The 140,310-nt window shown below is 36.3% G+C and overlaps 6 protein-coding genes across 7 annotated transcripts; 2 read left to right on the top strand and 4 right to left on the bottom strand.

The window, feature by feature from the left end:
- Positions 1–1,061: 1,061 nt before the first annotated feature.
- On the bottom strand, positions 1,062–7,734 carry LOC132558877 (coactosin-like protein). Its single transcript, XM_060223494.1, has 4 exons — positions 7,590–7,734; positions 6,862–6,947; positions 2,817–2,974; positions 1,062–2,612 (listed from the first exon to the last, which is right to left on the bottom strand). Exons 1-4 carry the CDS (start codon positions 7,655–7,657, stop codon positions 2,505–2,507), a joined length of 420 nt encoding a protein of 139 aa, XP_060079477.1. The 5' UTR covers positions 7,658–7,734; the 3' UTR covers positions 1,062–2,504.
- An 8,836-nt stretch (positions 7,735–16,570) lies between these two features.
- LOC132558870 (hemagglutinin/amebocyte aggregation factor-like) lies at positions 16,571–23,949 on the bottom strand. Its single transcript, XM_060223488.1, has 4 exons — positions 23,944–23,949; positions 23,308–23,536; positions 21,061–21,180; positions 16,571–16,713 (listed from the first exon to the last, which is right to left on the bottom strand). The coding sequence occupies exons 1-4, from the start codon at positions 23,947–23,949 to the stop codon at positions 16,571–16,573; spliced, it is 498 nt and encodes a 165-aa protein (XP_060079471.1).
- Positions 23,950–28,050: 4,101 nt separating this feature from the next.
- Positions 28,051–36,605, bottom strand: LOC132558871 (uncharacterized). The gene is made up of 3 exons (XM_060223489.1): positions 36,573–36,605; positions 32,721–33,930; positions 28,051–31,219 (listed from the first exon to the last, which is right to left on the bottom strand). Exons 1-3 carry the CDS (start codon positions 36,603–36,605, stop codon positions 30,366–30,368), a joined length of 2,097 nt encoding a protein of 698 aa, XP_060079472.1. The 3' UTR covers positions 28,051–30,365.
- A 22,430-nt stretch (positions 36,606–59,035) lies between these two features.
- On the top strand, positions 59,036–92,909 carry LOC132558879 (protein fantom-like). 2 transcript variants are annotated; one of them, XM_060223495.1, is made up of 37 exons: positions 59,036–59,159; positions 59,365–59,506; positions 59,779–59,852; positions 62,301–62,398; positions 62,823–62,900; positions 63,477–63,559; positions 63,874–63,951; positions 64,275–64,347; positions 65,368–65,438; positions 65,820–65,925; positions 66,113–66,259; positions 67,400–67,473; positions 67,649–67,788; positions 68,153–68,259; positions 69,384–69,501; positions 69,746–69,864; positions 71,057–71,158; positions 71,938–72,009; positions 72,242–72,319; positions 72,834–72,949; positions 73,760–73,829; positions 74,719–74,848; positions 76,325–76,422; positions 76,557–76,716; positions 77,144–77,298; positions 77,719–77,928; positions 80,263–80,466; positions 80,696–80,828; positions 82,003–82,035; positions 86,131–86,190; positions 87,689–87,717; positions 87,971–88,016; positions 88,721–88,914; positions 89,155–89,344; positions 90,151–90,235; positions 91,345–91,478; positions 92,207–92,909. In XM_060223495.1, the coding sequence occupies exons 1-37, from the start codon at positions 59,108–59,110 to the stop codon at positions 92,317–92,319; spliced, it is 3,972 nt and encodes a 1,323-aa protein (XP_060079478.1). In that variant the 5' UTR covers positions 59,036–59,107; the 3' UTR covers positions 92,320–92,909. The 2 variants fall into 2 exon arrangements, with proteins under 2 accessions (XP_060079478.1, XP_060079479.1); XM_060223496.1 differs by having other exon boundaries at positions 86,131–86,184.
- Positions 92,910–101,730: 8,821 nt separating this feature from the next.
- On the bottom strand, positions 101,731–112,817 carry LOC132558882 (solute carrier family 35 member C2-like). The gene is made up of 10 exons (XM_060223500.1): positions 112,617–112,817; positions 112,282–112,494; positions 110,925–111,075; positions 108,838–108,901; positions 108,289–108,361; positions 106,204–106,372; positions 104,815–104,898; positions 103,916–104,091; positions 103,524–103,647; positions 101,731–101,879 (listed from the first exon to the last, which is right to left on the bottom strand). The coding sequence occupies exons 2-10, from the start codon at positions 112,468–112,470 to the stop codon at positions 101,764–101,766; spliced, it is 1,146 nt and encodes a 381-aa protein (XP_060079483.1). The 5' UTR covers positions 112,471–112,494; positions 112,617–112,817; the 3' UTR covers positions 101,731–101,763.
- Positions 112,818–125,948: 13,131 nt separating this feature from the next.
- Positions 125,949–127,520, top strand: LOC132558872 (forkhead box protein B1-like). Its single transcript, XM_060223491.1, has one exon. It carries the CDS (start codon positions 125,949–125,951, stop codon positions 127,518–127,520), a length of 1,572 nt encoding a protein of 523 aa, XP_060079474.1.
- The last annotated feature ends 12,790 nt before the right edge of the window (positions 127,521–140,310 follow it).

Consider the following 140,310-nt stretch of genomic DNA (forward strand, 5'->3'; position numbering starts at 1 on the left):
TTAGAACGTTGCATTCCATTTGAATACAACTTTCTTTGGAAATCCTCATCTTATAGTAGATCTTAATTCAAATATCATCAGCTGTGTACTGTCCTTCATCAAGTCTAGTTACAGTTTGTTTTTTTATTATTATTTTAACAGTAATGTTTTTGTAGATAAATGCTTGTTTCCGTGATAGTAAAGGTTTTCCGTTTATAAAATGTGTTGGAAGAAGGTGTATATAAGTTGTAATAACTTCCTTGTCTTAAGCTTGGCAATTAATATGCTTAAATCAAACATATATACACTTTTAAACAGCTGAACTTGATCCAGTGTGAGTTGTGGGGAGGGCAACGTTTTTTTTTTTTTTTTTTTTTGACAACTTTGGATTTTCCTAGAAGGACGGAACAGCTGTATGATGTAACATCACTGACGAGTCCTAGAAGGACGAAACAGATGTATGATGTAGAATCACTGACGAGTCCTAGAAGGACGAAACAGATGTATGATGTAGAATCACTAACGAGTCCTAGAAGGACGAAACAGATGTATGATGTAGAATCGCTAACGAGTCCTAGAAGGACGAAACAGATGTATGATGTAGAATCACTAACAAGTCCTAGAAGGACGAAACAGATGTATGATGTAGAATCACTAACGAGTCCTAGAAGGACGGAACAGCTGTATGATGTAGCATCACTGACGAGTCCTAGAAGGACGAAACAGATGTATGATGTAGAATCACTAACGAGTCCTAGAAGGACGGAACAGCTGTATGATGTAGCATCACTGACGAGTCCTAGAAGGACGGAACAGCTGTATGATGTAGAATCACTGACGAGTTCTATAAGGACGGAACAGCTGTATGATGTAGCATCACTGACGAGTCCTAGAAGGACGGAACAGCTGTATGATGCATTTAAATTAATGGCTTGGCTCTGCTGTATCTAACTAAAATTTGTATCAAAACGTGCCATTTACTTCCGTGTCTTCTGCACAATCTTTGTATTTGTTTGAATCTTCAATAACTAATATGATTATAGAAGAAATGCAATAGAGCAGAAAAAAACACACATTCCACGTACTTTGTTAACATTTATTTATTTAACACGTTATAACACTGGAATGTTAGTTATATACGATGTTACTAAAGATATAGATGAGATGTAACGGGCTTAACAGGTATTCTATATTTGAGCAAATTCAATGTAGCACATGAGGAGTAAACACAGCAAAAATGTCCAAGATGTACTAAATAAAAAAAACCCACAATTGTCTGTTGTCTTGTCCTGATTACCTGTGTATCATATTTATTACAGGTAAATCGATAGTCATTAGGGGAGGTGAGGTGCAGCTGTAGATCAATTTCTCAATGCCTTTATTTGGACATGTACTGCTTTCTATATACCTAACCAATGTCAGGTGGGCGTGCATAAGAATGAACGTGTTCGTCTAAATGGGAAACTCCAGAAAAACAAATTTCAACACTGCAGGTCATTTTGACGGACTACAAGTTCACACAGATTTTTACAAGTTCTACAAAACAAGACAATTTAGAGGAAGCCTATTTCAAAGACTGAAAACACATAAAGCTACAAAAAGTGAAATCTATCGACCAAACGATATCGGACAGAACAATGAACTAATTTAAACACATCCTAATCCAGTAGAGCCCATACATGCAATGTACATGTATATTGATCCATAGGGCCTCAATATATATTTTTCTCGCATGTGGGACCCACTTTGACTGAACTTTTCATGGAACTTAAAGCTAATGCACAATATATACTCCGCTACTTCTGCATTGATAGATTAAATCGTTGTGTTGTATGTTTTCAGCTGTACCTCTTACACGTGGAGTACGGATCGTTAATGTTACATACGGGATTTCTCGATGCTGATGGAAATATACGTGCTTTTTTTTTTTTACATAGAATTGTTTTTATTCTAAACATGTGTGGGTTATCTGGTCGTTAAGATTTTTTTGTGCTTGCATGGACTAGGATAAAATGACGACGGCACACAAAATGACACATATGTAAAGTTAATTGAATCCTAATGAGAGATAGAAGACAATGTCTTGGTTTTTAATCGATGGGCTTTAGACATGTTGAAATACATGTTCATTTATCACATTTTGTTTTCTTAATATCCTTTCCTCCGCTTGATGTTATTGCACACGCAGAAAATACTTCTCAGCAGAGATGGAAACTCACTTTTCAGACAATTTTCATTGGTTTTTCCTCGAGAACGGATTAAGAAAAGCATTTAGATATATAGAATACACTTTACATGTAACATCGTGCGCACTTATATAAAGTATTGTTACATACTCTATGAGCACTCTAGATTGCATAATGGTAAGTTAGAATTGACCAACACTCCAACTATAGCGTTAAAATATCATTTTGATCAGATATTAATAATGAGTCTATAAATAATATAGATATCCCGTCCTTGATATTGAAAGTTGTCACGTGGTGTATCGAGGTCTAAGCGAGGGAAATGTTTACAATATATCGTCAGCATCCGGTGCCGTAATTAGCTCCACCTGCTTTTACAACTTCGTCTTTTATTCTGTCAATTTTCAGTTCAAGTTTCTCGCTGGTTAGTATTTCTACAGCAAAGCTCTGTAAAGTAAAAAAACGTTATATAATACAGCAGAGGCGTAAAGCTAGAGTATTTGACATAACATTTTCGTCCAGATAGTTTACCCCCATTGTTTACGTTTTCGAAATATGAAATAAAACAATAGCCATTGAAATATTGATATTATTCATTTCAACATGTTAAATTATGAAGGATATATACTATTTACAACAGGTGTCACTTACCTTGAATACTTCCTTCACCTTAGATTTGTCAGTGCTACACCTTGCTCTCTTTAGAGCCCCAACACCTGACCCTATAAACGTGACTAGTGCGAACTTTTTGCGTTTGCTCATTTCGTCTCCAGTCTCAACCCTGACGAATGCAAAACCCCTTTCGTTATCTGCGAAGGAAATAGATGTCTAGATATTAGTTACAGCCAGTGATAAACCACTTAATATTTTTGCATTAACCATATATTTATTTATGCTATTATCTAGGTTTAAATTAAACTGAAGTGGCCCCTCACCCCGGCACTGCCAGAGGTTACGACCATTCAATACTCTGGACTCACAAGTCAATAACTTTGACCTTTTGTATTGCCTCCTGTGGCACACCGGAAGTTCTCGGAAGACGTGCATGCAAGGAAAGAAGTTTTCATACACGCTTCTCCAAATGTTAAATTATCTATTAATTTTAACTAAAAGCGAAAACGTTACATTTTCTTTTTTCAAAAGATTTGAATCACCCCACATGCGCATTAAAGGGATATCCTGCAGAAGTTGGCAACTTTCTGGTTGTTTTGTACCTTTTTAGAATTCTTGTTGTAAGGATTTTTAAAACTTTTGTCGGCAACAGAATGCTTTCCCAAGGTCAGTTTGGTAAGGCGAAATTTGTGGAATTCTGCCTGCCAATGTAGAATTTTACTGTCTCAACTTAGCAAATTGGGGCATCTAGAACTCGGTCAATTAACAGAAGGAACGAACCAGTTTTATAGACTTGGGTTGACAACCAAATTTTCAAAGTGTTCTTAGTTAAGTGTGTATATGTACATTTGTTACATATCATTCATTTTTGCTAAGTTAGTCCTTCGTTCTACTTTCAAAGTTTTGAAGTTTTCCGTTCAAGTATTTTCCGTCTGTTGTAGCAGTTACATATGGAGGTTTCCTGTCCGGGGAATGTTTCGTGTGTGTACCGAGATAATGCATGAGCGGAAGTCAAAACCAGTTCGCATTAATATGAAAAGCATTCTGGAATAAACATCATGATACGCATTATCACCCAGCTGTCTCTTGCTCTAGGTCTATTATTATTTCTTTTAGAAATGAAATTAGAAATTAAGACTTTGTAATATTCACGTAATTCGAATAATTTCGTTGGTTTTTCTTGTTCTGCAAAGTAAGTTTTTCATCCGAACGATAATGTACAGTTAAAGGATTTCAAGCCTCAGCGATGATTGGAATCTTAATTACCATCCACCACTTTCTAAACCACATATTCCAACTTTTTCTTGAAAGGGTCTGTATTGCTCAGCTAAGTATTTGATTTTTACACTATTATTTACGCCCATATTAAGTTTTTCCTCAAAAGATGAGGAATTTAAAAGCTTCATACATACATTTGGTGAATTCATCTAATTCCTATTTTTACTCCTGTCCTTTTGCCCCAAGGTCGAAATTGGTAAGACCGTTTATGCGAAACTGAGTCCCCTTCACCCCAAGATATTTCAGATCGAGTTTGGACAAAATCTCGTCATTATTACAGAAGAACAAGGATTGTTGAAACATTTGATGTATGCCCGTATTGGGCTCGTCAGACCTCTGACGGGTCAGACCCACAATTTAAATAAATTATTTACCCCTTTTCTCTCAAGGATGCTTCAGAGCAAATTTGGTCAAAACCTCACATCTCTGTCGAAAAGGTGGTGGGGGGAGGTTAGACTCAACATTTATACTAAGTCTTCTTCACAAACTTCACATTAAATTTGGACAAATTCCTTCAATGTTGACTGAATTTAAATAATTCAGCCCAACGATACAAAATTGATTTAAATGTTATGCGTCTTATTTCCCATGCTGTGCCCTGTTCTCTGACATCCCCCACCCCTATCCCCCGATTCCCCAATCATCCCCTCTCAAGGTGGGAGCAAACCCACGATTGATATTGGCTGAGAACCCTTCACTCAGAAAGTATGCTTAAGACCAGATCTACATAAAATTACATCATGCCTACTATGGAAGAAGAATTTCTATCGAATTTCCTAACCCAGACCAACCTCTCATATAAGATTACTTCCCTACTACCAAGAATGCTTTTGAGAATATATGGTCGAAATCCACTAAGTTGATCATAACAATAGCGAATTTTAGTAAAACAAAAAACGGGAAAAAACCAGAAAAACAAAAGAACAAAAACTCAATGGACGTAGGACGGAAATCGTGGGTTTATGATTATTCGCGATCTCCGAGACTGTATTGACCCATATATCAAATGTGGTTTTGTTTTCACATCCCATGAATATTAAAATATTGTTCAAACTAACTGTGTTTTGGGTTGAGGTGTAGAATTTTTAAAGTGATACATAAAAAAAACTAAAGCCAGACGTCTCATTGACGAAGAGCGGTAAAGCTATAAAACAACAAAAACCACTTTCCTTGGCTTCCACTTGTACAAACGTATCATCATTCACGCGGAGATTTCAGTTTACACTAGGCATGTTACTGGTTAAAACTTCTCGTCCGCTTACGAGGTCAAATGCGGTAATGTGTCTGCTTAAGAGTTGATGTACATAATGCACACTTGCATTTTCATACTGCAATCAGTCTTTTAATCTTCAATTACACATCACTAGATAAATATCAGCTCTGGACACTATCAAAAATACAATTGATAAATTTGTTTTCTATGTGAACGCTCCACTTACAACAGGTAATCACAAATATATTTATTGTCCTAAAATATTTTTAGAGTCACCAATTAAACGATGATTTATTTACAATCTTGCATGGTACAAACTAAACCCGTCAACCGCTGAGATACCGCAGGCTTAATGTATTATACAAAATAAGTAATTAGACTGAAGACTTCTCGCCAACACACCCACAAACCCTGTTGGATCGTTTTCTTAAGATCATACTGGGATTTATGATCGTATGTGTATAACCTGGTCAGAGGTAATTGCATCTTTAGGTCAAAGGTTTAAGGTTATGTTATATCGATTTGATCGAGAGGGGTCATCACGAAAGACGACAACACCGCATTCAGGTAGAGTGAGACAGCCCGCATTGTTCTCCCTCACTCACAGCTAATGTGGTGACGTCATAAAGCGCTGTAAGGTATTACTAAGCTCAATAAAAATGTTGAAATCACCCGCTAAACGACCCCTCATTAGTGACCCTGAGGTCACCGTAACGTTTGTCTTCCTGTCTGTTTCGATTTATTTCCTAATAAGGCTATCATTACGTATACACGCGTGTGTAGTAAACTGCACTCTATCAGCACAGGATGCCATTATCAGAGCCTCGTGACACGTCGCATACATCACCGAGGAAGACTTACAACAACAGAATTTTCTTTTAATTGTCTGCTTACTATCAGAGTTAAAAAGACAATAAGGATATATTTCACTCAAATAGGGTTACTACAATACATAAATGAGGAATCATTTCAAATGTACACACGATGTACTGCGCCAGGTTCTTAGTCTCTGTACAGAACGTAAATTGCACATCCTGAAGTACAAATACCAAACAAAAATATTTCATTTGAGTGCCACACCTCACAATACATTTAAAATACCACAAAATAACAAACACTGTTGTATCCGACTTATGACACGCTGTGCAAAATCTATTGCTAAAACATCCTACTTATAGAAATTTCCCAACTTACTTTTTCATTTGTAACAAAATTCAAATTAACCATGTTGTATACAATTATATATGTATATATTAGTCAAAATGATCTACAGCTCGCAATCAGACAATTAACAAAATATCGAGCCCTTTGGACTTAATATTAAGAGTGATATGGAAAGATTATTGAACACGGCTGATTATACACATTATACCGATAATACATATACTCGTTTTAAACGAGGTGTGTTGATAATACGTGCGTGGTATCTGTGACTATTATAATATTCACCTCGTTAATTGAGTTAACGAATGTGATAGTACTACAGGCGACTGTGCGTTTTTACAGTGTAGAGCATTCGGCAATTACATTTTATCATTAAATTCAATCTCGTTCCATTTTAACAAAAATGTGTTAAAATTTTGAAGTATTTACCTGAAAATTTATCTACGAATTCTGCATAGTCCACGCCAGTTGAATCAACAATGATGCTATTGCTGCTGTCGTACTTTAGGACTGTCCTGTGGAGCGCCAATATTATCATAAACATTAAAAAGAATTCAAATAAATCATTTCACATAGATGTAATGACCACAGTTCAAAAATATAACGATACGGTACAAATGAAAAAATCATTATATATATATAAGTCACGCAATGTAAACGTAAAACTAAAGTATTTAATAATCTTGGCTCATGGCATTTACATAACAAAAAATCACAAAAAAATGGACACTTCAAATTTAATGCCTACCGAAAATCTAACAAAACAGAAAAAACAGTCAAAATAGCTTTGAGGTTAATCCGGCTATCCAATATACTATTGAATACTTTTCAATAGATAAAACATTGAGTTATATACAAATAAAGAAACAAAAACGAAAGTTACAAACTAAATAATTTCTCTACAGGAATATTAGCATGAAACATTAGTTTTTAAAATCAATGATGCTGATAAATTTTAATATCATGTCGTGCTTTAAATTTAATTTTAGTAATATGTTAGACTCTCGTTAGTACTTATTCAAATTTTAACAGGAAGAACAAAATTCACCTCCAGAATTTGTTTAAGAGTTTCGCAACCGGAAACACAGCAGACGCCCAAATATCAATAGTACATCTAAGAAAATGTCTACTTTGAGGGAGATATCAACTTTACTTACCAGTTTGTCTCGCTGTTGTCACTCCTTACGTCCTCATACGCTTGATATGCCGCATCTTTGTCCATCATGTATTTTCAGGTCCGATTATTTTTTTGTATGTATAGATATATAGACAGCCGACCACTCTGCACCGATAGGCGTTCCTCAATGGCAGATGACACGAACTATGATGACATTAAAATTTTACTAGAGGGGCCATCTCAAAACGTAAATGAGCTTGTATATGTCACGATCTAATTAAAATTCGATGTTCAATTTAACTCCGCATGGTTCTGTTCAGTGAATAAGGCATCGAATTTTAAGTAGATTTCAGACATTTGTTTCACGGTGTCTTATTCTGATATATTCACATTTTACATATATACTTATATATATATATATTTAACAACAGGACTTAGCATATCACATACCACCGCAAAAGTAACACTTTTTGATTTGCAAACAAATAGTTTGAATAAATAAATATTAATAAATGCATTATTTTCCCCGTGATAAAATGTCATATAAAATCAATAACTTTGCCCCTTATAAACATCGAAAGAACCACTTAAGTAAAGTGTTAACTTTGATGATGGAGACAGATTTATATAAACTGAAAAGCATGTTTCCGAATCTGATTCAAATGTGACTGTTCTTATCAAGTGTAATGTATATGTATACATATATATATTTATATGACTGAAATAAAATTTACACTTGTATTAACTATAATGACATAACTGGGTGACAGGCGAAAAAAAATATAGATGAAAAGTTGGCATAGGTGCGTTTGAAGAATATAATTGAACCCTTTAATCCGGAATTAACACGTAACGTTCCGATTCCTAAACGATGTTTTAGTATTCAAACATATTTCCATTTTGGCACAAATAAGGGATTGGGCACAAGTTTAATAACTTCGATAAAACATTTTCCTATTAAAATTGCTCACAAAACACAGTTTCAAGATGGCAGGCTTCAAATAGAGAGGGAAACACAGAGACAGACAGAGAGAAAGAGAGAGACACAGACAGAGAGAGACAGAGAGAGAGAGAGAGGGCGGTGGGAGTAGGATATATATATATATATATAGAGAGAGAGAGAGAGAGAGAGAGAGAGAGAGAGAGAGAGAGAGAGAGAGAGAGAGAGAGAGAGAGAGAGAGAGAGAGAGAGAGAGAGAGAGAGAGAGAGAGAGAGAGAGAGAGAGAGAGAGAGAGAGAGAGAGAGAGAGAGAGAGAGAGAGAGAGAGAGAGAGAGACAGAGAGAGAGAGAGAGACAGAGAGAGAGTATATACTTACAGAAACGTACTTTATATTTGGAGCTCCCGTCTATGCAAACGGAACTAGTAATATACTGGTCACAGGTAAAATCGATCAGCACTAGTCACAGGTCAAATCGATCAGCACTGGTCACAGGTCAAATCGATCAACACTAGTCACAGCTTAAATCGATCACCACTGGTCACAAGTCAAATTGATCAGCACTGGTCACAGGTCAAATCGATCACCACTGGTCACAAGTCAAGTCGATCACCACTGGTCACAGGTCAAATCGATCGGCACAGTTCACAGGTCAAATAGATCAGCACTAGTCACAGGTCAAATCGATCAGCACTAGTCACAGGTCAAATCGATCAGCACTGGTCACAGGTCAAATTGATCAACACTGGTCACAGGTCAAATCGATCAGCACTTGTAAAAGGTTAAATCAATCAGCACAGTTCACAGGTCAAATCGATGTTTACCTCTCTCCTACTTCTCGTTGGTGTTCCACAGCAGAGTAAAACTCCCCAGAGAATAATTTTACTGCCCTTAGGATTTTGTCTGGTTCAAATTTCTTCATGTTGATCCCTTGGCTTTCACGATGGATTGAATCAAACGCATTTTCACAGTCTACGAAGTTAAGATGCAATGTTGCCTGCCACCCATCACTTGCTTTATGATGTTCCGAAGTATAAAGACTTGCTCGGTCGCGTCCCTGCCTTTCCTATATCCTGCTTGTTCTTTCCTCGGTCTTCTATCGATTCCCTCAATGGGTTCAATGGCAATCTTTCCACGTAGTTTTCCAACTACAGAAATGAACGTGATTCCTCTAGAATTCTTACATTCCATGATATTTACCTTCTATGCTAACTTAATGATGAACCCTTTCTTCCAACTATCTGGGATTTTCTCCTCTCTCCATATTACTTCCACTAGATGATGAAACTTTGTTCCGTAAAGCGCGACATCTATTTTTAACAACTCTGCCGTGATGAAATCAATGCCTAGTGACTTTCTATTCCATACAATTTAAAAAGTCTTCCGCAATTCTTCTATTGATGGTAAGGTGACAGAACTGCCCACTATTACTTCCTCAAGTTCCACTTCCTCATCTTCTGTTACATGATTTTGCCGTTCCACTCTGTTCAGTACCTCTTTGAAGTGTTGCGTCCATCTTGATGAGACTTTTGTTTTTACGCTGATTGTCATTTTTGTCTAGGACTGCTGCACTCTGTATAGGTCTTTCATTGCACAGTGTTTTTGTAAGCCCATATAATGTTTTCATATGTTGACCTCATCCTGCCTCCACGACGTCACTTGCAATGTTGTCTATCCATTTCTTCTGATTTGCTTTCAAACTTCTTTAAACTTCCCTGTCATTGTTCTCGTACTTCTCCTTTAGTTGTCTTTTAACTCTCTCTGATTGTGTACAGATGATGAGGCCACTCTGACGGAAATCCATGGTTTCTTCGTCTTCCTCGATCTACCCGATACCTCTTCTTCCTTTTGAATCACTCTAAATTTCCTCTAACCTTCCGCCTCTCCCAGATCCTAGTCCGAATTCTCCAATATTTGATACATGTTTCTGATAGCGATGTTGAACGTCCTCATGGTATCCGAATCCTTCAAATTTTCGATGCCATACGTAACCATATCACATTTCTTCGTTTTGCGCTGCTCCCTCAGTCTCAGTTTGACTGTTGTGCACTCTTAGTTGATGGTCACTTCCTAAATCTGCTGATCTTAATATTCTAGTGTCCCTCACTGAATTCCTAGAGCGCTTGTTATTTAACAAATGATCTATTTCATTTCTTATTGTTCCATTAGGTGATGTTTCTTTATGGATGGCTTTATGTAGGAATATGGTCTTGTAATGATCAATTCGTTCACACAATCTTTCACCATTGTCATTCCTAACTCCAAGACCATGCTTTCACATAATTGTTTCGTAGTGTTTGTTGTCACTTCAGCATTCATATCACCAGTGATGATTAACATGTCATGTCTGTTCCTTTTCCCCAATACATCCCAGGGTCTCGCCTAAAACTTATTCTTCGCTTGATCATCTGCATCCTCTATAGGTGCATATACATGCACAACTGTTTTGATAAAAGACTTGCAAGGATTATCCTTTCATTGGCGAGTGTCCAATCTATCAGTGCATTTGATGCTTTCTTTGACATAAGTATGTCAGCACCTTCTATGGAGATGTTATTGTCCCTTCCAGTATAGATTATCATCTCTCCTTCTGCCAGGTGTCTTGTCCAATCGAACCCGTTTCGCTAATGCCCATGATATCCATTTCCCTCCTTGTCATCTCACTAACAATCTGTGCTACGTTTCTACTCCTTTACAGTGTAAATATAGACCAGTTTCCTGTCCTGTGAGACCAGGGGATCACGCTTCGTCTGGTCCCTACCCTTCGACCTGTTCGGCATGGATGACCCTACTGGGAGCTTCGTATTCTCCCGCCGACATAGCTCTTAGGGTCAGTGTAACGCGCAAACTGCTTTCCACAATAAGGTAGAGATCCCAAAAAGCCAGCGAATTACAGACTAACTAAAACTAATTGCTCCTTTCTTCATTTCATATTTCGACCATGGGATAATTTACACAAAATTACATACTGAATGCAGTTCTTTAAAATATGATTTATTTTATGCAAATCTGCTCATGTGGAAACCCTTGTGAAAATGCTTATTGGATTGTCACTATTTTAAACAGCTAAGACGTTTGCTTTCTTTAATCTTAAAAAAAAACATTATTTTGTATTAAGACTTTCGTCTTTCTTGAAATGAAAATCTTTTTACAGACATTGATGAAATAATATTCAGAAATGTGCAGTTTCATTAATTCTTGCAATATATTTTTAATTACAGTAAATATAATTTCGTTACGATGTTTGGAGATCAATGTAACTTTACCGTAATATGTATATAAATATAGATTCCTGATTTCTTTGTTTGCCAACTGCTGTAAGTTTTGAGGGGATAGGGCTTAAATAATTTAGTAACAACTTGTTACGCATCCTGTTACTGATAACTATGGCATTAAAACATTTTTGAATCAATGAAAATGTTGCACTGCGTCTAATGATAAGAGATAGCTGTTATATTTTTCATAGGTGCGAAAGTCAAAGTGAGATTCACCATTCAAAGGAGAGAGTAGAGTGTGAAGACAGTTATATAATGTTTTTGTTAAAATAACTAGGCTCACTACCCTATGTCTATTTTGTCAAGATTTCCCATTTGGTTTCATTTTACACTGATTAACTTCTAGTATAAGAAGGTTGAAGAGCTTCCGACAACACGACAAGCCTCTAGTTGAAACTTGAAATAGAATACCTTCTTTGAAACTCTACTAGAAATCAGAGTGTGGGTAATCCAGCTGTAATAACTGACATGAATGAATTACGTACGTTAATTCAATTTCCACAAAACGTTGCAGAAAGCTATGCTGTGCTTGTAGCACCAAGGCAAATGCTCTTTACGATTTGTAAAAAAAGTAATTCAGTGCACGTTTCGTATCTAAAACATATATCTGAGTGATTTTACGTTTTTACAATGATCGTGATGACCAACTGTATTTGTACAATGTTTCAATTAAAGGCCTGCACAATCTACAAACAAAGACCTTACTTGTATTTAACATGTACTTGATGCTCTTCGATAGTTTTCGGAGACAAAAAAATTACGAAATTCATAAATTATGTGGCTGTTGTACTTCCTCGTCTTGGGTCAATCAAATTTGTTTTTCTTCAGTCGCCTCCAAGGTTTCAAAATTTAGGCCCCTTTTTTCACTGACGATTCCTTATAAGGAGAAACCGTCAGTTGATGCGGCTTCGTCCATGCTCTACTGTATCTAATTCTAAATTTGTGTTGAAAGATGTTATTGACTTACATTATTTTGATGATCTTCGAAATCACAGGAGGGAAGACTGCTGGATGTTGAGACCACTGGTGTTATATATTGCTGGTGGTAGACACTGTTGATAGTAGATATTGTTGGTGGTAGATACCCGCATGGTAAATATTTCTGGTGGTAGATATTGCTGGTGGTAGATATTTCTGGTGGTAGATATTGCTGGTGGTAGATATTTCTGGTGGTAGATATTGCTGGTGATAAATATTTCTGGTGGTAGATACTGCTGGTGGTAGATATTGCTGGTGGTAGACAATCCTGGTAGAAGATATTGCTGGTGGTAGACACTGCTGGCGGTAGATATTGCTGGTGGAAAATATTGCTGGTGGTAGATACTGTTGGCGGTAGATATTGCTGGTGGTAGATATTGCTGGTGGTAGACAATCCTGGTGGTAGACACTGTTGGTGGTAGACATTGCTGGTGGTAGACACTGCTGGTGGAAGATATTGCTGGTGGTAGACACTGCTGGTAGCAGAAACTGCTAGTGGTAGACACTGCTGGTGGAAGATATTGCTGGTGGTAGATATTGCTGGTGGTAGACAATCCTTGTGGTAGATACTGCTGATGGTAGACACTGCTGGTGGAAGATATTGCTTGTGGTAGATACTGCTGGTGGTAGATATTGATGGTGGTAGACACTGCTGATAGTAGGTACTGCTGTTGGTATATATTGCTGGTGGTAGATACTTCTAGTGGTAGGCACTGCTGGTGGAAGATATTGCTGGTGGTAGACACTGCTGGTGGTAGATATTTCTGGTGGTAGATATTGCTGGTGGTAAATATTTCTGGTGGTAGATACTGCTGGTGGTAGATATTGCTGGTGGTAGACGATCCTGGTGGAAGATATTGCTGGTGTTAGACACTGCTGGCGGTAGATATTGCTGGTGGTAGATATTGCTGGTGGTAGACAATCCTGGTGAAAAATATTGCTGATGGTAGATATTGCTGGTGGTAGACAATCCTGGTGGTAGACACTGTTGGTGGTAGACATTGCTGGTGGTAGACACTGCTGGTGGAAGATATTGCTGGTGGTAGACACTGCTGGTAGCAGAAACTGCTAGTGGTAGACACTGCTGGTGGAAGATATTGCTGGTGGTAGATATTGCTGGTGGTAGACACTTTTTCTTGACTTTAAGTCTCCAATGTATGCCGTTACTTGCATGTCATGTTTCAATTAATTCAGGTATTGGCAGGCTCAGAATATACACATATACTTGATCTTCCAATTTTAGAAATCTAAAATTTATTGAATTTTTGGGCTATTGCAACCCTTCATCTAGATTTTAATTTTTCTTTCGATCACACAGGGCTTTTCTCACTTGCCTCCTAGGCTTAAAAATTTAGGCCCCTAGCTTCAATGACGAGTCATAGAAAGATGAAATAGCTACAGAAATCAATTAACATATTTTTTGACACTACAGTATGTAATTCTTCATTCTTTATCATTTGTTCTCGGCTTGTCTTTTGTACATTTTAAAACATTTTCAGTACATAAAACGAAATTATATAAAAGAGAGAAAGATAAATCTGTTAAACAAAGTGAAACGTTTCAAATGGTGAACGTTTTTATTTACTATGTGTTTCAGTCGATGATTCCATTACCTAGGGGTTCTTTCTAGTATCACGAATACCAGATATCGACAGATGACCACTAGCTGAACATTAGCTGACCAGTTTGTCCTTGCGAGGTTGTGATATTACAAAGATAGAATTAGAAATACTTGGCGGGTGTAGAAGATGAAACAAAACACGCTCTCCCTTATGGAACACTTGATAAGTATTCTGAATGGTTATTGTTTCTTTGTACATACTCTCATTAATTTTCCTATTTGTAATTCTCCATTAAAAAATATTGTCATTATTGCTCTTGTCGGCTTGCCGTCGTCAGTGTTCGCAGAGAAAGAAAAATAATCAACCTAGCGTGGTAGTATAAATCGGATAACCTCTACCCCTCCCACCTTCACCCACCCCAACATACATCCGCTCTCCATTTTTTTAATTACGTGAGACGAAAATGTAGAAAAGGATACCCGATATATGCACTATCACAGCAGTATCGTAGTGGCGAATCAGCCTTGGCTTATGTTTTCGTATAAAATCATTTGAAGGAAGGATCATAGGAGATGGCTCTTGTTACTAATTACACACATTATTACTTTATGATACAGTTCATTCTTCATGATATGTATTGTTTTTAGGACTAGGATATGAAATAGATAGAAAATGTAACTTCAAGATAACAATAACAAAACAAATTCATTTAAAAGTTATATTTCGATTTAATTTTTTCACAGGTGTAACAAATTGCACATTACACCATTTTAATGCACACTGACTTCACCTTCCACATAATGACACACCTCGAAATCAAATATCCGATCCCTAGAAAAACAAAACGCGAAGGTAATTAATGCAAACGAAGAAATAGTAACATAATGGTAGTGATCTTAATATGCAACGAAGTCTTATCAATAGGTAAATTTATCAGGTAAAATAATGTGTATTGAATTAACACACGTGGTATATACTATGTGTATGTATTATATGTTGAATGTATTGTTAACATACTGGTAAAACTTGTTTGGTAGATGTTATGTATAAGCATATTAACTGAAATGTACATGTTAACACACCAGTAACACATGAGTAAGCTGTATACGTGGTAGATATTATGTGTCAGTATTTTATGTAAAATGTATATGTTAACACACCAGTAACACATGAGTAAACTTTATACATGGTAGATATTATGTGTCAGTATTTTATGTAAAATGTACATGTTAACACACGAGTAACACATGAGTAAGCTGTATACGTGGTAGATATTATGTGTCAGTATTTTATGTAAAATGTATATGTTAACACACCAGTAACACATGAGTAAGCTGTATACGTGGTAGATATTATGTGTCAGTATTTTATGTAAAATGTGCATGTTAACACACGATTAACACAGGAGTAAGCTGTGTACGTGGTAGATATTATGTGTCAGCATTCTATGTAAAATGTATATGTTTTTTACTACTTATGCCTCGTTATGTGTTCTGTTGTCTTAATCTATAGCCTAAAAGTCATATATATTACAGTTTCAAATTATGATATACCGGGGTATCAAATGTTGTGTTTAGGTTTCATGGAATCGCTATAAAATTTACTAATAATGTAAAGCTTGTAATTAACCTAATCCCTGTGATCTTTTATTCGAAACTTCTGATGTCTACTATATGTCAGATAAAATGCTAACATTCAAAAATTTGTCATGTATATCCAATGACATTCGTTTCATTGACAATATGACGTATTGTTGAATAACGTTTTGCTTTTCTATTTTCCAAAGCTTTGGATATCATTAAAATGGGTTTGAATAATACTATGCCAAATAAAACAGCATTCATGAACGGTGAACATGTACAAGCGATCAAATAATTCGTCTTGCATTTGTGTTTCAAATCGTTTTGATACAAATTTAGGATAGGGAAACTCGATAGCAATATGAAGCATACTCATAGTCGTTGTCATGGACACTGATCCATCCATGAAAGTTCTGGTTATCCTGTTGTGTCGTTACAGATAGACCTCCATCATAGCTGTTCACAAACCCAGTGTCTTGACAGTCTTGTCTAATGTGACCTAAAAATCAATACTATAAACTCTTAACAAAACAACAGTTGTTTGATCATTTTTTAAGTTGTCTTTTCAATAATTCAAACCAAAAGTTAACGATTACATCCTCTTTTGAATATATTTTCAGAATAACGAAGAAATATTTCTAATATTCTGAGTGACAAGTACGGAGAATGCTGTCAGTGTGACTCCAGTTAATACTTGCCCTTCATCTTACAACACTGAAATGCCCAACGTCTATCCTCACTCCCGTTGTCATGGATACTACGAACACCATTTATGAACCCCTCTCCAGGACACTCGTAGTCAAACGGTTGATCAAAATCGTTGACGTAACCTGTTGTAAGTTTGAAATGTTAGTTCAACACCAAATCAATTATCATAACCTTCAAATTGTTTGAGTTTGGAACATTATAGAAAAGTATTGAAATGCTTTGACATAAAGTAAAGGTGAAATATTATTTCATAAAATGACCGCGAATGCTGGTATGAATGTTAGATTTTATTTGATAATAATAAGAATACCAACATTTTTTCCTCGCAAATAAATTATATAAAAAAGTCGAACAGACCAGAACAGTGAGATTAAGTCAGTGCTGAGCCTGAAAGCAGTCATTAAGTTGGTAATGTGATGTATTGAGGGTGGTCGGGTGGTGCAGTGGTAACGCATACGCCTTTCACCTAGCCGTCCGGGGTTCGATTCCCGGAATGGATGTAAAAAGGTATGAGGGTCACTTGCCCGACCACGTGGGTTTTCCCCGGGTACTTCGGTTTCCTCCCACACTAAGACCCTCGCGCGCTTCCATCCGAGCCAACAAGAGTGATTATTATAAGTTGGAAATACTTGCTTTGCAATTGTTGTAAAATAAATAAAGTATATAGTATGTGTTGTCAATGTCTAACGTCCATTGACAGCAGCCGTCGGTCTTCTGATTACTTGAATACTGCTCAATATTCTCCATATTGGGAAGGTTACACTTCGAATTGAATTGCGCAAGGTTTGATTGTTTTACCAACCACCATTTTCTTGTCATGGCTGTCGACGTCAGAAAGTCCCTAACTTGAGGTTTTTTAATGTAAAACCAATTTTCATGATGTAATACTTACCATAACTTTAGTATGCAAATACAGTACCTACACCCATCTTTGTATCACAACAACAAAAGATTCAAAAGAAAAACAATCCCGCCCTCCCTACGATCCATAAGCCATCACGGCAGGAACGCAGAGTGATCTCCCTTCCTCTAATAACCTTTATGGCGTACCCCACAGAGGGGCAGCCAGGCAGATAAGGAAGAGGGGAGGATAGGGTGGGACTCCATAAAGTTATGGTAAGTATTACTTCATGAAAATTGGTTTTACATTAAAAAACCTCAATTTCATTTCAGTAATAATTACCATAACTTTAGTATGCGAATTCGTCTTACCGTAGTGTTGTCTAGAAGCCAGGCAGCCCCTTCAGCACAACCAAAGTAGTAGGGAGGGAGAACAGAGTGCTAAAGTGAAGGAAGGGACCTCTCTGTGAAAGAGCAGGTGTACCCACATGCCGCCGTACGGAAAGACATGGCCCGGGGCTAACGAGGAGGCCCAGCCACTGACTATGCCACCACCAAAGGTCCCAATGAATACAGGCCTTCTGAGTGGGAAGCTAGGGATCACAGATAAAAATCTGTGAAGGTATCCCTGCCCTGCCAGAATGCTGCAGACATGACCTCCTGAAAGGAGGACCCATTGAGAGAAGGGCCCAGGATGAAGCAAGGGCCCTGACCTCGTGAGACCGCGCTTTCGCTCTCGCCCGAGCCAGATCATCAAAATGCTCGTAAGCATACTAAATCACCCGGCAAACCCACCTGGAAACCGACTGGGAGGAGATATCTCGTTGTCCCTGTTTGATGGGCAAAACAGACGGGATCGAGAGCCACCCCCCTGGTTTTATCAAGATAAAACCTAAGAGCCCGACAAGGACAAAGCAACCTATCTCGCTCCTCCGAGCTAGTCACAGCCAGGATCCTGATGGGATCGTGCGAGAGCCCCGGAACCTGATTCTTCGCTAAAAACAACTCTATCCATAGCAAAGCCTCTGATTAGGGCAGAAAGAGAGGAGGACTAACCTATCTCCTTCCTGCCATAACAAGCAAGAACTCTGGCAATAGCTGTACGATAGCCAGCAATAGTGCCAGGTGCCAGATAGCGGTACCTAAACAGAGAGATTAGGAAGTCCGCAATCAAATGCAGAGGCTTCGAATGAATAAGCTTCCTTGCCGACACGCCAATCACAGAAGATCATCCAACGTGACTGGTAGACGGCAGAAGAGGAAGCCCTGATTGATTGCTCAATGCAATCTGACACCTCTTGAGAAAAGCCTGCCTTGGCGTGGCTTCCAGAGATAGCCTCAACGCGTGAAGGTGGAGGATCTCTGGTCAAGAGTGTGTCGTTCTGGGCCAAGGCTGGCAAAGGAGATTCGGTCTGGTGGGGAGAGCCCCTGAAACCAAGCTTGCCTCGGCCACAGAGGGGCTCTCAGAAGTAAGGAGCAGTGATGCTCCCAGAACTTCTGTAGCACCCTGCCCACCAGGTTGAAGGAAGGGAATGCATATGCATACGTCCCTTCCTATTCCAGAGAAAGGGCGTCCACAGCCCACGCCTTACGGTCTGGGACCGGGGAGACAAAGGTTAGCAGCTAGTTGTTCAGGGAAGTGGCAAACAGGTCTATAATAGGTCTGTCCCACGCCTGACAATTCCCCTTGAAAATCAAGGGACACAGCTGCCATTTCGTCAACACCGGCTGGTGGCGCCTGGAGAGTGTCCACCAACACACTCAGCCTGCCAGAAAGATGGTTGACCGCTATGGTCAACTGCATGTCCTGGCAGAGAAGAAGGATGTGGATGGAGAGGGCACACAGGACCTGAGACCTGGTGGCCCCTGTCTCTCCAGATACACGACAACTGTGGTCGGTAGCCACACTTTGGACTGCAGGATACCCCTAAAGGACTGCAGAGCCAAATGAACAGTCTCATCTCGAGTACACTGATGTGCTCCGAGAGCTGTTCGCCAGACCACTACCCCGAGCGGCATTGGCCATTGAGGTAAGCTCCCATTCCTGTCATGAACGTGTCCATGAACAGGATCATAGAGGGGATAGGCTTGGTCAGAGGTACCCCGTGGAAAACGTTCTCCTGAATGGTCCACCAGCAAGAGAACTCCCTGACCGACTGGGTAAGCGGGATCCAAGCCTCCTGGATGACGGAACCCAGTCAGACAGGAGGAACATCTGGAGAGGTCCGATGTGAATCCTCCCTAGGGGGACCACATCTGCCAAGGAGTTGAGATACCCCAGAAAACTGAGGAACCAATATACCTGGACAAGCGACCAAGCGATGAAAGTCAGAGCCAGAGCCCTGACATTCTCGAACTTCTCCAGAGGTGGAAGGGCTAAGCCCCGAACCATGTCAAAATGGTTCCCCAGGAAGACGAAGTCCTAATATAAAGGAACCTCTGACTTCTCTCTGGAAGGAATAATGCTGACTCTGATCAAGAGTTTCAGGACCAGATGAGTGTCCTTCGCTAACGATTCCCACACCGAAAGAGGGCATCTCTGCCTTGGCAGCATGGTCCCTACTTCCTCCTGGAGCACCCGTGCCCTTTTAACACGGGAGGAAAACAACAAAAACGGCCGGGAGGCGAGGGATGAATCCTGAAGAAGGGGAATATGTAAAATGTGCATGTTAACACACAAAACACAGCGTCATCTTTAATATCCTGTCACGTGGAAAGGATATTATGTGTCAGCATTCTATGTAAAATGTCTATGTTTTTTACTACTTATGCCTCGACCATGTGTTCTGTTGTCTTAATCTATAGCCTGCGGGAGAAAGTCATATATATTACAGTTTCAGAACCACCGATATACCGGGGTATCAAATGTTGTGTTTAGGTTTCATGGAATCGCTATAAAATTTACTAATAATGTAAAGCTTGTAATTAACCTAATCCCTGTGATCTTTTATTCGAAACTTCTGATGTTGGGACTATATGTCAGATAAAATGCTAACATTCAAAAATTTGTCATGTATATCCAATGACATGGCGTTTCATTGACAATATGACCAGAATTGTTGAATAACGTTTTGCTTTTCTATTTTCTGAAGCTTTGGATATCATTAAAATGGGTTTGAATAATACTATGCCAAATAAAACAGCATTCATGAACGGTGAACATGTACAACACGATCAAATAATTCAAGGCTTGCATTTGTGTTTCAAATCGTTTTGATACAAATTTAGCATAGGGATACCCTGTATAGCAAATATCAAGCATACTGACAAAACTTGTCATGTGCAACATTCTCTCCATCCATGAAAGTTCTGGTTATCCACCTGTGTCCACTGATTTGCCTCCATCATAGCTGTTCACAAACCCAGTGTGCTTGACAGTCTTGTCTAATGTGTGGCTAAAAATCAATACTATAAACTCTTAACAAAACAACAGTTGTTTGATCATTTTTTAAGTTGTCTTTTCAATAATTCAAACCAAAAGTTAACGATTACATCCTCTTTTGGAATATATTTTCAGAATAACTGTAGAAATATTTCTAATATTCTGAGTGACAAGAACAGGAGAATGCTGTCAGTGTGACGGAAGTCCTTAAGGTCTGGCAAACCTTAATACTTGCCCTTCATCTTACAACACTGAAATGCCCAACGTCTATAACATCTCCCGTTGTCATGGATACTACGAACACCATTTATGAACCCCTCTCCAGGACACTCGTAGTCAAACGGTTGATCAAAATCGTTGACGTAACCTGTTGTAAGTTTGAAATGTTAGTTCAACACCAAATCGATTATCATAACCTCCAAATTGTTTGAGTTTGGAACATTATAGAAAAGTATTGAAATGCTTTGACATAAAGTAAAGGTGAAATATTATTTCATAAAATGACCGCGAATGCTGGTATGAATGTTAGATTTTATTAGATAATAATAAGAATACCAACATTTTTTCCTCGCAAATAAACTATATAAAAAAGTCGAACAGACCAGAACAATGAGATTAAGTCAGTGCTGAGCCTGTAAGCAGTCATTAAGTTGGTAATGTGATGTATTGAGGGTGGTCGGGTGGTGCAGTGGTAACGCATACGCCTTTCACCTAGCCGAAAACGGGGTTCAACTTCCCGGAATGGATGTAAAAAGGTATGAGGGTCACTTGCACCGACCACGTGGGAAAAAACAGCCGGAAATACGGTTTCCTCCCACAATAAGACCCTCGCGCGCTTAATTCCGAGCCAACAAGAGTGATTATTATAAGTCGGAAATACTTGCTTTGCAATTGTTGTAAAATAAATAAAGTATATAGTATGTGTTGTCAATGTCTAACGTCCATTGACAGCAGCCGTCGGTCTTTTGATTACTTGAATACTGCTCAATATTCTTCATATTGGGAAGGTTACACATCGATTTGAATTGCGCAAGGTTTGATTGTTTTACCAACCACCATTTTCTTGTCATGGCTGTCGACGTCAGAAAGTCCATAACATACGGTATTACTTGGTAAAAAGCGTGCCGATTGGTCAGTCAACAGGACTGACAATGCTGCTGATCACGTGATCGTTACCACATCTCATCATACACCCGTTCTTCACCATGTGATAGTGAATAAATTTATTACTCTCATTTTAGTTCATAAAAGCACTATCAGAATCGAACTTGGCATATCTACATTTTGACAAAGTAGTTGGCTCTGTTTTGACTATTTCTTATTGGTCCAGACTCATGATTGTGGAAATATCCGCAGTTTTAAACTTTTTAACTGCATGGTATAAAGAGGATATAAATGGTTCGCCGTTTGATATCCTATATATATTACGAGTATAACAGAATTTTTTTAATTTATTACATTTTAAAACGAATGGCAAATGAGAAAGGCCGACCCAAACATCACATTGTACTGTATCAAGCTTATGTTGTTGTCTGATCAGAATCGCTTAGAAAACTATTTTTATACTAGATTAGAGAAAATCAGAAATGTACAGAATTGTTTAACAGAAAACGAACTTATTCAACCTACGCTTCATTTGTATCCGAACAGAAAAATCAGTGAATTACTAATACGGTAACTAGAAAGCACCGCTCTTGTTGGTCAAAAGTACGAAAGTAATATCATGACTAGAAAAAAATTAATTCTATCATCACTGCAGTTTGATATTGAATGGCTATTAAATGGTTTCCCGTTTAATACCATATATATTTCACAAGTATGACACAATAACTTTATTTTTTGCGAGTGCAGAAATACACGCAGTGACTACAAAGCACCTCTCTGGTTGGTCAAAAGTTACATCACTGGTGATCACATGCAGTTTCTTATATCATCACTGTTTTTTTATATATAAAATTGATAAATTTCTATATTTCACTGGAAAATATGTAATAAATCAATATATTTATTTGTGTTGTATAGAAATACTTTGATATAATTCCATTCGGCAATTTTGGACAAATTCAAATATCCATTTGAATCTGTAATCAGATTCACAGTCAATAGTATCAGATCTTCAGTAAACTTGTAAAAAAATAATCAGTGCTGATGATGTGAATTTTTGTATTAGGTAAATTCATTGCGACTACATCTCTTTAAACACAGACATATTCACGTGAGAACGTGGAGAGGTTTGTGTGTACGCATGTTTTATGTAATTCGTATTTTTTCAACACGCCAGTAATACACCTGTATATGACCAACCAGAATCAGTGGGAAGGATGATCAGTCGCCTAATTAGAAGGATCTATTGATATTACATATAGATATGCGTTTCTGCCGTCGTGTAATTTATTATCACAATTATATAAGAAGACTAAGGAATTGATAAGGAGTTATATAACTTATATAAAACACATTTAGACTTACACAGTCATCACATGTTAACGCGTACCTGTCCATTGGCAGTCATAAACCATTGCCACGGCTGGATAGCAACCCATCGACCAAACTCTGTCCTCATGGCTGTTGCTGTGCTGACTAGACAGGTGACGTAAAGTAGTGTTTCCTACGCATGAAAAATTCATTGGATTGTCATAGTCATTAACGGTTTCAACAAGAAATGCCAATGTCACAGACAGACCAACAAACAGGAAACACACCAAAACCTGGACAGACATTACCTGAAATAGTTATACAATATTATATCAATGGTATGTCGATAAAACATTGTAACTGTGTCTTAAAAAACGTAACGTAAACAGTTATACAAGATCTTATATGAAATCATACAATATGTACTATGTATAAAACTATTGTAATGAGTATCGTGATGTAGTAGCGCCTAAAATCAGTGCAATATGTATTGTAGTTCATGTGTACATTATATAATATGATACAGTGCCTAGAGTGTTATAAGGTGTAAATGTTATATGGTGTTGTGTATGTAGTTTTATAATTAGTATTACTATTTTTTTTCAAATATCAAATGTGTTATACCTATAGAGAACTGGTTTTCCGTGTATTATTGTGAAATTTCTTTTCCATTCATGTAAATACAGCACAAAAAATACGGTCATTGACATCTTACCTTCATGATGTAGAATTAAACCACGTACTTCTGCCTAGTGATCAACACCAAGTGCATGATAATCAGAGACGTACAATCCTATATTTATATTTATCTTCAATACCAGGATGTCCAGATAAGAATATCTATAATGTCAAAACAACAGATGGAACATAAGACGTTTTCCTGTTGAGTCCATGGATGACCTCCACACGAGATAGAAGTACTTTTACTGCTGAATAATGTATCTACGTACATGTGGGATTAGATGACACCGTCAAGGTTCGTCAGTAATCAGTAAGGTGTGATTACGTCATGTGTCAACAAAAATGACAAGGTATAAGTAAATAAATATATAAATATCAAAACTTTCCGCGTGTTTTCATCTCTAACGCAAAACAAAAAAAAAAAAAAAAAAAAAACTGTGTGAGAAACGTTCATGTTTTCATTATCCCAAATGTTAAACAAACAAACAAAAAAAATCATTATTTCTCATCCGAAATAGTGAAAATATTGGAAATAAAAATATAAACTGTATTTGACTTGGTGATAGTATATATATAGCGATTGTTCTGCTTTGTGCTAATGCCTGTAGCTTATTTGAGATTGTTGTTATTTTTCTCCGCATTTCTTAGAGCTATGTTTATATTCTAGGGTTAATTATATACATTGTGCCAACATTTTAATCTATTTAATATAAAATCTATCATTGATATGTGTTATTGCAAGTGTATACAACTGTAGGTTGCTGTATACCATATTGTTGTGGGATGTGTGAGAGTTATCTCCCTTTATTTGTTTTTCCTTGGTTTTTTTCCCTTTCTGTGTTTATAAATCCATTTTCATTTCAAAGTATATAATTTGCATCATTACTCTTAAACTTTGTTAACTTTGACTTCGCGGAGAGAATTTATATAGGATTTGTCTGTTATTCAATCCACATCGACTGTACCATCTTTGTCAATAAGATTTGTTGAAATACATTGTGTACAGGCGGATATATCAAAGTGGTCGCAAATAGTTTGCCTCATCATGTTTTAATTTTGTAATTTGTTTTTCACATTTTCATGTGAGGGAAAGATAAAGAGTACATACACATATTAAGATCGTATTGATATTACGATCAACCTATATAATGACATAATATACATATGATTATAACATAATAATCTAGGTAAATATTGGAAAAAATCATATTGCTTTGATATGTCACCCTAGTATCTCTACAATTGATGTGGATCATATTTCAGATTTGTTGGCTATTGTGACGAAATCGTGTGGAGATTAGCAAAAATTCAGGATGTTATCATGTTTGTGTTTTGATTTGCAACTTGATATCAGCTTGTAATATTTCGTCGCTTCGACAAAACTATAACAAACATACACGTTGTTTAAAGGGACAGCGTATTCAGGTGATATCGCCCAGGTACCAACAACATCACTTTCCTTTTGCATGATAGCTAATAAAAAGTACTTGGAACTGATGTACACAGCTTTCATCATTGGAAAAACTGCTGACAAGTTTAACTTATACCAGAAATAGCAACATCAAGAAAAAAAACATCGTAAAACTGTAAAATAGGTCACTTTCCTGTGTCGATTATTGATCAGTTGTCTGAAAATTGCAATTAGCTGAGAATATATAAAACTCTCCTGGCATCGGAAACAAGTTAGATAATCATTATAAATGCGAGATTCTCGATCTCTCTTCATCTCAGAAAGTGACAGTGTTACCAACGTATAAGATTTTATAAGTCATTTAATTTTAATTGCCATGAAAACTCTAGGTATTGCCGATATTTCAGCAAGATCCATTTATTAGTGTTATCGGAGTATACATTGTAATCTGATTTTTAAAAATAGTTGTAATACTGTGCCATGTGTAACTTTATGTTGTGTGTATAAAGGGCATCGTACATAAAAGCGTCGTAATGTTGTGTTGTGGCGCCGCGAAAATTATATTGTGTATTGTATTATGTTGCATAATTTTATCATATTGTTGAATATGCAATTCATATCGTGAAAGGATAGCAGAGTGATAAGCCAGACACGAGTGATGTACTCAAAGAATTAAGATTGGACTCAAAGGATTTCTGTAAATACTTCAATATAACATCTTGGGATCCATTGTTTTCAGCAATATAATTGAAAAGTAATCATAAAAATGAATTATACATTGATCACTGCTGATGGTCTGAGTTAGATATTTTGATATGTGATGTGTTATACTGGGTACTGACATAATGTTGAATATTAGATATTATAAGCATTCTGCTGTGATGACCTGTGCTAGATACATAATGATGTGTGTTGTATTATAATCTTCGGTGTTGATAATAGAAATATATATATTATAACTGGCTGTTATCATTTTACATCAAATCTTAATTATACAAAAGTTAGCAAATACAAAAAGTGATGTTTCCATCATGATGCAGAATTGCACTAGATATTTTCACTGACTGTGCTACATTTTGGGTATTTCAAACAGTCGACGGAATCTATACATAAAGACTTCCTTTTCTCTGTTAATTGGTGGCACTGATGGCAGATTTACACTCTACCTGAATAACGTACAAATGTTTGATGTCACTAATGGCAATATGTGTGTGTATGTGTGTGTGTGTGTGTATATGAGGATGTATGTCATAATGTGTACTTCGGTAGATAAATGTGCAGCAGTTGATCACGACCCTACACAAGTAAACCATGTTACAAAAGCAAATCTTTAGCTACTATGCTTCTCATTTCCACGATTCCTTCCATTTTCCTTTAATGCAAGACTAGTTTAGATGGTTCCCATGGTCTATGCAACGTTTGACTTCCCTGGTTATCACATTTGGAAATTAAAACCATTAAATTATCAGATACAATTAACACTTATATTGCCTGCAATCGTTTCTAACACTCTGACGGTGCCTACAGTTTCCTTCGCTACTTCCATTCTGTTGTTTGTGATATCTAGAAATGTATCAAATTTACCAGACCTGGGTGCTCAAAAAACAACAAGGACAAGAAACTACCTACATGTCAACACAATCATAATTCAAACTCAAATTCTATAAAACTAGGGCAAAATATGATTTACACGGAGACTCCTAAAACTTACAAAGAAAAGCAAGTAAGCACCTATTTGGATTGGGCAAGGTTTACATGGTGTCATCGATGAAGTAGAAGACGTTTACTATTACGGAGCACATTGTGTTATCTTCATTGTACCATGCAAAGTTAACACCTATCTCAACAAACCTACAGCTGTAAAACCTCAGTTGCTGAAAGTTTACCAGTGACTAGATGAAATCTTAACAATGAAAACTGGCAACAACAAAAAAGCCTCATCTCATGTTAACCGATTGTATGAAACAGGCTGATTGAAATATTTTAATGTCATTTTTACTTCGGACACCAGTTTTCTGAGAAGATAAAGTTTGTACGTTCTAAACCATTTGAATAATTTCGAATATGCACATGCACGTGATTCTCATTTTACATTATGTAACTATAGGGCAAACGTACTCGGTACGTAATTAGTTTGGTGCGTTTTTGGCCATGGAAGGTTTCTATAAAATTTCGTTTAAATCACTTCAGGTGTTTTCCAGAAGTCGAAAATGTTTAAAGTTCACAACGAACGACGCCAGACAAAAGGGGATCGCAATAGGTCACCCTGCGATTTTTTGATGACAGAGATTAATGTGGAGTTATAGGACATTTTTATGATCTTCATCTTGATCTTGCTGGAAATAGTAATATCCATTTGCGACAGAATGATTTATACAAAATCATGTGAAATGTGTTATGCTTGCCATCAGGAAATGTTCTTGTGCAATATCAAGGAATTCGATTTCGATGCTGGTTATACCTAAAACGTTTCATTATTGTTTACCTAACTCCCCTTTGGGAACGTTACATTAATTATTGGAATGGACCAAGTGTTAAACATCAATTATTGTATACCAATCAGAAGACGCCTATATCCGTGATGTATTCGCAATTTATATATTAGATAACATCCCTTCGTATAGGGATTTGTTGAACGTGTGTTTGCAGCTGTATGATATAAAATATTTTCTTAATATTGCTACGAAGCATATTAACCACTAAATATATATATTACAACTACTTGTCCCCAAGTAATATTGCAGAAATTTATTAAAAACATTTACACAATAAAACATTGTTATATATCCTCATGACAAATGATCAAACAAGCACCAAACAAAACAAAATGCATTCCAGTGACGTTATTACACAATCTAATGCAATTTGACAAATACAAACATTGATTCATGTTTACATATAGGTATATTTAATATGTCAATTTTAACAGTTAAAAGATACATGTATAAAGTTAGAACTGCGTCATCGTTAACCCATGTGTTATGTGTGAGGTACATAGGGAACTTAAAGTTGATTCTGCAACGACTCAGGAGCAGACAACTCCGACGATCTGTAACAAATAATATAAAACGGACTTAACTACACATTCAAGCTAACCCTACTTTCTTAACTTTCACACACAAAGGGAAATAACTCTCACAGCACTAATAAAATAATTATTTATCAATCGTATACTATTACGATTTACAAATGAGACGTTTACATTTATTATTATAACTTTTATATCGATACTATTTATATCGATCAAATAAATATATATAGTAACAATGCAAAGATGCTTTTATCTTTACAAGTTATATTTAGTTAAAAGTTACAATATAATCATACATATGCAGAAATACAGATATACATATATACCTGAATGATGGCTCAAAGCCCATGTCCCAAAACTGACCATGGAGCTACAACAAATCCACTAGAGGTCTAGTTCAATATATATATCAATATATGTTCAGGCTTCTTGAACACGTCCTGTCTGGTCAAAGGAACGCCTCAGTCTGACAAGACAAAAGCCTAAACAAAGAAATATCCCGCCAAATCGCCCAATAAAAACAACCAATGAAACAACAGGAACTATATGACATAACACCACAAAGACTGACCACTTGGACATTACAATAACTGGTACAATACAGACGAAACGAAATGGCACTAAATACAGATACATAACTATATGATACACACGATACTGTGTTACGTACGCGACAATACAATACTCTGGATGATTGGAGAATAATATTAAAATAATGCCAAAAATACAATAATACATATTTAATGAAACAACTTAAAAATACACGAAATAATGTCCCTGCTACATACGTTTGTTTAATAACATAAAGAAAGTCTTCATTGAAGTATTTTTCAATACATTAATATTGAATGATGGGTATTGAATATATTTAATAAAACAATTCTGCCAGTTTTTGATTGGGAACAGGAGTTGTCGCTCTTTCAATTACGAGTAATCATTTCATTTCAATTTCATCTTAACTGAATAAGTATACAACAAATATTATAAACAGAACGTTACTGGGTATAAAGCTTTTAAAGCTTGGTCTGATAGATGTGTTATCTCTTCACGCTCGCGTCTGCGAACGTGCCAAAAGCTGAGAGTACAAATTTTAAAACTGTTAAATAACGAATAAAGTTACAATTTTCAGAATGCTTCTGAAATGGTCAATTCATCTACGAAAGTGAATATATTTTACGTGTATGTCTTCTAAAGAACCTTGTATAGGTATCTCTGGGCATAAAAGGCACACAACATGTACAATCAGTCATCATTGTGCATCGAGAGCGCAACGCGACACATCTGTATACAATTACATGCATATAATTTTATGTATAAATTATCGATTTCATCAATTTTCATTTTAAAATTAAACAGAAAAATGAAGTAATAATCATCAAAGGATACACTTATAGAAAAATACACGGTTAAACAATTGACCAATAAAAAAGCATTACCATTTACATCTTACGTTTATTTATCCGCCCATGAAAAATCGCCCATTACCAATTAATGTAAATTAACCTTGCCGTCACTTTGCACTTGTTTTACTTGTAAATCACCTAAGTTATCAGGGTTTAGCATATGTACCATTTCAAACCCTTGCTATGCTTCCAAATGTATCTATCTTGTGTAAGAACGTAGAAAGATTATTCATTTATATGATTCATTCGAGTGTTTTCCGTTTTATTTATGCCTTTTCTATTTTGTTCGGAAAGATACGAGTATTACAGGGAGTCGTGAGATAAAAACCACCTTTACATTATGTAATCGAATCGAGGTAAGTGTATTTCTCTTTTCTTACTGTCGATTAGGGTTACCTGGCTTAGGTGCAGGTTTGTAACACTTCGAACAGACAAGACGGATGGGTGTTAATCGGTTTGATAGATTGGGCACCTTTTATATTCAGAGATACCCAACTTGTTTCCAAGCAACGCAGACACTACAATGTTTGCACTTCCTTAGATACGATTATTAAATGTAGTGTTCATTATCTATCTGAAACCCAAATTTGACAGCTTTATGATTTGCACTTTCATTTTTTACTGAACGCCTCTAAGTGTTTTTCCGCTGCATTACCACTAGGCTTAATATTTATGGATTCATGGAAACATTGTTGTGCCTCCGGAACTGACTGAACAAGCATCAAGCAATATCCGAGCCAATTGTAATACATATGCACACTTTCATGGTCACGTGACTCAGTCACCAACTGGCGCAATGTTTCGATTAGTTGGTTTACCTCCTCACCTAACCTATGTTTACATATTATGAGTAGCAAGTAGCAGTATAAGCGAAAATTACTAGTAACATGACCGTCGTTAACAGCCAGTTCGTACTGAATGACCTCTGGAACTATGACTTCTTCATCACTTGTAATAGTATACGGGAGCGCCATAAATCTTGCCACTTTCTCTGCACGTGATAATCCCTTGTCACAAGCTGATTGTTCGTAGGCCTGGTCAATCCTCTGGTTTTCTATCCATCCTGATAGCTTACATCTTCTTTCAAGATCAATCACATGATCCGCTCGAGCATCTGTAACAAGATCATTGATGATCTTAACAGCATCTTTTACTTTGCCTACATGCAAATACAAAGTAGCTGTTTTGAGCTTGGCAGAGGACATGTCCGCATGAAGACCCTCCTTCAGCATGTCCTCAACCCTGGTAATGTCTGCGGGCCGCTTGCCTACGACATTTGGTATGTTTCTACACATGTGACAAGCCATCAGTAGAGACCAGTAACCCTTCAACACCGTCTTGATGTTGTCGTCCAAAAGCGGGCTCGATCGCTCCTCCAGGTTCCTAATTATAGTTTCGAACACCTCCAGATTGAATGGCATAGACGTCTTGACAGCATACTGGAAAAGTCGCCGTATTTCAAAACCTGAAATAATATTTCATTGTTAGTGAATACAAATGAAAGAAACGTATAAAGAACCAAATAAGAATGAAAACAAGTTACTGGACAACAACATTTGCTTCAAAGAGAACTCTGGTGAACGCCACATTCGGCTGGTGTTTAAATGTGTTAAACTAAGTCTATGTTCTCAAAATATAAGTTGACTGAAATATCCCTTACTAATTTCCGGGAATATGATAAAGTGACTATAAATAACAAACAAACACTTTATCTGAAGTAATGTGAAATCTGGAATGCTCACACGAAATAAGCAGGTGTCCAGAGTAACATCGGAAATATAAAGATCTTTTTTTGTAAATAAGAGTCGAAAATTTTAGATTTTGGAAAAGCTTTTACAAGGGTAAATTTTATATTTCTGACCAACCGTTTCATAAGGAGCAGAAAACAAAATAAAGTCTCGCCTCTAGCAAAAATCAACTGAATGGTTTTTGATGTGCAGCTTAGAAAAGGGCGAAAAGAGGTCAATTTGTATTTCAGAATAGCTGAGAATTATGAAATGTATTGAATCATGGAGATAATGCACCTCCCCATCTAGATTTCCACTTTTCTTTCGATCATTTTGGATTTATTGCAGTCGCTTCCTAAGCTTCAAAATTAAGGCATTACTGATGAGTCCAAGATGGACAAAACAGCTGTTTGATAAATTCCAATTCATTATTTGGCTCTGCTGTATCTGTCTAACTCCTGATTTGTATTTTAAGGTGTTATTCACTGTTAGCAGGTGGAAGACAGTGCTGGTAAAGTTTTAGTCCCCGAGGTTTGCCGTAGCCTGCATGCCACGTTTTAATTCATACACATATAACTTGACGTTGTTCCAAAATTATATGATATATGAAAGTAATGACATTCAATGAATTAAGGGGCTAGTGCACATCCCCATCTAGATTTTCACTTTTCTTTCGATCACTTAAAGATTTTCCTCGGTTCCCTCCTTATCATCAAAATTTAGGCCCTTAGCATCATTGACGAATCCTAGAAAGGCTATACAGCTGTACGCTGCATTAATTCCGTATTTGGCTCTACCGTATCTAGCTCTAAATTTGTATTTAAGGGTGCTATCGACTTGCGTGTCGTTTGTACGGTCTTCGAGATAGATGGTATAAAATGCTGGTGAACTTAGGACTAGCTGTAACCTGCATGCCACGTTTTAATTCATTCAGATGGTGGCACGGTTCAGAAAATACACATGTACTTGACATTGTTCTAACATCATATATCAAAATTGTGAAATTTACTCTTGGCTCTACTGTATCTAAGTCTAAAATTTGTATTTAAAGGTGCTATATACTTGTGTATCTTTGCTACTATTTTCCATGGTAAATTTATTTTCTAAGTTGTAGACCGGAAGAACAAAGCCCAAGCTGGATTTCCGCATACAGATTTTGTGGATAATACTCATCCGACAGGAGCATTTCTCAAACGGTTCGATGTGACAAGTTATTGCCAGATGTCCGTGATTACTTACAAGTGTGGAAAACTTCTTGAAAAAAGGCAAAATCTAATCTTCGCTCTTCTTCAAGATCTTTAACGCACATTTCGGCAAAAGATTGTTGAAGGTTGTGAAACTGCTCAGCTCGCTGACAGAATGGCTCCAGTTCTAAGAAGTAGTCCTGTCCTGCTTCTTGTATAGTATGGAGAAAGTTGAGAAGATTAACCTGAAGATTCGGTGTCATCGTCATAAACATATCGTAGCGCTTAACGAAAAAATTTGGACAAGAACGATTCCTTGTAACGTCAAAAAACTTTTTTAAAACCAAATCCATACATCTGGCGACGTTCACCTCGACCCATAAGTCGGGTGGGTAATCCTGTATAACCCAGAAGAGACAGTGCTTTACAACCGTCTCATTGAAGACTGCTTTAAGTGAATCAGGCATCTTTTGTTCCAATATGGTCAACCAATATCCGTATACGTTTATCTGTGTTTGGTTAAGCGATCTGATGAGCTCTCTCTCAGGGACTGCAAATGACAGCATGAACACTGCCTCGCCGTCTTGGTCATCATCTGATGGTACGACGAAACATCCCTTCCTCACCATTTTGTCTTTTACTTCCTTGTTAGGCCAGTCGCTCCTGCTTAGTCTCTGAACCATGCTAAAGGAGGCTGGTGGCCATGTCGAGCATTGAATACAAAGCACCAACTGACCATCACCAGCTCCAGTGATAGGATCAGCTACATTGCCCTTAGCAGATAGTCCTAGTTCTTCAGAGCTGGTCGTCCGGAGAAGTTGGTGGGAAAGGTACCACTTTCGATCATCTTCCTGTATGCATACATTATAAATAGGATGGCGACGGGACAGTCCATGAGTTATCAGCTTCAGCTTATAATGCGTTGGTTTCCCGGGAACTTCTGAGAGTGAAAATGAGTTGGGACGTTGAGAATCATACATAGTGCACAAAACCACTAACTTGTCACACGTTTTAAAGTAAGACGTTTTGGCGGAAGAAGTTCTGAAACCTTCCCCTCGTGGTCCGCACTCGTGTATTTCATCTCCTGTCACCATCTTCCGTTGACTTTCCCTTGCTTCCCTAAACTTGTATCTCAAATCGAATTCTCGTCTGGAGCCGTAATGTTTGCCTAGATTGAGGGAGGTGGCAAGTGATTTCAGAATGTCTGAGCCATCAGTTGCATCACGTCCTATATCTTCGTCAACCATTGTAGTTTCATGGTAACCCTGTAACAGTAAGGAAGATATTAAAACTTTTGATTTCTTGTATGTAGCTGATCGTTAGGTAGCAGTACACAGTTTCTTGGTTTGACCATGGGTGATATTTTTGTTCATTAGATTATCCTATCATAAAGGTTTTAATTGAAATTTAAAAAAACCAAATCTTTGCTAAAATTGGTCTTGTCATGTTGAAGTGGACAGTATGGGGTTTCGTTTTTTTTTCAGAGTAATATTTCAACTACATTGTTATCTTGATCTTTATTGAGGAAACCATAATGAAACATTACACTGAATGGAATATATATTGTAGTACTTCATATTAATTTTGTTCAGATACACCTTACTGTCCTGTTGTAATATTAGAAATATTCTCAATCTATATTCTAGGAAAATTACATCTTGTTTTGTTTTACGTGCCAAAGACAGTGTCATAACTTTACTGGCAGCCACTGATATTCATTCCCTGATCTGTAGAGCACAGACGCTCATAGTTTTCGTTTAGGTAATGAGTTTATATGCTTATTGCAAATTCCACCTGGCATTTGTTATTTCGAAAAAAAAAGATAACATTCAATAGTCACTCTGAGGATATAAATTACCTGTAAGTCTGGCACCAAACACATACACAAACACACACACCGTCACACACACACACACACACACACACACGCACACGCACACGCACTCGCACTCGCACACGCACACACAGAGACAAACATACACACACACACACACTCACACACACACAAACACCCTCACACACACACCCACCCACACACACACACACACACACACACACACACACACAAACACACACACACACACACACACACAAACATACACACACACACACAAATGTCGGCAATAAATATTGAATATACACTGTTGTTTGTATCAGATATTACGAACATTCCAGTAAGGTCTCTTTTACATGGAAGTTATCTTGTAACAGCTGGTTTTAGTCTTTGGCACAAGATCATTGTTATCAGCTGAAGCCAAACAAACATGAACATGTAATCCAAACAGCAAAATCAAACCAGGTAAGGTTATCTAACTACAGTACAGAGATGAAGAGATTAATTTCATTTTTACCAAATAATTACTCGATTGGAGAATTGAAATTATGTACGTGTTGATATGTGGAATAACCTGAATGAATTTGTCGTGCCAAATGGCCTGTCTATTTATCTTCATACCCGGAAAACATAATGGTAGTAACATAAAGGCATAACATTATGTTAAGGATGAAGTAGATAAGATTTTATTTAATCCTAATTCCTTGTTCGAGATTTTTTAACATATTCAATGTTTACGGGCCCTGTGTATAACGTCACATATCACTTTCTACATCAATGTTTACGGGCCCTGTGTATAACGTCACATATCTCTTTCTACATCAATGTTTACGGGCCCTGTGTATAACGTCACATATCACTTTCTACATCAATGTTATGGACCCTGTATATAACGTCACACATCTCTTTCTACATCAATGTTACGTGCCCTGTTTATAACGTCACATATCACTTTCTACATCAATGTTATGGACCCTGTATATAACGTCACACATCTCTTTCTACATCAATGTTACGTGCCCTGTGTATAACGTCACACATCTATTTCTACATCAATGTTATGGACCCTGTATATAACGTCACACATCTCTTTCTACATCAATGTTACGTGCCCTGTATATAACATCACATATCATTTTCTACATCAATGTTAAGGACCTTGTCTTTTTTCAAGTCTTTCTTCAAATTACAAGATCTATTTGTCTACAGAAAATGTAATTGATTGAAAGATTTCCAATTTAACCATATATGGAACAGGAACGCAGGAACGAATAGCTAATTTCATGATACGTCATTATCTCTGCTTCTGAGTACTGTTTACGATCTCAGAGCCAATGCTGACTATACATCTAGACATCTATATTATCTTATCGATTTTCATTTGTACAAACCGCCAACAATTTTATCAGTGAGATTTATAAAATCATGCATGGAAGAGGAGTGCCAAGGCATATAACTGAAATATTTAAAAACGTGCTTTTCCTTCACAACTTTCCCTTTCATTTACGTGTCAGCTTGATTACATCACGGCTATAAATAGCACGGACACGTCCACCTTTCTTGACACTGATTCTTCATTGCACTTGTACTACAATGATAAGCTAGAACAAAACTGTCGCTAAAGTGCTATTTTGAAATCGGACGTAGAAAAAAAATCCTTCATCAACAACTCATGAATGTGTCAAATACAAATACAAACCAGTAGCATGTCTGAGAGGTGGTAGATCCGATTGATCCGACCGCCGTGTTAAACAGGCACGTTTATAACCATGATTCCGGAAAAGCTAGAGTGTGTTCGTCTATTCTCGGAAAAGGCCCGGATGGCTGTGTATATGTGTTTTTATGTTATTCTTCTGCCATCTGTCTATCTTCGAAGTTGGTATTACATTTAGTGAGCTATTTAAAAAATTTTACATATTTGTTTTTTATTTCAATGAGACAAAAAACAAAAACAAAAAAAACGACAAATATTTTTTTTCATTCATATGTGTTTATCATCTATATTAATGAGAGTTAAATCAATTCAAACTTGACATAATTTTACTCCATAGGAATCGCGCATAGCCAACCAACTGAATTCAGCATACTGTCGATGTGGGCATTCATCTTTAATTATCTGTCCCTTGCGTAAAATAAATATGTTATGTTTTTGGGAGAAGGCCAGTAAGTTGAATATACACAATATGGACGTTGCATCATGAAAACAATCAATCAAATAAAAAGAAAGAATTACAATTTTTAAAGGAACTACTTTTTTCAGTCTCTACAGCGGAAAAATATAGTCTGGCGTTTTATTTTATCATTTTTGAATACTGAGATCACACCTATCCACCTAACCCTCCCCTTCCCCCTCCCTCTCCCTCTCCCTCTCCCCCTACTCCAATCCTAAAGTATTTATGTAATGAACCATTTTGTTTCATCTTTGGCCAAGGAAGAATTCTAAAAAAAATGTTTGACTTCAGTCCGATGGGTTGGAGAAATAAAAAAGGCGATCATATTAGGTCACCATGAGACTTACAAATCTACAAGGGTGTTTTAGAAGTAGCGTTATAAAGGAAAAAATCTATTTATGAGCCGCACCCCTTCCGTAGCCTTTTCGCTGTTCGATTACGGCGTCATGTATACACAAAATGTTATCGCTATCCTTCAGATCAATTTTGGTCTTGAATGTCAACGAACATGGTGTATTTATCTGACATTTATACAAAGTTTACTCAAACATTTCAGACTCGATTCCAGCGGGAGAAATACATGTATGTTTACACACGAAGTAGCGCTGTAGTTAAATGTTTAAAAAGTTAGCAGGTCAACAATGGACGATGAACTTTGAACGTCATACCATGCCATGTGTTCACTGGACCAATTTCACTAGTCCTTTGGACGTTTTCAGTGTCGTTAGGTTTGGTGAGAGTTAGCTCCCATTACTTGTGACTTGGAATGTCTGGACATCTTAAAGTACGGATACACATAACTGCCTACGGTGGCTGATTTCGGCTGGTTCCGTTTTGTTGCCCCGGCAGAACGGTAATCTTTATCTTATCGCCCTTACTAATTTTTTTTTTTTTTTTTGCTGCGAATCATCGTTAACTCGCCCACTGATTGTTGTCTTTCCACTGCGGCGTAACGATAATCAACGTTATGTCGAGGCGAAAAGACGATAATACCTGGACGAAGAGGCGATAATCAACGCGGCGACATAACGATTATGTCGTGGCGAAGAAATGAAAAATACGGCGTCTTTTCGTTTAGCTGTTGTGAAAATACAATAATCAGAGTGGGCGAAAAGACGAAGATTATCATTCATCCTGGGCGACAAAACGAAACAACGTAATGCCAGAAATCAGTCACCTTAGCCATACAGATTATTTCGAGATTTTGATCAATATTACCACATGGTTATTTTGTTAAAATACGCTTTGAAAATTTGAAAAAAAAGAAAGAAAAAAATTTAAACCGCGATTCCGCATGCATTATGGTAACCTGTCTGGTTTAATTTTCAAGGATTTGGAACAAAGCCATATTGATCGTGATAAATTGGTTTAACCGTTCGAAATAATATTCCTGGAATTCTCTACAACAAGTATTCATTTTTTTATGATAGGCTACAGGTAATTCTTCATATATTTATCACGTGGGGGCCACTTTACACAAAGGATAATGAATTAATTAAATCTTTGTCCAAAAAAACAAGGCTTGAAACATTACCACGTTCTTTGATATCGGGTAGTTAGTTATCACGTTTCCATTATCAACAAGACGACGCCATTTTGAAATTGCCATTATACACAATATCCTATGTTTTTCTTATTCACTGCTCGGAATCGCTGCCAAACTAACAAGATATGAATTCAAAGAAACCCCACAGTATACACAAAGATTTGTTGAAAAATTACTTATTCAACAATCACCTGGTCTGTCAATAGAAAATCGCCGTTTTAATCGGTGAATAGAAAGCGTCTCTTTGATTGGTCAAAAATCAGAAAAGTTATATCCTTACTGAAAAATCCAATCATCACTAGTAATGATATAGGATTTATGATATCTACACTGCATTGATGTAATAAGTTTTTATCGTATTGATATTTTCTAACAATTCACGAGGAAACAATTAATTAATGAACCATTAATAGGAACTGGGGGAAATGGAGGCTTTTACTAATTCCCTCACACACTGTGCATTCTCCTATCACTTTATGCATGACCATTATACTGTATCATAAACAGTTTATCTGATCGTGTCAACACAGCTCTCACAGCAACATATGACGAATGCCTATCTACTACCTTAAAAAGAAAACAATAATGTCTGTTTACAAACAGGTTAATGGTTTGATATCATGTCTTACTCTAGATGACAAATACTGCTCTACCGAGCGACAACGCCATAAGTTATAACATTCATTTCTAAAAGTCAATGTTATTTAACATTTCATTAATAATACCATGAACATGCTAATTAATTAAGATCACTTTACAACCCTACAGAATTTCTCGCATATAACTTAATTTTATGATTTTAGAGTGAAGATCTTGATATTTAAGTTATAGATACACAGGTAACCTCTATTTAGTAAGGAAATTCATGAAAACACATACGATCTCCTTGATCCGTGGACATCACCTTACACTCTAGCAAGTACTTAAGAAACATATCATGGCCAAAATTTCAGCCAAAGAATCGCGATCGATCAGCTACCTTCGCAGGAATTTGCAGGCATGCTCACAAGAGGTCAAGGACAGATATTTCAGAACATTTTCTTCAGGTTGGTAATGTCAATGGAACAGAAGTTCTTATAACACAACAAGAAGAAAGTCACCTTCATCAAACAAACGACCAGTGTGAAGTGTACTAACACTGACGTAGTGTACGAGATGGTAAGGAATTTTATCACATAACCGACCCGTTTTCCAATGTCATACGCCCATGTCATAATAATGGTAATACACATGTGTAATAAATGTTTAGGGTCTGCTGATTGGTCAAAACCGTGGGACCGTATTCATACGCCCGCGCGCGTACTACTTTTATTTACTACAACAAACTGTAGTAAAATATGGCTGACCAGATCAACATTGGCGACACAGTTTTGATTGATAAGAAGGGGACTGTTGTGGTGAATGAGATAATCCCACGGGGGTTTGCTGTATTTTATAATGTTGAATTGCTGTAATTTATAATGTTGAACTCGTTTAATAAATTCCATAATACATTGACACTCATGCAAGATCCTCTATTTATCGACTGTGCTATAATGATATGTATATCAAGGAAGAAGAAAAAAGTGTGCCGAGATGACAAAAAGATTAATGAGAAAAATACCCGATATCGGAACAATGTACTGCAGTCGATTCGGCTGCGCTTTGTTTAACACTTGGTCATAGATTTGCAAGAATATATGGACCATACTCGTCCGTGTTTAGTACTAACCCTCTGAGGCGTATCCAGATGACTTCATATAAAAAGGTTGTTCCCTGTCGACTATTTTGTAATTTTCCCAGTTAATGATATGATTTTGCAGCATGGAATAATCTGTATATTCAGATTTATCGATTTTGGATTGAAAATCATTTTTTTGCCCTTCCCGGATTCCATGTCTTTCCGATGCGTTCCATTTTGCATCCGATTTGTAAACGTAATCTGTGGTGTTCTCTTGGGGGTTTTTGTCCTTAGGATGAATTGGGATATTTCGGCGTGTCTTGTGAGGTTCCATAGCCATTACAATACTTTGATCACAGTAAAACCTCTGATAATCTCTGACAGGCCTTTGATACAGGGGATGACTACTCGTTCTGTCATTTTTCTTTTCCTTGGTGTTTCGTATCTTGGTCTTTCCTTTGATTTCTCTTAATTCGTTGTTAACTGTCTGTTCACACCACGCCCAACTTCTGGTTGTTGATCGGAAGTTGAAGTATTGCTCCATGTGCGTCTTTTTCTACAGACCAATACTTTGACAGTATCGCCATCTTCCTTTATTAGAAGGGTGTCAAGGAATGACAAAGAGCCATCGGTTTCTTCCTCATAGACGAATTCGATACTGTTGGTGATATCTGCGGTTTAAATGTGCGCAGTAAAATCCTTCTGAGACCCATTCTTAACTATTTCCAATATTTCATTAACACATCGTTTCCACAGACAAGGCTTGAATTCAATGGGAACCGTTGCCAGAATTTTTACCATTTTCTTGAGACATATTCTGATTATTCTCATGCATGTACGACGTCATCATCTGACCAAAACTGGGTACCGGAAATGGCATTTTTCAATTTCGAAATAGCTGAAAAGTCTAATGGAGCAAGATCAGGCGAATACGGCGGATGCTCAACCAATTCTAAGCCAAAGTCGTTAATTACAGCAATGACAGACTAGTAAACAAAGACATTGTCCCGATGGAACAACACACTTTTTGCATATAATCTACCATCAAAATACCATCAGCATCCCAGAAAACCGAGGTCATAAGCTTTCCAGCTGATGAGAGTTTTTGTCTTCTTTGGCGGGGTGAACCACAGTGCTTCCATTGTTTAGACTGTTGTTTGGCCTCTGGAGGAAACGATGGGCCCACGATTCATCCATAGTAACGAACCTGTGCAGTTAGCAAGATCAGATTAGCACGCAATAGAGTCCGCCTGGTGTGCTTCTGGTTAACTGTCAGAAGTCTTGGTACTCAACTGGCCGAGAGCTTTCTCATTGCAAGATTTTTGGTAAGAATTGAATGTACTCTTTCCTATGAAATCCCAACTGTGCTGTTTACATATCTCTCTCTGTGATTCACCTGTCAGTAATAAAAATAAGATGACTTTATTGACCATTTCCAGGGTTCCAACAGTTACAGGCCTTCCAGGATGGGTGTCATCTCCAAGGCTCTGTTTTCCATGCTAAAATTCCGCCACCCAAATTTTGACAGTAGCATATGAAGGATCATCATTCCCTAATCTTGCTACCAAGTCAGTATGGATATCCTGAGGTGTTTGACCTTTCTTATGCAAATATCGAATCACTGCTTTATCAGCGATTTTGTCTATTTTGCAAAAGTTACATTTGTTTTTTACTTTAGAGTGCTTCCTCTTCGACATAAACTGACCAATTAAAACCAAACTTCGGGAACTCACCCTAAAAAAGGTCAGTGAAGCACAGAGTTGAAAAAGGATATCCCTGCTTAACTTCTTCAATAAAAGCCTCACAACTTATCAATCAGCACTTGTATGATCTCTACATCCAGTCCTAAGACGTTCTACCAGAACAATCTGAAGGAAATTTGCAATATCTATACCTCAACGCCTGGGATAGGACCGTCTAGAACTACGAACAGCAAGGACAATGATACTCCATAAAATCCTTATCTAAGAGAGACCTCCAACTCCAAAACCAAAACATCTGGTTTCAGTTTCCAACATGTTCAAGCTTGGCTAGATATTCTACTATACAGCTTCAATCCCAGAACCATCAACACAAGTAAAAGACTTTATAGCTGCATCAAGGGAATAGGGAAGGGTCGAGAGTTTAGGTTGTCCATGGACCTCTTTACCACTAGCAATCCTTTAGCGACGACTGTTTTTATCATATCGTGTAAACGCAAAACAAAAATCGGTTGATCTTGTTAACCTGTGAATTCAGCTAGCCAAGAACTATCTCCTGGAAGAAGAAGAAGAAGAAGAAGAAGAAGAAGAAGAAGAAGAAGAAGAAGAAGAAGAAGAAGAAGATAAATAACATTTTATGTATTTTGCTTAATACAATCTACAAGTTTATATTCATGTGATCAAACGTGAACCCAAGTCTTCTGTTTAAGGTCGAGTACAAGTGACTCCCTGGAGAGTCTGAACAACAATTGGAAAAGCCGCTCTAGATACGGCTGATAACGAAAATAGACTATTATTTATACATGCTTTGGTCAGAAGGTGAAAAGACTTAAATGTTTCCTGAGCAAAACATCATTGACAGCATCATTGAGAAGTGTGTTTGTGAAGAATAGAAAGATGAGAAATTCACATCTACACAAAGACATAAACAACACCCCAGAGTTTCTCAAAAGGCCAAGAGGGAAAACAACGGGATCAACAATATACATAACAAACACAAACTAGACTTGGAACCCGAATTGTGAAGTTGAAACTAAATGGCTTTGTATTCACTACAACATGCCCTCGGAAAAAAGTATGCAAGGACTCCTGATTTACATGGCAAACAGTTGTTCTACAGTTACAATGTCAGGAATTGAAACTACTCTTTTGGAAATCTTTTTGCCAATGAATCATTGCATTGCAATAACTCGGTCTCAGATGAGAACGAAGGGTGCATGAACCAGCAAAAAAGCCACAGAAAGAATTTCAGCTGGCAAAGGACAATACTACGAAAATCAAGAAGGAGCGGAAAGCATTTGCAGAAGACGTTGATGGCATATTGGCGACAACTAAAGTTCGATGCAAGTACAGCATATCATAGAAAAGTCTTCCTCAATGAAAAAACATATGATTTATGTACATGTTATATTGTTGAATTATTAGAGATATGCACGAGCTTAATTAGCTGTATATACATATTTATCGATTAATAAAGAAAATGAGTCTGATATGTTTTCATCTCAGCGAGCTTCTCGTCTCATTATATCACCTTTGAAATCTTCTCGGCTCAATATTTTGGTCCAGTCCTGTGACCATTTGTCAGATGTCTCTAAATCACTATTCACATATCTTTTGATATAAACGTACATTTTGTAGTAAACATATGGAGACATGTTAAACATGAATGAAGCATTAAACAAGAAGAATACATGAAACAACTAAACATCAAAAAACAAAAAACAATCAACAATATCCATTATGTGTATTAAAAGCAACAGTGGTCCAACACAGGTCCCAGAGGAACATTTGTGTTAGCGGAATGAGAATTTCAAACCAATAATTGTTACTGTCCTTATATGTATTGTCTATCCAATTTGAAAGACCACATCAAAATATAAAGGCTTGTGATTTTTGTTTTGTTTTCGTTCTGTTTTTTGGTATTTTTAGAGAACGGCATAAATCATTTACGGTGTTTTTTCTGTTATATATTGATTTTTAGTTTGTGACAACTTATGGATTTGTGCTGAAATTCTTTTATTGATTGGAGAACGTTTAGAGACATCGTCAAATCTAACAAAAGAATTGTTCCAGAATTGGAAGTTAGTAACGGAATGCCTTTACCGTCTGTAGCCGAAATGGAACAATAGTAAATTATTCAATAAATCAGACTTTTCGGCCCCATCAACTTTAATATTTCCATTAAAAGGATTTACTAGTGGTCGAATAACGTCCTATGTCTCAGACTGTCTGAACAAATTCCAAACCTGTCTCCAACACGATATACGGTTACTTTTATCAAGATTGTATGTAACGATATAATTCTCTCGCATATTTGGTGCTTGTCGTTAACAACGTACAATGAGAAGATTTGCTATTACATCGTTCTTTCGATGAATCGCGAATGAATTATATTTATGCTCTGTTTAGATGTGATATACATTAATCAACTTGTACATTTCCAATTTCATTTTCAAAATATTACTAGAATTAATTTTCTTTGAATCGAGTACGATTACTTTCGTCAAAATTAAACCTCAACAAGACTTTTTCATGTTGTATTTTTCAATGTCTTTGAACTATCGAACTGTTAAATTTACATCCTTAAACGAGGATAACCGTATCCGTTTTTCACGGTTTCTCGAACCTTTTACATCATTCGACATGATAAAAATGACTAGTAGAAGCACTAACACAGGAAGAAGGGTCTTTAAGGTACAAGAGACCATATCTGCACTATGTTAATGAAAAACTAATCTTCATCACACGCATTTACATGTCCCGGTTGATTTGATATTCGATGGTGGGTTTTTTCAAGTATACATCATGCTTCCTGTTACAAAATGTTGATAGCTAATGGTTAAGATTTTACAAAGTATTGATATTTCAGTGCGAGTTCATAGCCTCCATAATCACTTCGTTTTTATCCATTTCCTTCCGCATTACGCGAAAAGTCGCGTTCGTTGTCTGTAAGTAGGTCTTTTTGCTTCGTTTTATATGGACTCTCATTTTCTGAACGTTGATTGGTTATGCTTAAGTTTTACATTGCGAGGAGAGATATCCGCCATGTATATTAAAACCGTAGTCGGTAGAATGGATTGGACTTTCTTGTTATCTTAATTATAACCATAGTCATGGAGGTTGGCTCTAGTGTTTTTCACTCAAATAACTTTGACATTTATATATAACAACAGGTGTTAACCTTGTTACATGATAAGTTTTATCCTCTCAGACTATAAGCGTACGCAGTTGCCAATCTGTTACAGACATAAAATCTATTATTGATCATATGTAAACTTATTGAAAAACAATTCAACGTACATGTAGTAGAATTGTCCCATCGCAAGGAATGTGTATGAATATTTGAGCATGCCCAGATTATCAATCAACATGGAGGTACCATATGCTTAAAAAGGCTGTTTATAAATCTAACTTGTAAATACATTACAATGAATCGCGAATGAATTAAGTGTATGCTCTGTTTAGATGTGATATACATGAAACAACTTGTACCATTCAAAATATTTCTTGTGATGTGATTGCTCATGAAGCAATTCTCCTTTATTGACGATTAAGATCTGTGAGTGAGGAAAGTTGTTAACACGTGTTCCCGTGAAGTTCTTAATAAGATACTGTAAAGTCGTAAATTATTCCTTTTCCTTTAGTTCGTGGAACTCGAATTGATATATCCATGAATGAATATTTGTTTGAAGTGGATATCATAAATACATCATTACATATATATACGTTTAGTGCCCGCGTTACAAAACTGGGTTTTTTAAAACAATATTTCATACAACAGATGAAATTTCTGCGGCTATTTCACTTAACTGATGAAAATAAATGAATGTATTGACGAGTTCCGATGAAGATTTCTGGATAGAAAATATTAGTGCTCAGAAAGGTTAACGCTACCACGGACTTATATACACATAAGTGTCTACCACGGACTTATATACACATAAGTGTATATAAGTCCGTGACGCTACAAATCATGCATATTATTAAGACTATCGCTTATTTTCTTTTTCAAAGGATTTCTTTTCAGTAGAAAGTCAATGTCTGGTTGAATATGCTAATCCATTTAGCAAAGTTTATTTGTGCTTTGCCTCCATATCTATCAAGAAATTTATTATGAATTTCTAGTGACGTTATAACACCAAACACGAATTTGTTAGGATTTATAAGCTAAATGTTTTCAGTGTTCTGTTTCGAGACGACCCCTTCCATAATCACACCCGGTGATGACCTCCATTTAGTTACCAGCTCTATTATATCAGCGTGTTTTATTACGCTGCAGCAACATACGGATTACTTTGTTCGCAGGTATAACAACAACATATATTAACTTTCGATAGAAAGTAATTATTCTCAATGATATCCTCTTCACTTTCAGTCGTTGAAAAATAATTGTTTCTTGCTTACGTAGATGGTGACAGTGGCATACATTCGTTTCTCTCTAATGCATTATGGGTAATGGTAGGTCTGTACAGACCGGTCAACTAATGGAAAGAGAGCACGTCAATTCTATATTAGATCAAGGGTATTTCCATGATACTATTTATAAATGTTACTATTAATAAAACGATGCAATAACAAGATTTTATTTATAGCCGTACGGGAAAACATACCCTATAAATAACACACATTTTTTAACGGTTAGTTTTCCGATCATATGTAGGTAATGATTGTGGCAGCGTATTTGTAATAGACACATCAAATAATAGTACGATTTGTAGAGACAAAATTACATGCAAAACAGACCAAATTATTCCATCATATACAGATACGAAAAGGTGATTTGAAACAAATAAGATGATATTGCTCAATTCATATATTTTCACTAAGCTTTCTTTATCATTATTATATTCCTTGCCAGAGTTTGACGAATCCTTCTTAACTATAGGAAATCTTATATACCATGGAAAAGCACCGAGTTAAGGGGAAAACTTAATTTTAAGAAATTTACTAAACTTATGTAATGTTTTTTTATGAGCAACTTTATATTAAGGAAAACTTCCTTAAGTTAAGGATGATTCATGAAACTGGCGCATGTTTCACACAAGAATAATAAAAGAAGTTATTGTCTACAGAATAATTATGATTCAGACAGGAAATTTTGCTAACAAATAATAAATCCTGGAAGCTAATGTCGATACTGGAATAATGACGTGATTGTAAAATGATTAGTCACGTGTGAAATCTGTCATGAGTGACTTGTGGTATAAATAGTTTCGTCACATGTCACGTGTTTGCATGTGAGTCATTATAAAAACATTGTTTGAATTATGCTTTGAATTGCTCTTTTTTGTCTTAAATTACTTTTTGTTGATATATATTATTGTTATTTTGTAAGTGTGGCAACGACTAAGCCATAAGAGAGTTCGCAATCCACTAATAAAAAAAGTGAGACTAATTTTAATAGATATGTCACGTGATAAAATTACTGACAAATATCTATCAACGATAACATTCCAATCGCATTTTTTTTTTCAATTATGGCTATTTGGTAAACTACTAATGAAGAATAAATTCTGTCTTATTTGATAGGACACTATGACGTTCAAAAGAATGCATCAATTAAGTCAGCGATATTAACGAAGAAAGATAAAACTGCAACATCACACAAGGAAACATTCGAGACAACAACTCCGGGGCACAGCAACAGCTATGTTTACGTGACCCAGGGAAACATAATGAAAAACGTCCTTTTAAATCCAAGCACAACAAACCCAAAAGGTGGCAAATATTCTTGGATATTCGAGACTTTCTCAAGTTCAGAAAAAAATGTTTGTATTCTACGACTGAGTACAACCTATGGGAAACAGCAAGATTTTGAAATTAAACGAATCTTAATGATGCAAGCGCACTTTTTCGTAAAACTCAAAAAACATCTCACAAAATGGAAACCTAAGTCGTCATCTTCTTTCGTATCAAAGATGAAGTAGGTTAAAAGGTCATATTTAGTTTAATGTCATAAGTTGAAAACTTGACAGCCATTTAATCGAGGATAGAAACTAGTTTCTCAAGTTGAAACAAGTCATTCAGAAATTGTTTGAAGTTTTCATTACATTAACCACGGACTTTGTGTATATAAGTCCGTGCATTAACTAGTGGAAGCCTTATTTCCCATGTGTCTATTATAGCAGTTCATCAATATTAAACCTCGTGGTCTCTACAAAACATACTGTTAAAAGTAAAATGGGAAAACAAATAATTCCAGGAAGCTTGATATAATTACCGTCACTTGGGTTTTTTTTCTTGAATCCTTCACCGTCCTATTCCATGCAACATCCTATTTTAAGAATGGGGTATTTAAATCATGGCTATGATGTCATTTACATAAGTTCAGATGCCGCATGCACTCTGGGAGTTGCATTTTTCTTGATTCACCAAAATCTTGATTTTTAGAAAATAAAATGTAAGCAAGACCCAAAAATTAAAAAGTGCTAATGATACAGTGGTTAAGACTTCAAATGTGCTACAAATGCTGATTAAACAGTTCTCGTTTGTGCGCGAAGTCACACGAGATTTCAAGAAAAGAGGTGATGTCGAAAGTTTTTTAACTAAAATATTTCACGATACAAACAAAAATATGTTTTGAAATCAACTGCTGTTATCCACTTGTCGTTAATTACACAAAAAAATAAATGGTAAACAAAATGGAAGAAGAATGGAAACAAGCATATCATAGCAAAGTTAACTTTCGCTTTCCGAAAAACCAATCTTTAAAAAAATAAATAACGAAAAATACACGTTTGCGTATATGATAGCATCATTCAAAACTCAGCTTATAAAATAATGTACACACGGAACAATGACAATTAACACTTAACTTCATTCCTCTTTCCGGCATCGAAACAAAGGAGGTAAATGAGAAGTAAAACTATAATTTATAGTAGAATGCCTAGGAAAATAACATGTTGGGTTCTTAACGTATCATACCTTTACGAATTGTGTTTATATAATTATAGTCTATGAAACTTACTGTTGTTATAGTGTTCCTCGGTTCTAAACATTCAGAATTCATGCTGCCGATCTTCACCCACGTGGTTTACATACCGGATAACAAGTTCCGCGGTTAGATTTTTTTTTTTTTCAATTTCTTAAATTTCAAGGGACTAATTTTAATTTATGACATAAATTACAATGTTTAATTAGAATTAACATGGTGCGGAATCCTTTTTAGGTATTTTTTTTTTTTTGAAAGTCTAGCCATATTATATAACACGTATTTGGAAATTCCAAAAAAAACTACTAACAAGTTTTAAGTGTAGTGTCTTTATTCGTGTCGTGGTTGGTTTTTCAGATAGTCGGTGAGTATTCTTCAATGTCCATTGGCAATTAGCCATTATAACATGTTCAGACCTGTTCCGCAGAAAGTTTGAATTAATTTTCACATTGTATTTAACAAAGTTGATATAACGGTGCAAATCTATCTGAACCTGGTATGTTCACGGAAGTAGGTCATCGGTGTACACTATAAATAGAAACATGTCGCCAAATTTTGAATTGAATTTAAAATCATTTTGTTGTAAGTGTATCAATTGCAAACAGTAAATTCTACATTACCAACCACACCTCGATAGTCTTAATCTGTAACTTAAAGAGAAAAGTATAGAAATAACGTATATAAACATATATTTTCGTTATTCAGTAATCACAACAATGATAACACACGTACATGAAATTTCCACAGCATCATGTAATCACGATAAAGGCGTTTTTCTTTAAGATTACACTCATCCCTAAACCAAAACGCAATGGATTAACATATCAACTTAAACGTAAACTTTTTAAAAATAAGAATATGAACATCGAAGAAAATAAAAACAACTTAAACAGCTATTTTATATGGATCATACAACATTGATAAAAAATACATTATACAAGAATGAATAAAATTAATTCATACCTCAATTTATACGTCTACAAAGTAATCAATGTATAGAGTCGCACATTAAAAAAATATCTCATCATTGTTGATGTGAAAATCTGAAGAAACATTTCATTTTGTAATTATCTGATACATCAATATCACGTACACCCATAGTTATAACAAACGGATACCTCAATACTGAACCATGATTTTGTCAAATATACGTACAATATCAATATAAGAATATCACACGTCAACCAAAATACCAATAAATTGACCACGGTATATATATAACAAATTGCGTTGTTAACAATAAGTTCGTTAGATACTCTCAGTCAGTTTACAATGTACCTTATATTTGTACAAAAAATGATATATATAGCCGTTTATTTTAAGTAAATACTTCAATATCAAGTACTAGCATTAATTAAAAATTGAAGTTGGTAAGGAGATCTGAATAAACCTTCCTTTTACATTTGATATGCTCCAGTATACCAACTCAGTCCGTACATATGATTCTGCATCCATCATCCAAAACGACAACATCATGCCCACGTCTCGGCTATCTCTTTGGGCTACCTATAGAAGAAACAAAACGTTAAAGATAATTTGTTGCATTCAGAAATTATATATTTATATAAGTACTTCCAGCGTAAAATGTGAATTCTCTATTACAAGGTTATCAGAAAGGAAGATAATTTGTTGTATTCGAAAATTATACATTTATATAAGTACTTCCAGATTAAAATGTGAATTCTCTTTTTATAAGGTTATCAGGAAGGAGGCAGAGACTGCAGCTCAGGAGCATGGCATCCATCCATACAGGTTGAAATAATTCAGTAATCTAAATAGGCACATCTTCCGATTTTAATAGAAAGAAATTTTCTTTAAATATTCATAGCTTATTCAATCTAATGGGCCTTTCTCAGTACTCATGACTGCTGCCTTCAAGAGAATTTATAAGAGGTACGCAAAATCTTGATCTTTTCATGTTTGTATTGACATGTTTTCAATGTTTGCGTTAACAGCAATCCAAACCGTTATCAAACAGGTTACGAATCAAGAAAGTAATGGACCATTGACATCAGAATCCAGAAACACGATGAGCTATCGACAGTTTCCAACTGGACCGGTAACATTAGGAACGAAAATTTGAAGAATCGGTAATACATGCCTGAGAACCAGTCACTAAATACAAATACAATACCGATGCTAGATTTACACCATCGTTGTCGCAATTCCATCCGTGACCATCTGTGATCCTTGATTAAGACTGCAATGAAAACACTACAATCTTAGGTACGAGTGAAACAGTCTTTTTTCATACATGTTGATCTACTTAAATCTTATTAAGTTAACATGACAATTATACGGTATCAAGTTTCTGTAATGGCTAAGGTAGGGAAAGAGTTTGTCACATCACTATAAATTGAAATTTGATAAATTTAGCTAAACCAAGATTGTAAGTTAGTAGACCGACAATAATCATATCAAGTACAGTTTTCTCATTGATACCAGTTCGAGTTAGAACAGCAGTTCGATAAAATGTATTTACTATTAATATGAAATTAAATGCACTGACAAAATCAATTGTGTAAACATGTACAGGATAGTTTTACTTACCTGATTTACGAACATGTCCGACAACAGATATGTACAAAGCTACGTAATGTCTCAAAATATCTGAAACTGAAATTCTCCAAACTGTTTGTGTGAATGTTTAGATTTCATTGGTCGATAGAAATAGCCACAACACATTGGATACAGGAAATTACACAGCTACCAAATATAAATGAGGATAATTTTGTAAAAATCATTTATTGTTATTTTCATATATGTATATGAATAGTTTAGAGTAAACATGTTTTTATAAGAACGCCACACGTTTTAGGGGCAGAAAAATGTATAAAAATAATCATAAATCAAAAATGTCATATCTACGATATGATTTTAAAAATATTTTCCCCTGCGAAAATGACCCCAATAGGCTTTCGTACATATCAAAAGCTCAAACATCCTTGTATCAGTAATACTCATCACATGCTGTGCCGTGTATTCTGCTGTCGACAATTTAACACACTTACTGTCAAAACAATGAATCTCTAAGAATAATTTAGGAAATAGGTCCTGTAACGTTTCATGATCGGTAGTTAATAATTTTACATCAGTTCTATTAATACTCTTACATACTGCATTAGCTGTGTTCTCGTTTAATCGAGAACTTAAATGAAATGTTACAAATTATTCATATCCAAATTTCGATTCTTCTGGCAATAGATTATTGTGTGAGAGGTCAAAAAATGCATTTGAACTATTTTGATAAATCGAAAATGTACCAATCGCACAAACATCCCTGTATCGGTCGTAGCCATACTCGTCCTTAAGAATTCACATCCTGTGCCATCTTGCCATCAACAGTTTAAGAAACTGTCTTGTAACATTTCAAAACAAATGAACATCTTAGAATGACTTACAAAATAGGTCTTGGTACACAAGTGACATAACGTTTCATGGAATAGCAGACAAACGTCCTTCGTCAGTTCTATCATCATTTTGCCATACTTTATCAACTGCATTCTCGTTAGTTCGAGAACTTGTATGAGACTTTCAAAATTGTTCTTATCCAATTTCGATTGCACAGGCAATAACTCTTGTCCATGAAATTACCAATGGTATTTTTATCGTCCTAGAATATACGTATGATCACGATGGTAAACTTATTTTCACCTGTCTTAATCACTTCAAACTAAGTTCTGACTATTCTAAATAAAATGAGGACGTCATATCACAATTTCAGAATTGGAATCCAAAATAGCTCAGGGTATTTCCAATATTGGTATAATTCTAATAATAGAATTTCACATATTGCATTTTAAAAATAGATTGTGCCAAGAGATTCTGTACATTTATTGTAATTTTGCAAAATATTCATATATATATTACTTATTACATCGCGGTGTTTAAATTTTATAGAAAGAATGACAATGAAACAAACGTAACTATCATGTTATTCAATATTCATAGATAGGAAACTTTTAAAGATTATCAAGTCAGAAAGAAAGAAACACATGTATATTGTATTTGTTATAATATGACTCGAAGAAAAACTTTCTCTAAAATATTGATATCATGAGTAATATATATTATGTGAAAACAGATTTGATGAAGACAGATGATTGACAATCATTGGAAAAGGCAGCCTCAATAACTTTAGATATTCAAATACTTTTAAATAACTAATTAAATATATACCAACTGTTGAAATGGTGCGCTCCTATGATCCTGTATAATTTCATGTTGTATGTTATTCCATTTACAAATTAACTATTTCCTGCAAACCTTTCAATACATAAAGGCAATATAGTTCTAAATAAATTTCAAGATCGTCAAGCCAGAAATGAAAAAACCGTTTTAATTTTAGGTGAAACTTTTCATGTTAGTTGGTTACGTCTGAAAATTTTCGCTTTGAGAATATATACACTGCGCATGCGCTGGTTTGACACAAATCTGAAAGTAGAACAATTATGACATAGATCAACTATATAAATAGTACAATACGTTATAAGTACGTGTTATTTGTAATGCGCAGTTTATTGATAATAACGATTTCCCTTACTGTATGTAATATAAATTAATCTAAACCGAAACCGAAACTTGAACACTTGATATTACGACCCTACACTTACACGTATAAAGACCATTTCGATTAAAGAGCAAATAGTTACCTGGCATTAGAAAATAAGTGGTGAGAATTCTGTTAATCGTTAGCTAACATCCACGTAACACTGGAAGGTTATCTTAGTTTGACCAGCTTTAATTTCTTGAATGCTGTCAACGTAGAGACATATTGGGGTGGGGGGTGTAAACATCTATCAAAGGTAATGAAAGTGTAAACATCTAACAATAGTATTTAAATGTAAACAGCTATCATCAAAGGTTATTAAAGTGTAAACATATATCAAATGTAATTAAAGTGTAATTATCTATAAAAAAATAATTGATGTGTTAACATGGTGTCTTCAAGCTATTCCAATTTTTGGAAATCAGGGTAAAAAAGTATGTGTTAATAGGTTGAATTGGGTAGTGTAGGGGGATTAGTTATAACAACTTAGGGCAATTAATGAGCAATTAGTGTGTCAACACTGTAATTAAACATGGCCATGTTACATGTTGGATTTACCTGTATTTGGGGAAATCATAAGTGAAAACTGAAATATTATTCTTATTTCTGACTTTATTATATTGTTACATCTACATTTCATATACATACATTTTAATAAATATATTGACCTTACATTTTTCTTTTATTTTATTTGTAGTTCGGGGTCCATCGTTGTCGCTGTGGTTCCAAACTTGTCTGTCTCCTTCTATCCAGGTCTCAGTCACATAGTCGGCGAATCTTCTTAGTCTGGTGCTGTCGACATCTTCAATGTCTTCCAAAGCCCCAAACCAAATATCTTCTACTTCTGGTAGTGGAACAAGTGGCAGTGTTGATGCTCTTCTAACAAATCTTCTAATCTCCTCATCTGTTCTGTACTGGGCAGTTAAACCAAGTTCTTGCACCTTTCTCCATATACACTGGGTAAAGTGAAAGAAGCTTCCTTTCACAGTAATTCCTGGAAATACATCTCCGGCTGCTCATTTTGATGCTGCTTCACAGTCTATGAAGATGGTGCTTGGCTGTAAGTTGAGTTGGGTTTGCTGGCATAGGTTTTTCAGTAGAGTGAATAGTCTGTGGTAGATCTGTCTGCCCTTCCCTGGGAGTAAGGCGAATACCAGTGGATACATGGTTCAATCAATGAATCCATGTAAAGTGTACAGCTGGGCAAACAATGATGGACATGCATAAAATGTTCCGTCGCCATACACTGTTTCTGCGTCACACAGATGCTGTAGGTTCTTTATTGTTCCGAATATTAGAATCTTCTCATCGTCGCCATCATCTGCCAGTAGAAATCTTTCTCCAGTTCTTGTCTCCGTCCATTCGCCTTGTGAGTCGATGTCAGGTCTTGTCTTGGGTAGTACGGGTATACTTTCCTGTCGTTGGTTGTAGAGGCTCTGTCTGCATGACTCAAAAGTTGGCATATGTTTTACGAGTTCTTTTGTTGTTTCATTCCAATCTTCATTGCGTAACTTTACCACTTCATCTCGGTACAATGTAGGAATATGAGTTAGTTCTTCTATGCATCTTTTCTTCACAGTATTCAAAAAGTTGTCTACTATTATCTTCATTCTGTCGCTGTTGTGCTGGTGGTTGGCGTTGACTTTGGTGGGAATGTCATTGCAGGTGTTGATGGTAGCTGTACATCCTCTTGTAGCACACTTCCAGTAACATCTTTCTCCACGTCTGTTCTTCACTTGAAATCTATAGCCATTGTGGATTAAGTTTTGATTACCACGTCGGTTGGTCGAGAATGAAACTTGTAGTTGTGCATTTGCCATTGTGGAATAAGAATACTGAAATACTACAAGGAATGAGATATTTATAGGTAAATCAGCTTGGGTTGTGAACTGTTTTAAGGATGGGTATATTCACCACTAAAACATCAACATCCCAAGCTATCTGATTATTATTTGGTATCTTTGTTTGCATTAGTGAATTATATTATAAGTGTAAACCCATGCTCATATTTCCATAACCATCATAACAAACTTTTATGTTATTTATTTACTATTTCATATATAATATTTTTTACGTGCATTTCTGGTGTTTATTTTGTTTCATTCCAAAAATCTACAAATCTACAAATATAATGAACATTTTCTAAAAGGTTTTTGTCCCTAATATTATGATTGGATGTTGGATTAAAATTCTTAAGTGTTATAACAACACCAGCCCTTCCATTGTCTTTTGCATGTGGGAAAACCTGGAATAGTTTCAATCTAAAAGTGGGAATAGCTTATATAAACCGTTACCATCAGTAGTATTAAAGTGTTAAACATCTGTCAATGATCAGATTAGAAAGGTGACTATCAGTAAAACCTTCCTTTCATTTTGAATTGTTCAAACATGTGATAATATGCTTAAAAACAAAATTTGAACAAAATATGCAATTGCCATAATGGCACAATGCACAATTAGAATTAAAAATTTTAACACATATAAAACAATATCTCTTAAGTTTTTTTTTTAATATCTGTCAAGTGAAGGTATGATATTGAATATCCAGAAATGACAGAAGCGACAAAGTTACGGTATTGAGTGTACATGTACATACATAGTTAAGGAAATGAAATATTGTTTAAACTTAAAAATTGAGTACTTTTTTCCGATTCAACTTACTTCATTGCGTTGTGTTCACAAGTACAAATAAATGAGACTTTCTGTCTATCGACGTACAGTAGTTGCATTTATACAAAATCAAAGTGCAAAACAAATATCATTTTCACGATACGCAAGAGTAGGTTAGTTTATGATTGTGTATATTTTTTTTAATATATATATTTTTTAAACATACACACCGTCATCATGAGAATAGGAAAGTTTAGTTGAAGCCATATACATTTGCAAAAAAAGTCCACAAACAAAACAAACAAATAAGATACACACATACATAAAAAAAAAACAAAAACATTACGTATTAAATTTAATGCCGATCGCTATAAAAAAATCAAGTTCTTTTTCTATTAACTGTTCAAGTCGGGTTTGGCAACACCTTGACATTGTATTGGTACTTTGTAAAACGTTCTTTCCAATAGTAGGAAGCCAAAAATTCTTCAGCACATTTGCATTCAAGTTAAATATGCGACCGATTCTGCTCTTAATACATAATTCATATATTTATTCAAAACTTTATTTCTTTGCAATTTTGTTTAAAGGTAAACCATTTACAACGCCTCCTCGTATGCATATAACATGTACCGTGCACAAATATCCCATATGTGCCTCTGTTGGCATTTATCGACATCCGGAGGTCTGCGCAAGACAGGAAGTTATATATAGTAAAAGATAGCTTTCTTGACGACAAATTCGGTTTCTTGATCGACAGGTAGGTTTTATACGTGAATGTTATGACATTATCAGTTAATTTTTTTGAAGTTGTTGTTGTATTTGGTCTTCTTATCAGTTATATCAACGTGTTGCGTTGATGTAAACAAGGAATGTTGAATTTAGCGAAAGAGAATGTGCACATCTACCTGATGTTTACACCTGTACGAAAACGGCGGTGTAATTGAGCTGCTGTAACAATGCAGTCCCTTATGTTTAAGATGCTCTCTTTGTCCCATCCGCCTACATTTGATGAATGTTTATACTATCATAGCAAAAAATATATTGATCGATGTTTACATGTTGATCTTAAGATAAAGCGCCATATTTGAATTTGTTTTGGTACACGTTGCGACATGTCACCATGAAGTTTGTATATTATCATCTGATATCTCTGAATCTCACTCAAGCATCGTGATTTTGGTTTTCGCGTGTAAAATATTTTAGAATACTATTACCAATATTGGGCACGAAATGCAGATCGTTATTATCATTTAGATTTGAAAATAAGGTCTAGATCTGCCAGAGCTTCAAAACGGGGATTTGTTACAAGTTTTACTGTATAGCATCGTCTTTATATACTCATTACGTTTGAAACATCTTCTGATTTGTTGAGGTTCTGGCAACTTTATGATTTTCTTTTATGGCTTTGTCTAGAGTACTCAGCAAGAGTAGGAAGAGGCCGAATATTAGTACTAGTCCTCTCAACTGCTATTTTCAATGTACACTTTGTGATTTACCAATGTACTGATGTATCAGGGATTGAGTTCCTGTGCATCTCCTTTACAAGTTTTAAGTCTGAAAGAAATCATTTATTATTGCAACTTGTGCAACATACAATTTATATTGAGAATACATGGTCAGTGTCTTAAAAAATAAGCTAAATTTTGGCAAAGGTGAAGAAAGACAAAAGTGACAAACCTCTCTAACCGTGTATTTTATATAACAAACACTGTTCCTCCAATATGTATTCTGACGATACCTCAGTTGAGTGCAGTGATAAGTCCATTGATGTCATAAGTGACAAACTAAATGCTGATGCAAGTCTCATTTCTGAATGGTGTAGATCTAACAAAATGTGTATCAATACTGAGAAAACAAAATCTATGTTGATTGGCACTTACCAACGTAAGAGCAGACAAAGTCAGCAATTAAATATTGAAATCAATGACACTGTGATTGAAAATATAAAAACAGAAAAACTTCTCGTGTCACTGTAGATGATTGTTTGTCTTGGAATACCCAAGTTAACAATGTGTACAAAAAACTGTCTTTTTACATTTTTCAAATGAAACGTTTGAGAGTGTTCCTTAGCCAGTCTTCCTGTTTAACATACTTTAACTGTTTTGTAAATCCACACTTTAACTATTGTGTAAATATCTGGGGCAATACTTCACATAATAATATAGCCAAGCAAGAAAAACTCCAGAAAAGAGCTGCTAGGATTATCTTGAATTGTGATTTCAATACTCCCTCCAGTGACATGTATAAGAAGCTGAACTGGTTACCTTTTACATAGCGAGTGATGTACAACCAATCAGTTTTAATGTACAAGGTTTTACATGGTCTGGCTCCCCAGTATCTGTACAATTTTAGATACTTCTGATGTCCAGTCCAGATTTACTAGATCATTATCTAATAATATATTTCATCTACCGGCTTTTAAGACTGCATTGTATAAGAAATCTTTTACCTATCAGGGACCATATACAATGTACCTGGAATATTTTACCAGATTCCGTGAGAAACGCACCATTACTTTTATCTTTTAAACAAAGTGCCAAAAAGTTTTTTATGGACTCCACTAAATTTGCTGTGGATTCTTTAACTGATGCACGTTTTTCCTGTTTTCTTAAATGTTTCTCTGTTTTATGTACTTTTTGTAATATTGTACATTTTATGTATACTTGACCAGAAGGTAGACAAGTCTTTGACTCATTCTGTTATCAAGTATAAATAAAGACAATTATTATTATTATTATTATTATCCAGCAACATTGACTGAAAATCACACCATCAAAACTTCAGTACTTTCATTGTTCAATCTTTGTTTTTTGTCATTGACATTGTGCTGAATTTTGTCTGATAAGGTACGCCAAAATAATTGCTTTGCTTAGAAATGTACTTTCAAACTTCAATGGATATAACCAAAATTTTATTAATTTTCATTTCTAAAAACATTTTCATTTTTACATAAAAAAAAATCACATATTTGACAGTATTTTATATTATTTGACTTAACTTTAAAGTAAAGTAAGTCCATCAAAAATCATGATGATCTAGTTATTTTAAATATAATTTGTTTTCATTTAACACAAGTATGAATTACTCCTAATAGCTCTGTTCATAGCAGACAGCATTTTATGATAGATGGTAGAAGTGCCCCACACCATTAACACAGACTGTATTACGGTACTACAATAGTATCATAACCATAGGTATGTGGTTATTTTTCATCATAGTCAATTAAATAAAATGATTAGAAATTTTTGGGGCACTCTTCCTCAATTCATATATAGTAAAACCTCTTTGGTTTGACTAAATATTCTGGAAGATAATCTACTTCAAATTACAATGTAATTGTCTTTTACAGACTGAGACGGAGTAAATCAGTAATGAGTGTTACATACTGATGAGGAGCAAGCTGTACCAGTATTAGGTGTCTGGTTAAAATTGATTACAGACATGGATATGATTCCAGTGAGAGACCCTGGTGGGGGTAAACACAATGATGCTGGTAAGTGTTCCAAATTCAGCATTGTTTTCTTTTATTGATGTGATACTAATGAAGTATAACACTCGGTTATGGAGCATCAGTTTAATATTTGTTAATAGACATATTATCTTAGCTTTGTAAAATCATCAACATCTTCCATATATTATACAAATCATGGCAATATTCATGTTCCATTTTATTAAGTTGTGTTGTGTGTTTTATATAGGTGTGGAACAGAAGGCTGCACAACAGAGGAGAATGGTGTCCCGCTGGGACAGGGATAGCCTAGAGGACAAATACCTTCGTATGTATGAGGAAAACATCATCCTTAAAAAACATGCTCGCAAGCAGGAGGACAAAATTAAAAGGTGATTAAGATAAAAAAAGATGATCAATACCAGCACATTTATATGTGATAATTCATCATGTATGTGTTAACTGTAGATTATCCTTCATATGTTCTTAATATTGATAATTTTTTTGAATCATTGTCTTTTTAAGAAGACTAGATCATGAATATTGGCACAAGTAACATCATTGCTGTACATTTTTATAAGGTTATTGATTATGTCCCTAGTTTCTGTTGTACTATACAAGCCTGATAAGTTTTATTACAGATAATTCTCCTTCTCTGTTTAAGGATGGCTACTAAATTATTACGATTAGTTAACGACAAAAAGAAGACCAATGAAGTAGACGGAGGAGAAACAAGAGGTAACTAGCCACTTCATATCATTATGAATTTACAATAAGACTGTACAAAGTTTTAATCTTTCATTAATAATGCCTCTTACATTTAGTAGGACCTAGATACTTAACTCTGTGATACATTGATTTACATAACCTTGCACCATAGTGTTAGAAATGTTTACTAAATGTGTTTCGTGTAAGATATTTTTAGTGAATTGTTTTAGGTGTGTATTATATTACTAGAAATGTTTCTTACCCAGAGATCCATCATGTACTGTTTATGATAGATCATTTGAAGTCGGTAACAATCAATTGTCCAGTTTAGTAGATTATTCAGAGTACCTATCAATGTTCCTCCTTGTATTTTAAAACTATGGAGACAGCTCTACCTCTAACATTGTATTCATATAGGAAGTCCTACCTCTAACAGTGTATTTATATAGATAAGTCCTACCCCTAACAGTGTATTTATATAGAAAAGTCCTACCCCTAACAGTGTATTCATATAGGAAGTCCTACCTCTAACATTGTATTTATATAGGAAAGTCCTGCCCCTAACAGTGTATTTATATAGGAAGTCCTACCCCTAACAGTGTATTCATATAGAAAAGTCCTACCGCTAACATTGTATTCATATAGGAAAGTCCTACCTCTAACAATGTATTCATATAGAAAAGTCCTACCCCTAACAATGTATTCATATAGGAAGTCCTAACCCTAACAATGTATTCATATAGAAAAGTCCTACCCCTAACAGTGTATTCATATAGAAAAGTCCTACCCCTAACAATGTATTCATATAGAAAATACCTCTAACAAAAGTCCTGCCCCTAACAGTGTATTTATATAGAAAAGTCCTACCCCTAACAGTGTATTCATATAGGAAGTCCTACCTCTAACATTGTATTTATATAGAAAAGTCCTACCTCTAACATTGTATTCATATAGGAAGTCCTACCCCTAACAGTGTATTCATATAGGAAGTCCTAGAAAAGTCCTACCCTAACAATGTATTCATATAGGAAGTCCTACCCCTAACAGTGGATTCATATAGGAAAGTCCTGCCCCTAACATTGTATTCATATAGGAAGTCCTAACCCTAACAGTGTATTTATATAGAAAAGTCCTACCCCTAACAATGTATTTATATAGAAAAGTCCAACCTCTAACAATGTATTTATATAGGAAAGTCCTACCCCTAACAGTGTATTTATATAGGAAGTCCTACCCCTAACAGTGTATTCATATAGGAAAGTCCTGCCCCTAACAGTGTATTCATATAGGAAGTCCTACCCCTAACAGTGTATTCATATAGGAAAGTCCTAACCCTAACAATGTATTCATATAGGAAAGTCCTACCTCTAACAATGTATTCTTATAGAAAAGTCCTACCTCTAACATTGTATTCATATAGGAAGTCCTACCCCTAACAGTGTATTCATATAGGAAGTCCTACCTCTAACATTGTATTTATATAGGAAAGTCCTACCTCTAACAATGTATTCATATAGGAAGTCCTACCTCTAACAGTGTATTTATATAGGAAGTCCTGCCCCTAACAGTGTATTTATATAGGAAAGTCCTACCTCTAACAATGTATTCATATAGAAAAGTCCTACCTCTAACAATGTATTCATATAGGAAGTCCTACCCCTAACAGTGTATTTATATAGAAAAGTCCTAACCCTAACAATGTATTTATATAGGAAAGTCCTGCCCCTAACAGTGTATTTATATAGAAAAGTCCTAACCCTAACAATGTATTTATATAGGAAAGTCCTGCCCCTAACAGTGTATTTATATAGAAAAGTCCTACCTCTAACAATGTATTCATATAGGAAGTCCTACCCCTAACAGTGTATTTATATAGGAAAGTCCTGCCCCTAACATTGTATTCATATAGGAAGTCCTAACCCTAACAATGTATTCATATAGGAAGTCCTACCTCTAACAATGTATTCATATAGAAAAGTCCTACCTCTAACAATGTATTCATATAGAAAAGTCCTACCTCTAACAATGTATTCATATAGAAAAGTCCTACCTCTAACAATGTATTCATATAGAAAAGTCCTACCTCTAACAATATATTCATATAGAAAAGTCCTAACCCTAACAGTGTATTCATATAGGAAGTCCTACCCCTAACAATGTATTCATATAGGAAGTCCTAACCCTAACAATGTATTAATACAGAAAAATCCTTGAAAACTGTTGGTGCATATCTTGAATTTTACAAAAGAGGGTTTATGCATCCTCATTCAGGAGTAAAGTAGAACACTGACCTATGTATGGTGCTATATTTCTAACATGATTTCAAAAAGTTAGTATTTTCAATAAACTATGTCTGACAAGTTCTCAAAGTCAGTAATGGAAATGGATTAACTTAATACAAGAGACTAGACAGTAGTTTGAACGGTACTTGTTTCTTTAGTTACATGTACGATGTTTTTTCCCCTTAATTCTTTCAAGGTAAAAAAGTTAAGGATGTGGAAATGGAAGAAAAGATTGAAGAACTAACAGAGAAAATCCGTAACATGGAGAAGCAAAATGTGCAGCTGAAAGAAAAGGTATGATATAATATATAAGTGAATTTTGAGAAGGCGAGCCAGAGAAAAATAGTGAAAGGAGCAGACTAGAAATTTAAAGATAGGTGGAGGGGGGCTTGGGGGGGGACACAGATGAGGCTGTGGTGTAGTGTGGGTTATAGGGAAGAACATGATTTAGGGTAGACTATGGCATAGAATTAAGTGTTACAGGAATCTGAGGCATAGTGTAGAACTGAAGGAGAAAGTGGAAGGGGAGACAGAGACATCTTAAGGGTTTGGGTAGGAAGTTTAGACAGAGTTATGATGTTTTGACTGTGGTTTGCTTTTGAAAATATACTATAGAAAAAGTATGCCATTTGTCACACAGCAAATATTTTTATTCATTAATTTTTTAGCTGAAAAGGTAAGTCTTGCATTGTTGAATAAAAATTATCTTGTTTTATAGTTGATGTTGTCCAAACAGCAGTTGGCCACTAACAAGCGGTCCACTCCATACAACCATGTGGGATCAAGGATCAGCACAGTAAGTTTCTTAATATAATTTCTGTTGATCACCAGCAACAGGGTCATGTTCCAAAATAAAATTTCTGTTGATCACCAGCAACAGGGTCATGTTCCAAAATATAATTACTGTTGATCACCAGCAACAGGGTCATGTTCCAAAATATAATTTCTGTTGATCACCAGCAACAGGGTCATGTTCCAAAATATAATTACTGTTGATCACCAGCAACAGGGTCATGTTCCAAAATATAATTACTGTTGATCACCAGCAACAGGGTCATGTTCCAAAATATAATTACTGTTGATCACCAGCAACAGGGTCATGTTCCAAAATATAATTACTGTTGATCACCAGCAACAGGGTCATGTTCCAAAATATAATTACTGTTGATCACCAGCAACAGGGTCATGTTCCAAAATTGATAGGGTTGGCCAGGTGGCAGTGTTTTTAAACATGATATCTTAGTCAGTTTACAATTTGAATTATTCTTAATGAAGGAACACATATTTGATCTGTTTATTTATTTCTGTAAAGATAATGGATTCTGCTTTTGTTGTATATTTTTCCCATTGAGTTTGTGATTCTTTTTTTCAGGGAATTTCTCGCACACAACCTCAACCTGACTCCAGACTTACCAAGAACATGAGAGTTACTGGCCCTATGGACTCACCACCAGGGTAAGGAGATGAAGTAGTAAAAAATATTAGAACCTCTCTTGCAATGTTGCTGTAACAAAAATCATTCTACAGGACAAACTTATTTTTTGGATTGATGTTTTTTAGTGTCATTTTGTTGTGATATTTGTAAATATCATTGTTCACACCACAATTGATGATGTTTGGCATATATTGTTAATAAGATAATTAATAAGAGTCTCTAAATTATGACAAATTTTGTCTCTGTTATAGTAATTGAGTATTATGGTGTTCCATGCATTGTGAGCTATCAGTTAGTGAAATCTATTCATTACTATCTACTGATTCCTTATCAGGAGGATGACGGGCAGTCCTACACAGCCAAGATACGGCCACAGTTTACTGGAGAATGCTAGGGCTGACCTCCACCACAAGTAAGTTATCAGTTCATAGCTATGTCTGTTAATACTGGAGAATACTAGGGATGACCTCCAGTACAAGTAAGTTATCAGTTCATAGCTATGTCTGTTAATACTGGAGAATGCTAGGGATGACCTCTAGCATCAGTCATCAGATCATAGCTATGTCTGTTAATACTGGAGAATACTAGAGATGACCAGTTTTATCTATATACAATGTTATTAATGTGATAGTCATTTGACATGAAATTCATACTTATTACATAGTGTATATATACAATGTTATAAAAAAAAAAACCCAGCCAAGTGGAAACTAACATTATTATTTATTTTTGAAGGGATGACCAAATAGCACAACTACACGAACAGATGGAAATGTATGAAATCGAGATAGAGAACATGAGACAGCAGGTAAGCTAATGAAGGACAGACGTCCCCAGTATATTGTTACTATACAGTACATAAAGAAGTATGTATGTTAATGAGAGACAGACGTCCCCAGTATATTGTTACTATACAGTACATAAAGAGATATACAAGTAAGTTAATAAGGGACAGACCTCCCCAGTATATTGTTACTATAAAGTACATAAAGAAGTATGTATGTTAATGAGGGACAGACGTCCCCAGTATATTATTACTATACAGTACATAAAGAAGTATGTATGTTAATGAGGGACAGACGTCCCCAGTATATTGTTACTATACAGTACATAAAGAAGTATGTATGTTACTGAGGGACAGACGTCCCCAGTATATTGTTACTATACAGTACATAAAGAAGTATGTATGTTAATGAGGGACAGACGTCCCCAGTATATTGTTACTATACAGTACATAAAGAAGTATGTATGTTAAAGAGATATACCAGTATATTGTTACTATACAGTACATAAAGAAGTATGTATGTTAATGAGGGACAGACTTCCCCAGTATATTGTTACTATACAGTACATAAAGAAGTATGTATGTTAATGAGGGACAGACGTCCCCAGTATATTGTTACTATACAGTACATAAAGAAGTATGTATGTTAATGAGGGACAGACGTCCCCAGTATATTGTTACTATACAGTACATAAAGAAATATACAAGTAGTTTAATGAGGTACAGACTTTCCCAATACACATTCCATTTCCATTTCATGTTTTCATTTCACACAAGATTAATCTCACTTTGGAAAAGATATGAAACAAAGTTCTGTTTTTTAACCTCCATTTTCAGTATTAGTGTCCTTGTAAAATCATGAAAAACATTCTGTAACGTGTACCATTACTGTGGTGTGTTGTTCAACCTATAACCAGCTATTGATATGGGAAAAGTAAGGATTAACTTAGTGAGTGTTGACTTCCAATACTTTATTTTAATTGTGTGTAGACTCCGTAAGCTACTATTTACTTTATAGCTTATTGGTTGTCTTGTAACTTACAGCTGAGGTTAAAGGAAGCTGAGCATGAGGAAGACCTAGTCAAGATAAAACAGCAGATTACTGCTGAGCAACGGTGAGCAATTTATATAAGGGTAAAGGGTTTTATCTGAGGGTACAAAGATTTATCTGAGGGTACAAAGATTTATCTGAGGGTACAGGGATTTATCTGTGAGTACAGGGATTTATCTGTGAGTACAGGGATTTGTCTGTGAGTACAGGGATTTGTCTGTGAGTACAGAGATTTATCTGAAAGTGCAGCTATGTTAACTTTGACATTATAATACTGGTATTGCTATTTCTGAAAGTGACTTCTACTTTTTTTTTTCATTCTTCTTTGATTTTTCAGGATACCCTTAAAATTACATGTTTTTAAGAATACAAATATTCAATAAAAATATGACATATGAAGTACTTTCAACATCATGCCACATCAATTTGCTATCTTTTGTATTAGAGTGACTGTCCAAGAAAACATTGACCTGATTCGCCTACAACGTGAAGTGAAAGAGAGGTCCACACAGTATCACACCCTGCAGGAGAAATATGTTCTTCTAGAACAGGTAAATATTCTAAGGACAGGATATGATAAGTGATATCCAATGAATTCATCAACAAAAATTGTAATTTCCAAAGCATTTGTCTCAACAGATATCAGAAAATATCTACTTTTGACTTGCTGAATGTAAGGGTCAGTACTCTGACAGCATAACACTTTATACTGACTGGTATTGGCAAATACTTTGACAGAACATGCAGACAATGAAACACAGCCATGACAGCATGCTGATGGAAATGGAGAGACTCAACATGCAAGTGAAAGAGGAGCAGAATCGTGTACTGACACTCCAGAATGAACTCAAATTTGGTACAACTAACAACAGGAAACTGATCGAGGTAAATCTAGTCCACTGTATCACACCACACAACATTCTATTATATATTTATCTACTACTTACCAGTAATAGATAAATAGAAGGTAATACAGGTAAATCTAGTCCACTGTATCACACCTCACAACATTCTATTATATATTTATATACTACTTACCAGTAATAGATAAATAGAAGGTAATACAGGTAAATCTAGTCTACTGTATCACACCTCACAACATTCTATTATATATTTATCTACTACTTACCAGTAATAGATAAATAGAAGATAGTAGAGGTAAATCTAGTCTACTGTATCACACCTCACAACATTCTATTATATATTTATCTACTACTTACCAGCCATTCCTGTCAGAGTTGTAATAGGGAAAAGGAAAAGTCTAAAGAGAAGATGATTTTACAAAATAGTTGTATTTTGACTGCAGAAAGATGTTGTAATCCCATACTTCAAATATGTTTGATTTGATCACAAAGCAAAGCTGAATGGAATGTAATAATCTTGATTAGTACAAAAAATATATATAAGGGGGTATCTGTTTTAATGGTAAAATCATTAGAAAGTTTCTATAGGGAGGGAATATTCTTGTTTTTTTAAAACCATACAACACAAAGTCTTTTTGTAGAGGGAATAGTGTCGTGTTTTTGAAACTGAACAACACAAAATTTATATCAGAGAGAATATTCTTGTATTTTTAAAACCAAACAACACAAAGTTTATATCAGAAGTAATATAACCAGAGTATTGATGATTAAACAAAAAGAAGTACACTATTATACATCTGTTTGGTATGATCAACAACAACAAAATCAAATACCCTTTAGTACATCTGTTCAAAAGGAAATATTGCTGCCTGATCAGAAATGATGTCAGTATGTTATGACTTTAAACGGCACAATCTTATAGGTTTATTTACCTTAATTTAGATGTAAACAATTTTTAATATTACAGTTTGCCATAGTTCATATGTAAACAATTTTGATATTACAGTTTACCTTACTTTAGATGTAAACAATTTTGATGTTACAGTTTACCTTACTTTAGATGTAGACAATTTTGATGTTACAGTTTACCTTACTTTAGATGTAAACAATTTTGATGTTACAGTTTACCTTACTTTAGATGTAAACAATTTTGATGTTACAGTTGAATGAACAGATCATGAGTCTGGAGAAGGAAAACCAGATCCTTAAGGAAGCTAATGAGAAGTTTGTCAGCAGGTATAACATCAATTTTTTTTTTATATCTCTCATGTTTAAGTACAGATGTGGTGTTATTTATCTTAAAGTCAATTAATTTTATTTTTGATGACATTAATATATCATAATTTAAAAACATTTTAATTCATGTCTATAAACAAATATAGATACAATGTATTTGATTTTGTTTTCTCAGTGCATTTGACCTGGACAGAGAAAGAGAATGGCGACAGAGAGAGAATGCACTTAAAGTGCAGATAGCCCAACTGGAGGCCACACTGAAGGCTGACCTTGGTGAGAAGGGTGGAATTCTCGACCAGCTTGCTAGTGAGAAAGGTAACTAAACTGATATTTATATTTCATATTTATGGCACACAATATGTGCATACCTATTTGTGGGGTGTTTTTTGATACTGATTCAATGACATGTTTATATTTTCTCTTACACACCTGCATATGTTCAATTTTGTTTATATTTTTTTTCTGATACCTGTCCTCTCTTCTAAGATGTTGATGATAGGCTGATGAAACATCTGATGTGTATTTTTTTTAAATTTTCCTTCCATTGATCAGCATTCATGTCTGTGTTTAGTATCACTTCTCAAACATTCTTTTTTAGGTTTTCTTACACTAACCAATACACCACTTAATGTTATATTTGAAAAAAACCAGTACTGATATCTATATGTTATACTGACAGAGCAACATGAGAAGCTTCAAGCCACTTTCAGACAGATGCAAATAGAACACTATCAACAGAAGGAGGAATATGATGATCTCAAACAGAAGATGAAATTCTTCACAAAGGTAGTTTTCTCCCCTTGTACTATTTGTTCTAGAACAGGAGATAAAATTCTTCGCCAAAAGAGGAAAGAGAAAATAATGAGTGCATGTTTTGAGTGAGTGTACATGGGTGTAGTGTGATGTGTGTCAGGGTGTGTATGTGTATGTGAGTCTAGTATATATCGTGTGTTGCATACCTTTGTAAAATCTTGAAAAACAAAATAAAAAAAAAAAAAAAAAAAAAAAAAAAATTCTTCGCCAATAGATGGTATCAGGCTAATCTCAATATATTTTTTTACCTGTGTTATGGTAACTTGGTCATTTGTGAATAGTTTTATAGTGTTAGAATCTTTTCACACTTACTTGTAATATATAATACTGGTCAGTAAAAGAAGGAAACAATATTTATAGTACATTTATATATGATTTCATATCCAACTATGAACTTGTTTCATCTTCATTGAAGGGATAACTCTATTGTGTTCTGAAATTTGCAGCAGTATATCTTGATTATAGTTTTTCAAACTAAGTTTTAATGGCTGTTTGGCGAGTAGAGACAGTTAAGTGGAAAGACTACAAATCTAATAATACACAACAGACTTATCCTTATTCTTATTATGTAGATCTATGAATGCTAGAATATGATAATTTAATACTGTTTTTTGGCATAATCTCTGAAATCTAGGTTACCTTGTGCAGAATTTGTGACACCAGTAACATCAGTTGACCTTTTCTGGTTTATTCTATTGTTCCTGGTGTCATTGATGACTGAGGTCAGTCAGGTCATTGACATGTGAATGTGAATATTTAAATGAGGAATTTGTTAAAGAGTTTTTGTGGTGGATGTACTGTATTAAGTTACTTTCACTGACCAATAAAATGTCTTTGTTACATAGTAGATAAATTAGAATTTTAGAAATTACAAATGGTCAACCAGTGTATAAGAGGTGTCCATTGCATCTTAGTATCTCATCTCTCTGTGTCAAACATAACAAGAAGTAATTCCATATAATATGTATCTTTGACAAAATTGTTTTTTTTTTATCTGTGTTAAGTACAAGATGTATATCTTCAGTGAGCATGGTTATGTGTTTTGTTAGTATAAATCCCCGTTGAATTGAATACAAGTCTTCCTTTCTTGTACACAGGAAAGTGCTATAGATTTCACAGAGATAGAAGAGGCTTTAGTCCTTGTCAAACAAAAGCGGCAGCAGGAACTCCCAGAACCAGATTTTCTACAGAAAGTGGATATAGAAAAGGACAAAGGTCAGTTTGTAGGTGGACATACAGGAGGACAATGGCTATCTTGTACTATGTATAAAGAATCAGTATTGAGTGTGTTTATAATGTAAACAGTATTTGTGTGTATAAAGCATCGGACAATATTTTTTGTATTAAACAGTTAAGATTATTGTACATATAGATCACAAGACAAAATTTCTCTGTGTGTATATTGTATATGGTATAGAAATTAGAGACAATATCATGATATATTGATTTCTGCCTCCAGATGTGAGTCGTTCCCTACTGACACTGCAGGCTGAGTATGCAGAGACGATCCATGAGCTGGAGAAAACACGCAACATGTTGGTGATCCAGCACAAGATAAACAAAGACTACCAACAGGAGGTGTGTAGGATTGTTAGTGTGGTGTTGTGCTAATGTGAGTCTGGAGGTGTGTACTAGCGTTGGTGTGCCAATCTGTAGATGTGTGACTGGAGGTGTGTACTAGTAGTGGTGCGATAATCTGTAGATGTGAATCTATAGGTGTGTACTAGCCTTGGTTTGGTAATCTGTAGATGTGAATCTGGAGGTGTGTACTAGTGTTTAGGGGTCATCTGTTGATGTGTGACTGTGGGTGTGCACTAGGTTTGGTGTAGTAATTTGTAGATGTGTGACTGGAGGTGTGTACTAGTGTTTAGGGGTCATCTGTTGATGTGTGACTGTGGGTGTGCACTAGGTTTGGTGTAGTAATCTTTAGATGTGAATCTGGAGGTGTGTACTAGTGTTTAGGGGTGTTCTGTTGATGTGTGACTGGAGGTGTGCACTAGGGTTGGTGTAGTAATCTGTAGATGTGAATCTGGAGGTGTGTACTAGTGTTGTGTGGTGTTCTGTTGATGTGTGACTGGAGGTGTGTACTAGTGTTGTGTGGTGTTCTGTTGATGTGTGACTGGAGGTGTGTACTAGGGTTGGTGTAGTAATCTGTAGATGTGACTTGTAGTGGTGTAGTGTTCTGTTGATGTGTGTCTGGAGGTGTGTTCTAGTTGTGGTGTAGTGTTCTGTTGATGTCAAACTTGGAATAAATTGTTACATTGTATCAAGGATATTAGGACCCACTAAATAGGTGACATGATTTTTTAAAATTATTTTGCTGCATTTTTAGACGAAACTTCAGATTCAGAAATGACTTGAGTAATCTTCATGGCATGTTCTGTTCACTTCATTTTCTTTATAGTCATATTGTAACAATTTTAATTTTTTTTTTTTTGCTCCTCGGAAAGAGTGAAATTTTTGTAGTAAAGTGACACACTAATGTGTATTTTGGGAATCAAAGAATTTACCAGTTTTCATTGTATGTCTAACAGTGTGTCATTATCGCAATATGACAACAACTCATCCCTGATGTTTACATACCATTAACTTCAAATATGGAAATTTTGTATTTGGGGAAAAAGTTATGAGTGATAAAAATCTTAGATTTAAGTGTACTTGGTAATTTGCTGTAAAACTGCCAAACAAAGTAACAAAGTTAGACTGACAGGAGATGTAATTATGTTTAATGCTAATATTTCTTAGTATGTTGTTTTTGTTTTTTTGATAGGTTGAAATTTCTACCAACAAACTTGAAGAAGTGCGCAAGGAGTATGAAATGAAGCTAGATGAGTATGCTCGATTATTGGACATTAGAGCTGCTAGGATCAAGGTAAGTCAGCTGGCTAACAGGATACCATCAAATGAGTATAGTTGTATGTTACATAGGAGCGTTTCTTAGTACTAGAATCAAAGAGATATAGTTATAAACAGCTGGCCAACAGGATATCATCAAATGGGTATAGCTATATGTTAGTAATAGAATCAAAGAGATATAGTTATAAACAGCTGGCTAACAGGATACCATCAAATGAGTATAGCTATATGTTACATAGGAGGGTTTCTTAGTACTAGAATCAAAGTGATATAGTTATGAACAGTTATATATATCTAGATAGAGATTTTTTTACACACAAATGAGATGAATAGTCTGTGACTTGGGAATGCATGGAAGCAAATGGATGGTGTACTGATGGTAAACATTTGCTATCAACTGAATGTGGATAATTGAATACATTTGAATATTCATGGAAGGAATTACACAGTTGAAGTAGATCATTATTGTAAATTTACCTTTTTTTACTCTAAGACTAGCTACAGGTGTAACAGTATTTGTATATAAGTGTAGCTACGAGTTAGCATTGTTATGTGCTGAAAATACAGAAAGGATGTGACAAAAATTCAGGAATATGGATATTCATGAGATTAAGAAGAAATGAAATCACTTTGAGAAAGTTTAATGAATAGACCTGACTAAATAAATACTTGCTTGCAAATAAACAGTGATGTAGGACCAGGTGTAAGTGAGGGGCAGATTTCTGTCATTAATCAAGATCTCTCACTGATACATGTGTTTCATATATCATATAATCAAAACTTGTTTTTTTACAGAAACTTGAAGCACAATTACGAGACGTCGCCTATGGAACCAAACAGTTTAAGATCGCTCCACCTGTTGATGAGGTAGATACAGAACTCAGTATATATGTATCCTATTTCAGAAAGTTATATATATTTTGTAAAAAAAAATTAATTTGAATATTATTGTAAACAAATTTGCATTTAGTTTTTAAGCTTTTTACCTCAAATTAGAATTATCTTTTTATTTTAAGATAAACTTCTGAATTAAAATAAGTCATTAATTTCAATAAAAAGGTTATGAAGCATTACGATTTGATTGTGTCATTACACACAGGAGGATGCCATTGCTGACTTTGATGAGACCATCCACTTAGAACGTGGTCAGAATCTATTTGAAATCCACGTACAGAAGGTGAGAGGAGAGTTATATTCATCAAGTTAAACTGACATTAGAATTATATAAGTGGTGAAAAGTCTAACAGAAAAATTGTTTTAAGTTGTTGAATAAAATGAATGTAGCGGGTGAACATGTTGAAGAATGGAGTAACTTGTATAATCGACTGCTGAGGTACACATCCTATCATTGCTTAATTATCATGTTTTTCTTCTTCAGTAGATCAGTAGCTTCATGTAGATTTTCTTCAGTGTAGAAAGCATTGTATGAGGCAATAGAATCACACACTGGTAAACAAAATTTTTTAATAATATGAAATATTCTAACGATCTACCCATCAGTCCTCCAGTTGCACTGAAGGAGAGTGGGAAAAAGTCTGTGACCCAATTAAGTTTCAGAACTGATGCAAAATTTAAGAAACATGAAATAATTGGAGTGAATTTTAATGAGAACATCACATAAAAAAGTAAGGGTTAACTATCTTACAACATGTTAGATGATGTTAACAAGTTGGTATTATTCAACTTTACAGGTGTCCCTATCTGACGAGGGTATCAAACACATTGGAGATGATGAACCATCTATCTTCTGTACTTGGGAATTCTTTGAGTTTGAGATTCAGAGTACTCCAGTACTCAAAGGCTCAAGGTAGGCTCAAAAGTGTTATGTCCAGATGCTCACAGATAAAATGTCAAAGTAGACTGTCAGATGTCATGTCAAAGTAGGCTCAAGGGTGTTTTGTCAAGGTAGACTGTCAGGTGTTATGTCAAGGTAGACTTACAGGTGTTATGTCATGGTAGATTGTCAGATGGCCTGTCAAAGAAGGCTGACAGGTGTTATGTCAAAGTAAGCTAACAAATGTTATGTCAAAGTAGACTCACAAGTGTTATGTCATGGTAGATTGTCAGATGGCCTGTCAAAGAAGGCTGACAGGTGTTATGTCAAAGTAAGCTAACAAATGTTATGTCAAAGTAGACTCACAAGTGTTATGTCAAAGTAGACTCACAGGTGTTATGTCAAAGTAGACTCACAGGTGTTATGTCAAAGTAGACTCACAGGTGTTATGTCAAAGTAGACTCACAGGTGTTATGTCAAAGTAGGCTCACAGGTGTTATGTCAAAGTAGACTCACAGGTGTTATGTCAAAGTAGACTCACAGGTGTTATGTCAAAGTAGGCTCACAGGTGTTATGTCAAAGTAGACTCACAGGTGTTATGTCAAAATAGACTCACAGGTGTTATGTCAAAGTAGACTCACAGGTGTTATGTCAAAGTAGGATTACAGGTGTTATGTCAAAGTAGGATTACAGGTGGGTAGGAGTAGGGGGTGGCACAGTGATCAGTAAATGGGTAGAATAAGAACTAGTTCTTGATGAGTGCCATCCCTATGTATTCTGCGGTTACTTTTTTATTGTAAATCATCAGATGTAGAATAATTGTTCTTTTGGTTTTTTTTCCAGACCTGAGTTTGACTTCACATCACAATATATAGTCAAAGTAGACGACTTTTTCTTACACTTCTTACAAAAGGTAAGTTTTTTCTGGCAACTGTCTTTCTCTGTAATTTCAAATAATATTTCATCCTAGAACACAACAAATTTGTTTGCCTTTTTGTTAAGGTGACTTGCAGAACATGTACTGTTATCTGGTCATGTATTTGTCATGTTGTACATATGTCTTGACCATTTGGTTACAAGTCATACTATGCTATTTTGATGTGCTTAATTTTATACCAGTCACACATGCCCATTCATCCCATGGAAAAAAAAAAAGATTTCGTCATATTGTGTTTGTCAAACTCACCTGTCTTTCGTCATTTTGTTTTCTCTTATTCATGTGTCTGTTCTAACATCAATCTGCTCTAGGTTATTTTTTTATGTGTTTCCAGATACATGAAACAGTCTTTTCCATAGTTTATACACTGTCTCTACCCTAATCTATACTGTGTGTTGTTGCCTGTCTCTGCCCTAATATATACCCTGTGTGCTGTTTGTTACATGTCTCTGCCCTAATATATACCCTGTGTGCTGTTTGTTACATGTCTCTGCCCTAATATATACCCTGTGTGCTGTTTGTTACATGTCTCTGCCCAGATCTGTACCCTGTGTGTTGTTGCCTGTCTCTGCCCTAATATATACCCTGTGTGCTGTTTGTTACATGTCTCTGCCCAGATCTGTACCCTGTGTGCTGTTGCCCATTTCTGCCCAGATCTGTATACTGTGTGTTGTTGCCCATTTCTGCCCAGATCTGTACCCTGTGTGTTGTTGCCCATTTCTGCCCGGATCTGTACTCTGTGTGTTGTTGCCCATTTCTGCCCAGATCTGTACCCTGTGTGTTGTTGCCTGTCTCTGCCCTGATCTGAATCCTATCTGTTATCATGCATTATTGATACTTGAAATACCTACCCACTGTGTTGCAGGATTCCTGTACTCTAGAACTCCACCAATCATTTGGTCAGGACTACAGGACAATAGCAGCATGCCAACTGGTCTTCAAGGAGATTTTCAACAAGACACATGGAAGGATTCATGGAACTGCAACTCTAACAGGCAGGTTTCTCCTCCTATAGTAGTGTACTTAATGGTACACACAACATCTGAATCACCAGTGTGTGTCTGTCAGACTTAAGTGACCAGTATGTGTGTCTGTCAGACTGAAGTGACCAGTGTCAGACTGATATTACTATTGTGTGTGTCTGTCAGACTGAAGTGACCAGCATGTGTGTCTGTCAGACTGAAGTGACCAGTATTTGTGTCTGTCAGACTGAAATGACCAGTATGTGTGTCTGTCAGACTTAAGTAACCAGTATGTGTGACTGTCATACTGAAGTGACCAGTATGTGTGTCTGTCATACTGAAGTGACCAGTATGTGTGTATGTCAGACTGATGTGACCTGTGTGTGTCTGTGACCTGTGTGTGTCTGTCAGACTGAAGTGACCAGTATGTGTGTCTGTCAGACTGAAGTGACCAGTATGTGTGTCTGTCATACTGAAGTGACCAGTATGTGTGTATGTCAGACTGATGTGACCTGTGTGTGTCTGTGACCTGTGTGTGTCTGTCAGACTGAAGTGACCAGTATGTGTGTCTGTCAGACTGAAGTGACCAGTATGTGTGTCTGTCATACTGAAGTGACCAGTATGTGTGTATGTCAGACTGAAGTGACCTGTGTGTGTGTCTGTCAGACTGATGTGACCTGTGTGTGTGTCTGTCAGACTGAAGTGACAGTATGTGTGTCTGTCAGTACGTGACCAGTATGTGTGTCTGTCAGACTGAAGTGACCAGTATGTGTGTATGTCATACTGAAGTGACCAGTATGTGTGTCTGTCAGACTGACGTGACCAGTATGTGTGTCTGTCAGACTGAAGTGACCAGTATGTGTGTATGTCATACTGAAGTGACCACTATGTGTGACTGTCAGACTTAAGTGACCAGTATGTGTGTCTGTCAGACTGAAGTGACCAGTATGTGTGTCTGTCATACTGAAGTGACCAGTATGTGTGTATGTGTCTGATGTGACCTGTGTGTGTCTGTGACCTGTGTGTGTGTCTGTCAGACTGAAGTGACCAGTATGTGTGTCTGTCAGACTGAAGTGACCAGTATGTGTGTCTGTCATACTGAAGTGACCAGTATGTGTGTATGTCAGACTGAAGTGACCTGTGTGTGTGTCTGTCAGACTGATGTGACCTGTGTGTGTGTCTGTCAGACTGAAGTGACCAGTATGTGTGTCTGTCAGACTGACGTGACCAGTATGTGTGTCTGTCAGACTGAAGTGACCAGTATGTGTGTATGTCATACTGAAGTGACCTGTGTGTGTGTCTGTCCATGTGACCTGTGTGTGTGTGTGACTGTGACCAGTATGTGTGTCTGTAAGTGACCAGTATGTGTGTCTGTCAGTATGTGTGTATGTGTGTATGTCAGACTGAAGTGACCAGTATGTGTGTCTGTCATACTGAAGTGACCAGTATGTGTGTATGTCAGACTGATTTAACTAGTACTGTTAACAGTGCGACCTTATGTAATTACAGGTGTTGACAGTAGTGGTGGTACTGGTATTGGTTTTGGGAGTGTGGAGTACTGGATAAGGCTACGTGTGCCAATGGACCAGGCCCTCCGTTTGTACAAGGTACATCCAATTAGTTTGCATTATCTTACTCATTTTTTTTTCAAATTAAAACACATTAGAAAAAAATTTACCAGCGCTAACAGAAAACCATAACTACAGATTATAACATAATGATTTAATCTCAATATAACTAGGAACGAACCAAAGCCCTGGGATATGTGACCTCAAATGAAAAGGCTGCAACTGAAGCGTTACAGGCACTGGATGAGACCGCTGTCAAGAGGCCAGCAGATAATGTTAACGAACTTCATGTGAAAATCTTACGTTGTGCTAACCTCAAACCAAGACGAGAGCGTAAGTGTACATTAAAAGAGAAACAATAAATGTTAGACTTTGGCATTGCTTCTAGCAACAGTGTCATCAGAGATAGGACTAGGTTGTTTGATTTCGGACATTGTTGATATTCCAAGTTTACCGATCAATTAGATGCAATAAAGGTTAATTGTTATTTCCAGCTGTCTTATTCTCTCAGTTCTGATGTTATCTTATGTCAATAGAGAACACAAAAATACGTGTAAAATTGATTTTGTTTGATGCCTTACTCCTGTATCATCAGACTTACCAGTTACTATAAGATAAATTTATAGACAACTATATTGTTTTAATTGTGTTGTTTGATGATGTTTTGATGTTTATGTTATTGTTTATAAGCAGTGAAATCAATCACAATTAATGATTTATTATCAGAATAGTTTAATTTTTTTTTTCTTTTTTTCTTTAGATGTTCAGCCATCGCCTTATGTTATCTATCAGTTCTTTGACTTCAATGACCATGATACAGTGATTCTCGCAAGTACCAACAACCCAGAGTATAATGATCACATGACCTATCCAGTACCGATGACCAAAGAACTGGACCACTACCTCAAAACATATGTAAGTCTCGTGCAGTTTTATCCTAAATCCTCAGAACTAGGTCGGACTTTCTGCTGTGAGTTTAGCAATAGCACCAGCCATGTCGTAAATTCCTTTCACTGAAATCTATATCTATGTATTGACGTTTGTTTTGATACATGTTCACTGTAAATGGATGTTAGAGTTTCTGTTTATTCAGACCCTTTCCAGATTTAGAGTTTATGTTCATTGTTGTGTTAAGTGATGGTGGTTCATGTGAAGCAGTTTCTTACATAACAAGTAAAAATTTCAGTGTGATTGAATAAAACAAGAACTGACGGGCAATGAATCCATACAGAGACATTTTTGAGGATTTTTCAGAGAATGGTTATGTTGGAGAGAAGGGCCACCTTGTAGTTAGTGGTGTTTAAACAAGACTATTATCCTTCTTTTTATTTCTAGCAACTGAAGGTGTTTGTATTTGATGATACTGACCCTGAGCAGACGGCATACTTAGGAATCGCAGATGTACCACTCATTCCATTAGCTCACAATAAGTCCATCCAGGGTATCTTTGAGCTTAAAGGAGCCAACGGCAAAATCAATGGAACCATAGAAATGGAGCTTAGATGGCAGTATACATACATCATGCCGAAGGGTGTCCGTATACAGGTAAGGTGACATTCCTATAGCAGTATACATACAGGTCTGGTCACACCCATACAGCTGTATACATACAGGTCTGGTCACACCCATACAGCTGTATACATACAGATCTGGTCACACCCATATAGCTGTATATATACAGATCTGGTCACACTCATACAGCTGTATACATACAGGTCTGGTCACACCCATATAGCTGTATATATACAGATCTGGTCACACCCATACAGCTGTATACATACAGATCTGGTCACACCCATACAGCTGTATACATACAGGTCTGGTCACACCCATATAGCTGTATATATACAGATCTGGTCACACCCATACAGCTGTATACATACAGGTCTGGTCACACCCATACAGCTGTATACATACAGGTCTGGTCACACCCATACAGCAGTATACATACAGGTCTGGTCACACCCATACAGCTGTATACATACAGGTCTGGTCACACCCATATAGCTGTATATATACAGATCTGGTCACACTCATACAGCTGTATACATACAGGTCTGGTCACACCCATATAGCTGTATACATACAGATCTGGTCACACCCATACAGCTGTATACATACAGATCTGGTCACACCCATACAGCTGTATACATACAGGTCTGGTCACACCCATATAGCTGTATATATATATACAGATCTGGTCACACCCATACAGCTGTATACATACAGGTCTGGTCACACCCATACAGCTGTATACATACAGGTCTGGTCACACCCATACAGCTGTATACATACAGGTCTGGTCACACCCATATAGCTGTATATATACAGATCTGGTCACACCCATACAGCTGTATACATACAGATCTGGTCACACCCATATAGCTGTATATATACAGATCTGGTCACACTCATACAGCTGTATACATACAGGTCTGGTATCACCCATACAGCAGTATACATACAGGTCTGGTCACACCCATACATCTGTATACATACAGATCTGGCCACACCCATACAGCAGTATACATACAGGTCTGGTCACACCCATACATCTGTATACATACAGGTCTGGTCTCACCCATACATCAGTATACATACAGGTCTGGTCACACCCATACAGCTGTATACATACAGGTCTGGTCACACCCATACATCTGTATACATACAGGTCTGGTCACACCCATACATCTGTATACATACAGGTCTGGTCACACCTATACAGCAGTATACATGCAGGTCTGGTCACACCTATACAGCAGTATACATACAGATCTGGTCACACCCATACAGCTGTATACATACAGATCTGGTCACACCCATACAGCCCTATACATACAGATCTGGTCACACCCATACAGCTGTATACATACAGATCTGGTCACACCCATACAGCCCTATACATACAGATCTGGTCACACCCATACAGCCCTATACATACAGATCTGGTCACACCCATACAGCCCTATACATACAGATCTGGTCACACCCATACAGCAGTATACATACAGATCTGGTCACACCCATACAGCTGTATACATACAGATCTGGTCACACCCATACAGCCCTATACATACAGATCTGGTCACACCCATACAGCTGTATACATACAGATCTGGTCACACCCATACAGCCCTATACATACAGATCTGGTCACACCCATACAGCTGTATACATACAGGTCTGGTCACACCCATACAGCTGTATACATACATGTCTGGTCACACCCATACAGCTGTATACATACAGATCTGGTCACACCCATATAGCTGTATATATACAGATCTGGTCACACTCATACAGCTGTATACATACAGGTCTGGTCTCACCCATACAGCAGTATACATACAGGTCTGGTCACACCCATACAGCTGTATACATACAGATCTGGTCACACCCATACAGCTGTATACATACAGGTCTGGTCACACCCATACAGCTGTATACATACAGATCTGGTCACACCCATACAGCTGTATACATACAGATCTGGCCACACCCATACAGCAGTATACATACAGGTCTGGTCACACCCATACATCTGTATACATACAGGTCTGGTCACACCTATACAGCAGTATACATACAGGTCTGGTCACACCTATACAGCAGTATACATACAGGTCTGGTCACACCCATACAGCTGTATACATACATGTCTGGTCACATACATACAGGTAAGATGACATTCCTGTAGCAGTATACATACAGGTCTGGTCACACCCATAAAGCTGTATACATACATGTCTGGTCACACCCATAAAGCTGTATACATACATGTCTGGTTTACATAGATTATGACAAAAATTGAGCATTATCCATTTGTTTAACTGCTGCACATTTTTCTAGGATCCTATTAAACTGCTGTTTATTTTCCAGGACCCACCTGTGATTGAACCAGTTGCACCACCCTACGCCTCACCACAACAGGAACATTCAGACTCAGATAGGCAGTCTGTGGCTGAATCTGACATCACACCAGTCAAACAGAAGTCAAGGGTAGCAGCCAAGTTCCCTGACCCAACAGCTACTTCCACTCCTATGCCAGCACCACCAGAGCGTCGGGAGGGAGAGCCAGCTAAGGTCAGGATCCAGGAGTTCTCACCTAACAAGAATTACTGTTAATTTCTGTCCTTGATAAATGCCTTCTATAGTTTTTACATCAATATATGATTATGTAGTGATATTTTGTTATCATGCTTATTGAATATGTGTCAGTTTTTTTTCACATTTTGCTATGTTTTTCTTGTGAGAAATCAATGAAAATGTAATTTGTGTTTTTGATTATTGTTCTTCTTCATGTTTAATGTAGAAAATTCCAAAGCGTCGACTCCACAAAGAAGATACAGCTGAAGAGCCATCACTCGTCAATGATGCTGTGAAAGGAGTGATTTCTGATATCATGCCGTCCAGTATGTCTGACTCAATGACAGAAACCCTACCAGGTAAGTCTGATCTAGTAACAGAAACCCTACCATGTAAGTCTGATTTAGTGACAGAAACCCTACCAGGTAAGTCTGATTTAGTGACAGAAACCCTACCAGGTAAGTCTGATCTAGTGACAGAAACCCTACCAGGTAAGTCTGATTTAGTGACAGAAACCCTACCAGGTAAGTCTGATCTAGTGACAGAAACCCTACCAGGTAAGTCTGATTTAGTGACAGAAACCCTACCAGGTAAGTCTGATTTAGTGACAGAAACCCTACCAGGTAAGTCTGATCTAGTGACAGAAACCCTACCAGGTAAGTCTGATCTAGTGACAGAAACCCTACCAGGTAAGTCTGATTTAGTGACAGAAACCCTACCAGGTAAGTCTGATCTAGTGACAGAAACCCTACCAGGTAAGTCTGATTTAGTGACAGAAACCCTACCAGATAAGTATAGAACAGGCTTAGTACATATTTTTACTTGCTACAGAGTCAGTAAAAATCCATTCCTTCCTTACTTACACTGGAAATGTAGGTTGGTTTTACCAGCAGTTTGTCTTCTTTTGATTTTCAATGATTACAAAAACAACATTTATAGCTTGGGCGGTTTCATGTGTTTCATTTGTATAACTGATTGTGGTTTGAGACAAAATGGAGGTTTTACCAAGGTATGTGTCAAATGTCTATAATATACCTGTTTATATAGATGTCAAAACACTTTATATAGATGTTAGAAGATGTTATATAGATGTCAAAACATTTCATATAGATGTCAGAAGATATTATAAGGCTTTATTTAGATGTCAAAAGACTTTATTTAGATGTCAAAATACATTATGTAGATGTCAAAAGACTTCATGTAGGTGTCAAAAGTCTATATAGATGTAAAAAGACATTATATAGATGTCAAAAGACTTCATATAGATGTCAAAAGACTTCATATAGATGTCAAAATACATTATGTAGATGTCAAAAGACTTCATGTAGGTGTCAAAAGTCTATATAGATGTAAAAAGACATTATATAGATGTCAAAAGACTTCATATAGATGTCAAAAGACTTCATATAGATGTCAAAAGACATTATGTAGATGTCAAAAGAATTTATATAGATGTCTACTAACAGTTCTGTAATTTTCATTTCTGTTAAAGCTATACATATTTGTGAATGTACTTTTCTTTATCTTTTTCAGCACAACCAAGTATTCACATGCCAGACCACCAGAGTGAGTACTCAATTACATGGATCCGATATATATTGCTAATGTTCATGTTTAATAATTCATATCCATTATTAAAATCATTTTTAGTGTTATTTAAATACTTTGATCAGTACACTTTAGGTAATGTAGAGCTTACTCGGGATATTGTTCTTTGTTGACTGTATGTTAAGGAGTGCTGCCTCGGCTAAATGATCAGCTAGTACATAGTACTTATAGAATGTGTGTTGTTATTTTGCCAGATTAGATTAGTCCTGTATTTTGTATCATTTATGTACACTTTATCATCTGATGAAGTGTTTGTGCATAAGCATGTTCCCTTGAGTAACCTTGAGATCCCTGACCTTGAGTTATCGCGAGATTTCTGACTTTGAATTACCATGAGATTATATTCTTGGGTTACCCTGAGATATCTGACCTTGAGCTACCTCAGGATATTTGACCTTGAGCTACCTCAGGATCTTTGATATTTGATCCTGTTGAGTTACCACAAGATTACCTTGAGGATCCCTGACCTTGACCTTGGGTTACCTCAGGATCCCTGACCTTGAGCTACCTCAGAATATTTGACCTTGAGTTACCTCAGGATCCCCGACCTTGAGCTACCTCAGGATCCCCGACCTTGAGTTACCTCAGGATCCCCGACCTTGAGTTACCTCAGGATCCCCGACCTTGAGCTACCTCAGGATCTTTGACCTTGAGTTACCTTGGGATCTTTGACCTTGAGCTACCTCTGGTTCTCTGACACCAAGTTACCACAGGTTCAGTGAATCCTTACCCCTCACTAAGCTTTATTGATTTGATACTGACCATAAGCAATGTTATAATTTATGACTGTAGATTGAGGCTAAATTTGATCGAACTTAATAACTATGCATTCTCTGAACTCTAACCCCAGACTTGGAAGTTTTCAGCAGATTAAAAAGAACTTGACTGGAAGCATGCACATGCAGTTTCTTGGCCTTTAACCATATACTAAGAGATACTTAAGTACTGATCGGAAGCATGCAGTTTTCTGATTTCTGACACAAGACTTACATTTGATTGCTTCAGCTACTAATTACTAGCATTGCTGACTGAAAATGTACAAATCCCTGACTTATGACCTCTCACCTCTCACCTCTCACCTCTCACCTCAGATGAAGGGATTGTTGTCTGATTTAGTACTGACCAGATACATGTAGTATCATGAACTTTGACCCTGATCTGTAGGTACTAGTAGCCAGTAGGCTGTTTAAATACCAGCAATGGATGCATGCTGCTTTCTGATTTTTCGCCTCAGTCTGACTAAAAGTATATGGTAAACTAGTTGTAACTAGAAGCATATAAATCCCTAACATCTGATCCCAAATGAAGTGATAATTTGCCAATTTAATATGAGCTGGAAGCATGCACTGTGGCTTCACATCTTCATCAAGACGTAAAGGTATTTGACTGACTAGTACTGACCCCAGCATGTGCTTGTAGCCCCATCTAGAGAAATGATAGAGGAAGCCCCCCACGAGGAGGAAGAGGAGGAGGATATTGATGAGATTATTGAGGAGGAGATGATTGATTCAGATGATGAGAGTGACACAGCCAGTGGTGTCAAACCTCCTCAAAGCCTATTGGCTGATGTTAATGGAAAGGTCAAAGGTAACATATTTCATCCACAACCTCCAGCTTGACCTTTGACTTCTTACATACTCAGTTTTGATTGGTGTGCTGTAGGTAGTTAGTAGATATAGATTTATCATTACTATCACTTGGCTTTGTAAAACATGATATTATAAACATTATAATGACTTGTTCACTTTTTTTATCTTTCTTCCTTTCTACATAATATGTATGCATGAAATGTTTTGATTGCACTGTCCACTAAATTTCAGCATGATAAATTCTTGTGGTTATTCTAAATTCTGTGAAAACGCTTTTCTGTCTTCTACATTGTTTATGATTTAAATAATCATTTTCTTTTTCTACACAATTTACATCAATTGAATTGTTTAATGAGGCAAAGTAGCAGCTGATTGATTTTGTTTATCTTTACAAACAACATTTCCTATGAACCTACTGTTGTGTATTGTGTGACTAACCAGTACTACACTCAAAGGAACTTCCATTTCACCACTGTGTGCTGTGTGGCTTTTCTTATCACCTTCATATTGGATACGTGTCACATTGAACAACTTTTTTTCTTTGCAGGACAAAACATGTTTCAGCTGTTTGTTTTTAGGTCACCTGAGACAAAGTGTCTTGGTGATCTATTGCGATCGCTTTTTGTCCGGCGTTTTTGCACATCTGTAAAATTTTAACAATTTCAGTTTTTTAAAAACTTTTGAAGTTTTGCAGTAACCTTCCTTGGTTCCAAAATTATATGGTCCCCACCCTCCAGGGGCCTGAGGGGCAGGGCCAAAAGTGGTCAAATTGATAAAAAAAATTAAATCTTCTCCTCAACATTCATATATGGTTGAAGTGAATGCTCTTCATGGATGGAAGGATCTTAGTTGCTTTACCAAAATTGTTAATTTCATGGTTTAAAGATCTCACATTTTCCCCATGGAGTAAGGGTAATGTTTACTATATAAAGGAAAGGTACATTTTTAGGAAACTTTGCTTACGCCCAGGGGTTGATGGGCGGAGTCAGAAGGGGTCAAATTGACTAAAATTTCAAAAATCTATTTATGAACTCCCAGATATGGAAAAGTAATGTGTGGTTGGAATGGTCTTAGATGCTCTAGGAAAATGACATTTTTGAGCATACTTTGTTTAATTTCCATTTGAAATATTTCAATCTCGGTTAGAATTATGAGCAAAGGATAACAGCTTGATGGTATATATGCTCTTATTGATCCTGGCTGACCCCCAGGGGTTGATTTGCAGGGTCAAAAAAGGTCAAATTAAATCAGATCTCAGAAGTCTTCTCCTTAACTCTTCAATATGGAAAAATCACATACTCTACATACTAGGTGGAAAGGTGTTAAGGTGCTATACCGATATATCGAATTTCATAACCCCAGGGTCTCACATTTCCTCCGGGAGAAACCATATCACTCAAATCTTAGTATTATCTATATCACAATTTCTTTTTCATGACATTTTAAAGCTTCCTACCCATTAACCTTTATATTCAATGTTGCTTATCTCAGGTGATCTTCAGGCAGATTTTTTCCTTTCCAGCTGTAATAACTATGTTGTAGGAATGGTTGATATTTTTTGTAGTACTAGTTTTAAGGAGGTTTGCATGTGAATACCAGACTTTTGATATCATTGTCAGTCAGATGTTTGTGTGTGTTTGTGTGGGATACCAGACTTTCTATATCAGTGTCATTCAGATGTGTGTGTGTGTTTGTGTGGGATACCAGACTTTCTATATCAGTGTCCGTCAGATGTGTGTGTGTTTGTGTGGGATACCAGACATTCTATATCAGTGTCAGTCAGACGTGTGTGTGTTTGTCGACACCAGACTTTCGATATCAGTGTCAGTCAGATATATGTGTGTTTGTGGACACCAGACTTTCTATATCAGTGTCTGTCAGATGTGTGTGTGGATAGCAGACTTTTGATATCAGTCAGATATATCTGTGTGTGGGGACCAATGTATGTCAGATATATATGTGTTGATACCAGTTTCTGTCAGATATCTGTGTGTTGATGTTAGTGTCTGTGAGATATCTATGTGTTGATGTTAGTGTCTTTGAGATATCTCTGTGTTGATGTTAGTGTCTGTGAGATATCTCTGTGTTGATGTTAGTGTCTGTGAGATATCTATGTGTTGATGTTAGTGTCTGTGAGATATCTCTGTGTTGATGTTAGTGTCTGTGAGATATCTCTGTGTTGATGTTAGTGTCTGTGAGATATCTATGTGTTGATGTTAGTGTCTGTGAGATATCTGTGTGTTGATGTTAGTGTCTGTGAGGTATCTGTGTGTTGATGTTAGTGCCTGTGAGATATCTGTGTGTAGGTATCAAGCTCAGATATCTTTGTTCTGATGTCAGTGTGTATCAGAGCTCTTTGTATGTATATCAGTGGTGATCAAATATTGGTGCATGGCCACCAATGCCTAGGTGAGAATGTGAAATTGGCAATGTGTCACATGATTTTGTTAACTTCATGTTCTAGGAAGCCAGAAGGGTAAAAAGCCAATCCCTAAGGCTAGGAAAACAATTTTCAAGGGTAATAGTATGTCACTCTGTTTTTTTCTTAGCATGATGATTAATACCAACTGTATGTCTGTATATAAATGATCCCTTGTACCCATTGTCATGGTAACAAGTCCCACCTTTTGTTGTCTGATGGTAACCAGGCACACCGAGGTATGGTAGCTGTTATCCCTGTTGTTATGGTAACCAAGTCATAATAAACATTATTTTGCATGCATTGTAATGAATAATTAAAAGGATGCTTCGTTACATATGATTCAGTTCGTTTTTTTTCTCTCAGCTTTGATCGAGGCAATGTGTCCAAATGTTTCATGCATTGTGTATGTCTGCACTCAGTTATGGTGTATATATTGTAACCCAAGTCTGCTGAATGAATGCTGAATGAACAAACCTTAAGCTGTTTGTTTGCTATCTTTATATCACCCAAGCTTGTAGGTGATGGTGGACAAATATACCTCAGATATTATGTCCCCTAACTTTTAACGTGTCTCATCGTAGCTTATAGGTGATGGTGATCTATACCAGATATCTCAGGCTGTGCGTCTGGTGTCTCTGTATTACCCATGTCTGTAGGTGATGGTGGACTTATCTCAAGCTCTGTGAATTTGTATTTACCTATGTCTAGCTTTCAGTGTACAGTGTTTTAGCATGCTATTTATTTGGATGTAAGCCTGTCTACCAAACAAGAATACTAGCTACATCAACCTAGTGATAATGTATATTTCACATTCCTAGAATCAGGATAATTATACCTGTTTTCACCCAGTAAGGACCAACTCCAGACACTCAGTCTGTAACAAATTCTGATAGTTTTTATCATGTACAGAATGTATTGCTATATTGACTATGGAAAATAAAGATTTGAAAAATATGATGCAACACTCTCTCTAACCAAGATAATTTTCATTCTTCAATAGAGCGATGTTCATGAGGTATTCAAATAATAAGAGAATGAAACACTATGTAATGTTACCATCCACTCTTTACCTTAAGTGTTTCATTTAACTCAGTGTTAAACGGCTATGTTACAATAGTATCATACCTGCAGTGATAGGCGTGTAAAAATCTATTTTACTTCTGAATACGTAGATATACAAGTATTTAGTATTTAATGTAATGTGTTCATCATCATAACTAATTTCAGTATTCATAATTGACCTTAAGTTCATTTTCCTATCTAACATTATTCTGCTGTAGAATATCATTTAATCATTGAGATGCTTTATTTTTAACTATATGTGATAGCTTGTAGATTGTCTAGAACTGTTTGACTATAATGGTATGGTTTGTGAGGTGCAGTGTTTATCTCACTGTTCCTGGAATTTTTGTTCTACCACGAGGTTGCTATATATCACAACTCTTACACCAATTCCCAAGATGGAGGATTATTTGATAGACAATTAAATATTTTGACTTTGGTCTAGAGAGTCTTTTTTTTCATCTCTGCACCAGTACCATTAATTCACGAAAATTGAATAAATTAAAAAGTACATGTTTCTGTTTTTCTTTGTTTTTAGATACAAAAGAAGAGATTCAGAGTCCAAAGGTAGATCTTTAATATGTGTTTAACTTTCCTGATAGTTTTCTGTAATTTTCCTGTTTGACTTTATTTTTCTGTGCAGGTTTATAACTTACAATATATTTGCTCAAGTTCAGTAATTCTGCTTTGATTTCCTTGATCTTGATAATTGAACTACTTGTTAGAAAATATAGTATCAAGGACTATGGGGACATCATTCATTCTAATCACACAGCAATGATTCAAGACTAAAATTACTTTTTCTTATTCAATTTTTCAGGAACAATCCAAAATGTCCGACACTATGTTTGAAGAGGAGCGTACAGGTGAGTATGTAAAGAACATTGCTTGAAAGTCTAGTGTGATGTAAAAAGAAAACGAAAAACTAAAAGAAACACACTCAGTACTTATTTGGCAGATATTCTAGTCCAAAGAAAGACTTTTTTGAGAACTAATCCATCTCTTCATTCAAGCCCAAGAAACTAATATTTTACCTCAGACTCAAAGTCAGGGGTGGGCTTATTAAAGAACAAAGAAATAGCATTTTGTTAGTAACACTTCTGAAGAGTTCTAGATGAGGACTGACTTATAGCTAAGCAGAGCATTATTTTGGAATAAATATTTGCAGAAAATCAGTTCCAGGAACCGGAGTTTAATTTATGTTAAGTTATGATATAATTCTGGTAGGTAACACGTACTAATTTATCAGGACTTATTTAATCACATCTAAAGAGGCGTATTGTTATGCTTCCCAAAAATGTTTCAGGGAACACATAGTTACCGCTTTGTCCGTCCATCTGTCCATCCTTTTGTGTCTGAAGCGTAACCTCGCTTGCAATATAATAAGGATAATGAAACTTGGTGTGTATGTTGGTCACATTAAGAGAAGGTGCTGTTTACCAAACTTAGGGCAGTTTGTTACAGAATTGTTACCCTTTGTTAAAATTTTGTGTCCAATAAAGTCTTTTTCGGGGAGCATTCATCGGTTTCGTTGATACTCTTGTTACTAATAATGGGAACTGTGTTACAGATGAGATTTCTGAGGAGATAACTGAGGGTAGCCCTTCAGGCACCCTGCAGTTCACCACCGAACCTCCACCCATGACAGAGGAAAGCAGTCATGAGTCTGATACTCCACAGGGAGTCATGGAGTCTGACAGCGAAGGAGTTATCATGGCACCGAAACCTACAAAACGCAGCCAGAAAAAAGCTGCAGCAAAGAAGGTAGGTCAACCATACACTGCCAGAAAATGACTACTGAAAAGAAAGGAAGATGGGAAAATCTAACTGTTTTCTTCACATGATCAATTTACAGCAAAGTTTTATAATTGTTGAATTTGTTCTATGTTATTGCCATGGAAACGTTAACAGAATAAAAGTTGAGAATAATACATTATAATGAATAAGTATTTACCAGTACTTCTTTATGACCTTCAGAAGTATATGTCATTTTAATATCTACAGGGTAATGTTGTAACGATCACCGTCTCACATCTGTCGTTAGAAGAAGGTGCTGATGTTCTACATAGAGATAACATTCGTCAGCTTTTTGTTGCCTATAACTTCCTGGGCATTGAGCCCCAAGAATTGGAGACACCTTTCTCCCTCCCAAAACCCAAGCCTGGACAACAGATTGCGTTTAACTTCAGCAAGAGTGAGTATTTCTCTATTTAGACTCATGTAAGGGCATTCTTCAGTTTCAGCAGGGTGGGTATCATCTGATGCTTTGATATTTTCTTTAGGAAAAGGACCTCATTAAACTTTGTCTTTATTCCTGACATATCTTTCTGTATTTAATACTGTATAAAAGTTACTGGCAGAATTGATTATATTTCCACTTTTGCCTGGCATATACTTGACTGTGTTTTATTTACGAGAACTAAAACACACTAACAAAACTTGAAACACACCCAGTTTCTGCTGAGCCAATCAGGAGAGAGGTAGACATAGCTTGTTACTGAAACTCTCTTTCCATTTCAGTATTTTGGTTACACTTTACATTTGACTGTTTTAAATCCAAGAGAATGTTGGGGCATTTAGCTGGGGTTTTTTTGTCTTTATTTTTTAATTTTTTAAAAAAATTTTCCTGTTTGTATTGGTATAATTTGATAATTAGGTTGATGGATAGCAATTTTCTGGTTTCCCATGACCCTACTACTTTCTCTTGATTTTGCTGTGAAACAGACCTGGTCTATGGAAGGAGATTAGAAACTTGCCACATCTCTCAGGTTCATACTTGAACTGTGTAAGAAATGAAGCTCTACGGGCAGTGTGTCTTCTTCATGTGAAAGAAAACAAAAACCTGTTGATATTAAGTTAGAAGCATGCTTAGAGTTAAGATAAAATACCTGCCAACTCAAGATGTTCTACTCAAAGTCTGCTATGACTTTTTAACATAGTTCTTTGTTTGAAATGAAACATTTGAAACAATCATAATAGATGTATTTCATTATTTCTTAGCTTTCCAAGTGGATATAGAGAAGAACTACACACGAAGACAATTTCTGGCCAGCATGCTACTACCTGATGATCCTGAGCAAGGCCGGTAAGTACTGACACATTTCTGTCTGATGGTCCTGAACAAGGCCAGTAAGTACTGACACATCTCTGTCTGATGGTCCTGAACAAGGCCGATAAGTACTGACACATCTCTGTCTGATGATCCTGAGCAAGGCCGGTAAGTACTGACACATCTCTGTCTGATGGTCCTGAACAAGGGCAGTAAGTACTGACACATCTCTGTCTGATGGTCCTGAACAAGGCCGGTAAGTACTGACACCTCTCTGTCTGATGGTCCTGAGCAAGGCCGGTAAGTACTGACACATTTCTGTCTGATGGTCCTGAACAAGGGCAGTAAGTACTGACACATCTCTGTCTGATGATCCTGTACAAGGCCAGTAAGTACTGACACATCTCTGTCTGATGATCCTGTACAAGGCCAGTAAGTACTGACACATCTCTGTCTGATGATCCTGTACAAGGCCAGTAAGTACTGACACCTCTCTGTCTGATGATCCTGTACAAGGCCAGTAAGTACTGACACCTCTCTGTCTGATGATCCTGTACAAGGCCAGTAAGTACTGACACATTTCTGTCTGATGATCCTGTACAAGGCCAGTAAGTACTGACACATCTCTGTCTGATTATCCTGTACAAGGCCAGTAAGTACTGACACATCTCTCTCTGATGATTCTGGGTAGGTCTGATATGTACTTGTATTACACTATGTGTAACAAAACTCTTTTTAAAGCACACAACTGAAACATTATGACTTTAGATTCATGCCAGAATGTTTTACCAGAAAATTATGAATTGTTAGGAGTTACTTGATGTAATTTATGTCTAAAGAATGATGAAGACCTTTGGACTAGATATGTTACCTGGTAAACCTAGGAATGTAGTAGTCAGTATGTCATGTACAGATCAAATGCCTGTAGTTGATGTACCAGGGACACAGCCATGACTTTGTTTTTATTTTACTCATTCATCCAGTGTATTGTCAACTTCATAGGTTTTATCCTCACTGAAAAACATATCCAAGTAAAACTATAGGTGGCTGCATGTGGAAAGTCATCTAACATTCTTATGTACTAAAAAGAACAGTAACATCACATTGGAGTGTATTTTATTAATTAAGATGATTAATGTTGACAGGATCCGGTTCACCATTGTGAGCGAGCCTCCAGACGAGGACATGGAGGGAGATTGTGAGGATGTGGGTATTGCCTGGGTCAGCATTAAGAAAATCCTCATGAACCAGAGGAACATTACAGAGGAGGATGTGGAAGGTGAGGCCATTTTAAGGAAATTTTTTTGTGATTCTCTGAGGCCAAATTTAGACTGATGTCTGCAAATCTACTGAGTAAAATTACTTTTAATACATCTAACAGATTCCTACCATTAAGGGATATAAGCTCAGTTGAACTAGAAAATTATAAACTTTTGTTAGACCAGGCTAGAGCACTAAAACAACACAAGGTAAACTAGTGACTCATTCCTAGGTTGGATATGTCTCTTTTTGCTCATAGTGAAAGTTAATTTTTAGCTCTTATTTAGGATCACCATAAACAGTTTTCAAATCTTTGAGCACCTTTCTACGTACTTAACAGCATTGTAATTTTGATAAAAATTATTTCCATTCATGTTCAGCATAGCTGTAGACATGGCATGTATCCAGATGCGTGTGTGTGTTTTCATATATCTAAGTCTTAATCCAAGTCTATATTTATATCCTATGTGTACAAACATAGTTTATCTGTGCAAAAGCAAATATTTACCATACAAACATTGTGATGGATGGAACCCTTGTTGAGAACCTCACAACCATCATAGCTTGATGAAATCTAAGTTAGTCTTACACACCTGGCATTTGTGATACAAAATCACTTTGATCATTAGGAATTGATATACATATGTCACAGGACGATAGATTTAACCTTTCTGAAATGCCAAGATAAATCAACTTTGATTTGAAAATTTGTGTCTAACTTTCATTCTTTTCTCCTTCTTCTTTCAGTGTTGGATGTTAAGGATCAGAGGACTGTGATAGGGTGTCTTAACCTGTCTGTCGATTGCCTTTCTGCCCTCCAGGCTGTTGAGAATGAAATGCAAGTGGATGGCACATACTAAATAGCAGAGTACTAGATCTGATATAACAGGAAAAACTACAAACTGGACACACAATAGGAGATCTGATATAATTTGTAAAAAACAAACTGTATTTTATATAGTAATGAATATTACTATATAATGTAATTTATTATCATGGTTGTGTGTTAGTGTTCTTCTACATCTACCCACTTATAGCGACATCACACAATGTTATGTTACCAGGGATCTAACTTTTATTGACATTTTGTGACATCACATAATGTTATGTTACCAGAGATCTAACTTTACATTATGTGACATCACACAATGTTGTGTTACCAGAGATCTAACTTTTATTGACATCACACAATGTTGTGTTACCAGAGATCTAACTTTTATTGACATTATGTGACATCACACAATGTTGTGTTACCAGAGATCTAACTTTTATTGACATTTTTGACATCATACAATGTTATGTTACCAGAGATCTAACTTTTATTGACATTATGTGACATCACACAATGTTGTGTTACCAGAGATCTAACTTTTATTGACATTTTGTGACATCACACAATGTTGTGTTACCAGAGATCTAACTTTTATTGACATCACACAATGTTATGTTACCAGAGATCTAACTTTTTTGACATTTTGTGACATCACACAATGTTGTGTTACCAGAGATCTAACTTTTATTGACATCACACAATGTTATGTTACCAGAGATCTAACTTTTATTGACATCACATAATGTTACGTTACCAGAGATCTAACTTTTATTGACATCACACAATGTTATGTTACCAGAGATCTAACTTTTATTGACATTTTGTGACATCACACAATGTTGTGTTACCAGAGATCTAACTTTTATTGACATCACACAATGTTATGTTACCAGAGATCTAACTTTTATTGACATCACATAATGTTACGTTACCAGAGATCTAACTTTTATTGACATTTTGTGACATCACATAATGTTATGTTACCAGAGATCTAACTTTTATTGACATTTTGTGACATCACATAACGTTATGTTACCAGAGATCTAACTTTACATTATGTGACATCACACAATGTTGTGTTACCAGAGATCTTACTTTTATTGACATCACACAATGTTGTGTTACCAGAGATCTAACTTTACATTATGTGACATCACACAATGTTGTGTTACCAGAGATCTAACTTTTATTGACATTTTGTGACATCACACAATGTTGTGTTACCAGAGATCTAACTTTTATTGACATTATGTGACATCACACAATGTTGTGTTACCAGAGATCTAACTTTTATTGACATTTTGTGACATCACACAATGTTGTGTTACCAGAGATCTAACTTTTATTGACATCACACAATGTTGTGTTACCAGAGATCTAACTTTTATTGACATCACACAATGTTATGTTACCAGAGATCTAACTTTTATTGACATTTTGTGACATCACACAATGTTGTGTTACCAGAGATCTAACTTTTATTGACATCACACAATGTTATGTTACCAGAGATCTAACTTTTATTGACATCACACAATGTTGTGTTACCAGAGATCTAACTTTTATTGACATCACACAATGTTATGTTACCAGAGATCTAACTTTTATTGACATTTTGTGACATCACACAATGTTGTGTTACCAGAGATCTAACTTTTATTGACATCACACAATGTTATGTTACCAGAGATCTAACTTTTATTGACATCACATAATGTTACGTTACCAGAGATCTAACTTTTATTGACATTATGTGACATCACACAATGTTGTGTTACCAGAGATCTAACTTTTATTGACATTTTGTGACATCACACAATGTTATGTTACCAGAGATCTAACTTTTATTGACATCACATAATGTTATGTTACCAGAGATCTAACTTTTATTGACATTATGTGACATCACATAATGTTATGTTACCAGGGATCTAACTTTACATTTTGTGACATCACATAATGTTATGTTACCAGAGATCTAACTTTACATTTAGTGACATCACATAATGTTATGTTACCAGAGATCTAACTTTACATTTAGTGACATCACAGAATGTCACTTTACCAGAAATCTGCCTTTAATTGACATTCCCAGTAACATTACAGAATGTTGCTATGATATATATATTAAGGACTACTCTAGGAAGATAACTCTTTAACAATATTCTGCTTAGACGTAATAGGCAGACAACTACAGATAATATTGATTTGTTTTGAAGATAGAAGTTATACTAGGTTAGCCATTTCCAAGGGATCTGTGATAATTGAGTGAATTTGTATGGATGTGATGTGTGATTTGTGTAAAACTTCAATGTTGTGGTAGCTAACTACTTATAGGTGAATATTTATTGATTTAAATTTGTAGACAAGAATTCAACTCCGTCCTTTTACATTTTATGAGCATTCTTCTTAGCGTCCTGATTCTACCGTAGAGTGATCTCCCTTCTTCAACATTTTGGATGTAAACTGTAATCCTACACCCGCAGTGAATTTGTAAATATGGTGTCCAAAGTTATATATACATCTTATCCAACATGTACAGATCATGTCATCTTTTTATAACTGAAATTAGAATAATTTATGAAATAAAGACATATGATGAGTTATAGATAATTTTACTCATTTACATTTGGTTTTAAAGTCATACTCACTTTAGCAATTTATCATAGACTGAATGTATTTATCTTGTTAAATATGCCTTATTCTGTAGAACATGTCGGGTCCATTGTAATATGGACTAACAGGTTTGTTTTTGTTTGATACCTTTTACAAGTGATTTAGGTATACAACTAAATAAAACCATTAATTCAGAATTTTCTGGTGTTGGTAGTTAATTGATTGATGAGAGACTTGGCCATGATTTTATAGTGATGATTGACTTGGCTGTGGTTTGATACTGATAAGTGACTTATCTATAATTTTACACTTTACTTTATACCAACAAGACATTGCTTTAAGTTCAAAATGAATTAGGATAAGAGACATTGCCAGGTTTTTGTACTGAAAGGAGTCTTCGAGTGGCAACGGATTTAGCTATGGTTTTTAAACTAAAGAGACTTTTAAGTGATGAAGGTCTTTCTCATGATTTTATGCTAGAGAGTTACTTCATAGTGTGAAAGACATCTTACTGTGGGGATGGAAAGATTTAGCTATGGTACTATACTGGAGAGGGACTACATAGCTATGAGGAGTTTAGCCATTGTTTTCAACTGGAAAGAATCTTTATAGTTAGGGTATTATCTTTGCTTTATACTGGAGAGACTTCATAGTGCTAGAGACTTTACTGTGGTGATTGCTGGGAATAGCCATGGTAATATACTGGAAAGGGACTACATTGTGTTGAGGAACTAAATGGCTTATTTTTATACTGGAGAGACACTTTATAGTGGTGAGGGGTTTATTGCTGAGGGGAATAGCCATGGTAATATACTGTAGTGGTGAGGGAAAGGGACTACATTGTGTTGAGATACTGTAGTGGTGAGGGATTTAATGGCTATATTTTTATACTGGAGGGGTTTAGCCACTATATTATAGTGGTGAGGGGTTTAGCCATGGTTCTATATTGGTGGGATACTGTAGTGGTGAGGGATTTAGCCATGGTTCTATATTGGTGGGATACTATAGTGGTGAGGGGTTTAGCCATGGTTCTATATTGGTGGGATACTGTAGTGGTGAGGGATTTAGCCATGGTTCTATATTGGTGGGATACTATAGTGGTGAGGGGTTTAGCCATGGTTCTATATTGGTGGGATACTATAGTGGTGAGGGGTTTAGCCATGGTTCTATATTGGTGGGATACTATAGTGGTGAGGGGTTTAGCCATGGTTCTATATTGGTGGGATACTATAGTGGTGTGGGGTTTAGAAAATGGGACATAATGGTACTACTGCAGCATTGTGTTTGATGTTCCTAAAGAAACAAACAACAGATAGAGATTGTGTTATAATATATTTTATTGCACACATTATGAAAACATTAAAACTGGAAAAGAAAAATTTCATCTCTTCTTGTAGGATTAATGACTCTGCAAAGACCCTAAAATGCTGATTACAATAAATGGTAGCAAGATGACCCAAAATACCCTAAAATGCTGATTATAATGAACAGTAGTAATATGACTGAAAAGACCCCATAATGCTGTTTACAATATTTAGACATTTATGTAACAAGTACATGTATTATAACTATACACTGTTGTACTCTTGCACTGCCTGCAAGCCAGGTATTTCTAAATCTAAATACACAGAGACGGAATGTTTTGTTGATGTATAATGTGACAGAAATAGAACCAAACAATATCACAAATTTTACCGACATCAAGATGGCAGCAGCCTTTAACCGACACGATATTCCTTACATATGAATCTTTCTTTTTGAAAACATTCAGATTCGTTTGAGAGACTTCTAAAATCAGAACACATATATGCCGCCATATTTATCCTTCAATAAGTCTTGAGAAATAACTTCTACCTTTACGTCACAGGTATGATTAGATTGCTGAGTAAATATGGTATATATTATGTGATTTTTTTACTAGCCCAGCTCTGTGTGATGGAGAGCAGCAATAAGTTTGACCATTTGAGTGCTCATTATACTTAACATTCCAAACTGCCAAAATTGACTTGAACATATATGTAGGTTAATGAATTAAACTTCAACAGCACATAAATGTATTATTAATAAATTTGGTCCCCAATAACCAGGAATTCAGGAAATTTCATACTGAAAACCAGTAGTGACTGAGAGGCTCATATTACGTACTTCTTGAAAAACCATGAAAATTGAGCCCCACCACAATATCTGATTTTACAGTGCAACAATTCAGTTTGCTGATAAATTTTGTCACACAAAAACTGAATTTTTCAAAGCTAAAGTTCATATTTCTTCTAATATATCTAATATAAACTTCAATGAGATCAAATATATGGTAAAGATACTCTTCTACCCAAAAAGACTAAACTTGGTCAAAATCCACTCATGTAGTCATTCATGAGTAGAAGTGATTTGTATAAAAAAAAAACCTGAAAGGCACTGCGCCATGCAAATGGTGAGCTAAGAAATTATGACACATTTGGATAAAACTTTTCTCATATTTCTCGATGTTAAATTGATAAATTCAATGGGTGAGAATTATACATGAATGAAAAAAATTGTGCAAATTGTTCAGTTAAGTACCATCAGTAGGAGATGTGGTTAAGTTCTGACTACAGATCGTATTCATCAAAATCCATGAAGTTAATACAGTAACAGTAATTGTTAATGGTATGAGGAGTAAGAAGGTGCTAAAAAACATACATTTGAAGGTCTGAAATGAATTTACATATCAAGTACATGTGACTAAATTACAGGCATTAGAGTTGTGGTGCCTCAATAACGTGTCTCAGAAGAGAGGAGAGTATGTGAACCATTAGCAAATACTTGAATGGTGGAAATCCATCTCAGTTTTGGTATACTACCTAAAAAAAGTATGTGTTGAATTTGAAATTTGAAAGCATTACCACCTGCACAAAATACCAAAAAGTTATCACAACCTATATAAATCCCTGATGCTTCCACCGCGACTTAAGTGCAATAACAACGAATTCAATTTTAATCTAATACCCTGAAATTTGATCAAAATCTAACCCCATCCCCACCCCCTCCCAATTTTATGGCAGGGGCATAAAAATTCAATATCAAAAGTAATCCAACCAGAACTACACTGCTGTGAAGTAAATAAAATCTTTCCATTTCAGCTGTTTACTCACTTCACCAACAACATCAATATATGCTCATTACAAACAGAACGTAAACTACTTTACATGTTACGTTAATAAAAAGCATTATAAAACAAACAAAATAAACACCAGAATCAACAGCATTATCCCTGACATCTTTCTGGAAGACTTAGTATAGGACTAGCAATTAACAGCAATGTTTAGAGCATATCATGCTTATCAATGTATCACTGGGTCAGTGGAGATAGACTTGTTATCTCCACTGACCCAGAGATACGCTTGTTATCTCACCTGATCCAGAGATAGACTTGTTATCTCCCCTGATCCAGAGAGAGACTTGTTATCTCCCTTGATCCAGAGACAGGCTTGTTATCTCCCCTGACCCAGAGATAGACTTGTCATCTCCAATGACCCAGGGATAGACTTATAATCTCCCCTGACCATGAGAAAGGCTTGTTATCTCCCCTGACCAAGAGATAGGCTTGTTATCTCCCCTGACCATGAGATAGGCTTGTTATCTCCCCTGACCAAGAGATAGAATTGTTATCTCCAATGACCAAGAGATAGGCTTGTTATCTCCCCTGACCAAGAGATAGAATTGTTATCTCCCCTGACCAAGAGTTAGGCTTGTTATCTCCAATGACCTAGGGATAGACTTGTTATCTCCCCTGACAAAGAGATAGAATTGTTATCTCCCCTGACCAAGAGATAGGCTTGTTATCTCCAATGACCCATGAATAGACTTGCTCCTAGTTTATATTGACAATGTTATTTTTATTTAAAATGTTCATCATCTTTGGCATCATTGATTTAAGAATTCAATTTACATAGTAAAGAATATATTGTCAACTTCATATCATAGAGACAAGGAGTCCTTAGCTACAGACTTCAAAGTGGCACCTGTGATATACAACAATCAAGAGCGTACGGTATGTCACAAAAAATTCAAAGTAGAACAGTGGGTCATACCCTTAACACAGTACACACTCATATTGTTGATCTTACTGTAACACTGGACCTGTTGTACACACCTATACCTGTTGTACACACCCATAACAACATCCTTACTGTAACACTGAACCTGTTGTACACACCCATAACAACATCCTTACTGTAACACTGAACCTGTTGTACACACCCATAACAACATCCTTACTGTAACACTGAACCTATTGTACACACCCATAACAACATCCTTATTGTAACACTGAACCTGTTGTACACACCCATAACAACATCCTTACTGTAACACTGAGCCTATTGTACACACCCATAACAGTAATCATACCAAAAAATTGAACCTTTGCTGCACAGCCATCAAAGAACAGGTGAAAATGCATTTCTGCAAACTACCTCAACAAGAATTTAAAACCCCAATATTATTAATTAAGCATGAAATTTAATATCACAACATCAAGCATAAAGGTGTAAAATAGATTTGAATCTCAAGGAGGGTTCAAGGGATATTTCCTACACAAATACTAGTAGCTAGGCTACCTCCAGACACACACACACAATAGGATTACTAATATAACACCTTAAGTATTGACAATGGGATATGATAACAAGACATCACTGAACAATATTAATGCCTTCGATTGGTTAATTGTCCAGGGATTATTTAAGTTTTTAAATCCATTGGAATTTATGGGAGTTATTGTGCCAAAGAGAATGTTCTCATTGACCTTGACATAAAAAAAATTACTTCAGAAGCAATCCAAAACTAACTACAGTGCTGATATGTTCAAAATGCCCCTCAATGCATCCAACTTTAAACTCAATTCTAATTGAAAGGTTGTGAGATGGAATGACCTCTACAGTGTGATCATCTTTTACATCCTTCTGTGGTACAGTGACTCTTCATTCAGAAATAAAATGTTGACATTTACACTCGAGTGATCATGTACTTTTTGATCCTTCAAGTTCCTAATGTTATAAAGTATATTCCAGTAAATGTTTCTCACATTTGACCTTGACCTTCAACTCAGTGACCTTGACTTTTGGTGAACTTCTTAGTGATAATCTTTGCTTCATAATGTTATTAGAAATCCTAACCAGTTGAGAGATATAAAATGTTACCTTGACTTTAACCCCTTTAATTAAATACTTTCTTGTAATAACAAATACAAATATTTACCAGTAAAATAATGAAACAACATACCTTGACCTCTGACCTGGATTAAAGTGACTTCACAGATTCTGGTCAACTTCGCTTCATACTTTCAAAATAATGTTTCCCAGTAAAATATTTCAAATCTCACCTTTACCTTTTGACCTTGTGACTATGGTCTGTGGCATGCTATTTGTAGTGAAGCAACAGGCTGAGTTTGCTTCATAATATCATTAAAGAAGAATATTTCCCAGCAACATACTCATACATATTGTATATATGACTGTTGGTTCTACATCATATTTTCAGTAAATGACCTTAAAATTGGGCCTTTTGACCCCAAGTGCAATCTCAAGCAAGCACTCCTGATAATAAGCAGATGTGAAGTTTGAGATCAATCTGTCAAAAGGAACTCAATGGGGATCACAACCCATTTTCCATTTATAGGAATAATGACCTTGATGTTTGACCTTTTCCCCCAAAAGCAATCCAGACTAAGCATTCCCATTAAGAAGCAGTGTGTGAGGTATGAGTTCAATCACTTTAAGGGAACTATAGTTATTGTCTAGCAATGGTTATGATGATGGGCATTAGCATTACAATATTGTCTTCCTATTTACAATCAGAAGGAAATTAATCAAAGATGCTAAGCACTTGTTCACAAATGTGGTAATCACTTTTATATGGGACAACCTTAGTTACTGTAATAATGTGATTCCAGAGAGGTCAGCCAATTCTGTAATACCTCAGCATCTAGTACTTATCAAAACCCATATCAAGCTTATAGACACATCACATATAAATAATTATGTATTTATCAATGCTGTGATAACTTCTGTAAAATATTACAAACCAAAATTAAATCTCAGGATTATATGATATGAGTACATACTTGATTGCTAATGTAACATGTATTGAAAACATTATACCAGTTTCTCATATTCTCTATTAAATAACATAATCACAATGGAAACATACTATCCTTAAATCTATCACCACTGGGCCAAGTCACATAAACACACATTTATCTGTAAATAATGAATCTCTACAATAGGAGATCTCCACAGCAATTGTAACATGTAACTTGAACAACTAACAACAGTCACTGTAAAACCTCAAAATGGAGAGATTAAAAACATTAAAACATAACATTCTTGTCTAAGTTATAACAGATTATAATGAAATTAAATCACAGACCTAAATTTAGTAAAAAACAAAAATATGACAGGAGTTTGGTTAATATTTTGGTATGTTTCACTAGTACACATTTACACCAATATCATGACAGGTACATGAATCTTGTCTAATTTTGAATTTGATCCCTTAGAAAATACTGCAATCTGCAGCAGCCAACACAATTAGATTTATTATTCAAACATCATATCACATCCAAATGAAAGAAAAAATTGTTCACACAAGTCAAAAACTTACTTGGAACAACATTTTGTCATCTGTTTCAACATTTCTTAAAATCAATTTTTTACCTTTATGAAAACAATTCTTGTATCAGAAAATTTTCTACAAAACTTTCCACAGTAAAGTAATAAAGATAAGTATGATTTAGTATCATAGTTAATATGCTAATTTTGATACAAAGATGATTCCCCAAGTTATTGAAAATATATCCCTATCTAAATCAGAACTGCTATCTATCCCTTACGGCATTGAATACTTCATTTTCTTCATCTGAATCTTGTCCTTCACTACGAATCATTTCCATCCTCTCCTCTCGGTTCATCAGATTTTTTTTAGCATCCTCTCCTGAAATAATAATTAAATGGTGTATGTATCACAAGCTCAGAAAGGAGGTAGTTATGGGTTTTTAAAAAAAAAAAAAAAGACTTTGACCTCATTTTAAAGAGGTAAAATGAATTAAAACCTTTGATCACTACTCAATAATTATCATTAATTTAATATCCAATGTGTAAAGAAAGCAAGACTAAGATATCTCCTCTCTTCTCACACTGAACCAGATCTACAGGGGGATATCATGTGTAGTAATATATATCTACTGTCACTGAACCAGATCTGCAGGCGAATATCATGTGTAGTAATATATATCTACTGTTACTGAACCAGATCTACAGGGGGATATCATGTGTAGTAATATATATCTACTGTCACTGAACCAGATCTGCAGGGGAATATCATGTGTAGTAATATATATCTACTGTCGCTGAACCAGATCTACAGGGGGATATCATGTGTAGTAATATATATCTACTGTCACTGAACCAGATCTACAGGGGGATATCATGTGTAGTAATATATATCTACTGTATATATGCAGGGGGATATCATGTGTAGTAATATATATCTACTGTCACTGAACCAGATCTACAGGGGGATATCATGTGTAGTAATATATATCTACTGTCACTGAACCAGATCTGCAGGGGGATATCATGTGTAGTAATATATATCTACTGTCACTGAACCAGATCTACAGGGGGATATCATGTGTAGTAATATATATCTACTGTCACTGAACCAGATCTGCAGGGGCATATCATGTGTAGTAATATATATCTACTGTCACTGAACCAGATCTACAGGGGGATATCATGTGTAGTAATATATATCTACTGTCACTGAACCAGATCTGCAGGGGAATATGTGTAGTAATATATATCTACTGTCACTGAACCAGATCTGCAGGCGAATATGTGTAGTAATATATATCTACTGTCACTGAACCAGATCTGCAGGGGAATATGTGTAGTAATATATATCTACTGTCACTGAACCAGATCTGCAGGCGAATATGTGTAGTAATATATATCTACTGTCACTGAACCAGATCTGCAGGGGAATATGTGTAGTAATATATATCTACTGTCACTGAACCAGATCTATAGGGGAATATCATGTGTAGTAATATATATCTACTGTCACTGAACCAGATCTACAGGGGGATATCATGTGTAGTAATATATATCTACTGTCACTGAACCAGATCTGCAGGCGAATATGTGTAGTAATATATATCTACTGTCACTGAACCAGATCTACAGGGGGATATCATGTGTAGTAATATATATCTACAGTCATTGAACCAGATCTTTAGGAAGACATTGTGAGATACCCACTCTCATTTAACCGGATCATTAGGGGGGTAGAAATGTGTGGTATTAGATACCTACTCTCACTAAACCGATCTTAAGGGGAGTATAATGTGTGGTATTAGATACCTACTCTCACTGAACCAGATCTTTTGAGGCATCTACTGCCTTTGAACCTGATCTTTATGGAATATGATAAGTGTCGTAGATATTATCCACTATCACTGAAGCTAATAACATGTAATGTATGGTTTTCAATATCTACTGTCACTGAACTAGACTGATATGGGAACATGTTGTGCAGAGTTAAATTTTCACTCTGTTATCACATGCTTATACTCACTGTGTAAAGCCTTTAAAATGACATGAAGCGTGATGCCCGATAGACATACTAGTAAGCCAATCATATTGATGGTATTCATTTGGTCGCCATTAAACTTGTTGGCCAAATACAAAGTGCATAACTCCTGTAGGAAACAAAGTGTAAATTACAAACAAAAATAAGTAAAAGTATAAAATATAAGTAAATGGTAAACAGGCCAACAGGGCCTGTATTTTATTTCTGTTGCAGGTATAGATTTATTTTTAGTTCATGGCAGAAAGTTTTTTTATGGATTTTATCATTTAGTAAAGTAATTTTCAATAAAACCAAGAACCTCCACAAATGAAATAAAATTTAATGTTAGGAATTATCATGAAATGTTATGGATAAATTAACTGTGTTGTGACACTCACCTTGAAAATACCTGAGATCGAGAAGGTCAAACACGACGTTTGACCTACAAATAGAAACTCTGAAAATTCCAGCATGAAAGCTAGACTTGCTCCAACAAACACCATAGCTAAGTTTTTAGATACTAATGCGTAGTCATAGAAACGGAAAAAGTTTGATGTTGTAGCAAGGGGAATGCCTGGAAAAAAACAACATATTGTTACAATCCACTACAAAACACAAGAACTACCCGGGAAGAATGATCTGTCACCAGGGTGATATCTTATTTGGTGCATACACCTAAATTATATTTTTTATGTACATGATGATATAAACTGTTGTATTGTCAGGACATGACATGAAAATGATGTCATTAACTCACAAAATGCATCATGAATGACATCACAATAAAGACTCTAGCTATCCAGCTAAGATGACTTAATCCAAGGAAAAGCATGGTTTTCTGCATTATTTGTGAAGATATTTGCTAAATAGATAAAGCATATCTGTAATTTGAATTCTATTTTTGGAGATTTAGTGAATTTATCACAAATAATTCAATTTAGCTTGCCAAAATTAAAGTTTATTGCATCAATCTCATATGATAACGAAACTTTTTTTTCAAATCGCATGATAACTGCTCAATGTAAAAGCCACTTATAAAAGCACATCTATGTTTGTTGAGAATCATTTCTTTTTTTTTTTTTAAAAAACTGGTTATCTTTATTGCTATGAACAACAGGATCCCCGAGGGATCACAGTGTCATCCGTTGTTTGATAATAATTTTTTTTCTTTGTTTTTACTATTAATCAATTATGTAAATTTTAAAAACTTTTTTTCAAGAATAAGATGATAACAATTTTTAACTTTCAAATCAGGATGTCACCTGTCAGCTATATTGATTTACTGAATACACTTTACCTTCAATTACAGCAGCAAGAGGTAAAAGAACGATGATCATCCATGGTTGTACATGGTACATCATGTCCAGGGGGTTTGATAATCCTGTGATAACAAGGTAAATTATGGTTAGTAGACGTACAGATAAACATGGTTAGTGAACATATATACAGATAAACATGGTTAGTGAACATATATACAGATAAACATGGTTAGTGAACATATATACAGATAAACATGGTTAGTGAACATATATACAGATAAACACGGTTAGTGAACATATATACAGATAAACATGGTTAGTGAACATATATACAGATAAACATGGTTAGTGAACATATATACAGATAAACATGGTTAGTGAACATATACAGATAAAATGGTTAGTGAACATATATACAGATAAACACGGTTAGTGAACATATATACAGATAAACATGGTTAGTGAACATATATACAGATAAACACGGTTAGTGAACATATATACAGATAAACACGTTTAGTGAACATATATACAGATAAACATGGTTAGTGAACATATATACAGATAAACACGGTTAGTGAACATATACAGATAAAATGGTTAGTGAACATATATACAGATAAACACAGTTAGTGAACATATACAGATAAAATGGTTAGTGAACATATATACAGATAAACACGGTTAGTGAACATATACAGATAAAATGGTTAGTGAACATATATACAGATAAACACGGTTAGTGAACATATATACAGATAAACATGGTTAGTGAACATATATACAGATAAACATGGTTAGTGAACATATACAGATAAAATGGTTAGTGAAAATACATACAGATAAACACGGTTAGTGGATGTACAGATAAACATGGCCAGTGGAAGTACAGATAAATATGATCAGTGGAAGTACAGATAAACATGGTCAGTGGAAGTACAGATAAACATGGTCAGTGGAAGTACAGATAAACATGGTCAGTGGAAGTACAGATCAACATGATCAGTGGATATACAAATAAACATCAATAGTTGGACATAAAAATTAATGTGTTGACAGGCCTTCAAAAATGTTTCTTAATTTTGCTGTATGTTAAGAAAGGTCATCGCCAGTATAAAGTAGTCATTCTTAAAAAGACTTTTACATCATTATCAGTTAGACAAAGCTGTTTTTCAGAAAAGATATGGTCTAGACTATACTGCAGCTTGTAAATAACTAACAATTTGACAGTGAAAATGCTGGGACCAACAAAAAAGGCTAAAACATAAAGGTCTCCAGATCTGAAAGAGACTGGTTATGACAGGTTATGTTGTACATGACTGGTATACATATATAATATAATCTACATCATTGTGATTGTAAAAGCATTTTAGCAGTGATATACTTTCATATAAGGTAGTTATAAAAACAATTATACTTATCATTACCTATTTCTTGCTTTTGTAAAACAACTTGAGCCAGTCCCCAGCGAAGACCCGACAACACAGATGCTGACATCACCATGATAAATCCTTCTAGGTTGAACTGTGTTGAGTGGTAAGTAAACATAAACAATCCCATCGACACAAGCAGAACAACAATGGACAGAGACCATCTCTGAAAAACACAATAAACAAGGGAAATATAACTTAGACCCATCAGTGATAAAACATTGGGTCTGCTTCTCAAAAGTATGTTTTTGAACAAATTTGGTCATGATATCTCCATGGAGGTCATACCAATATGTTGGTACAAAAATTCATTCCCTTCACTGTAGGATGCTCTAGAACAAATTTGAACAAATTCTTGTCATTCCCACTGAAGGATTATAAACAAGATAACCCAGAGCCATCTTGGTGCCCACCATTCTTTAATTTTTATTTGCTCTTTAAAACTTATATCTTCTTCCCAATTTTCACTTCTTACCTCTTTATGTTCTTAATTGTAAAAATTTGAAACTGTAAGAGATAGCAATAATCATCTTAACTTTCAAATCAAAGATGGTCAGCTATTGGCATTTTGATTTTCTGATCAATACCAAGGTCAAATGGGCACAACTAGAGAGTAAGGGTTAACCATACTTATAAATATGAAATCTGATTAAGATCCATCCAGTGCTCAAGAACTGTGTTCCCAAACTTTTATTGACCTAATCTACAACAGCTACCAATCAGCATTCATGTTTTTCTCATCAGTCCCAAAATGATCCATCCAGCATTTCTCCAGAAATAGTGAAAACAAACTGATTGTCAAAAATCAAAGTGGCCATCTGCCAGCTATTCTGTGTATTTAATTAGTCCCAAAATGGAATATGCACAATTAGGGAACAGGTGAACATATATAGGAAATTTGAGAATGATCCATTAAATATTCATGGTGGACAATGATGACGATGCATGACTGCAGTAAGTCATCTTGACCCTACCAGTCAGCTGACCTAACAAAAGGCACCAAGAGGATCCATCAAAATAAATCTGAGTAAGATTCCATACAACACTTCTTAAGAAATAAAAATAACAAAAGATAAGTGTCAAAATCCAAGATGGCCCAGTGTTTGCTATTTTGATTTTCTAATTATTCCAGAAATGAGCAATGCACAACACCACTGAGAAGACCAAGGGAAACCTACATATCATGAGAATTTGTAAGTTGTACGGCAAGTACCCCTCAAGAAATTGTGGAAACAAACATAACAAAATGCTGCCTGACAGTCAGCCCCTCCCCACCCCTAAAATCAGTCCCAAGCAATCAGCTATGAACAAGGGACAAATGATATCCTGCATAAGAAATCTGGGAATGATCTGTGTAACACCTCAAAGAAATAATAATAAAATCAAAGATGGTCACCTGTCACCTATATCCTTTGGATCAGTGCCATGTATGGTAAACTGAACTGATATATGATATTTAAAAACTTCAATCCCCATGACTTTCAAGTGTATATGCCCGTATAAAAAGTAGACAGTTTCTGAGCAAATTTGCACTTTTTCAGTGTTCTGGCCCAACGTTCGTCCCACTCCTGAAGGCTGAACAGTTTAGACAGGGGCCAAAGATTTTGCACTTCTGCTAGAGCAACTCTAGAACATTACAACTATATGAATATTGGATTGTAAAGTACCCCAGTAGAAATGACTTCTTGGCATTACCCCATTTTTCATGGTATTTGCCCAAACATCCCTGAAAAGTGGAACCTGAAATCTTAAGAGTTTGGATGCCCCTTCAGATATTGCTGCTAATGACCATATTTGATTGATCAGCCAAGTGGTTCTTTAGAAGAAGTCAAAAACGTAAAACATTAATGCATGCTAACAACGACAGGCGAAAAACAATCACAATAGGTCACTATGAGCAAAGCTCAAGTGACTTAAAAATACGAATAACAAGAAAAGTTTAGGGAAGGACAGACGACAGATGAACAATGGACCAAGGGCTATTTAAATAACCCATTATCTGACGATGGCGGGCTGAAAAGTTTATGATAAAGGACACTAAGTATTAACTTATTTTCACAAAATATTTCATGTAGTACATACCGCTTTTTCTATTCTAAATAATATGGAGAAAGCCAGGATAAATATCACAGCAGATGATTTTGTCATGGTATATCTATAAAGAGAACATGGATAACGATAATGTCGAGTATGTCAAACAATTTTAACTACAGAATAAAAAAGTATTTACATTATAATGTATTTACATGTATAATAATGAAATTTCTGTATAATACAATATATCTTGTAATCACAGCCAGACCTGAAATACTGAATTTTCTATAATTTCTTATTCATATTTTCATACATGTTTTATGTTGCATAAAAGATACAAATTTTTATTTACTGAACAAACAAAAGAGAAATTAATCCATCTGTACATATACTTAGGATACAAATGTAATAAAGCTGAATAAAAGGGATGTTATTATTTCAAACAATGATGGCAATTACTATGATTCCACAAAACAATTCCAGACTTTTCACTTACGATAAGACAGTAAATACACCTATAGGAAGATGATGTCATATCATAGCCTTCCTGATTTTAAAACATTGAATGTATAGTAACTACCAGTATTCTTTACTTACAAAGACACAGTTATGAACTCAAAGCTCCAATTGGACAGTCCAATATCTAAGCCACTGGCCATGCCTGTAACACATTTTTGTAAAATCAAATGGAGATTTCCTCTTGCATCAACATGTTGTATTAGTATGATAGACATATCATAGCCACTTCAGTAATAGATCTTAAATCATCAGATATTACCTGTTGTAACTACTGTCATCAGATATAACCTGTTGTAGCTACTGTCATCAGACATTACCTGTTGTAGCTACTGTCATCAGACATTACCTGTTGTAGCTACTGTCATCAGATATAACCTGTTGTAGCTACTGTCATCAGATATAACCTGTTGTAGCTACTGTCATCAGACATTACCTGTTGTAGCTACTGTCATCAGACATTACCTGTTGTAGCTACTGTCATCAGATATAACCTGTTGTAGCTTCTGTCATCAGATATAACCTGTTGTAGCTACTGTCATCAGACATTACCTGTTGTAGCTACTGTCATCAGACATTACCTGTTGTAGCTACTGTCATCAGACATTACCTGTTGTAGCTACTGTCATCAGATATAACCTGTTGTAGCTACTGTCATCAGACATTACCTGTTGTAGCTACTGTCATCAGACATTACCTGTTGTAGCTACTGTCATCAGATATAACCTGTTGTAGCTACTGTCATCAGATATAACCTGTTGTAGCTACTGTCATCAGACATTACCTGTTGTAGCTACTGTCATCAGACATTACCTGTTGTAGCTACTGTCATCAGATATAACCTGTTGTAGCTTCTGTCATCAGATATAACCTGTTGTAGCTACTGCCATCCGACATTACCTGTTGTAGCTACTGTCATCAGACATTACCTGTTGTAACTACTGTCATCAGACATTACCTGTTGTAGCTTGTCATCAGACATTACCTGTGGTAGCTTCTGTCATCAGATATTACCTGTTGTAGCTTCTGTCATCAGACATTACCTGTTGTAGCTACTGTCATCAGATATAACCTGTTGTAGCTACTGTCATCAGACATTACCTGTTGTAGCTACTGTCATCAGACATTACCTGTGGTAGCTTCTGTCATCAGATATTACCTGTTGTAGCTTCTGTCATCAGACATTACCTGTTGTAGCTTGTCATCAGACATTACCTGTGGTAGCTTCTGTCATCAGACATTACCTGTTGTAGCTTCTGTCATCATACATTACCTGTTGTAGCTTCTGTCATCAGATATTACCTGTTGTAGCTTCTGTCATCAGACATTACCTGTTGGAGCTACTGTCATCAAACATTACCTGTTGTAGCTACTGTCATCAGACATTACCTGTTGTAGCTTCTGTCATCAGACATTACCTGTTGTAGCTACTGTCATCAGACATTACCTGTTGTAGCTTCTGTCATCAGATATTACCTGTTGTAGCTACTGTCATCAGATATAACCTGTTGTAGCTACTGTCATCAGACATTACCTGTTGTAGCTACTGTCATCAGACATTACCTGTGGTAGCTTCTGTCATCAGATATTACCTGTTGTAGCTTCTGTCATCAGACATTACCTGTTGTAGCTTGCCATCAGACATTACCTGTGGTAGCTTCTGTCATCAGACATTACCTGTTGTAGCTACTGTCATCAGACATTACCTGTTGTAGCTACTGTCATCAGACATTACCTGTTGTAGCTTCTGTCATCAGACATTACCTGTTGTAGCTACTGTCATCAGACATTACCTGTTGTAACTACTGTCATCAGACATTACATGTTGTAGCTACTGTCATCAGACATTACCTGTTGTAGCTTGTCATCAGACATTACCTGTGGTAGCTTCTGTCATCAGATATTACCTGTTGTAGCTTCTGTCATCAGACATTACCTGTGGTAGCTTCTGTCATCAGATATTACCTGTTGTAGCTTCTGTCATCATACATTACCTGTTGTAGATACTGTCATCAGACATTACCTGTGGTAGCTTCTGTCATCAGATATTACCTGTTGTAGCTTCTGTCATCAGACATTACCTGTTGTAGCTACTGTCATCAGACGTTACATTTTGTAGTTACTGTCATCAGACATTACCTGTTGGAGCTACTGTCACCAAACATTACCTGTTGGAGCTATTTGAAGTAAGTATGGTCGCCATGAGAGAGTCACCCTCTCTGTCTTTGTCCTACATTCTACAATCCATCGCACCATTCCAGCCATTATGAACTTAATGATGAGGTGAGAGAGTGTGAAAGAAAGTGGAATCTGAAAATGCTGTAAAGTAGGAAAAAACGTCAACTTAAAACTAGTTTGTGAAATACAAATTTCATATCAATTTGTTGTGTGTAAGAAATGACATTTGATAAGTTACACCACAATTATCCTTCATTCTTCCTTCCTACAATAATTTTAAGCTCAAATTCATAAAATGTAAGTTAAATTTTCTCCCTTGTATGGTGAAAATAACTGCTGCAAAGTTGTTAGAAAGAAAACAAAATAGCTATATTGTATAGTGCCATGATGTTTGAAAAAAAATAATACTGTAAATGAGATTAACAATCATTACCATTCTTCCACTAGAGATTAAACCCAGGACCATCGGTTTAGTGTGCTCAAATGACTGAGCTAAAGAGAAGTTCTCTCTAGCCAAGTGATACATTGCAGCTAGTATTTACCACAACTAAATACTCCCCCAGAAAAGAATTTGTCCTCAAGTTTCCACAGGTAATAGAAATGCTTGGGGAACAATTACAAACATTATCCTAGATACTCTACATGGCATTGAACCCAGGAATTCTGGCTTTCTATGCATAGTCTTATGTTTAGCTGATCAAATAAAAAGGGAGTTCTATCGTAATTAATATGACAAATCTATTGTGTTTATAACTTGAAATATTGTAACTAAACATTCAAACAATATATCAAGTCAAGTTGAGAGTTGTCACATTTCAAATGGATTTTCTTACCCACCCAAACTCTGGAGTGGAAATGAAGTTGAAAAAAGAATTAACAGAAATTAAGTTTTTACATGTTTCAAATCATTTTGATTTACATTATCCAGGCCTGTAAATACTTGAGAGAAACTTGCCTTACTCAGTCTGAATAACCTATGAAGCAAATTTTTAATATCAGTTGTCCAAGGTGTTCTGACTATATAGCAAAGATCAATATTTTATATGTGTCGTGGCCAAGGTATTACCTAGCAGGTTGTCAGTATTTGTTGCATATTTGACTCCTGATCAGTGAATATAAATCAAGTAGGCTTTTTTAAATACATAATGCTTCAAGGTATATTTATAGATATAAACAGATGTCTGAAACTGGAGATCAGATCAACTATACGGGCTCAACAACACAAGACGGACTGGTTTAATTAGGGCTGGAACAACCAGTCTGCCAGACAAGGAGAGACCATAACTCTTAAGACAAGAGTATTAGCAACTTTGCTAAAAGTTAGCGAAAATTAATAGCAAAACTTACGTTAATGAAGGCTTTATTGTAGAATGTAAGGCCAATAGAGAAAGTGTAATAAAACAACACTAGAGCTAGCACTTTGATGGCCGACAAAATAAAGCCTACGGAACATATGGACTTTTTAACGGCTGTTGCTGTCGGATTGACAAGTCCTCTCAGCTTCTCCAAGTCATTATACTTTTTCTTCTTCCCCATTATCGTAATGATTATGTACAATTCCTGAAATAAACATTAAAAAACTTAATTGTATTTCTCATTAAAATACACTGCACTATACAAATGATCGGAGACTATAGTACTGAAGATTTTTTTAAGTTGAGGGGGTTGGAAGTACAACATACTTATTATATAACCGGATGATGGCGCCTTTTGTCAAACAGACAGAACCTGGAAAAGTCCCTATCCTATCATTTGTTTACGTTGGACCTAACAGCTGTATTATCACAGTCTTGTCATAAAATCACAGACTTAAAATCTATATTTAAGTCCGTGAGGAAACTTGCTACCTTCTAAAGTTCTATGACAGATAGCAGGTACCATTAATATAAGTGAATGGCATGAAGTTTATCATGAATTTCTTTGCTGACATGTATACAGCATCCTGTTTTCGTCTTTCAATACAATCTGTACACTACGGTTGATCAACAAAACCTGCCACATGACATTTGTTGTAGCCTAAGCGACGACACAATCCCGCTTAAGTACTAGAAAAAAAACTACCAAATTAATGCTCAGCAGTTAACATTTAATTTTCTTCGGTATATTTCATGTTAGTAAATCGGAGTACATAACGTGACGACAATATTCTTCCATGCCTGTATTTCTCCTCAGTATTATATCAGGGAAGTGCCGAAATAATGTTACTGGTCGTTCTGGACCACTTGTCATTACGTCCTAAGACGATCCAACCTCAGAAGCTTCATGGTTCCGGTCCTGTAATGTCTTCGGTCGTTTTCGCTTTTCGGTAGTTGAAACAAATGGACCGTCTGAACCTGCAGTGAAAAGTCATGTACAGATCGGGAACGAAGTGTTTTAAGCTTTACATACAACATTTCCAACATCCGGTACAACTGCGTTCTTCTATCGTGGGCCACCTCAATATATGCCCCTGCTCCGAGTTACGCGAAATTCCGATCCCTTTAATTTTATCTATTTATTTCGAAATATGTTTAAACTGTACATTTCTTATTTTTGTACCAATTGTAGCGGTATTTTCGCACTAGTTCGTATTACAAGAACTGCGTGCCAAAAAGTTACGCCATTTTCTTTTTTTCAGTACTCTCAAAATACTTACAATCATATGGTTTAACTGTAAATTCTTTTCTTTCTGACCGATCAACGGGGTTCGTACTTTTTCTTTAATCAAGTCCAACATATATATCCTCGTTTTTCTCTTGTTTTCATCGTCGGTTGAAATAAAAAGATAAATTTCGTAACTCCTCAGGCATGGTTAGTCTAAGTGACTAAGTGAGAGCACGAAAATCAAACGTTGTTAACTTACATCTAGAGTGAATAACGGTCCTTTGTTAGATATTGATAGCTAACATCTTTTACATCTGTAATAAGTGTTATGATCAACTAGAGTTGTGCCATCGACAAGTAGTTTTGTTGTTGTTGTTGTTGTTGTTGTAGTTTGTCAGCCTCTACAAAAATGTATAAGATGTCAATATTTATTTATTTATTTATTTATTTATTTATGTCGTGCTCTATCCATTTACTTATTGCAAATAACTATGAATCATCTTGGACAGCGTCGTTCAAGTAACCGCATAAAGTCGTGTCTAGTTATGGATTCCCATGCAAAATGGACAAAATCAATAGGCCGATAGGGCTCGTATCGCTCACCTGCTATAATTTGCCAAAATTGGTTTATTTCAACCAAGGGAAAATTATTTAAATCACTTGTATCTATTTCCACGGATAGACTCGACCCTCCTCCAAAAGAGGGTTAGATACAGATGTTTGTAAATAATAAACAATCAACACACATACAAAATAGCATTCTGATATTCTACAATGATATGGCGATAAAATTATATATAGGCGTGACATGTGTTGTCGCGTCTTAGTAAATCTCGCTATCGCTTATTAACCAGACTAAGTGAAATGGAGCGATCGTCAGTGTGCCGAGAGACACGGGATACTACCATTCCGAGCGCACACTCCCAGAGTTACTGCCCTTGTTTTCAATCTGTTAGTATGATAGCCAATAGGTGCCAAGACATTGCAGATCATTTTAGACTGAAAAAAAAATCGGAATTATAAAAACAAAAAAGCAGCGAAAACTCCCTAACGTCCGGTAATTTCCAACTTGCAGAGGCTTGCCATAGTCTGGAAACGTATTTTGCTGAGGACACTGGCATTTTCTATACTCATGTATATTCCAAATTTAAATCTAATACGTAAGAAATAATAAAAATTGTAATTGACCAACATCCATAACCAGTTTGACTTGTGACATATGACACCTGTAAATTTACCTTTCTACCCACTACACGTCAAATGAAGATAGCTGATCTAGAGAAATTACAATAGGATATATACCTTTCTTATCGCCGGAAAAAGTCCTAAGGTACTATTTCCTGAAAATAGCTATGGTGACCTTGGCCTTTTCCCAACGTCCCTTAAACTTAAGCTTGTTCAATTTATTTAAGACATTTATATGCCTTTTAAAGTGTGTGATTTTTTATGAAATCTCTGAAAGAGTGTAACAAATGTGATCATGACCTTGACCTAACAACTCTGAAACTTGTCCAAGATATTTTGATTGTTTACATAATCAGAATCCCTCAAGGAATGAAACTGTTTTTCACAGACGGAAAGGACGGATGAAGAGGAAACCTGGCCCCACCTACCACCCATGGTTTCAGCAGGGACGTATAATACTGTATTATACGTCCCTGGTTTCAGTAATAAAATGTTTGCTAGTTGTAATATTCAGGATTGAAATCCATGATGATGACGAATTTCTAGACTAATTGGGGGAAAACAATATCGACAACCTTAGACCCATCTAGGATTAGTCACCTCATATTTCTGTTACTATATCTAATGGCCAGAAAAAATGCCAGAAAGATCTTTCTCAAATTGTATTTTTATTGTTCGCTCTGGAATCATCCACCTGTCAATACATTAAGATACATGAAAATATCAGAATATATCAAGAAAAAAATCAAGAAAAAAATATGCAATTTATAGAACCAATTTGATCAACCTATTTTGAGCGCAAATATCCCTTATTGGTTTCTCCAGAGACGTATATATCACGTACATATGTCTCTGGTTTCTCCTAGTTATCTGGACTGAATGTTGACCTTGTCACTAAGGTGAGAATAGTACTGAGAGTAAGATAATGTCTGGCTGTACAAGTCTAACATTTCGGAAGATCTCATTGCTTTCTCATACAGACAAATTCCGCATTCTCTACTCATCATTTGAAAAATCGGAGGGTTAAATTCCTGTAAATGCAGTGTGAATACTGGCCAAATTTTTACTAATTTCCAATTTTAAAAATTCTCAACAAATATTGATTGTCATTAACAATGGATTTTTTCTCCTTCCTTCTTCTCATTTTTTTTTTTTTTTAATTTGACTGCTTTTCTTACTAAAATGAGTTGTATACAATATGTATAGGCCAATCAGAAATTGATGGAAATAATGTCCTTCTCGTAATTATTAGCCGCTGACAGTGAGTACTAGACTGACATTAGTATCCGAGACACTTTTCTATTTCTTTTTGTGTGTGATATTTAATATATAAATAACAAATTTGATAACCAAGTTTCTAATAAAGAATTAAATGAAAGCATTGACAAGTCTTTCTTTCTGCATTTAACTCCGCCATGAAAGTTTGATACATAATTCAATTTTTTATAAAAAGGATACGAAAAAAGATGCTGATTGAAATGAAATCACATTAAGATAATCAGTAAAGGAAATATCCCTTTATATTTTGCATCAGTACTGTGTCGAGTTCAATCAGTGTCATTATATCTATAGACTAACAACTAACAAAACTGACCATTATGACGTCACATCAAACAAGCCATGTACACCCAAGGAAGCGTCCAGTGGGCGGCGGCTATCTTTTGATCTGTTAGGGCCCGTCCCCCCAAAACTAGTGACCGGATGGATCTATTTCATTCTTAGGGATGAATGTCTTCATATTTTTTTTCTTCTGTTTTTTCTTCATTTCGATATAATTGTGTTTCAAAATAACTGATGTACTGAAATATTGAATTTACATCGAAAGTGATTATTTATTAAATGGTGTCATTCTTACCTTACAATTTTCCTTACAAAAACTTAACGAACGCCAACATCAACCAACCCTTCTTGTCAGTCGAGAATTGGACTCTGCCATTTCTGTGAAAGTTCGCTAAGGACGAATGCTGTCATTTCCGAATAAGAAATTTGACAGTTAGCAGATCAAAGGAGCATCGGACTGAAACACGTAAGTTCTATTTCTAAGAAAAAATATATCTACTAATCCTTAATTTGATAGTGATGTGTCAGCATTTTATAAAATTGTCAAGGTATGTTTGCATTTCATTTAATCACCTGACCACATATGTAACTGAAACATATACTTATTTCAATGTTGGAAAAAAAAGCTACCTTCTCTTTCTATCGTTAAACCAGGTGTAAATGAAAATATTGTAATAAAATTCTGATAATTATTCAAACCTACAGTATTTCGCCGGTATTGTACAACAGTTTAGTTGCTATAACTCTAAATTAACAGGTAATTTAACCTTACTATTGACAACAGTAATCAGAAAGTGGAGAATATTGTTTATATCAATACGATGAATTATGTATACATGTTGCACACAAGCATTAAATTTCATTAACAGATATACTGGGGATTATTTAAAATTAACAAGATGTTATAGTCACTATTTGACGTATATTATTACTATATCTATGTAAATATATAGGTATGTCTCTTTATGAGACCCTAAATTCGAATACAACATAACCGATAATGGTGATTAATTAAATATACATGAAAGAACGATTAGTTTTTTGTTTTTTTGTTGTTTTTTTTTGACAAGTTTTTACATAATACACAATATACAAGAGAAACCACACAAAAACATACACCCACACTCTCACAATTGTGTGCTCTTACTTGAATATGCCTTACACATATACATGCATCATCATCATCATCATCATCATCATCATCAAGCGCGTGTATCTACTACTCATCAACATTCACACCCACTTACAGATAAGATTTTATATCTTGTAGGATTCCTCCTATTAAGTATACAAGTGAACGATGTAGCGATGTTAAACTTACTTAGGGTTTAATAAGTGATAGCATTCAGTCCGAGCAATTTCTTGATAACTTTGTGATAACAATAATTTTGTGATAGTAACGCTTTCATACCTTAATGACAATTATGATAACTTTCTGACAACTTTTAAATAACAGCACATGTTGTAAATTTGTAAAAATAGCAACATTTGGATAAGTTCGTGAACAAAAACAACATTTTTATAACTTTGTAAATAATAACATCTCTTTAATAACTTTGTAAATGATAACATTTTGATAACATTGTAAACAACAGTAACACTGTGCATATTTTATTTCGTACATAATTGTATCAAGAAATTCCAATTTGATTTTTTTTCTTTGTTTAACAAAAAATAACATACATTCATCAGCTTGGCTTGGACTTGTTTGTACGACAATAATGTTTACACTTTTGTTAGCAACATATTTAAAACAATAACGGTCTTTACTGTAGTGTAAACAATAATTAGTGAGGGACACATTATTGATACCATGCAATGGTCATTTTGTTTACTCTGAAATTGTGCTAACAAATACCACGCCCTACTTCAAAAAGAACTCGAACAAACACCACATCCTACTTTATACAGAGACACCGAACATACTACACACCTTACACAGAGACACCTAACAAACTACACACCCTGCACAGAGACACCTAACATACTACACACCTTACACAGAGACACCTAACATACTACACACCTTACACAGAGACACCTAACATACTACACACCTTACACAGAGACACCGAACATACTACACACCTTACACAGAGACACCGAACAAACTACACACCTTACACACAGACACCGAACATACTACACACCTTACACACAGACACCGAACATACTACACACCTTACACAGAGACACCGAACATACTACACACCTTACACAGAGACACCTAACATACTACACACCTTACACACAGACACCGAACATACTACACACCTTACATAACACAGAGACACCGAACATACTACACACCTTACACAGAGACACCGAACATACTACACACCTTACACACAGACACCGAACATACTACATACCTTACATAACACAGAGACACCGAACATACTACACACCTTACACAGAGACACCGACACCAGAACATACTACACACCTTACACAGAGACACCGAACATACTACACACCTTACATAACACAGAGACACCGAACATACTACACACCTTACACAGAGACTCCGAACATACCACACACCTTACACAGAGACACCTAACATACTACACACCTTACATAACACAGAGACACCGAACATACTACACACCTTACACAGAGACACCGAACATACTACACACCTTACATAACACAGAGACACCGAACATACTACACACCTACACACCTTACACAGAGACACCTAACATACTACACACCTTACATAACACAGAGACACCGAACAAACTGCACACCATATATAACACAGAGACACCGAACATACTACACACCTTACACAGAGACACCTAACATACTACACACCTTACACAAAGACACCGAACATACTACACAACTTACATAACACAGAGACACCGAACATACTACACACCTTACATAACACAGAGACACCAAACATACTACACACCTTACACAGAGACACCGAACATACTACACACCTTACACACAGACACCGAACATACTACACACCTTACATAACACAGAGACACCGAACATACTACACACCTTACACAGAGACACCGAACATACTACACACCTTACACAGAGACATCAAACATACTACACACCTTACACAGAGACACCGAACATACTACACACCTTACACAGAGACACCGAACATACTACACACCTTACACAGAGACACCGAACATACTACACACCTTACACACAGACACCGAACATACTACACAACTTACATAACACAGAGACACCGAACATACTACACACCTTACATAACACAGAGACACCGAACATACTACACACCTTACATAACACAGAGACACCGAACATACTACACACCTTACACAGAGACACCGAACATACTACACACCATACATAACACAGAGACACCGAACATACTACACACCTTACACAGAGACACCGAACATACTACACACCTTACACAGAGACACCGAACATACTACACACCATACATAACACAGAGACACCGAACATACTACACACCTTACACAGAGACACCGAATATATTACACACCTTACATAACACAGAGACACCGAATATACTACACACCTTACATAACACAGAGACACCGAACATACTACACACCTTACATAACACAGAGACACCGAACATACTACACACCTTACATAACACAGAGACACCGAACATACTACACACCTTACACAGAGACACCGAATATATTACACACCTTACATAACACAGAGACACCGAACATACTACACACCTTACATAACACAGAGACACCGAACATACTACACACCTTACACAGAGACACCGAACATACTACACACCTTACACAGAGACATCGAACATACTACACACCTTACACAGAGACACCGAATATATTACACACCTTACATAACACAGAGACACCGAACATACTACACACCATACATAACACAGAGACACCGAACATACTACACACCTTACATAACACAGAGACACCGAACATACTACACACCTTACATAACACAGAGACACCGAACATACTACACACCTTACATAACACAGAGACACCGAACATACTACACACCTTACATAACACAGAGACACCAAACATACTACACACCTTACACAGAGACACCGAATATATTACACACCTTACATAACACAGAGACACCGAACATACTACACACCATACATAACACAGAGACACCGAACATACTACACACCTTACATAACACAGAGACACCGAACATACTACACACCTTACATAACACAGAGACACCGAACATACTACACACCTTACATAACACAGAGACACCGAATATATTACACACCTTACATAACACAGAGACACCAAACATACTACACACCTTACACAGAGACACCGAACATACTACACACCTTACACACAGACACCGAACATACTACACACCTGACATAACACAGAGACACCGAACATACTACACACCTTACATAACACAGAGACACCGAACATACTACACACCTTCCAAAACACAGAGACACCGAACATACTACACACCTTACATAACACAGAGACACCGAACATACTACACACCTTACACAGAGACACCGAACATACTACACACCATACATAACACAGAGACACCGAACATACTACACACCTTACACAGAGACACCGAACATACTACACACCTTACACAGAGACACCGAACATACTACACACCATACATAACACAGAGACACCGAACATACTACACACCTTACACAGAGACACCGAACATACTACACACCATACATAACACAGAGACACCGAACATACTACACACCTTACATAACACAGAGACACCGAACATACTACACACCTTACATAACACAGAGACACCGAACATACTACACACCTTACACAGAGACACCGAACATACTACACACCTTACATAACACAGAGACACCGAACATACTACACACCTTACATAACACAGAAATACCGAACATACTACACACCATACATAACACAGAGACACCGAACATACTACACACCTTACACAGAGACTCCGAACATACCACACACCTTACACACAGACACCGAACATACTACACACCTTACACAGAGACACCGAACCTACTACACACCTTACATAACACAGAGACACCGAACATACTACACACTTTACATAACACAGAGACACCGAACATACTACACACCTTACATAACACACAGACACCGAACATACTACACAACTTACATAACACAGAGACACCGAACATACTACACACCATACATAACACAGAGACACCGAACAAACTACACACCTTACACGCAGACACCGAACATACTACACACCTTACACACAGACACCGAACATACTACACACCTTACATAACACAGAGACACCGAACATACTACACACCTTACATAACACAGAGACACCGAACATACTACACACCTTACACAGAGACACCGAACATACTACACACCATACATAACACAGAGACACCGAATATACTACACACTTCACACAGAGACACCGAACATACTACACACCTTACACAGAGACACCGAACATACTACACACCTTACACAGAGACATCGAACATACTACACACCTTACATAACACAGAGACACCGAACATACTACACACCTTACATAACACAGAGACACCGAACATACTACACACCTTACACAGAGACATCGAACATACTACACACCTTACATAACACAGAGACACCGAATATATTACACACTTCACACAGAGACACCGAACATACTACACACCTTACATAACACAGAGACACCGAACATACTACACACCTTACATAACACAGAGACACCGAACATACTACACACCATACATAACACAGAGACACCGAACATACTACACACCTTACACAGAGACTCCGAACATACTACACACCTTACACAGAGACTCCGAACATACCACACACCTTACACACAGACACCGAACATACTACACACCTTACACAGAGACACCGAACCTACTACACACCTTACATAACACAAAGGCACCGAACATACTACACACCTTACACAGAGACACCGAACATACTACACACCTTACACAGAGACACCGAACATACTACACACCTTACACAGAGACACCGAACATACTACACACCTTACACAGAGACACCGAACATACTACACACCTTACACAGAGACATCGAACATACTACACACCTTACATAACACAGAGACACCGAACATACTACACACCTTACATAACACAGAGACACCGAATATACTACACACCTTACATAACACAGAGACACCGAACATACTACACACCTTACATAACACAGACACACCTAACATACTACACACCTTACACAGAGACACCGAACATACTACACACCTTACATAACACAGACACACCTAACATACTACACAACTTACACAGAGACACCGAACATACTACACACCTTACACACAGACACCGAACATACTACACACCTTACATAACACAGAGACACCGAACATACTACACACCTTACATAACACAGAGACACCGAACATACTACACACCTTACATAACACAGAGACACCGAACATACTACACACCTTACACAGAGACACCGAACATACTACACACCTTACATAACACAGAGACACCGAACATACTACACACCTTACATAACACAGAGACACCGAACATACTACACACCTTACACAGAGACACCGAACATACTACACACCTTACACAGAGACATCGAACATACTACACACCTTACATAACACAGAGACACCGAACATACTACACACCTTACATAACACAGAGACACCGAACATACTACACACCTTACATAACACAGAGACACCGAACATACTACACACCTTACATAACACAGAGACACCGAACATACTACACACCTTACATAACACAGAGACACCGAACATACTACACACCTTACACAGAGACACCGAACATACTACACACCTTATATAACACAGAGACACCGAACATACTACACACCTTACATAACACAGAGACACCGAACATACTACACACCTTACACACAGACACCGAACATACTACACACCTTACACAGAGACACCGAACATACTACACACCTTACATAACACAGAGACACCGAACATACTACACACCTTACATAACACAGAGACACCGAACATACTACACACCTTACATAACACAGAGACACCGAACATACTACACACCTTACATAACACAGAGACACCGAACATACTACACACCTTACACAGAGACACCGAATATACTACACACCTTACATAACACAGAGACACCGAATATATTACACACCTTACATAACACAGAGACACCGAACATACTACACACCTTACACAGAGACACCGAATATACTACACACCTTATACTACACACCTTATATAACACAGAGACACCGAACATACTACACACCTTACATAACACAGAGACACCGAACATACTACACACCTTACATAACACAGAGACACCGAACATACTACACACCTTACATAACACAGAGACACCGAACATACTACACACCTTACATAACACAGAGACACTGAACATACTACACACCTTACATAACACAGAGACACCGAACATACTACACACCTTACATAACACAGAGACACCGAACATACTACACACCTTACACAGAGACACCGAATATACTACACACCTTACATAACACAGAGACACCGAATATATTACACACCTTACATAACACAGAAACACCGAATATACTACACACCTTACACAGAGACACCGAATATATTACACACCTTACACAGAGACACCGAATATATTACACACCTTACATAACACAGAAACACCGAATATACTACACACCTTACACAGAGACACCGAATATACTACACACCATACATAACACAGAGACACCGAATATACTACACACTTCACACAGAGACACCGAACATACTACACACCTTACACAGAGACACCGAACATACTACACACCTTACACAGAGACATCGAACATACCACACACCTTACACACAGACACCGAACATACTACACACCTTACATAACACAGAGACACCGAACATACTACACACCTTACATAACACAGAGACACCGAATATATTACACACCTTACATAACACAGAGACACCGAACATACTACACACCTTACATAACACAGAGACACCGAACATACTACACACCTTACATAACACAGAGACACCGAACATACTACACACCTTACATAACACAGAGACTCAAAACAAACACCCTGACCTACTTTACACAGACACTGGTGACCCAATCAACCCTACATTGTACAGGTGTAACCCAATCAACCTTACATCTCTCAGGTGTGACCCCATCAATCCTACACTGTACATGTGTGACCCCATCATTACTACACTGTACAGGTGTGACTCCATCATCCCTACACTATACAGGTGTGACCCCATCATCTCTACACTGTACAGGTGTGACTCCACCATCTCTACACTGTACATGTGTGACCCCATCATTACTACACTGTACAGGTGTGACTCCACCATCCCTACACTGTGCAAGTGTGACTCCATCATCCTTACACTGTACAGGTGTGACTCCATCATCCTTACACTGTACAGGCGTGACTCCATCATCCATACACTGCAAGTGTGACCCCACCATCTCTACACTGTACAGGTGTGATTCAATCACCCGTCTACCGTGCACGTGTACCATCATCCCTACACTGTACATACACGTGACCCCTACATTCCACTGTACATATGAGGTGACTTTTTTTATATTCGTATATATTGCCTCCTCTTTCTCTGGATCAAGAATGTATCTGTAATATTCTCCGAACCATATAGGCTTAACCTTCCCTATGGGTCCCAGTATATTTGTTGTCACATTCTAAACTATACTTGTCTTATATATCATATATTGTCTATCCCCCACTTCTATACAATTTTGTTACACTATCCTTACATGTGATCATCTCTAGGTTGTTATCTTATTTCACGTGGAGAGTACTCGGACATCCAGGTTGTATGATCCGCGCTCATAATACCGCTAAGCAACTTGAAGAATACACGTACACTCCAGTGATATGATCCCCACAACACACACTCACGTCGTATGACCTCAACCCATACCTTTACGTCACGTGAACGTTTGCAGTCATCTGGTGTTTTCCCCTCCAATACCAATATGACACGTTATGAATATCCGTGAACTCGCTTCATACGATTCCAACCCAAATCTTTTTTTTACGCTTACTTCATGTGACACACACCCCCACTCTTACATCACGTGAGCAACACTCGTACAGTCGCGTTATGTGACACACACACACACAAAACCTTGCATCACGTCACCATTACTCGTACATTCACGTCATATGATACACAAACCCTTTAGTGACGTGAACAACACTGGTACACTACAGACATGTGATCCCCGCCAACACCCTTTCGTCCTGTTAACACCCATAAACTCACGTCATGTGACTCCTACCCATACCCTTTAGAGTCACGTGAACAACACTGATACACTGACGTCATTTGATCCTATACATACTCTTACGTCACTTGCCCTGACGTTGTGTGATCTCCGTCTTTCAAACACTCGCGTTATGTAATTTTATCCATAAAAGTGTAACTATCAGCTCCAATCTGCGCCACTACTGGCTTTACCGTCTGTGAAATTACCATTCCTCCCATACCACATGATTTCGTATGCTCCCTTGAACTGAAGTGAAACCTAATAATTCCTTTTTTTCAATATTTTTCTTTCTGTCATTGATAGGAACATGGAGAATGTACGTTTGTCACTCCTTCAAAATATCCATACACTCGAGCTCCCGAGTAAACACAAGACAGTCTACAAAAGACATGGAAAACCTCCTTATTCCTACGCCGGGATGATTATCGTCGCCATCATGAGGTCACCAAAGCGCATGCTCAGTCTGAGCCAGATTCACGAGTACCTGAGGAATATGTTCGACTTTTTCCAGCAGTCGTATTCGGGTTGGAAGGACTCCGTACGTCACAATTTGTCTCACTGTAAGTGTTTTGTGAAGGGCGGAAAGACCCCTGACGGTAGGAACAACTTATGGACGGTAAACATGTCTGAGGTGACACCAAGTCTCTTCCGGCGCCAGCAGACCGCTATTGCTAAGGACGGTAACTATGCAGAGGACCTTCATGATGAGCTCCAGGTACCACGAATAGAGATCCCCTTCTTCAATTACTCCCGAGGAGCCCCGTCAAAGCCTATGCCTGACCATACATCCTCTGCCGCGTCGGCAATCGGAAGTAAAGATGACAATGACGTAAGAACGCGATTTGGTGACGACGGTAGTCAGGCGTCTTCCTCCTCTACAGAAACTTCTGTGCCGAATTCTCTTACCTTTAACAACAGCGGACCTTCGACACCTGTGCTTTATCGTTTACCGTCGGGATCATCTGTCAACAGCCCTATCATTCTGAACAGTCCAGACAATGTAAACACATCAACTGTCCGCCCACCCTCTGCTTTGTCCGCTTCTGCTTCGTCGACGGCACTCCGGTCCCTCAGTGAACATTCGTGCCGATGTCCTTCGCCTGCTTTCTCCGATATCACGGAACCTCGGACCCCGGACAGTGATACGAACAGTTTCCGACCAATCACTGAAGACCTCCAGCCCGGTTGGATAACTCCCATTGGCCTTGTTCGCGACGGGTCAGATCTGACACGGGGCGCCTCCTGTTTGTCGGACGTGTCACCATCTCGAAGCATGTCTTTGTCATCAAAGAAAGTTCCCAAGAGGAAGCAGGTTCGACACAGACCTAAGGTGCGTAAGGCAATGAAAAAGGACACATCTGGAACGTCAGTCGTCAGTACAAACAGTACTTTTACTGTGAAGACGTATGCAGACCTACAGACACTCGTGACCCACTCATCTGATCAGTGGGAAGTATCTATCGACAAAGCTATCGGTAATCTACACGTGCTCTGTATGCCCAGCTCTGAACATACCGGACATTCTCCCGTCATAGACACGGTCTATACATCAGGAGGTCAATCTTGTCCTGCAATTGACGAACCGACAACATTCCTTCCTGGAAATGGCAACTACTATACACAGACATATCATGTCAGTGAAGGAGACCCAGCTACACTTGGCCAGACTTTCGGTAACCCGGGATCTCATTGGAACGATCACACCTACTCCAGCCCTGAACGTGCGCCTACGGAAAACAAACGCCAACGTCGGATCAGCGAAACAACGACCGACAACTCCATCGGGGTCAACACTCAGACGATTTCTTCAGTTGACACGGACTCAAACTCTCTAGAGGAGTTCGCTGATTGTGCATTATGGTATGGCCTGCTGGGCTAGGTAACTCACTGAATATATCAGCATTCATTGAAGGAAATTCTCGGCTTAACATCCTTAAAATCTGGTTATACTACAATTGTTTCCTCATCGCGAGATCAATGTCTCTACAGCCTGCGGTGCTGTATTCGTGCCGCTGACGATTTGTATAAACGCTGCCCACATTAGATGAGACGTGTGCTGTGTTGAAATCCGTTTTTCTGTCCATCATATTGGACATGATGATTTAATTCACTGCTTTATCACTTAAGGCATTGTTATTGTTACTTTTCAATTGTAGTGCTTAGAGAGAAACATGTTCATCAACTCGGTTGTCTTTGATAACACGACCTGTACTTGATTGCGTATGTTTTTTGGAACACTATAAGATACATGTTCATGTTTTTATCATGTCAACATGCTAAAATCAACATAGATATATGTATCATTCTAAGCCGATAGTTTCAGTATCTTAAACCGTGGATTGTCGAGTTCGACGTCTGGTTGTACTAGATAATGCTCCCCAAGAAGAATGCCAACTCGGCCCACACTTCATTGTACTATGTTGTTTATGCTTTTGGTATTCCTCAATCGCTAGATATTGCACTACATAATATCCTACAAGTACAATGTAAAACTAGACCCACAAGTATTGTACAAAACAGTCATTCCGTAAGCAAACTTGATAACTAGTTTACTAGACATTTTTAAAAAATGCACGGGAAGGTAGAACTGAAAAAAAAATTTGCACTAGAATATGTATTGTTCTTTATATTAACCCGATTCTCACATATAGTACAGAACAATATCTTCAGATTCCCTTAGATTGTCAAACTCAACAATCAAGTAGTTTTGATATTCTATAATTCGATAATCATTTTTAGTGCTAGTTTGTTTGTAATACCCAATACTTAGTTCAATACTTTCATAGTGTCAAATACAGTCTCGAAGTGTTGTACTAGATGATGTTTTTGATATTCCGCTGACAGTCTCGAAGTGTTGTACTAGACGATGATTTTTTATATTTCATTGACAGTCTCGAAGTGTTGTACTAGACGATGTTTTTGATATTCCGCTGACAGTCTCGAAGTGTTGTACTAGACGATGATTTTATATATTTTATATTGTACCGATGTTTTTCATATTCCGCTGACAGTCTCGAAGTGTTGTACTAGACGATGATTTTTTATATTCCATTGACAGTCTCGAAGTGTTGTACTAGACGATGTTTTTGATATTCCGCTGACAGTCTCGAAGTGTTGTAGTAGAAGATGTTTTTATATATTCCATTGACAGTCTCGAAGTGTTGTACTAGACGATGTTTTTCATATTCCGCTGACAGTCTCGAAGTGTTGTACTAGACTATGTTTTTAAAATTCCGCTGAAAGTCTTTAAACATGTATTTAATATTCTACAGACAATCTTGAAGTACTGTACTATAAACATTACATGAAATTTTGTATTAATATCCTTCACTAATGCCACCGAGAATTTTTCTTTATTAAATGATACGTGTACTTTGAACATTTAAAGAATATCAAATTCGATCAGCAGATACTGATCGAGTTTAGGTCTTTTTTAACATTCCACTTTCATTAAATTTATATTCACGTGCAGGTCAACCATGTCGTCTTACGTAAAACTTGTTCAATCGCGTTCCATGTCCAAGTCCTCCATCTTGGTCCAAGTCCTCCAACTTGTTCCATGTCCAAGTCCTCCATCTTGTTCCATGTCCAAGTCCTCCATCTTGTTCCATGTCCAAGTCCTCCATCTTGTTCCATGTCCAAGTCCTCCATCTTGTTCCATGTCCAAGTCATTCATCTCGTTCCATGTCCAAGTCCTCCATCTTGTTCCATGTCCAAGTCCTCCATCTTGTTCCATGTCCAAGTCATTCATCTCGTTCCATGTCCAAGTCCTCCATCTTGTTCCATGTCCAAGTCCTCCATCTTGTTCCATGTCCAAGTCCTCCATCTTGTTCCATGTCCAAGTCCTCCATCTTGTTCCATGTCCAAGTCCTCAATCTTGTTCCATGTCCAAGTCCTCCATCTTGTTCCATGTCCAAGTCCTCCAACTTGTTCCATGTCCAAGTCCTCCATCTTGTTCCATGTCCAAGTCCTCCATCTTGTTCCATGTCCAAGTCCTCCATCTTGTTCCATGTCCAAGTCCTCCATCTTGTTCCATGTCCAAGTCCTCCATCTTGTTCCATGTCCAAGTCCTCCAACTCGTTCCATGTCCAAGTCATTCATCTTGTTCCATGTCCAAGTCCTCCATCTTGTTCCATGTCCAAGTCCTCCATCTTGTTCCATGTCCAAGTCCTCCATCTTGTTCCATGTCCAAGTCCTCCATCTTGTTCCATGTCCAAGTCCTCCATCTTGTTCCATGTCCAAGTCCTCCATCTTGTTCCATGTCCAAGTCCTCCATCTTGTTCCATGTCCAAGTCCTCCATCTTGTTCCATGTCCAAGTCCTCCATCTTGTTCCATGTCCAAGTCCTCCATCTTGTTCCATGTCCAGTCCTCCATTGTTCCATGTCCAAGTCCATCTTGTTCCATGTCCAATCTTGTTCCATGTCCAAGTCCTCCATCTTGTTCCATGTCCAAGTCCTCCATCTTGTTCCATGTCCAAGTCCTCCATCTTGTTCCATGTCCAAGTCCTCCATCCTGTTCCATGTCCAAGTCCTCCATCTCGTTCCATGTCCAAGTCCTCCATCTTGTTCCATGTCCAAGTCCTCCATCTTGTTCCATGTCCAAGTCCTCCATCTTGTTCCATGTCCAAGTCCTCCATCTTGTTCCATGTCCAAGTCCATGTCCAAGTCCTCCATCTTGTTCCATCTTGTTCCATGTCCAAGTCCTCCATCTTGTTCCATGTCCAAGTCCTCCATCTTGTTCCATGTCCAAGTCCTCCATCTTGTTCCATGTCCAAGTCCTCCATCTTGTTCCATGTCCAAGTCCTCCATCTTGTCCCATGTCCAAGTCCTCCATCTTGTTCCATGTCCAAGTCCTCCATCTTGTCCCATGTCCAAGTCCTCCATCTTGTTCCATGTCCAAGTCCTCCATCTTGTTCCATGTCCAAGTCATTCACCTCGTTCCATGTCCAAGTCATTCATCTTGTTCCATGTCCAAGTCATTCATCTTGTTCCATGTCCAAGTCCTCCATCTTGTTCCATGTCCAAGTCCTCCATCTTGTTCAATGTTCAAGTCCATGTCCCATCTTGTTCCATGTCCAAGTCATTCATCTTGTTCCATGTCCAAGTCCTCCATCTTGTTCCATGTCCAAGTCCTCCATCTTGTTCCATGTCCAAGTCCATCTTGTTCCATGTCCAAGTCCTCCATCTTGTTCCATGTCCAAGTCCTCCATCTTGTTCCATGTCCAAGTCCTCCATCTTGTTCCATGTCCAAGTCCTCCATCTTGTTCCATGTCCAAGTCCTCCATCTTGTTCCATGTCCAAGTCCTCCATCTTGTTCCATGTCCAAGTCCTCCATCTTGTTCCATGTCCATGTCCTCCATCTTGTTCCATGTCCAAGTCCTCCATCTTGTTCCATGTCCAAGTCCTCCATCTTGTTCCATGTCCAAGTCCTCCATCTTGTTCCATGTCCAAGTCCTCCATCTTGTTCCATGTCCAAGTCCTCCATCTTGTTCCATGTCCAAGTCCTCCATCTCCATGTTCCATGTCTTGTTCCATGTCCAAGTCCTCCATCTTGTTCCATGTCCAAGTCCTCCATCTTGTTCCATGTGTCCATCTTGTCCATGTCCAAGTCCTCCATCTTGTTCCATGTCCAAGTCCTCCATCTTGTTCCATGTCCAAGTCCTCCATCTTGTTCCATGTCCAAGTCCACCAGCTAGTTCCAGGTCCAAGTCCTCCATCTTGTTCCATGTCCAAGTCCTCCATCTTGTTCCATGTCCAAGTCCTCCATCTTGTTCCATGTCCAAGTCCTCCATCTTGTTCCATGTCCAAGTCCTCCAACTTGTTCCATGTCCAAGTCCTCCATCTTGTTCCATGTCCAAGTCCTCCATCTTGTTCCATGTCCAAGTCCTCCATCTTGTTCCATGTCCAAGTCCTCCAACTTGTTCCATGTCCAAGTCCTCCAACTTGTTCCATGTCCAAGTCCTCCAACTTGTTCCATGTCCAAGTCCTCCAACTTGTTCCATGTCCAAGTCCTCCAACTTGTTCCATGTCCAAGTCCTCCATCTTGTTCCATGTCCATGTCCTCCAACTTGTTCCATGTCCAAGTCCTCCATCTTGTTCCATGTCCAAGTCCTCCAACTTGTTCCATGTCCAAGTCCTCCATCTTGTTCCATGTCCAAGTCCTCCAACTTGTTCCATGTCCAAGTCCTCCATCTTGGTCCATGTCCAAGTCCTCCATCTTGTTCCATGTCCAAGTCCTCCAACTTGTTCCATGTCCAAGTCCTCCATCTTGGTCCATGTCCAAGTCCTCCATCCTGTTCCATGTCCAAGTCCTCCATCTTGGTCCATGTCCAAGTCCTCCATCTTGTTCCATGTCCAAGTCCTCCATCTTGTTCCATGTCCAAGTCCTCCATCTTGTTCCATGTCCAAGTCCTCCAACTTGTTCCATGTCCAAGTCCTCCATCTTGGTCCATGTCCAAGTCCTCCATCTTGTCCCATGTCCAAGTCCTCCAACTTGTTCCATGTCCAAGTCCTCCAACTTGTTCCATGTCCAAGTCCTCCAACTTGTTCCATGTCCATGTCCTCCAACTTGTTCCATGTCCATGTCCTCCAACTTGTTCCATGTCCAAGTCCTCCAACTTGTTCCATGTCCAAGTCCTCCATCTTGTTTCAAGTCTACTTTCGTTTTGATGTAAAGCTCCTACACATCGTGTAAACTACCAGATGTAAAACATCGTTTTGTATCAAGTAAACTTGTATTTAATGTACCATGTAAAAGTTTACTCTGTGTGTATGTCGATGGATCGTTTATGTTACCAATATCCACTGTGCAATTACTTGTTAATAAACATGTTTTCGCCGACAAGTGTTTTCTTGACTTCTTCAGTTATAGTTATTTAATACCAGTGAGTGGCCAATGTGACACGATTTCAATTAAAATTTGAATGCACGTTCCATGTCAAGTTGTGAATTAATGTCCGTATTTGCCGCAGACACGAAAAGGAAAGTTTTAACAATAATACTTTAGATTATTTACGGAACATTATTGAGCCACATTTTCGAGATCACATTTTATCAAGATATCCCAGTATATCAGTCTGATCAGTTTTCCATCCATGATGAATGAATTCAATTATTTTATTCTGATCTTCAAAATGTGCTTTCTGTTGATCAGATAAAAAAATAACTCCTTACTGAAACGTTAGTTCCAAAACAACTGGGGTTTTTTTTTTGTAGATTTTAGGAGGGGGTAAAGTTAACATAATACTCAGTTATTGATTTTATTTTTTCTCTTTTTTCAACCTTATAGATTGATCATTATAATTGAATACATATATTGATGCAACTATTTGATACAAAATACATTGAGATAGAGGGCACAGGAGATCAAGGTTTACTCATTTTATCTATAAAACTATGAAGAAACACCTCGTATTAAATAAATGATATTATCATAATTCTTTAACTATATATCTAACTTTCATCTGTAACAATTACACTATTTGGTGAGATTGAATTTCAAGACGACAGAGGATAGCCTCATATGATGGTGACAATTGGCCTGAATCTGGTGATGACAGGGATTTAATCATACTAAATGTTTATACAAATACAATCTAGCTCATATTTAGCTCTTCCTACATTGGTTTTGTGAAGAATACACGCTCATAGAATTAGGTTAAAGTGTTGAAGCAACTTGAGATATTATAGTCATTGATATGTATTCGTTGTATGTATGTGTGTAGGTTTGTGTAGGTGTGTGGTTGTAGGTGTTTTCTAAGCATATATTGTTTGTACACTGTTCTTTCAGCAGAATACTTATGTAGACTTTGCCTGCAGTCCAATCCTGTTGTCATAAGGCAATAAAATTTTTAAAATGAAATTAAGAAATCACATCATGATCATCTTATATAACACGATCTATTTTATAGATCATTTAACATAACCATATGCAAGGTTCTGGATGCACAAATTAAATTGCTTGAATATAACTTTCCCTGTCAAATATTTCCTTATCATTAAACTTTCCCCGAACGTTCAGTCTAGGGTCAAACAATTGGAAATGAAACCAACTCCTCGGGAATTACCTCGGTATATGTTTACATACTGTGTATGAGATTAGCTTCCGATCTTCATGGCATGTTAAAAGTTTGTTAAGCTGCACAGAAATCCCACTGATAGAAAAGTGAATAATGGTTACGCATAGATCTGTTGTTGGTGTCTAGACAAGATTTCGATCATTTTCTCTTTTGGATATCGGGACAATGAATCTTTAATCTTCCCTGGTGTTTTATTTCCGGGGTTATCATACAATCGTCAGTAAATAATACTTGTATAGCTCTTCAGTTATGAATAGTTTTGCTTCTTTGACAGCCCGACGCAGATATATCCGATTCCCAAATGTTTAAGGAGAGCGAGGTCAATCAATGACCTCCCAATTTTCTCAACGTCCTTTGGACTTAACCACTCTACATTCTGGTATTTGAGAACATAAGTTGCACCGTTAAATTCTACATATAACAATTTGTTAATTCATATCCAACATCAGACCAAAATATAAAAGGTTTACACGTAACTCACGATCTCGTCTGAGACAGATTTTGACTATCTGAATTATCTGACAATCGGAAATTTAAGTGTGGTGTTGTGTTTCTTGTGTTGTTATAATGGAATTATATTTAATGATAGTTAAATGTTCTTTTATTTTATCTTCCTTCACGAAACTATCTAATTCCTTACATTATAAAAAGCCAGCATGTAAATCCTTACATTCACTCTATTAAAATCTGCATGATTTATGAAATCACATCGATGTTCAGGATTAACTCTTATTAACAAATATGACAAACACAAGTTTCGATTACTTTACCGATAGTTTGGTCACGTGATCAATATTGTAAGTACAAACAAATAAACCATACTATCACGAGGACTTGTCGGCCTCTGAAAAGCCTAACAAGTTAGTGTAAAACCCGTTTGACGTAACATTGAAAAAAGTTATATGTGTATATGATCAAAGCTGACATTTAATCTTTATTTCTGTCCTATCATTTCTCATTATGCTTACAATATCATTTGAAGTTCCCAAAAGACACACAAATGAATATCATTCTTGATCATGCACAGATTTTAAAATAGATGCCAGGGCTTGAAATACACTCATTAAACTTTTTTTTTTAAAATTCAGAACATGACGACTGAGTGCAAACCAATTTATATCAAAACTGGAATGAGACGGTGCAGTAACTCTATCGTTCAATAGATTTAAAAGAACGCAATGTGTTTGAGGGCAATTTAAAAGGTGCTACCGTTTACATGTATGAAGTTAACTTATTCTGAGTTAATATTGTATTATTCTGACTCAATATTGTCCATTCTGAGTTAATATTGAGTCAATTATTGCACTAATTTATTGGTTGGATATGATGTATGAAGTGCAAAAACAAATATCCCGCATCGTTTGATATTTTTCATTTTTGTTTTTGTTTTTGTTTTTTTTTTTTCATTTCATATTTAAGAAGCATAACAGAGATCCGACAGATACCATTGAACCGTTTACTATTTATTATGTTTAATTTATGACAAACATAAATGATGTATTTCACTGTATCAATGTATCATGAAGTGTCTATTGAGTCCATGACACATAGTGTGGAATGTTTTTTTTACAAAGAGAACATTGTTAATTGCGTGCTTCGGAAAAAATGTCGCCAGTCAACTTTGCTTACAACCCACGATTCAAAGTCTATATTAAGCCAATTTTCCTGTGTGTTACCTCGGAATAACTTCACTGATTGCTGTGTGAATCGTTTCGTGTTTAATTAGTCTTATTCGGTATCTCACTTAAATGGAAAGTGTTTATAATCACCAATGTTTATAATCACAAATGATGGGCGCTAAAAATGTAATTGTTTTTTTGTTTTTTCAATTGGTTAAAAAGCTTGGTGACGTAATAGAAATTGATTAAAAATAGAACAAAGCGGTGAAATATGATCAGGTATCCGGTTTACAGTACAAAATCAATAAAAATCGAAGAATATGTGACTGTCTCGACGAAGGAAAATGCAGAATAAATACAAAAATGTAATGATGTCCATTCTGAGATAACATTGTTGTCATTCTGAGTTAATATTTCATCATTCTGATAAAATATCATCCATTCTGAATTTTCACTTTTGTCATTCTGATATATTACTCTCCATTCCGACTTGATATTTCATCATTCTGATATAATATTGTCCATTCCGTCGTAATGATTTATCATTTTGATATAATATTGTCCATTCTGAGTTAATATGTTTGTCATTCTGATATAATATTGTCCATTCTGAGTTAATATTTAATCATTCTGATATTATATTGTCCATTCCGAGTTAATATTTTATCATTCTGATAATTTTTTTTTTCTTAATTTTTTTAATATTAATTTTTTTACATATACAAACATGTATTGACACATCCTTACACACTCACACAGAAAAAGATACATATTTGCATGAATACATAGATACAAACATAGATGCATGCATGCACCCTCATTTTCATACATGCTAACACGCATACATATGTATACACGCACATACACATACATACATGCATACATACATACATACATACATACATACATACATACATACATACGTGTACATACTCACATGTATACTTTTTTGATTTAAACATATTTTATTTGTACAAAAGTATACAAGCAGGATTGGGCACAAGTTTTCTAACTTATATAAAGCCCTTTCCTATAAAATTTTACATAATACATATTAGCAAGACAAGACGACATGTTTAAATACAATTATAATATACGAAAAAAAAACGAGAGAGAGAGAGAGAGAGAGAGAGAGAGGGGGGGGGGGGGAGAGGGGGGGAGAGAGAGAGAGAGAGAGAGAGAGAGAGTTTAAATAACGTCATGTAGAGCGGTCTCTCCTGATACAAACAACACAAGTAAAAATACAAAACGCTTTTCATAACTTTCAAACTTTTCTACAGTTCATCACATCCCGTGCGAATATCGCTCTCTCCTGGCATCCGGGTCCTTCATAAAAAAAAAAAAAACGTCACCACTTGTGTCGGAGCAAGGAGTGACCAAATATTTTTACATTTATCACGGAAGGAGATAGAGGGAGGTAGATAGAGAGATAAAGATCAAAATCTGTTTGAATTAAGTATATATTGCTGAGTGATTTGACATATTTTTACATTATCTTCATATGAGTAGATAATACTACCATGTAGGAGTAACTGCAGGTCTAGAGGGATAAAATTATTTAGTTCTCGGTACAGAATGGCTCTCTGGTCCGAATAAATATTACAAACAAAAAAATAGTGGTAAGTACAGGGTGTCCACATTGACAGAAACGATGATCTATTAGATTGGATCTGAAAAGATCATTATTTAAGGTACTGGATTTATTTCTTAACCTAGCGTGTAGTATATTAGCCTTACGACTACCAAGCAAATAATAATATGGAACTAGTGTAGTGGGTCGAAGAGAATGTTTAAAGATAGAGTAAGAAACACTTTGTCTAAGTTCAAGTTCAAGTTGGTTCCAAAGTCGGATAGTGGACGGAAAGAAAGATAAGTTTGTTAGTTGTAGTCTGAAATTTAGTAAAGAATAATTTTGTGCATTACGGAGGTTATATTGTGAATTTTCAGATACTAAAGGGGGCAATAGAGTAGACAGATAATTTGGAGTGAGATTATTAACTATTTTGTAGAAAAGCTGTAGTTTTCTTCTAGTGCGTCTTTCTGATAATGGTTCTAGACCACTCTCAGAATACAGTGATTCTCTACTGGTATAAGAGGGTAAACCAGTGATAATTCTGATAGATTCTAACTGAAGTTTTTCTAGTTTGTCTGCATCACTGAGAGAACACCCATCCCAAACTTCACAACAGTATTCTAATAATGGAAGTATATAAGCCTTATAGATTTTGACTAAAGTTTGTCTATTTAACATGTATTTTAATTTACGTAGGATACTTACCTGTTTAGATGCATCTTTACAAATGTTTTCTATATGTTTACCCCATTTACAATTCTCATCTAAAGTTACACCTAGATGTTTATGATGTTCAACAAAATCGACACTCACATTATTAAATTTAATATCTATGACATGATCATGCTCTATGTTTGAAATAAGTAAGGCTTCCGTTTTTAGGGGATTAAATTTTACAAGCCACTTTTCTGCCCAATGTTGAATTTTAGCTAGGTCGTTATTAATTTTGGTTTCAATGTCCAAAAGGGAAGTACCGGAACATAATAATGAAGTATCATCGGCAAACAGTTTAGAAAGACTTTCAAGGTTATCAGCTATATCATTTATATACAAAATAAAGAGTAAGGGGCCTAATACTGAACCTTGTGGAACACCTGAACTTGTAGATTTAACGGAAGACTTACTATTTCCTACACAAACTTGCTGTTTTCTGTTACTGATATAGTTGTTCAGCCAAACTAAAAGTTTTCCACATATACCATGATTTTCTAATTTCACATTCAGTCCCTTGTGCCATACCCTGTCGAACGCCTTAGAAATATCACAAAAAACTAAACATGTTGACTCAAAATTTTCCATATTTTCACATAATGTATGATAAATTTCAATAATTTGATGAACAGTAGAATGAACAGGCTGGAAACCTGACTGGTATTTAAAAATCAAAGAATTATCAAGTAAAAAGTTATTTAGATATTTTACAACCAAACGTTCAAAAACTTTGCCAAGAGTACTGAGAAGAGCTATTGGTCTATAATTAGAAGACTCATTTTTATTCCCTTTTTTGTATAATGGCATAATTAAAGCTAGTTTCCATTGTGACGGAAAGATACCAGTATCCAAGGAAGATCTAAAAATTAGAGATAACGGATATGCTATCGACTCTGCAGTATTTTTTAACATAATGTGACTTATTGTATCACTGCCAACAGCTTTATTAACATGTAAAGATTTTAGAATGTCAGTAATGTCGTCTAATTGAAATGGTATATCTGATAGAGTAGCGTCCGTCCGTAGCTCTATTTCTGGTATGTCAACGTCAGTATCGTCAATGGTAGAAATGGAAACAAAGTAATCATTTAGAATATTGGCTTTACCTTCATCTGTCATTTCAAGATTTCCAAAATTGCTAATAAGGGGAGGTATGTTATTTGTTGAGTCAGATGTTTTTAGAAGTCTGCGGACAATTTTCCAAAAATTTCTGGGGTTCGAGTCAGAATAACGATCTAAAATACCATTTATGTCCGCATAGAAATTTTCTTTAGTACGTTTCTTTAAATTATTAACATGATTACGTTGTTTCCGGAAGTTAGTCGGATTGCCTGGAGTGCGGTTAGTTTTATTTTTTTTTTTTAGTAGTCTGTTTCTTTTCCTAATTTCACGTCGTAATTCCGAATTGAACCAGGGCTTGTCGTTAGGTCGGATAGTAACAGTTTTTGTCGGTATGCATTCCCTGGCAATGTCTAGGTATCTGTTTGTAAATGATTCACACATATCATCCGGGGAATGCGACGTCGTAAATAAATCTAACCAGTCAGTGTCGTTTAGTTTGTCATTAAAAAGTTCAAAATTTGCTTCTCTATAACAAGTAATTTTGCGTTCATATGCCCTTTTATGTATACTTACACACATACATACCCACACTCACTTATACATATATATACACAAACACACATAAATATGTATACACTTAAATATTGAATACATATCTGTTTTATATTGAGAGTATAATTATGATACAAAGAAACATACATACAAACATACATACACACTGTATACATACACACGTGCACGCATGAATTCAACTAGGTACACACGAAAGCACGCATGCTTACACATATGAACAGACAGGAACATTCATTCATAACACATAACCCTATTTACATGCTGGTAAGTGCAAACTCATCGCACTTTTGTTATAGGATACATATAAACATATGTATATGAATATATTTAAGTTATAATTGATAAAAAAAATAAGTAGAATACATTTTTTTGCATATAAATGTAGTAATACCTTGTTCTACTGCCAATATTTTGTCTAGAATTTTACTTATCTTTTGTTTATCTCATATGAAAAAAACAAAGAAGAAAAAGAGAAATATATTGTGGTTTCACAGTATAATTATTTATTCGATGGACAGTCACTGTTTTCAGCTATGGTTTCATCTTGACTGCAAACCTTGACTGTCCATCTGATATAAAATTTGTCCTTTCTGAGTTAATACATTTGTCATTTGGAGATAGTGTTGTCCATTCGAATTTAATAATTCATGATTCTGGTATGATATTGTCCATTCTGAGCTAATATTTTATCATAATGCGATTAAATTTCCCATTCTGAGTTACTATTTTTTCTCAGAGATAACATTTTCCATTCCGACTTGATATTTTATCATTCTGATATAATATTTTCCGTTCTGAGTTAATATCTTGTCATTTGGAGGTAATATTTTCCATTCCGACTTAATATTTTTATCATTCTGCGATAAAATTGGTCCATTCTGAATTTATAATCTATCATTATGATATAATATTATCCATTTTGAATTAAGAGTTTATCATTATGGGGCAATGTTGTCCATTCTGACAAGAAAGCTATTTTTCAACAGTCGGCAGTTTATTTGTCAGCTATCCATTCCCTCAGCAAAAAATCCATATGACATTTTTACATTCATA

Source organism: Ylistrum balloti, unplaced genomic scaffold, assembly GCF_031769215.1.
Source record: "Ylistrum balloti isolate Yb309-2 unplaced genomic scaffold, AGI_CSIRO_Ybal_v1 Utg370834, whole genome shotgun sequence".
NCBI lineage: Eukaryota > Metazoa > Mollusca > Bivalvia > Pectinida > Pectinidae > Ylistrum > Ylistrum balloti.

What these genes read in the sequence shown, in the direction of transcription:
- LOC132558879 (XM_060223495.1), top strand. Translation starts at nt 59,108, where the DNA reads ATGGATATGATTCCAGTGAGAGACCCTGGTGGGGGTAAACACAATGAT. An exon ending in AGGGCTGACCTCCACCACAA is followed by an intron (nt 63,952 to 64,274) that starts GTAAGTTATCAG and finishes TTATTTTTGAAG; the next exon opens with GGATGACCAAATAGCACAAC. An exon ending in ACAACAGGAAACTGATCGAG is followed by an intron (nt 66,260 to 67,399) that starts GTAAATCTAGTC and finishes TTGATGTTACAG; the next exon opens with TTGAATGAACAGATCATGAG.
- LOC132558872 (XM_060223491.1), top strand. Translation starts at nt 125,949, where the DNA reads ATGGAGAATGTACGTTTGTCACTCCTTCAAAATATCCATACACTCGAG.
- LOC132558877 (XM_060223494.1), bottom strand. Translation starts at nt 7,657, where the DNA reads ATGATGGACAAAGATGCGGCATATCAAGCGTATGAGGACGTAAGGAGT. An exon ending in GACAACAGCGAGACAAACTG is followed by an intron (nt 6,948 to 7,589) that starts GTAAGTAAAGTT and finishes GGCGCTCCACAG; the next exon opens with GACAGTCCTAAAGTACGACA. An exon ending in AGGTGAAGGAAGTATTCAAG is followed by an intron (nt 2,613 to 2,816) that starts GTAAGTGACACC and finishes TTTACTTTACAG; the next exon opens with AGCTTTGCTGTAGAAATACT.
- LOC132558882 (XM_060223500.1), bottom strand. Translation starts at nt 112,470, where the DNA reads ATGGGGAAGAAGAAAAAGTATAATGACTTGGAGAAGCTGAGAGGACTT. An exon ending in TTTACAAAAGCAAGAAATAG is followed by an intron (nt 104,899 to 106,203) that starts GTAATGATAAGT and finishes TTGTTATCACAG; the next exon opens with GATTATCAAACCCCCTGGAC. An exon ending in TCTTGCTGCTGTAATTGAAG is followed by an intron (nt 104,092 to 104,814) that starts GTAAAGTGTATT and finishes GTTTTTTTCCAG; the next exon opens with GCATTCCCCTTGCTACAACA.
- LOC132558871 (XM_060223489.1), bottom strand. Translation starts at nt 36,605, where the DNA reads ATGAATGCCCACATCGACAGTATGCTGAATTCA. An exon ending in TCGACAGTATGCTGAATTCA is followed by an intron (nt 33,931 to 36,572) that starts GTTGGTTGGCTA and finishes TTACTGTTACAG; the next exon opens with GGTTACCATGAAACTACAAT. An exon ending in TCAAGAAGTTTTCCACACTT is followed by an intron (nt 31,220 to 32,720) that starts GTAAGTAATCAC and finishes ATATTATTTCAG; the next exon opens with GTTTTGAAATACGGCGACTT.
- LOC132558870 (XM_060223488.1), bottom strand. An exon ending in TTATGACTGCCAATGGACAG is followed by an intron (nt 21,181 to 23,307) that starts GTACGCGTTAAC and finishes AACTTACAACAG; the next exon opens with GTTACGTCAACGATTTTGAT. An exon ending in ACGTTGGGCATTTCAGTGTT is followed by an intron (nt 16,714 to 21,060) that starts GTAAGATGAAGG and finishes AACTTACAACAG; the next exon opens with GTTACGTCAACGATTTTGAT.